Genomic DNA, 143104 nt, shown 5'->3' with positions numbered 1-143104 from the left:
TGATACAGTTATCAGATATGGCAATGTCATATCTTTCTAAAACAAAAGTGCTGTTGGGATGTATGCATCGGTGATGATAAAGATAATTAGGTGTGGTTCCTAAAATCAGGGCCAGAGCAGTAGTACAGCAGGTGCGGCATTTGCCTTGCATGCATCAGACCAGGGTATTGTTCCTGACAACCCATATGATCCCTGAGCATCATCAGGAGTGATCCCTGAGCACAGAGCCAAGAGTAAACCCTGAACACCACTAAGTATGGTGAAAACCCAACACGCACCCCCCTCCACCAGACACACACAGATGAAATAAATGCTTATCCTAGTATCTACCATTTTAATTTTTTGTTTTGATTTTATTGATTTCCTATAGTTTCAGTAACATTAACAACAGTACTAATGCTTGTTACTGCACCCCACTACCCAAAAGTGCCCAAATTTCTCCACCACTGGATTTCTGTCACCTCTAGTCCATCTCTTCACTCCCCTATTTATTTTTGGAAGATCCACTCCTAGGAATTCTCAGCCTGGTAATGTGGGGTATGAAAGTGAGAGCCCAGTAATTTTGGGGCCTCCAGATAGTGTTGGAAAGCAAAGTCAGGGCCTTCCATGTGCAAAATATGGTCTGCATTCTATTTTTGTTATATAGATTATCTTAAATATTCTGTTTTTAAACATCTGCACATGTATGTTCATCGCAGCACTGTTTACAATAGCCAGAATCTGGAAAAAACCCGAATGCCCCAGAACGGATGACTGGTTGAGGAAACTTTGGTACATCTATACAATGGAATACTATGCAGCTGTTAGAAAAAAGGAGGTCAAGAATTTTGTAGTTAAGTGGATGGGCATGAAAAGTTTCATGCTGAGTGAAATGAGTCAGGAAGAGAGAGACAGACATAGAAAGATTGCACTCATCTATGGTATATAGAATAACAGAGTGGGAGACTATCACCCAAGAACTGTAGAAATAAGTACCAGGAGGTTGACTCCATGGCTTCGAGGCTGGCCTCACGTTCCGGGGAAAGGTCAACTCAGAGAAGCGATCACCAACTACATTGTAGTCGAAGGCCATATGGGGGAAGGGAGTTGCGGGCTGAATGAGGGCTAGAGACTGAGCACAGCGGCCACTCAACACGTTTATTGCAAACCACAACAGCTAATTAGAGAGAGAGAACAGAAGGGAATGCCTTGCCACAGTGGCAGGGTGGGGTGGGGGGGAGATGGGATTGGGGAGGGTGGGAGGGACGCTGGGTTTACGGGTGGTGGAGAATGGGCACTGGTGAAGGGATGGGTTCCCGAACTTTGTATGAGGGAAGTATAAGCACAAAAGTGTATAAATCTGTAACTGTACCCTCACAGTGATTCTCTAATTAAAAATAAATAAAATTAAAAAAAAAAAAAACAAAATACCCTAAAAAAAAAAATATTCTGTTTTTAGAAGTAAATTTTATCCAAAGTCATACATTATTATTTTTAGAACTTAAATAAATAATCAATCATTTATATGTTCATGTCACATCACACAACTATTTGTAATTTAAAGAAATTATAAGCTTGGTGCTGGAGCAATAGCACAGCGGTTAGGGCGGGCGTTTGCCTTGCATGAGGCCAACCCGGGTTCGATTCCCAGAATTCCAGCTGGTCCCCTAAGCACTGCCAGGAGTAATTCCTGAGTGCAGAGCCAGGAGTAACCCCTGTGCACTTCCGGGTGTGACCCAAAAAGAAAAATATATATATAAGCTTATTTATTTCTTTTGTAAAAATAAAAGTAGTCCTGTAAATTATGTAAAAACTAAAATCATATAATTTAATCAGAACAGATCAGGGAAAAATTTCTTCTTGTAGTCCTGCTTGGTCACCAAAATGCCCAAGACTCTCCACTCATGCTCCTGTGTCACTTCCAGTCCACCCGTACTTCCCCAATCTGATATTCTCAGTTTATGCCTCAATACCTAGGATTTGTTATCAATAGACATTATTTATAATGTTGTTTTATTTCCCTACATACCACACATGAGTGAGGTTATCTCGTGCTTATCCTCCTATTCACTACATTAAAAACGAACAAAAAAAATCCTGATCTTTTATTTCTAAACTTAAAATCTTAAACTTAATTCTAACTTAGGGCTGGAGCGATAGCACAGCTGGTAGGGTGTCTACCTTGTACAAGGCCGACCAGGGTTCGATTCCTCTGTCCCTCTTTGAGAGCCTGGCAAGCTACCGAGAGTATCTCTCTCCCACAGCAGAGCCTAGCAAGCTACCCGTGGCATATTCGGTATGCCAAAAACAGTAACAATGAGTCTCACAATGGAGATGTTACTGGTGCCCGCTTGAGCAAATTGATGAGCAACAGGATGACAATGACAGTGTGATACAGTGAGTTCTAACTTAAATCAGGTAATATTTTTCTGCTATGTAACTATCCATTATATATATATAAACATAGTGTCTAATCATGCAAAAGGAATGTGAATGTATAACTTCCTTTGGAATAAGTTTACATATGTGTACTTTATATATCCCTATCCATAGTATTTAGTATTTTACTAATATTTTTATCTTCTCGCTTAACTCAATTTTATATCAAGGCATTGTTTCTAGAAACAAAAAAGGAAGGTAATAGAAAAATTCTTACTATTGCTATTTCAGAAATAAAAAGAAGTCTGCAATAATCTATTTAAGGAGTTATTCGGAATTTAAACATAAATGAATATTTGGTGTTACACATTTTTCCTTGAAAAATTATCTGTTCTACAATACTAGGGGAAAGATTAAGATTATAGTATTAAAAGAGATGTGTTCATAAATTTGAGTTTAATGTTCATTTTTGCAAAAGAGCTTTACAGTGTACCAGGTAAAGCATGAGGGACTTTGCAAGAGTTTTTTTTCTTAGAATTCATGAAGAAAATGGCTGGAAACAGGAAAAGCCCACAAAATTTGAGTTGGGAAGGATTATTTTACTGGAAGAAATTATTTGACAGTTCATAGAAGTCTAATGCACCAAGAACCTTAGAGGTCATAGTGCCCTTGACAGAGATCCAGGAATTGGCAAATATAGGCAGCTGAGTAGAGAGGCTGATTCAGGAAGGATTACATTGATAGCAATTGAAAGAGAATCAGAACTACAAGATTTCAGAGAAAGAAATGTGGAAGAAATTAAATTTCCTCTGACAGATATAGCAACGGAGAAGATATTTTGTTTACACAGCTTTTGTAGAACACTAGGAATCTTTCAGTACTAAGTCTGCACCAACTTCTCTCTGATAAGGTAGAGCTCAAAAACAATTAACTCCATCACTAACTTTCCTATCACATCTGTCTGTGCTATTGTCCTCTGTTCTTATCTACATAAAAAAATAATGCTTCTGCCTAATATCTTTTCACTTACGTTTTTTACTTTCTTCCTATCTTTGAAAAAAAAATTAGGAGTCCGCCTTTTCTGCCTTTTCTCTTTTATGTTTTGGTCCACTTTTCAGCATACTAACTGACCATATTCCCTAGTTATTCAAACTAGGACCATTCAGACCAAGCTCATTGCTTACAATCTTAAACTAATTTTTTCACTAGACTTTTCACTTTCTTAGAACAGCATTACCAGAACAGCTATTTTCAAAAGATTAATGTACTGAATATTGCATTATAGCTTTTGTTGTTTCATGATCACGATTAAATAAAACGAGAGCTGGAACAAATGCTCAAATTAAATGCCTATATAAGATAATTTAAACACATTTTTCTTATGGCAATAGTTAAGGTTTATCAAATGATATTGCTATTTTGGTTAATTTATCTAAACTAAATTAGATTAACAATTATGCTACATGTACCACACACAGGAGCAGTTTTTACATTTTATTTTAATAAAAGAACAGATAAAGTAGACTCAAAGAAATATGCTATTAGAAATAAGACTCTAAGCTACTCCATCAATCTTAGAATGTTAACTCTTATTTTTTCCAGAAGCAAAGCAAGTAAAGCAATTTCAATCCTTCAATTTGCAATCCTTCATTCTATAGTTTAGTGATTTAATTTGCAATATTGCAGTTTAACTTTGAATTAACTTTTGATTATAGAAATTCTTTATTGATGGATATCTTTTTAAAGATCTCCTTTTTTCTCTTTTATGAAAATGATATTGTTATAAAATTCATCTCAGATGGAAAAATGCACAAGTGCATTGTTAAGAAATTGACTAAAGTTCATGAGATAAATTATTGTCAAATATCCTTGAAGCACTTCTAAGTATGCTGTTCCATAACTAATTCAACATTCTTTCAATAATTAGCTATTATCATTTTAACCACAATCTTTTCTTGTTTTCAAGAAATTACACAGTGTGAACTCCTAGAAAATATAGCTGAACTTTGTACATTCTAAAACTTGGAATCTTAATATCTTATTCAATTTATGCCTTGCCAATTTCTTTCTTTGGTTTGCAGTTTGTTTTTAAAAAGCTCAGTATTTGACTATTCCATGCTCTGGGTTGTAGCAGCTGCACACTCAGTGTATTTCAACATGATTAGAGATGGCCTTTATATTTTCTGAAAATCAACAGTTAGATTCAGAGTCAGATTCCAGTTTTATCTTTCTGTCATACCTAAAAATTTTGTTGGGGAATAGAAAACAAAACATAGTCTTTTTTCCATTAGTAAGGTTTTTAAATAATGCCCAGATTTTTTTTAGTGCATGGTGGGAGATGTCTCTTGCCCGCATGCCTGGCTGTCTTTCCCTGGGCCCCTCAGAGGGGATGGGCTCCAGCTTCCCTCCCCACCCGGAGCAGAGCTCCCGGCGGCCGAAGACCACCAGAACCTAGCTACAGCCATGCTCGAGGCCCCTTTCCATACATTCAGATGGGCCTCACACATGAAGGTACCAGCAGAGGAACCCAGGTGAGTGTAATCCCATCAACGGCCAACATCCAGAGACTTAAAAGCGAGCTCCCAGAAGAGATGCAGAGTCTCTTGCCCGCATACCTGGCTGTCTTCCCTGGAGTCCCTCAGAGGGGATGGGCTCCAGCTTCCCTCCCCACCCCAAGCAGAGCTCCCGGTGGCCGAAGACCACCAGAACCTAGCTACAGCCATGCTCAAGGCCCCTCTCCACACGTTCGGACGGGCCTCACACATGAAAGTACCGGCAGAGGAACCCAGGTGTGTGTAATACCATCAACGGCCAACATCCAGAGACTTAAAAGTGAGCTCCCAGAAGCTATCTTGTAGCCTACTTCTCCCTCTGGGAGAAACTGGCAAGCTTCTGAGAGTTTCCTGCCCACATGGGACAGCCTTGCAAGCTTCCCATGGTGTATTCATATGCTAAATCCAGTAACAAGCTGGATCCCATTCCCCTGACCCTGAAAGAGCCACCAGTGCGACATCATTGGGAGGGCCGAGTCGAGAGAGACTTCTAAAATCTCAGGGAAAGGATGAATGGAGAGGTTACTGAGCCCGCTGGAGAAATTGATGATTAATGGGATTTCGTGATCGTGATTGTGGGAGATGTAAAATGGTGATGTTTGGGGAGAGATGGGTCAAATAGAAGATGGCAGACCTAACATGTTCCAAGTCTTGAATTCGATCCCCACATTTCATGACAGTCCCTTTCTCAGAGATGACAGGTACAGCACTGGTGGCCCGCAGTATTCTTGGTGACTGCTAAAAAGAATATTCAGTCACCAGAATATTCTTGGTGACAGCTAAAAACCACTGGGCCTCACAATACTAATGTTATATTGCCCAGGGGTAGACATATATCACAGGGCCAGAGCTATTGTGCAGCAGGTAGGGCACTTGCCTTGGTGGCAGCTAACCCAGATTTAATCCTCAGCATCCCATATGGTCTTCCAAGCCTGCCAGAGTGATCCCTGAGCATACTGAGCACCACTGGGTGTAGGCCAAAAAAACAGAGGGGGGAAAGTAGGCCACCATCACAAAGAGTTGTCCTATTAGAGAGTAAATCAGAGCTGAGGGATAGTCAAAGAATCACAGTCTTTGCATGCAGGAGGCCTAGTCTGGATCCTCGGCACCACATGACCCCTGAAGCACCATTGTGAAAGATCTTCAAGCAGAAAGTCCGGAGTAGGCCCTCAAAATTGCCAGTTATGTCCTCCAAAAATAAATAAATAAATAAATAAATAAAATGGTGATATTCTAATTCTGTGATTTCTTTCCCAAGCATTCTAATTTGTATTAAAAATACCTCTAGGGCTGGAGCGATAGCACAGCAGGTAGGGCATCTGCCTTGCACGGGGCCGACCCGGGTTCGATCCCCGGCATCCCATATGGTCCCCCAAGCACTGCCAGGAGCAATTCCTGAGTGCAGAGCCAGGAGTAACCCCTGAGCATAGCTGGGTGTGACCCAAAAAATAAAAAATAAGCAAAAAATAATAATAATAGTAAATAAAAATAAAAATACCTCTAATTCAGCTCCCTATTAATACAGGTAAGTGAAGAAAGTAAGGTCAAATAATACCCTTTATTTCTATTTTATAAGTGATTAATTTTATTACCTACTAAAGTTTATCATTTTTTCCATTGAGATACATGGACTTTTTAAAACTTTTATTTTATGTTTATAAAGTTGTTCACAATAGTTCTTTACAGATAACATCCAAACGCCAATCCCACCACCATGTACCTTCCTACCACCATAAGAGGCAAGTTATATTTCATCCTGGAGCATTTCAGCCCTTGTATAATAGATTCCAAACATATGTGTTAAACCCAAACAAATGTGTGCTACTTTTGGTACATCAGGGGCTTAGAGGGTATACATGTATTTAAACATACTTGAAGTGTGACTATTTTTTGCATTGTTATTGTTGAACCACACAGTATCCCATTTTTAATAGTGAGACCCTCTTTTGTTTTAGAAGTATTTTTTTTTGAGAGAAAGAGGGGTTTGCAGTGTTGAGGATTGAGTCCAGTACTTCATTGCTGAGCTGAAAACCAAGCTGAAACTACTTAAATTTACCTCTTGGTATTATTTTAAATTAAACTACTATATTTTGCTTGTTTGCTTGTTTTAGAGCCACTCCCTGTTTTACTCTGGCTTACTCCAGGCTCTGTTCTAAGGTATAATTCCTGTCTGTGCTCAGGGAACTGTATATAGGATCAAACCTAAGTCAGCTGTGTGCAAGACGAGTGCCTGAATCTCTGTACTATTTCTCCAGCCAAAGGCTACTAATCATTTATGACCACTGACTTCCTAATGATCTATATTAGAAGAGATTTTAGAATATCTTTTCATCTTTTCCCTAGAGTTTTACAGCCTGTAGATACTACACTTCATTAACATCTAATCACTCTAATTAAAGCTTTCAAGAGGACCAAGATTTTTTTAAGTTTATCTATCAAGTTTAATTAATCTATATTGCTAATTTTGTTTAATTTTTCTTTATGGATTTATGCAGTATTTTCACTTTTAGGTAAACTTATTTCACTCAGAATACCAGCTCTAATATTTTTATAAATTTTTATTTCCAGCATCATTAATTTATTCCTATTTATTGAGGGTTAGGGTTTAACTTTATAAGTCATACTACAGTCTATGGTTTACCTTATCACTTAATCAACGTCATTTGAATTCATTTGAACCATTGCAAACAAAGTTGATCTAAATACACATGCATGCATCTTTATAGATATATGTTTCAATTTCTCTAGAAGTGGCAGGACTGTTACAGTGTAAAGGTATGCTTACCTTTTTAAGAAACTGCCAAAATGCATTCTTAAATGGTTGTAAAATTTTATAAGGCAGCAGGATATGAGGATCCTGAATTGTTACATGTCCTCAGCAATACTCAGCTTTTGTCAGTCCTTTAAAGATTCCTTGTTTTTATTGAATGCTTTTAGGACTGGAGCATTATCACAGCTGGTAAGGTGTTTGCCTTGCACACGGCCAACCTGGGTTCAATTCCTCCATCCCTCTTGGAGAGCCCGGCAAGCTACCAAGAGTATTCCGTCCGCATGGCAGAGCCTGGCAAGCTACCCATGGCATATTCAATATGTTAAAACAGTCACAACAAATCTCACAATGGAGACATTACTGGTGCCCGCTCAAACAAATCAATGAACAATGTGACAACAGTGCGACAGTGTTACAGTGCTACTTTAGAGCAATGTCTTTTTTTTTTCTGGGCTGGAGTGATAGCACAGTGAGTAGGGTGTTTTCCTTGCACTCGGCCAACCCGGGTTCCATTCCTCCACCCTTCACGGATAGCCCGGCAAACTACCAACAGTATCCCGCCTGCACGGCAGAGCCTGGCAAGTTACCTGTGGCATATTTGATATGTGTCTCACAATGGAGACGTTACTGGTGCCCAATCGAGCAAATCGAGGAATGGGACAAAAGTGCTACAAGTGCAAAAGTGCTGTTGAATGCTTTTAAATAATGTCTCAGCAGTTATACATGATAATTTAAGTCATTGAAATTCAGGACAGAGAGATAATATAATGAGTAGGATACTTGGTTGTTTATGACCAACCCAGCTTCCATCCTGGCCGAGCACATGGTTCCCAAAACATTCCAGGAATGATTCCCGAGTGGAGAGCCAAGAGTAACCCCTGAGTACCGATAGTGGATGGTGTGACCCAAAACCATAAATAAATAAATAAATAAATAAATAAATAAATAAATAAATAAATAAATAAATAAATAAGTCTTGGGGCTGGAGCAATAGCACAGTAGTAAGGCATTTGCTTTGCACGGAGTCGAGCGGGTTGGATTCCTCCACCCCTCTCGGAGAGCCGGGCAAGCTACCAAGAGTATCTCACCTGCACAGCAGAGCCTGGAAAGCTACCAGTGTCGTATTCAATATGCCAAAAACAGTAACAAGTATCACAATCGAGACATTACTGGTGCCTGCTAGAGCAAATCAGTAAGCAAAGGGATGACAGTGATACAGTGAAATAAGTCTTTGAAATCCTAACTACTACTCTGTAAAGCCCCAGGCACTTTTCTTTCACAATGTATTCTTGTTGTTTTCCTTTTCTTTCTTTTTTTTTGGGGGGGGGGGAGTGTATCATGAAGCTTTCTGGCTACTATAATATAATTTTGGGGTTTTTTTTTTTTTATTGAATCACGTGAGATGGAGCATTACGAAGCTGTTCATGATTGGATTTCAGCCATACAGTATTCCAACACCCATCCCTCCACCAGTGTACATTTCCCAGCACCAATATCTCCAGTGTCCCTCTCCCCAACTCTCCCCATCCAACCCACCTCTATGGCAGGCATCTCTCTTCTCTGTCTCTGTCTGTCTCTCTCTCTTTCTCTTTCTCTCTCTCTCTCTCTCTCTCTCTCTCTCTCTCTCTCTCTCTCTCTCTCATTTTTGGCATTAAGATTTGCATTACAGATAGTGAAAGGTTATCATGTATACCCCTTTACCACTTTCAACACTCAGTTCTTGTTCAGAGAGAGCATTTCCAACTATTGCTGTCATACTGGACACTCCTCTCTCTTAACTACCCTCCGCCTCTCCCCACATTTGTGATAATTTCCAACCATTGACCAGTCCTCCTGGTCACTGTTTTCCCTGGCCTTGGATGCTTTATCTATTCAAGTAATTTACATGGGATAGTTTGTTGCTTCATTAGAATATTACCAGAAACCACACACTATTATCACTTTACCACCAAACGTGGTCACAATACTTAATTCAGTATGTGAATAGTCATAATTCTGGGCTTTTGGATTAAAAATAGTTATGTCCTTATTTGGAGGACATACCCAGATGTTCCAGGCTTATTCCTGACTCATACTCAGATATCATTCCTGAAGATGCTCTATGCTCAGAGATCTACATGAAGTGCAAAGGATCCAACCCAGGTCCTGCCCACTGTACTATCTCTCCTGCCTCAGTTACGTCCTTATTTTTTGTGATTTCATTTTTTTGTGACTCTCATCCTTAGATGTGCTGTATATTATTGTTAATTTCAGTAGAAATGAGTCTTTTTAAATAAAATGAATATTTTTAAGTTGTGCTTAAGCAGTGTTCATGGCCTGCTCTTGGGTCTGTGCTCAGAGATCATTGTGGTGGGCTCAGTAGACCATAAGGGGTCCCAGGAACCTAACCTGAGTTGGCCTACCTGCCCAAATGCTCTACCTGCTGTGCTATTGCTCTAGCCTCCCAAAAGAGTTTCTTTTAAGTTTGTCTCATCGTATATAATTTTGGTTTAAACATAAATTATAGAAATGCTACTTTCCTAATTTAAATAGAAAATATTAACGTATAAAGTTTTAAATAATCTTTAATTAAAATTACTGTAGAAATAACAAGACATTTGGCTTGGTGGTAAAGTACATTTCTCACATGTATGAGACTCTGGGTTAAATCCCTTACACCACCAAAAAAAGTTACAAAATAAATAACTGCTTCCTGCTTTTAGATTGTTTCCTTTTTTTAACTTGGTTTACAGTTGATAAATGCTTTTTATTTTTCTTCCTTTTTTTTTTTTTTTTGAGGATAACACCACACTAGTAGTGCTCAGGGCTTACTCTTGGCTGTAAGCTCAGTGATCACTCCTGATTGGGCCTAGGAGAACTCATGATGTGCCAATGTGCCAGGGATCAAACCCAGATCAACTGCATGCAAGGCAGGCCTTCTACCTGCCATACTAATGCTCCAACCCCAAACAGTTGATAAACTTTAAAATATAAGTCGCAATACTGTCACATTATGCATCATTGGGACAAGTCATCAAACAAGTTTTATAAACACTTAAATTGGTCAAAATTTTGTTCAAACAAACAATTCTACTTATAAATGTTCTTGGATATCTCAGAGAAGACAAATTGTTATAGAAGCTTTAGACTACTAGATTCATGGTCTGTACTATTAGATTCATGGTCCAAGAATAACTCTCCTCACATCAATATCATCTTACATAGCATGTTGTGAGTAACTCCTATAGAACTACAAGGATTTCCCTGGTTTTAAGACTGGAGTGATAGCACAGCAGGTAGGGCGTTTGCTTTGCACGAGGCTGACCCGGGTTCGATTCCTCCATCCTTCTCAGAGAGCCTGGCAAGCTACCGAGAGTATCTCGCCTGCACAGCAGAGCCTGGCAAGCTACCGATGGCATATTTGATATGCCAAAAACAGTCACAACAAGTCTCACAATGGAGACGTTACTGGTGCCCACCTGAGCAAATCGGTGAACAACAGGACAACAGTGCTACAGTGCATAGCACTGCACATATACAATGAATGACAACACAAGACACGATTTAAACTTCAAAGAAAGTAATATATCCAGTTTACTGGGGCACTTGAGAGTGTTTGTGACAGTTAATCTGAGGCTATAAGATGCATGAGCTTTCTCTGTGAAGAGAGAAAGGAATTTTCTTCAACACTGGAAGCGTTTATCCAATGCCCAGAAATGTCATAGTGAAAACACTGTTTTCTTAGGTTTTTCACAAAGGACTAACTAAATTTGCCAAAATGATTACATTAGTAGTTTTGTACATTAAAATATACTCAAATATATTTTTATTTGAGTAGATTGAGATGATAGAACAAAATAGAAAATGTGGAAATAATTTAATAGTATTCCCTTTTATTATCTTCATTTCCCTTTTTGGTTCTGTTTAGTACTAAAAGTTATATGAAGGTTAAGAATGATCCAATACTATCCCAGCCCTGCCATGTATTCACAGAAGTAATTAGAATATCAAAGAGATTAGCACTAGTGTGGAGAGAAATATGCTATCGTAGTCAAGTAGCCCTCAATATGGAAATGAAAAAAAAAATGAATGATTTTAACAGGAGAGATTTTGTCAGGCAAAGAAAAAGAAGCCTCAAACATTGTGGGATGACATTGGAAAAATTGATCTTCTCATGTCAAGAATAGGGCTCAACTAGGTAAAGTACACATCTGGCTCTGACTTTAATCCCTGGCAAAGCCTGACTACACACACACATACACACATAGACACACCCACAAACATACACACCCCAACACCAACACCAAGCTCTAGTGAATATAGCCCCTATTTGTTTCACCTTACAGAATCTTCTATTGTCACATGCCCTTGTGACTGCTCAAAAATTTGGAAGCTAACTTCCTCTTAAGCAAGTGTAATAAGAGAGGGTAGAGAAAAAGAAAGAGGGGAGAAATGAGGAAAGGGAAAGGGTGGAGAGGAGGAAGGAGTGGGGACCAAGAAGAAAATCAGTGTTTTTTTTTTTTGCTTGTTGTTCTGAGACACACCCATCAGTGCTTGGGTTTATGCCCTTATGGGGTGCCAAGGATCAAACCCAAGTGTCATGTGTAAGGCAAGTGCACAACTCACTGTACTATTCCTTTGGTCCTAATCACAGTAGCGCTGTAGCACTGTCATCCCCTTGTTCATAGATTTGCTCAAGTGGGCGCCAGTAATGTCTCCATTATGAGACTTGTTACTGGTTTTGGCATATGGAATATGCCATGGGTAGCTTGCCAGGCTCTGACGTGTGGGCGGGATACTCTCGGTAGCTTGCTGGGCTTTCACAGTGATTTTTTGTAATCTAATCTCTGATGCAGCACAGATCACTTTGGCATGTTCCATTGGCAAAGCGGACTAGTTCTGCTCTAATGTACTCAGTTGTAGAAATCCAGAAGGTGGACAACATGGAAACAGCTTGGAAGCTGGCAGTCACACTGTGAAAGCTGTGCACCATATTCATCGTGGCCAGAAAAACAGGACAATGTCTTCCTCTGAGACCCTAAAACATATCAAGACTCTGGGTGTTTAATCAATACCTAAAAGGGGAGAACTTCTCATCGGAAGAAGCAAAGTACAGGGTGAAACCATTCTCACTGAAGTCCTCCTGCCTGCCTCTCACCCCTCTGTAGGATAACATAGCCTCAGTAGTTTAGGTTTATTGGGTTACTCCCGTTACAGTGCTCCTATTCCTCTTTGTTTATTTGTAGCTTCTTTCTTAGTGTTCTGTTGACTTGTAAATAATGTTTTTCTCTTCTCCTTGAGGCCTTTGCATAGTTTATTCAGAGTAATGTCCTTTTTGTATGGACACAGGAAGACTTAACAAATGTTATGCTTTTGTAACCTGGGAGTCATTTGACTCTACATGATATTTTCCTCCAGGGCATCTGTTCTCTTGACCTAAGCCTCAGCTGCCCTTACTTCCTAGCACCCCCAAAGCACGGTCCCGACGTGGGACAAGAAGGACCCAGGGCAAGCGGTGAGTTGTGTGCTACCCTGGCATCTAGATGGGCCTGGCCAAAGTGCCTAATGCTTAACTCTAAGTTAAGAGCTTGATCATGGACAAATGCTGTCATGATCCAAACAGTGATACTAGATTTGGACCCTGCTAGGGTGAGGAATGATTAATCTGGCCTGAGTGCTGTGGTCTGAGCCTGTGGCAAGATGTTGCCAGGAGAGCTGCCTTGCAAGCCTCAATGTATCCCTTGCTATGTCCATACAAAAATAACTAGTATTAAGATGTTAATAAGTCCTGGACTAAGGAAAAGAAAAAAAACCTTAAGAGTGAGGAAGGAAGGGCTTTGGAGTGCCCTGCCCTCAGGAAGGCCTTTCTTATGTTGATTTGGCTACCTGGCTGGTTGTAGCCTAGAGGGCAAGGTGGGAGAGACAAGTAGGAGGAGAGAGGGAAGCCAGGGAGAGGCAGAAAAAGCAGCAGTAGATCCAGAGAGAGGCCGGAGCTGGGAGTGCGGGAGATGAGAAAGATTGAAGATTGAATAAACGGTAACTAATCAGCAACCAGCTTTGTCCTCGTTCTTCCTTCGCCTGTCCTTGACCACCGGCCGTCCCGATCCAGTCCACACACTGCGGTTCCAGGGCACCGAACGCGGGTGGTGAGACAGAGCCGCCCGGAGAGCCCACGAGTGCACGCGCCCCTCGGCGTTCTTTAGTTTTTTACACCCCTCTCCATACATAAACTCAGTGTCTAATAAATTGTGAATTATATTTGCTTTGTCTTTTTTCTTAGCTAATTTCCAACATCATAATACATGATATATCACAGTTTTTAATTTAAACACTTTCTGATTTCTACAACTGAGTACATTAAAGCAGAACTTATTTTCTGTCAATCACTGAAGACCAGACAAATATGATGCTGTTTTCTGTGCTTCTTTTTTTTTTTTTTTTTTTTTTTTTTGCTTTTTGGGTCACACCGGCGATGCACAGGGATTACTCCTGGCTCTGCACTCAGGAATTACTCCTGGTGGTGCTCAGGAGACCATATGGGATGCTGGGAATTGAACCTGGGTCGTCCACATGCAAGGCAAATGCCCTACCCGCTGTGCTATTGCTCCAGCCGCATCTGTGCTTCTTTTAACAGTAGTACTTATACCTACACTAAACACTAGACATATTTAAAGTTTGTGTTTTACTTAAAGGAAGTTTAATAATAGTATATTGTTACACATGCATTGTTAAATATGCTCTTTTAAAGCCAGCTAGCTTTCAAAACCAGTTAGTTCATATAATATTCCAGCTACTAAGCTGCACTGTAGCACTGTCGTCCCGTTGTGCATCAATTTGCTCGAGCGGGCACCAGTAATGTCTCCATTGTGACACTTGTTGTTACTGTTTTTGGCATATTGAGTATGCCACGAGTAGCTTGCCAGGATCTGACATGCGGGCAAGATATTCTCGGTAGCTTGCCAGGCTCTCCAAGAGGGACAGAGGAATCGAATCCGGGTCGGCCACATGCAAGGCAAATGTCCTACCTGCTGTGCTATCACTCCAGTCCAGCTACTAAGCTAAAGTGGTCATTTTTATTGGAAAGACAAGGCATCACCCTCCTGGTTTAGTTTATGCCATACACCATAGTGTATGTTTCCAAAAGTATGTCCATCCAGAATTCTCTCCTCTAAAATCTTAAGTATAAGTGATGTTTATAATAATAAACAAAGATATTATAAGAACCCAAATATTAAATGAGGATCAGTGTATTTTTAGAGTTAAACACCTATATTTCTTCTCCCATTTTATCCTGTAAACTTACTATTTACTTTTACTTTTTTCACCTTTTCATCTATTTTCTGTTTCACTATCCTGATTCAAAAACCTGCTGACTCAAACATAGAACTATAGATTCTGTAGTTCTATACCAATATCTTTCCATATATTCTATTAATATTATAATCTTGTGTGTTTCAATGAGTATCCCTAAGAAATTTAGTGTCATAAATTACTTAAGAGAAAATAAACATGCATTTTTTATTAGTTATGCTTTTATTTCAGTCCTCTCAAAAAAATGTATTTTCTCTGAAAAACATAAGTAATACATATAATAACGTATGACTACTTTTTTCCCTTATGTTTAATAGTCCAACTAGTTTCTTACCATAAACCTACATTTAAACAATAAAAAGCTTTCAAGTCTCAAATGCGAAAAGAGTGGTCATGAGTGGTCAATTGAAAGAACCTATGCTCTTGATGCTATTCTGAGTAGTTAAGTTTTACCATTTTTAGATAAGCGAGAGAAACACAATTACTTATAGCTGAGATCTTTTTCCTGCTTTACCTGCAGAGTGGAATGGAATGAGGAGCAAAAATTTAGGGGAAAAACTTGTATGTATTTAGGGGGGAAATCTAAACATACACAAAACGCATGTGAAATTCTAAGTAAAACCACTGAGTGGAGCTCTAACCAAGATGATACAGTTTATGGTTCTAATTCACATCCTTTCAGTTTGGTGAAGTTACTAAGAATTTATTTTAAAACTTTGAGTCTCACAACTTGAGGAGCTGAGAAATGTAATCTGCCTTAAGTTTTGTAATAATTCCTTTCCTGACTCCCAGTTTTGATTGAGGTTATCATGGTTTAGAGAGATATTAATATTCATGATTTACGCTTCCAATGCCCTCCACTGATTTTGCCAGTACCCCTCCATCACTCTAGACCCCTCTCTAGCCAACCCTCCATTGCCCTTCTGCTATCCCCACCCCCTGCCCATTTACTTCCTCTGCCCCTGGGCTTCCTCACCTCTGCTGACATTAACTCAGACTCTATTTATTTGATATTCTTGATTTTGCTGCTACGTGTTTAAAAAAATCATTATAGTGTAGTTTATGTGTTTACAATAATGTGGCATCCATGGTCTTGGTGAACAAAGTTACTTCAACTCACTACTACCAACGTGTTCATGAGCCCACACTCATGTTCCAGTGTCACCTTCAGTCCACCTACTTCTCTCTAATCTGGTGCTCTGTTTGCACTCCAGTAACTAGGATTTTCTGTTAATTGATATTGTCTATAACTCTGTTCTGCTCCCCACCCCTCACCCCTGCACATAAACCAGATAATCAGTGCTTGTCCCCCCTCTCTGGCTTATTTCACTGAGAATGATACCCTCCAGTTTCTTCTAAATTGCACTTTTTTTCCTTCTGGCTCTGTAGTATTGCACTGCATACCACAACTGCGTTTTAATAGGTTTTTCATTTTCAAAACCATCCATTTTCTTTTTTTTTTCTTTTTGGGTCACACCCGGCAATGCACAGGAGTTGCTCCTGGCTCTGCACTCAGGAATTACTCCTGGCGGTGCTCAGGGGACCATATGGGATGCTGGGAATTGAACTCGGGTCGGCTGCGTGCAAGGCAAACGCCCTACCCGCTGTGCTATTGCTCCAGCCCCCATTCATTTTCATTTGCTTGGTTTATCTGAATCTCTGAGCATTCTAAAGTGGAAATGAATACATGTTTACTAACCAGGAATATATAAGGATTTCAAGACTTTGTCCTTGAGGAAAATATTTAAGAAATTCCTATTAATAAAATTATATGAATAACATCTTCTACTAGACCATATTATTTCTTTGCTGGAACTAAGATTTAAGAAGCTTCATAGCGGAAAGGATTTTCACACTAACAGACACAGGCAGGTGTTGGTGACTGCCAAAATACATACAGGAATAATGACTAACTGCTATGACATGTTTAATTAAGTGACAATTTGTCTTCTGTAGGTTCAGGCGTTATATAGAATATTTCAATGTTCATTAACTGTGATCTACAGTTGTGATTCATTCTGGGAAAAAAATTAAGATATATTTTAGTGGCTTTAAAATGTAAAATATAAAATTGAGTGATTTATTGGCATTGGTACTTTTGCTTGAAATGCAAATAGGTGAAATGGGAAAGACTGAATGATAGAAACCTAAAATGCTTTTGTTTCAATCTGATCCTAAGAAGCACAAAGAGATAGTACAGCAAGAAGTAACTTATCTTGTACATGCTAGACCTAGATCCGAACCCCAGCACCTCATATGATTCCCCCAATCCCTTCCAGGAGTGATCCCTGAGTGCAGAGCCAGGAGTTATCCCTGAGCACTGCTAGGGGTGGCCCCAAAACCAAAAAATAAATAAATAAAATTGTGTATATTATATCAAATATGTATCTAAATAATAATAACATTAATATGACTTACTATAATAGATTCTTTTGATATTCCATAAGCAACTAAAACTAACCTCTTGCTACCCTTCCCTAGAACCAAACAAGAAACCCTATGTTTGGTTGGTTTATTTGGATTCTGGAGAACAAGAACAACTGCCTTGGATCAGTCAGATGGCAGTAGAAAGCTAGACAATTAAAGGTATATATAAATAAATATATATGTGTGTATGTATATGTACACATATGCACATATATGTGTATATATGTGTATACACAAAAATATGTGTGTATATATGTGTGTATATATACACACACATATGCACAGGCCTGTGAAAGTCCCTGTGGGAATTTAAAGGTAAATTAAGACACGCTCTGGGTCCACAATGTGGCTTAGTGACAGGACACATGCTTCACCTGTATGAGATGAGATCTTGGTTCCATCCATGGCACAGCAGAGAAGATCAATCAGGCATTTACATGCATATTTTAAAACTCTCCTTCCCAGTTTGGAAGATGACTAGATCTGCCAGGTAAAACTTTTAGTACATTCCCTCAAGATGGCCACCTGGGTCGATAAAAAGACTCTCATTGGAATGCCATGGAAATGCAGAGATGGCATCACCAACAAAAACTGTTCTGTCAACAAGAGAAAAAGAAACTGCAGGTGGTTGTAGAGAAAATTCCCAGGGGTGGGGGGAGGCTCTACACATAGTTGCAAGTGGATTACATTGGATTGATGCCAGTATCCCTGGCATGAATGGCACTATAGAAACAAACACTCTGGTTTGGGTTTCACATACCGAGTTGTAGATGCAGTTGCTCAAAGTACTATTAAATAATTGGAACAGTACATACTGTATCAATTTGGACTGTTTTGTTTCATTTCTTGAAATCAAAGGATATGTTTTACAGTGTACAAAACAGGTAGTACATCCAATGGACATACCATACTGTTTATAATCCTCATGGCAATAGTTTAATAAAGAATTGAAATGAGAAGTTGACACATTTGCTGTTTAAAATGAGAATGGGAGATAGTACAGTGGGTAGGGAGCTTGCCTTGCAGGTGACTGGTTCAGGTTCAATCCCCAGCATTTCATAGGTCCCCTGTGCACCTGAGCACAGTGATGAATGCAGAGCTAGGGAGTCCCTTGGTCTGACAAGCCTTCTCACAGCCCTTCCCAGCCTCTGAGCATTGTCAGGTGGCTCAAAACCAAAAATAATAATAGCACTGCACTATAGCACTGTCATTCCATTATCCATCTGTTTGCTTGCCAGGACACCAGTAACGTCTCCATTGTGAGACTTGTTGTTACTGTTTTTGGCATATCAAATATGCCATGGGTAGCTTGCCAAACTCTGCCGCTGCGCGGGCGGGATATTCTCGGTAGCTTGTCGCACTCTCTGAGAGGGACAGAGGAATCAAAACCTATCGGCCACGTGCAGGGCAAACGCCCTACGCACTGCGCTATCGCTCCAGTCCATAATATAATAAAATGAAGAGAAAAATTTAGAGGAAAAGCCAAGGTGGTAGGAAAAGGAAAATCTCTCTACGTTCTTCTGTGATTACAGCAAATCTACACCAAAACTTGGATCAATCTCTACAGAGAATGAATCAAAGCCAAGCAAACAAGGTCACTGCAACAGAGAAATAGGGGAAAGCACTGCACTTGGGGGAGGTTTTCTCACCAAAAAAAAAGATATCCCACATTTGGACATAAAACTGTAATCAAGATGAAATTTCTAAGGGACAGAATCTTACCCTGGGAAAAATGGAGTGTGCAAGTCCCATGATATTGTTCATTCAATGCTGGATCTGGGGACTAAAAGCTACAGAGAATAAACAGGGGTCAGAGTCCTCAGCAGGCACCATTCTGGTTACCTCTCACAATCCAGCAATAGCAGCTCTCATTGATGTCATTTTAGTCCCTAGTCACCATAGCAACATAACCAGAGGGCAAATTCCCAGGGAAGCTCCACCCACCCCTACCAAATACCTGAGCTAGCTTGGGCAGGAGAGACAATTACCAAGCTTGTTTGCCTCTGACAGGATATCAGACCCATCATTGCCAGTCCACATCTGAAAAGCAAACAAATCACTTATACAGACAGAAAGTGCCCTAGAGATCTCAAAACACACAGAATTAATAAAAGGGTCCCTTGGTCTCACAGCCCATCTCACAGCCCTTCCCAGTCTCTGCACTGTCACCCCAGGAGTGCTCTCTATCACCAGGTGGGCTGCCCTATTAACTTATCCCAGAAAGAGAAGAGATCAAGGGGTAGAATTTCTACTGGAGGAATTTTTATTTAGTAGAATTTTTTTTTCTTATAGCAAAGAACTTCTACAGGCTGTTAACAGATACATTCAGATCTTGGACCCAAAAATTTCCAAATAAAACCACAAAACATACACACCAAGATACTATCATTAAAATGTTAAAGATCAAAGAAAAATAGAGTCCTAAAAATGACAGAACAGCATGGAGTCACCAATAAGGAAATCCCCATAGCAGTAGATTTCTCAATAGAAACTCTATAAATCAGAAGTAAGAGTGTTGGTATATCCAAAGGGCTCATTGGAAAAGACCTCCAACTAAGAATATTTTACAGCTAGGTTATGGCTCATGTTACATGGTTTGAGAAAGGCCTTAAGATTTAAAAGAGAAATATAGAATTTTTCAGAAAAACTATCACTAAGGAACTACATCCCACTACTAAAACTGATGATAATCTTCAAACAAATGGACTTAGAAGAAATTAATAGGAGGCAAATAAAAGTAGATTGCTACAAAGAAGATAGATATTAAAGGATAAGGGAAGAAAATAAAAGAAGTGCAAAATAAGCAGTAATTTACACCAATAATATACAGAGCCCACATAGAAAACAATAGTTCTTTCCTATGAGTAATTTCACCAAATGTCAACAGCCTGAACTCACCAATCAAAAGATGCTGAGTGACAGGATAAATTAGATAATAATCCAACCTCTGCTGCCTACAAAATACATACCTGAGCTAAAAAAAAAAAAACAATTATAAAGTCAAGGTAAAGGGCTTGAATATAATCATACAAGAAAAAAGTGGCCTAAGGAGAAAGGATGCATTTATGCTAGATACCATCTACTTTGGGCCGGAGCGATAACACTGTGGGTAGGGCATTTGCCTTGCACAACACAGTGGGTAGGGCATTTGCCTTGCACAACACAGTGGGTAGGGCATTTGCCTTGCACACAGCCGACCCAGATTCGATTCCACCGCCCTCTCGTAGAGCCCAGCAAGCTGCTTCGAGCTACATGGCAGAGCCTGGCAAACTAACCGTGGTGTTTACGATATGCCAAAAACAGTAACAAGTCTCACAATGGAGACATTACTGGTGCCCGCTCAAGCAAATCAATGAGCAACGGGATGACAAATATATATATATATATATATATATATATATATATATATATATATATATACATACATACCTTAGTACCAAAGAAAAAACAGAAAATCTTAGTACCGAAGAAAAAGAGAAACTCTTAAGAGCAGCAAAAGAGATACAATTCAACATGTGTAATTGATGTAGTAAAGGGAATGTGGAAAACTTTTTTTGCTTATTATTATGGATAATAAGCAAAAACTAGTAATTTATCTAAAGAAAAATGAAAGGTCTTGAGACACACAGGGCAGCCCTGAAGTTACCAACTTTTCAATAAGAGAAGACTTTGGAAAACCAATTTTTCCAAATTTTAGAAATTTCCAAATTTCCAAATTTTAGTTACTAGAGCGTGCTCAAAGAATAGAACCTTGACATAATTTCACTTCTCTCCTAATTAAGTCAAAAAATACATACTAGCTAACATGTCACCTACTTTCATAATTAAATGTTAATGAGCTATCTGACATAAAGAAATAATGTAGCCCTTATATGAATGTTGTAATTTTAACATTCCCAAAACATGCTATTCTTAAACAACACTTTATACATAACATTGTTCTTAATTAACTCATTCCTTAAAAGCCCTTTCCCAAAAACCCTGTGTACAACTCTCCTTTGAAAGCACTTGCACTCTTATCTTAAGTACACAAACATTTCTTAATTTTTTATGCTATTATTATCATGGAACACTTCACGAATTTGCATGTCATCCTTGAACAGGGGCCATGGAGTCTCTTGCCCCCATGCCTGGCTCTCTTCACCACCAGGGTCCCTAGAGGGGGTGGGCTGAATTTCCCTCCCCGCCCCAAGCAGAGCCCCAGCAGCTGAAGACCTCCAGAACCCAGCCACAGCCATGCTCGAGGCCCCTCTCCACACATTCGGATGAGCTTGAAAAGAAACCAGAAGAGGAACCAGGTGTGCGGGACTCGGGGCTGAGATCTCCAAGCCTGCTCAGATCAGGGCTGGGCCTCCTCCACCCAGATCCCCCATTTTCCAGTAGCTAGATGGTCACACCCAGAAACTGGCCCCAGCACCGAGTAATCCCATCAAAGGCCAACATCCAGAAACTATAAACCCAAGTTTCCGGAAAGGACATCTTATAGCCTAGTTCTTCCTCTCAGAGAACCTGACAAGCTACAGAGAGTTTCCTGCCCGCATGGGAGAGCCTGGCAAGCTCCCCATTGCGTATTCATATGCTAAAGTCAGTAACAATGCTGGGTCTCATTCCCCTGACCCTGAAAGAGCCTCCAGTGTGGCACCATTGGGAAGGACAAGTAAAGAGAGGCTTCTAAAATCTCAGGGCTAGGACAAATGGAGACATTACTGAAACTGATCAAGAAAATCAATGATCAACAGGATGATGATGATGATGATAATGATGATTATCATATGTAGGTTTCATATTTATAATAGTGTTAAAGTTTATGCCTTTGATGCACACATCACCATACCTCACCCTACCAAAGTGCTTCAGATCTTCCACCACTATCCACATGCTACTTCTACTCCACTTGCCCATTTGGTTTTTTTTTTCTGAAAAAAATAAACAAATGAAACAACCTAAAATCTATATTCCTAGCTTATCCCAGCTCATGAGATTAAATACTCTTCAGTAATATTATCTAAGTTCAATAGAAAGTTACTAATAAGCTATTACATCCAATTATTCTGTCAATATCACTTATCGCCTTGGCTTTTGATCTCAAAAAAAGTAATTTATATCTTAAACCTTAAAAAAAAAATTCTAGACTATAATGAATATAGATGTAATGTCATTCCATTACATAAAAACTAAAATACTAGATGCAAAGTACAAATTTAATGGAAAAGATCGATATAATCAATATTTGATTCACATGGGTGGTTCATTTTGTTATGGATTAAGTGCTATTCAGAAGTATTTTTATCCATAAATGGCTATATTGGATTGATTTTCAAAGCGTTCCATTAAAACAGTAATTCAACAGTAGCACGTACTTCCATATCAAGTATCATTAAAAAATAATCAATGTTTTATCTTTGGAGAGGATGCAGGGTTCTGAATTTCTTCAGTGATACACAATTCTCCTCCCATGAAAAACTACAGATTGAACCAATTTAGTGACTTGGTACATTTGTTTCCATCACATCCCCGTTGTCTAATGGTCTCAGTTTTGCAATCCAAGGCCCAGGGTCCATCCTCAATGATCCTGCCCATTTCTTGTTTTGTCTCTCTATATCCTATTGACAGGTAAGATCATCAACATTTTTCCTTCTTCTCCTGAATTATTTCACAGAATTACCAGAATCCGAATGAAGAATGGCACAAGGGGGCTGGAAAGACAACTCAACAGGTTAAGCGCACACATTGCGTGCATGGAGCCAGGGTGTGATCCCCTGGATCATTTCTGGATGTGACCCCAAAAACAAATTTAAAAATGTGTAAGGCAATTAGTGTGAAGATTCATAAATCTTAGCACCAGAGATTCTTGTTTCAATTTCAAGAAATGTTTGAGTTCCATCAGAAAGTACCAGCAGTTTAGATTAGTCATGTAGCTCTCCTATGTTGTCTCCCAGTTTTATTTTCCCTTTTCATTGAATTTTCAGTGAAACTGCTGAAGCCTTTGTTGGCACAGAGCCTCTGGTTCAAGCTCTTCAGAACAGAAAAGGAACCCCAATGTTGCACTAAAACACTATTGAATGTGCAGCATGCTGCCGAAACGCCCTTTCTATTTCATCTATCAGTAAATCAGGCCACAGAAAAAAAGAACAGGGTTCAAGTTTTCAGTTCCCATTCCTGATCAGTACACTCATATTGCCACTAGGGAATGAGACAGGAAAGTTCTCAAACAATCAGCTTCTGTTGATGAGAAATAATAGCAGGGCCAAATTGAATGTCCAGTGGATCCAATTATAGAAAAGTACCTTTAGGGGAGGGAGGATAATGTCATAATGTCGTAGCTTCCTAGAAAAAGAACAAAGAGGACAAATGCCAGATGGGAGGGATATCAGAAAACTCACAGTCACTCAAGCCTCTTCCCCTCAACCCACCCACCCCCTGGAAACCTCTAATCCATGTTTTTAAATCTCTATAGTTTTGTTGTTTCAAGAATATTTTGCAAATAAGACCAGGTAGAATGCAACCTTTCAAGATTCAAGATTGACTTCTATTTTATTCAGTATAATGCCATTGAGTTGTTTTGTATATCAATAGCTTACTCCATTTTATCCTGCCCCCCCCGCCGTGTAATTCTTGAACACCTTTTAGAACTGTTTTTATTGTTTATAATGTTTTTTGTACCTCTTTATATTGATTTTTCAGTCGTTTCTTGATAAAATTATGCACACATCTTTTTTTTTTTAGCTTTTTGGGTCACACCCAGCGATGCACAGGGGTTACTCCTAGCTTTGCACTCAGGAATTACTCCTGGCGGTGCCCATGGGACCATATGGGATGCTGAGAATAAACCTGGGTCGACCTCGTGCAAGGTAAATGCCCTACCCACTGTGCTATCGCTCCAGCCCCACACACATCATTTATAGTCTACAATGTTATAGGTCCCTGGGTGTTTTTGTTGTTGTTGTTGTTGTTGCTGTTGTTTTCCCTGTGACTCCTCTGTGCTTCTTTAAGGGAATGTCTATTTCTCTTTTTGCACTTTCCCATTCTAGCTGGTAAAACTGTGCTATTGAAGTGCTAGATATGATATGATATGATATGATATGATATATGATGTGATGTGATATGATATGATATGATATGATATGATATGATATGATATGATATGATTCCCTCTTTATTATAGGTGGGTTCTTCATGGCCAAAAGCAGTTTTCTGCCCTGCATGGTTCTTGGTTTATTGTTTGAAAACTCAAAGGAATTACCTGGTAGAGATCTTCAAGACTCTATGTATGTGTATCTGTGTGTGTGTGTGTATTTCTATCTCTGTCTCTGTCTCTGTCCCTCTCTCTATCTATCTATCTATCTCTCTTCCTCTGTCTCTCTCTCTTTCTCTCTGCCATTTCCAATACTAAGTCCTGCCAGGACTAATTAATTAAGTTGGTCTCCTGGAATTAGTTCCATCTCTTATCTCAAGATCTGTCGTCTTACCTGGATTCATCTTCCCTAAGCAAGGGCTTAGGAACAATCTGAAAGAAATAGGATGGGGTGACTGTGGCATTATTTATTCATTGCTTTCCCTTTGTTGTCTTAATGTTCAGTGTCTTAAAACTAATCATTGCACATGTTTTGTCTGTCATTTCATTTATTTTACCTGGCTCATGCTGCTTTATCTTGACTAGGTACAGAAGTTTCAGTAATTACTTTTTTGTTTTGTAGAGAGAGTTTTTTTTTAAAAAATTTATCATTGTACTATTATGTAATAATTCTTAAACTGATTTTAAGTAAATTAATAACTACATTAAAATGTTTCATCATAACTGCCAACATGGTAAATATTGATACATATAGCCTACATAAATAAAAACTTTTTAGTAACCACAATACTTTTTTAAGCATTTAAAACAAAAACACTTGAAAACCATTTATATAGATGAGTTTATTTAATCCTTACAACATCCTTCTGAGGTAGGTACTATTTTCATTAGCCCTGAATCACAGATGGACCAGAGAATTACAGCAGTTGTCTAAGATCATACAAATAGAGAGTGCAAGATAGTATTTGAACCCAAATAGGCTGACTCCGTGGTTGGCTTTCTTCAAGTTGCCTCAGCATTCTTCTGTCAACAGCGTGGGTTTTTGACTTGTTATTGCAATGCTAAGCTTCACAGTGTAACCACTGGATGCAGCCCAACTCCTGTTCCTCTCATTCTTCTCCCCCTATCACATCCTTAGACTCTGTCATCAACTTTGAAGTGGTACCAGGGAAAAGGTATCTGGTCAGTCTCTGTTTACCCCTTACCGAGCAACCTACCCTGCTAGACTTGTTCCCACCTAATAGATAAGCATGTGATTTATAGCTTGTCTGGATGGTGCCACCTACTGGGGCCCTGGAACCCCTCCCTGTAGCTGTACAGCCCTTTCACACATACATTTAATTTAGTAATTTTGCTGTACTGGGGCAGGCATGGCAGATAACTGTTACTGTCCCGACCTGCATATCCCAGATGAAATCTCAGATGAGTATTCAACTGGTATATGGAGTTTGAGCACCACTAGCTTTCCAAACAGAACCTGTTTTTTTGAACTAATTTTCTTAAAATTAACTATAAAATTTTTAGGCATAGAGCTTTTTTATTTATACAAATTTAGTTCAGGAGTAAATGTGTGGGATCAAATGATATTTGAAGGTTTGTTTTGAGTAGCAGAAGAGTGGCAGACACATCTACAGTTTGTCATGTGAGAAGAAAACTTACTAAGAATATTGAAAACGGTATTCGTGTAACAAATATTTATTAAGCAACTTCTCTGAGTAGAACTCTGTGCTTCTTCCAGAGGGAGAGTAGTGAACAAGGCAAGACTCTGTTCTTGGGCAGTTTACATTCTCATGGTATATTTATAACATGGAGGCAGATTATTTTAAACACCACAGCAATGCAATTTAACATCAGTCGTTCCAACAAGTGTCAGATGTCTGCTTTATTTCTAGCCAATCCTCCAGTCCACAGCTATGGTTGCGTTGCATAAAAGTTCCAACCTCGCAGAGGGTACAAATAAACAAAGCCAGTTCTTCTTAGAGTTGTTTAAGACATAAAACACGCACGTACTGCTCACAAAGGCTGGGTCCCTGCCCACAAGTACACCACTCCAGAGAGTTCCTGGGCTATATTCAGGGCCACTGGGAGGAATGAGACCTCAAAGTACACAACAGGGCAGCCCTAATTTCTGCAAGGAAGAACAGGGCATGAAACTGCCAACAAAATGATCATGCAGAGGAGCAAACTCACTCTGTTCAGGCATGACCTGAACCCACGTGATGCCTACACACACCTTGAGTGGTGAACACAGGGCAGTTTTTCTTTCTGCTCTCTGGCTTCTGGCTGTCTCTTGGTGTAACAAGATGCGTAGAGCTGAAGATCATAAAGTCACTGGTCTAAAATGATATAAATTCTCCTGAGTGGTTCCTCCCCTCAGAGAAAACAGTACCTGGCAAGAAGCTGTTCTCCATAACTGTTCTTGGACTGTTCAAAGTAACTGTCGCGGGTTTTTTTTTTCCCTATGGCCCTATAATCTGAATTTTCATATATGTATAAAATGCTGTTTTAAATCTCTCAATGAGAGACGTTACTAGTGCCCGCTCAAACAAATCGATGAGATGACAGTGACAGTGACAGTGACAGTATAAACTGCATCAGGCTGGGAGAATGCCCAAGAACTGTGGAGTTTAGTAAAGGCTTATTTTAGTAGCTGTCCTTCTGCTGGCTCCGCTGAACCCAGAGAGCAGCTGTTCCTTCTTCAGCTCTCAGTCCTGGCTCCAAGACCTACAGGGGGACTAGACTTTTCATTGCTGGCTCTGACCACTCCGCAGGCACCTCCCCAGAGACACCAGCCTTTCCTTCCTCAGCTTTCTCCACCTCCTCCGACCTGAAGGTGCCTCTGGATAAAGGTGCGTCCTTTATCAACCCTAACCCCTGCCTTCTGACCAAGCAGAGGTGAGTCTGGACTGCCTGGGTACCTCGTGACTGCTGGACACTCCTTCCCAGTCCTTCAAGCAGACTGCTGCTATTTCCCTTGGAGACATTGCTGGCGGTGTTCAAGAAAGGAAATGGCAGAAAGAGGCATGTGGCCAGTCAGCCACCAAGATAAAGAGACACTGAGAGGCTCCCTGAGGTCCTCTTGCTGTCAAGATGTGCATTGCACAGGGGCCAGTGTCTGCTTCTCACTGCCTGGCACGCTCTGTGCCTTCTCTGTGATCATGTTCACTTGCTTAGATTTGGGTGAGGGCACATGGGGTTAGGGTACTGCCCTCCTGGCTTAGTTTCACAGACCTTAATCAAATTACTTGAAGGACACAGAAGCCCAGCTCACCTGGGTCATGTGCCGGGTGTCCTGGCCGTGGGGCCAAGCCTGGACAGGATGGGGTGGGGCAGGGTGGCTGCAGGAGGAGGAGGGAAGGCAGGCTGATCTTTATTCTGGAAAAAAACTGAGATACTCCCGTGGGACTGTGCTTGTATGGGCTGTCCTATAGGGAAAGAGGCAGGAGATGAATCCCAGCACGCAGAAGAAAGGTGTATTTCGAAGCAGGGAGAGGCAAGGGACAAGCAGCAGAAGTCTGTGGTTACTGTCTACGAATGGTTTCTTGTTGGATGATGAAGACTTGATGCTTTGAGGTGCAATCTGTGGCATTCCTGAACTCGGACTTGGGGCTATTTTTGGCAACTCGTGTTTCAAACCCAATCGAGTCTTTCCCGGAGCAAAGGTAAGACTGAAAAGCATTTTTTTTTCTTCCAAGGCTGGGGCAGACAATCTTTAGAAAAGAAGAACTCTAGCACCCAGGAATGCTCCTGGGAAAGGGTCTGTGTCCTCCTGGACTGAGTAAGCTCGGATCCTGAGCTATTGGCTGGACAAGCACTAATAGACTTCACGAGTGATGATTCTGCCAACTTCCTTCACAAGTTCTGAGGTTCAGAAAAATAAAGAGTTACTTTGTCCTCTTCAAAGGATGTGTGTGACACCAACAGATCGATGTTCTGAGGACTGGCTCAGGACACAGACAATTTATTTTGAGGTCTGATGATGCTTGTTGTGGGGGTTTGGAAGCAGGGGCCTTGGGATAACAGTGGTGGAATTCTAGCATTCTGGTGGTGGGTGGCAGCAAAACAAGTATAAAGCAATAATGTTCGTACTGTTGTAATTATACATCTATAGATCATATTAAAAGCCAAATAAATTAAATGACAAAGTAACTTAAAAACATTATCCAGTGAAATCAGCAAATATTCTGATGTCTGTGGATATGCTGCCCAGTTTTCTTCTCACGGCCTTAGAGTCCAGAGCAGAAGGGTCCAGATTCCCCACCAAGGATCCTCACAGGCCACATCTGGAATCAACTGGAAGGAGTGGGTCAGTTTGAGTTCACTGTTACCCCTGACACCTCAGGGTTGGACTATCCCAAACCCCCAAATGGGAAATAACCTGAACTAGATGTGAGAAAAAAGGTCCTGTACATGGGACAGTCCTTGGGTACCCTCACAACCCAGGCCATTGTTCAATGAGCATGGCAGTGGCCTGCTGGCTGGGAAAGTTCCCCTTTTCCTGTCAGGGTACAGGCCACGCCATGGCCAGAGGCCCCAGAAACCACGTTAGGATGCAGTCAGATGAAGTGGAGGATGAGAAGAGAATGTAGAGCAACTAGAGAAGTCCTCTATAAGGGGGCTCCTCAGAGATGTTTCCCTGAGCTCCTGAGGGGAGCAGAGCCTGTGTTGGGGCACCCCAAATCTCAAATCTCCCATTCTCTTTAAGGACAGCTCCCATGGCTGGGAACCAGAGATTGTCTTATCTTTTGGGAACAATCTTGCTCTGAGGTAGGTGGAGAAGTGGATGGTGGTTCAGGGAGGGAGCAAACCTGGTTCACAACCCACTTCAAGATCCATCTTTTTTTCCCCCTTTCTTGAGATTTGTTTATGAGTCTCTGGAACAAGCTCGGTAGATGAGTTTACATGGTGGCTGTGGTGGGACATGGGGATGGTTGCAGGGTCTTATGGAAGTAGGAAGGTGGCGGGGGATGTGGGGGAGAGGTCACCCATCCCAACTCAGAAAAGGCCTAGAATTTTCAGCCAAGAATACCATGTACCTGAAGTTTTTGGCAGATTCTGAGATCCATCTTTGATTTCTGACATTTCAGAGACCTTTCTGTCCCATTCTGAGTCACTATAAGCATAATTCAGTCTTTGAAGGTCAATAACACTCTCTCCCTGTCAGACCTCACCCAAGGCACTTTCCTAGGCCTCTCTCTCTGAGCCATTTCCCACTTCTCTGCTATGTCAGAGCAAGATTATTCCAAGCAGATAAGGCAGTCTCTGCTTCCTTTCTCTGTCACCTCCATTATTCCCTCTGCAGGGAGCTATGTCTGCAGGACCTCTGAGAAGGGCTGCTTCTGACAGTATTCCAGGCCTCCTCTCATCCTCTCCCACTAGACCAAAGTCCCCTCATTCCCACAGACGTGCTCCCTTCCTTTCCTTCTGCACCCAGCAGCTTGTCAGGGAAGCAGTTGTGCCCTCTCACTTCTCTGACACTCCATCTCTCTCTTCCATGCTCCCTTGCATCCTGCTTCTCCCAACCTTCCTTTGGAGGTTCCCACACTGTGCACAGCCCTACTGACATCCTGAGCTGCAGGGTTGGAATTCGATCTGCAGCAAACCTTCCAGTTCTGAGATCAAAATTCCCTTTTGAACTTTAAGTTCACAATGTAGGCATAGCTTCTGAAAAGAAAGATAATCTATAGTCAGCAAGATTCTCATTACCATCACACTGTACCCACCAATGACTCACCAGTCAAGACTTCAGCAAAGTTGAGTGAATTTCACCCAGACTGCTCAGATACTCACCACCCATATCCCCCCACAAATGTTACATTATGTTCACTTTACCAACTAATTTTTCACATTTCCATCGCTTTACCATAAATCCATCTTGATATTGTTTCTGGAGTCAGTCTGGTGATCTCAGGATCTACTTCTGGTATGGTTCTTGAGTTAGTCCTAGAGATGCTGTGGAGTCCTTCTCCGTATTCACAGCATGTGTTCCAGTCCTTGGCACTACCTCTCAACCCAATCCAACTAGAATCTTTTGGTTTGCTTTTTCCCAAATTTTCTTTTATGAAAGCACCATGATTTACAAAGTTATTCATAGTTGGGTTTTAGACATATAATTTTTCCCTCCACCAATATTTGGAGGATCCCTCTCCTACACTCACACCCCCATTCCAGCCTCCCATAATGACAAGCGCCTCTTTAAGTTTATTAAGTTTGGGTCTCATGATTTCAGTGTTGTTGACTCTGCTTTGGACATTTAGGTCTATCATTTCCTAAACACCACCAATACCTTGTCCCTTGTCTCTGTGTGTATGTGTGTTGTTGCTTCTCGTCTGTCTCTTCTACCCTTACCTTCCATCCATTGTTTGTCCTTATCCTCCCTATACCTTGGGACTAAAGGTAATCTAACCATCTCTTCTTTAAACCATTGCATTTCCTCATCCAGTTACTCTAAACACCACATATAAGTGATATCATTCTGTGTTTATCTGTGTTTATCCTTCTTCTGGCTTACTTTATTTAACATGGTATTTTCTAGTTCCAGTCACGTTGCAGCAAATTGCATAATGTCATATTCCTTACTGTTACATAGTATTCCATTGTCTGTGTGTGTGTGTGTGTGTGTGTGTGTGTATCACATCTTCATGACCCATTGGTCTATTGTTGGACATCTAGACTGGTTCCAAATTTTAGCTATTGTACTAGTGCTTCAAAGAAAATGGTGTGCATACATTCTTTTGCATTAATATTTTTCTGTCCTAGAAGTAAATGCCCCAAAGTGGAAAGCTGGTCTGATGGCAGCTCAAGTTTAAATTTACTGAGAACCCTCCAAACTCTTTTCCATAGGCGTTGAACCATAAAACATTCCCCAGCAGTGAATGAGAGTTTCTTTTTTACCACATCCCTGCCAACATAGATTGTTCTCAGTAGTTTTGATATGTGTCACTCTTACTGTGATAACAGTATCTTGTTGTTGTCTTGATTTGCATTTCCCTGAAAAAGTGATGAACGTTTTTTCATGCACCTGTTGGGTATCCATTGATCTTCCTTAAAGAAGTCTCCATTTGTTCCCCTTTCCCTTTTTTATGGGGTTTTTGAGTTGTTTTTTGTTAATCATTGTGAGTACTTTATATATCTTGGATAACAATCCATTTATCTGGTGTTTTGACAACTAATATTTTCTCCCATTCAGTGATCTGTCTTTTAGTTTTAGCCTGTGTTTCTTTTGCCATACAGAAACTCTTTATTTTGCTGTAGCCCCATTCGTTTATTTTTGATTCTGTTGTCTTTGCTGGTGACATTGTTTCTTTGAAGACATCTTTGAGGTCAGATCTTAGAGCACTCTGCCTTTATTTTCTTCAATGTATTTTACAAATTCTTGTCTGATCTCAAGGCCTTTGGTGCACAATGAACTAACTTTTGTATAAGGCGTGAGATACAAATCCAGTTTTAAATTTTGCATGTGCTTGCCAGCACCATTTGTTGAAGAGGCTCTGTTTACTCCATTTCATATTCTCAGCTCCTTTGTCAAATATTAGTGACCATACATGTAGGGGGTTGTCCTTGGATATTCTATTCTGGTTCATTGGTCATAGTCTCTCCTTATTCCAATACCATACTGTTTGGGTCATAATGGCTTTCCAACATTTTAAAATACAGTTTAAAGCTACAGTTATCTACCTTTCTACTTAGAAGTTTCAATGTATATATCATTTGCTAGGGGTTTTTTTATAGTCTTCCTTTACAAGTAAAATTTATATATGATGAAAAGCATAAATCTTATGAAAAGATTATAACAAATGTATGTACTAGTGTGACCCAAATTTCATCCTCTTATTTAGATATGGAACATTACTATTACCAAAAAAAAAATTTCCTATTGCCCTTTCCCAGACAATCTTTTTTCTACTTCTCCTCCCCAAAGCAACCTACAGGTTGTTTTACTCTTCTACATTTGGATATAAATGGAGCAGGTCTCTTAAAATTTTCATTCAGAATAATGTTCTGAGATCCATGCAGGTATCAGTGTTGTGTTTGTCCTTGCTGAGTCTCTCCTTGTTCCATAAATACTCATGAATAAATGGCTAATCTTAGAGTAAATGTATGCATGACCCATTGTAAGGAAACTGTCTGGTCTTTCTTTCCATGCTGACTTGGTTTTGCCCTAGGAGACTGACTGGCCCAAGGCAACATGTTTCCAGCTGGGCTGAGCTGAGCTCACAGTAACCTTCCAGTTCTTGCTGAATTCCCCTTCCTTCCCCAACTCCCCAGGGATAAGGCATGCGAGGTGATTGCAATCCTCCAGGGGAAATATTTGCTATAAAATTAAAAGCTTGGGATCTCCTGGAGGGAAAGAACAATTGTTGCTTTGAGTTTCTGCTTTCTACTTTTCATCCTCGTTGATTCCCTTAGAGCTCCAATATTCAATTAACCATAGGATCAATTATGTTTGATAAAAAAACATTGAATTATCTGCACCATAATGTCATTTCCAGTGACTGGCCCATAACCTGCCTGCGCCTCCATGTAGACAATTGTGGAAAATATTTCTCCATAAACAGACAAATCAGTGAAGAAACCATAATCAACCATCAATTATAATGAAAAAGAATCAGTTAAGATGCAGTTGGAAGAACTAACATCTGCAAGATCAACTATTTCAAAATAGCTGCCTCTCCCTCAGCTTATTTCTGCAGCTTTAACTAGGGAAGCACTGGATTGGCATGTTACTATCAGCTCATCCTTTTGAATTCCAATTATTTTGTAGGTTTATTTGTGGGTTGCTACTTCGCTGGGCCATTTCTAGATAGCCTTTATCTGTTGCCAAGACTAGAAGTAGCAGAATGTTGAGTCGGGTTATCTACCAGGCTGCTTGGTGCTGGCGGTACAGTGTGTGATATTTGGGCAGCTTCCAATTAGGATCCACACTCCACCGCCCAACTCATACTAACTGCCTTTAAGTAGAGTGAGGCTATTTGTTTTGCTTCATTTGTTTGCTTGATAATTTTCTCTGGATGGGTTCCCTAAATGGTTTCATATCACTAGGTCCTTAAGGGCTCTTGTCTAGATTGGCAGTAGTGTTCCATCGTGAAAGAAAAAACCAAGTACATTCTCTCCTCTCCAAACACAGCAGTTTGGATTATGTGATTATAAAGTAACTTTGGTTAGACTTCTGTTTTGTTTTTGTTTGGTTCTGGGTCACACCCATTGTTGATCGTATTGTTGATATAACTTACTTCTGACTCTGCTCAGAGGTCATTTCCCTGGGTGCTTTGAGGGGACCACACTGGGTGCCCAGATGGCCTTATGCAAGATAAATGCCAGGCCGTCTGGTTTCCGTCTCCATCCTCTCTTGTTAAATTTTAGAAGATATATCACCTACTTGGCTGAAAAGTTTAATTTCTGGAAAAGGCACTGGCCTGGCCTCTAAGTATTCAATCAGGTTCAAGACCCAAGGGAATCCCCTTGACCTTGGTCCCGCTGGGGACAGGACTAGGAGTCCCCAGTGCCCTGGGAGACAGTCCTAAGACAGTACGTCTCAGGAATTAAAGAACTGCAGTGCCCACCCCGCCAACCCCCACCCAGTACCGCTAGCCCACGCCCACCGTGAACTCAAGGTTTGAAGGTCGTGGGGAGGCGGTGGTCTCAGTAACAGCCCCTCTCCATCCCCCACCGTTGCCCGTGAGCGTCCCTACTGCGGTGCAGCCGGGGACGATGAAGCGACAGCACCGGGCGGAGCGTCCCGGCTGGGCTAGGGGGGCGCCTTAGTTAGCGTTTATTATAACTTCACTCCCTTTAAAAGGAAAACTATGCCCGGAATCCAGGGAGGTGGCGAGGAAGCCCGGGCGGGGAGGACGTGACCCGCGCCCGGCTCAGGCCGCACTCAGCTAGTGTCCCGGGAGCCGGGCGGCGCGGTCCGCGGGGCGCATCCCGGAGTACCCCCGCGGCGCTCCTCCTCACTCCAGGGCCCTACTTCGTGGGTCCCCGCCCCCTGTTCCCGACCTTAGCACCTCCCGATCGGGGCGACCCCCGTCCCACCTCCCGGTGTCCCCACCCCTCTCGGAGCGGCGGCTGGGCTGGGCGCCCGGGCGGAGCCGCTCTTGGCCTTTTTTGGGCGTTTCCCCCGCTGGGCGCCCCGGACCTGCTGAAGGGCGCCGGGCCGGCGGCGGCGAGCGAGTCCGGAGGCCACCGGGGTCCTGCGAGCGCAGTCACCATGACGGGAAGGTAACACGGCCCCTTACCCACCCCGGGGGAGGGGGTCGGGGGTGCAGTCGCCAAGGGGCAAGGGGCACTTTGGAGCGGGTCGCAGACGGGTCCTGCCGCCAGACCCCACCCTCTCCGGAAAGGCAGCAGTTCTGGGGCACCCTAGCGGGGGTGGCCAAGGCTTGGGCTGGCTCTGGGCTGGCGGCACCTGTCACGACCAGGCTGCCAACCGGGGGGAGTGCATAATAGGCGCCGCCCAGAGGGTCGGAAAGCACCGAGTTCCCAGCTCTAAAACACATCTGGCACGGGCATGGGCTGTGAGCAGAGGCGCTGGAGTTGGAGAATTGTAGTGCGTCAGTGAAGAGAGAACAGGTTTCTATATAAGGTGTGTGTGTGTGTGTGTGTTTGTGTGTGTGTGTGTGTGTGTGTGTAATGGTGACAAACAGATGTTAATTAGACTTACGGTGGGCAGTCATTTCCCCAAACAGACAAGTGTTACATTATTCTGTTGACACCAAAAATTAATATAATGCTGTATGTCAGGCATGCTTCAAAAAAAGTAGACTGAGGGGTAGTTCCCTCCAATTTGTCCCTTCAGATGACTTTGGGCAACAACAGGTGAAGTCTCTGGCCTGCCCCACTGCCCACCGGGGAGAATATGGGGACCTGCTTCTTGTCCCTCACCTCACCTCCCTGCAGGGCTAGGCCAGAGGGATCAGAAGTTGCCCAAAGTCACACATGAGCAAAGCTGCAAAGCCTTCAACCCAGAGGGAGAGCCTGTGCCCCTTGTCCGACCCCCAGTTGCTTGGTGCCTGGCAAATCTCCCCTGGGGAAGCTTCTGTCCCCACCTCTGCCCCCAGCAATGGTGTTCCTGAGAGTGGAGGTGAAGGACCCGTGTGGGTGCCAGAAACCGTGCCCAAACCAAGTGTTGGGGGGTGGGGGCAGCTTCCTCAGCATGCCCCAGCCTCCGTTCCCAGGCCCCTTGTTGCCATTCCGTAGATGAGGTAAGAGAGGCCCCCAGAGACTGAGTGACTCATGAGGCCAGTCACATGTCCACCAGGGTCCGGCCAGGGTGGCCTCGGAGTCCGTTTTTGGAACCTGGCAGGGTTCAAGTGTCTGACTCAGCAGCACTGGATGGGAGGGGCTGGTCTCTGGGGCCCAGCTAAGCCCTGGCAGGAGAATGATCGATCATCTCCATGACCCCTTGCTCGGTGTTTGTAGGCTAAGAAACTTTGCTGGAGAAAAGGGGTTTGGAGAATGGTAGGCAGCACTCAGTAGTGGAAGCAGCTGGGAAGGACAGGGTGGTGACCCAGACCCAGGAGGTAAACACCGTGGTAATCCATTCCCAGGGCTCACTGTGACTACTGTTAGGTCTTAAGACAGCCCTGGGAGCCCCAAAACAGCAAAGTCCTACCACAATCCTGGTGCATTTTGTTCCCTTCTATCCCTGTCCTCCTATACCCCCTCCCCTTTTCTTCTGCCTTGTATGCGCCTGCTAAAAGACAGGCTGACATCAAGACACCAGGAGACCTCAGGCAGGACCCTGTGCCCAGTAAGATGGAGGAACAAGCTCCTGGGAAACTGTCACCCCAAGGGGGCTCAGCCCTAACTCCCCACGGAAGTAAAGCTATCGAAGCCCCAGAGGCAGGTCTGACTCCTGGGCCACTTCACCTTGGGTGTTCTCCAGACTCAGGGCCCATTAGTTCAGCCAGCCCCACAGCGCAGCCAGAGATGCTGGGGAGCAGGCAAGTGGATGCAAGGGCTGGTTGTTACAGGGGATTCAGTGGACACCCATGTCTGAGAAAGGCTGGTCACTAAATTGCACAAGAACAGAGGAAGACAAGGGAACAAGAAACTCTGTTAGGATTTAAAATGATGCAGTTCCTCCTTGAATTAGGAAAAAATCCAGAATTGAAAAACAAGACAACCAGGCCCCGCCCTTCAGAGATTCCCTCTGGCACTCTTGGGTGACTTTCTTTCATGCTTTGCTCATGGCTGGTTTTCATGCTCAGAGTCAATGGTGGGCAGAGGTTTATGCCCTCTTTGGAGTTTCCCAGCCTCCACAGTGTCAGTGCCAGGCTCGCTACCTCTCCACAGCCCAGGATGGGGTCAGGTAGCCAAGGGATGGGTAATCTAAGCCAAGCTGGGAATGAGTGATATTTTTCCTATCCCAGAATCAAGGGTGTTTTCATATCACTCTGCTGCACACCAGGCCCTCTTCTTGTCCACTGCTCCCTGTCAAGATGACAAGGCAGCTCTCCAGGATCTCTGGATCCTGGTTCACCCCCACATCACTCCAGTCAGCCTGCACTAGGATGATCCTTGCAAGATCCACCCTCAGGGGGCCTCCCTGCCAACGGCCTCACTTTCCAGCACTCCACAGAACCGGAGAAGCAGGACCAGGAAGAAGTCAGTGAAACGCCACAAGTGACTTGAGAGCACTTGGGACTTGAACAGGCAGGTGCTGTGCAGAGAACAGGCTGTCAAGACAGAAATGGTGAGGAGGACTGGTCAGGAGACAAGCGACAGAAGAGAGAAGTTGAACTTCAGGGATTTGGGGGGCTGAAATGACAGGATTCTGGTGTAAGAGGATGCCAAGATTATAGATGCAGACTAGTTTGGGCCAGGAAGTGTTTGAGATGCTATGACAAGTCTAAGAGGAAACACTGGCACGTAGTTGCCTCTGAAGGTCTGAAGCCTGGGAAAGACCTAAACATGGGTGTGGAGCATAGTGAGAGGTCATGCATGGGGAGAATGCTGGGTGCCAGCTTACCACCTTCAAATCATCCACATCTCTCTCACAGTCAAAGAGCATGACCATGGTTCTATAGGGAGAATATTAAGACCCCGGGAATTTATACCCCTTGGCCAGAGGTCCAGCTTGTGAGGGGCAGATCCTCTAAATTGAACCTGGGACTCAGCAAGGTGAGCTCAGGGGGTTAGCCTGCCAACACAGAACTGTGATTCAGTGAAATGGATCACATGCGCCACAGGCTTGGTCCCATGCTTGGTGAGTATAGAATGGGGTAATTAGACTCCTGTCCACACAACCTCCATCTTCCTTTACCTCACAGAGGCTTTCAGCAATTTCTGTCACTTTTGAAAAGGGTGATCAGGGGCCATCTCTACGGAGGAGTCCACTGAGATATAGTACGGGTGATCACCAGAGTCTATGATGGAGTTAGGACATTAAGTTTAGAACGTTAAACTTGGGGTCTTATCCTCACAAGGTATAAGTCACATGCTCCTGTTCCTCAAACTTCTCCCCTCTCCCAAAATTCACCAAAGTATGCCTTTAGTTGGCTTTTAGTACTGTCAACCGACTGTAAAATCACTAATTCAGAATATTGTCATCACCCCCCAAAGAAACCTCACACCGAGTTGTAGTCAATTTCAAGGCCATGACAACCTATGAATTTACCTGATTTATGAGACACTCTATCATATGGCATTTTCCCTGGCTTATTTCATTTAGAATAATGTTTTTAAGATTCATTCATGATGTAGCAGGAATTGGCATTTTATTCTCTTTTCTGTCCAAATAACATTCCACTGCTTATACAGATAAACCACATTTAGTTTGTGTGGTGATTTAAATTATTTCTAATTTCTAACATTTACAGAAGATAAATGCTTCTGTGAACACTCCTAAATGTATCTCTCTTGAGCGTATATATCTAGGAGTGAGATTGTTGGGTCATATGCTAACTTTGTTAAATTTTTTGGAGGAATTGTCATGGTGATTTTCAAAGTGTGTTTCTGCTTTTCTAAAATATCCATCAGGAAATGCATGAAGAATCCAATCCTCAGCATCTGCACTAACACTCACTAAAACTCTTTTAGCGAGTGTGAAGTGGTATCAGTGCAGTTTTAATATTTATTTCTCTAGCGACTTGTGATATTTTGCATAGGACTATACAGTGTTTATAGCACCATATGTTGACAAAATTGTCTTGGCAGCCTTGTTGAAAATTAATTTGTGTTGGATTGAAATTGATTTTCAATAAAAATGAATGTGCTGGATTAATTATAAAAATTATTCTATTCTATTGATATGCATGTCAACATTTTTGCCAATATCACAATGTTTTAATTATTGCAATTTGGCAAAGTTGGTGTATGTGAGCATGTGTGAAGAGCAGGGGTTCAGGGGATTGTTGAGCCACACCAGATGATACTTAGGGTACTTAGGTACTCCCTGCTCAATACTCTAGATGTCTTACTGTGCTCAGGTCCAAAGCATTTCCAAAGATTGAACTGGGTCAGCCCTATCAAGGCTAATGCTTCAACCCCTGAAGCATCTTTTCTCGTCCTATAGTGAGATATTTAATATTAGGAAACGTGAGTACTATGATTTTGTTCTTTTTCAAGTTGTTTTGATTATTGTGGGTCCCTTGCATTTCCATACATATTTTAGGATTATTTCTGTAACAAAAAAGAAAAAAATAGAATTTTGGAAAGGTTTGTGATGAAATCATGTCAATGTGATGGTAGGGTGGTCTTTTTTTTTTCTCACTGGATGGTGCTCAGTAGCTATTTATGGCTATACTCTGGGGGTCATACATTATGCCTGGAATCAAATTAGGGTTGGTTGCATGACAAGGTATGCACCTTAACCCCCTGTACTTTCTGGTACAGGGAGATAATAATTGTAATCTCAACAATACTATCTTTTCCAATTCATGAACATCATTTATTTAGATCGTTAATATTCTCAACCATGTTTTGTAGTTTTCAGTATGTAACTCTTATACTTCTTCTTTTTTTTTTTTTTTTTCGCTTTTTGGGTCACACCCAGCGATGCTCAGGGGTCACTCCTGGCTCTGCACTCAGGAATTACCCCTGGCCGTGCTCAGGGGACCATATGGGATGCTGGGATCAAACCCAGGTCGGCCGAGTGCAAGGCAAACGCCCTACCCTCTGTGCTATCACTTGAGCCCCTCCTATACTTCTTTGGTTGAATTTATTCCTAAAGGCTTTATTCTTTTTGATGTTGTAAATGGGATAGTTTCTATTAATTTTGTTTTCAGGTGTCTCATTACTAATAATTTTATATATTGATTTTATATTGTGTAACCTTGGTAAATTATTTATTATATTGCAATAGATATTTATATTTGGGGTTGCTTTTTGTTTTGATTTTTGTTGTGGTGTGTGGGTTGGAGTATTGCTCTAGGATTTTCTATATATGAGTTTGCAATATGCAAACAAAAGTAGTTTTGCATCTTTCTTTCCAATTTGAATGTCTTTTGTTTCTGTCTCTTGATTGACTGTCCTCATTAAAACAAGAAAAATGTTAAAAAGAAATAGCAAGATAAAATATTGTATTTTTATTTGTTTGTTTGTTTGCTTTTGGTGGGGGGAGAGGCACACCTAGCGGTGCTCAAGGCTTATTCCTGATTCTTCACTCAGGAATTAATTACTCCTGGCATTATCGGGGGACTATGTGGAATGCTGGAAATTGAACACAGGTCAGCCACAGTGCCCTATCTGCTGCGTTATCCAACCCAAATCTTTTGCTCTTGTTCCAATACTTAGAGGAAAATTTTTCAGTTTCTTGTCATTAAGTGTGATATTAGCTCTAATATTTATCAGATTGAAAAAACTTCTTTTTATTATTATTTTGGCAATGTGTTTTTTATTTCCTGGGGGGGTTTTTTGTCATTATGAAAGTATTGAATTTTGTTAAATGCATTTTCTGCATTTATTGAGATATTTATCCGGTACTTTCCCTTTATTCTATTAACAATGCATATTACATTGATTTTGGATGTGAAAACAAGCAAGCAATATTCCTGACACAATTTATTTAGTGATGGTATAGCATATCTTATTTTATTGAGGACATTTGTGCCTATGTCTATACGGCATATTGGTCTATAGCTTCTTTTGATTTATTTTTTAAAGAATTATAGTGTATAATACTACTGAAGTCATTGTTTTATAATTACAGAACTCCTACACCAATCCTATAGTTGTTTTTGTCATTTGTTTTTGCAATGAATAGATTTGATATCAGAGAAATTCTGGTCCCACAGAATGAAGTGAGAATTATTCTGTCCTGAATGAATGTTGAGAAGGTTTTGTGAAAACTGGATTTACTTCTGCTTAAATGCTTAGCAGAATTTAATAATAAAATTATCTACGGACTAGAACAATAGTATAGTGGATAGTGAATTTTTTGCTTTGCTCATGGCAGATCCTGGTTCCATCCCCAGCACCCCAAATAGTCCCTGGAGCTTCCCAAGAATTATTTCTGAGCACAGAACCAGAAGTAAGCACTGTCGATTGTGACTGCCCCCAAACAAACAAAAAAAACTGGGTCCTTGTGGAAATTTCTTTTATTATTAAACCAATATCTCACATCTCCTGGACTATTTGTATTTTCAATTTCTTCTTGAGTCACTTTTTTATAACTTGTGGTATTCTTAAGAATTTGTTGATTTTAGCTAGATTTGTTTAATTTGTTAGTGTTCAGAGTTTCCAGAACTAATTCCAAAGTGTGGTGTAGTGTGTGTGTGTGTGTGTGTATGCATGTGTAGACTTCCCTAAACCAACAAGCAATTCATAGATACCAGCAGGATATCTGAGAAATTTATTCAACTCTGGTACTATTTACCTGGATATCATCTCATATTTTATAGACTTACTAATTAAAATAAAATATCAAAGAGCTTTTCCCAGAGTTTAAAGCTTAGGTCTGCCTGGAGGAAGACATTAACAGGGCTCTGCGTAGCAGTTTCCTCACTTCTGCTCCTGGAGCAGCCTTTTGTTTATATCATTTTGACAAGTGGAATATTTTCAGCAGAGGTAAAAGGAGACAAGGCATTTGTCTTTTGATAGACTCGTTGCAATTTCCAGAATCTTTCTTGCAAAACAAGAGAAGAATGCACTTAAACTTACAGATTAGGTACCTGAGTGAGGGAGCATTCTAGGTGTGAAGAAATGCAAATTAGGAAATAACACTTCATCATTCGTAAGATATGTGGTTAAGAAGATGCCTGGCCCAGTATCTCAACTGTTAATAATTGGAATGTCTTACTAAGATGATCTCAGTAAAAAGTTGGAATGTAAATGGGTGGGGGCCATTGCAGGGATTTTGTTGTAACAAAAAGAAAAATAAGTGTTTTGCCCCCTTCTTACTGGTGACTAAAAAAGACTTCTTTGAAAATTCATACCTGTCCCAACTTTTATCTGGAAGTTACAGACTCAGTATCCCCAAATCGACCCCCACTTTAGATGTCAGCCTCATTTTGTTACTTATTCATGACTAATCTGTCACCAGTTCAAGATTTCCATGACTGTCTTAGACTTCAGATGCTATTCTTAAGCCCAGGTGCCCCTGACTGTTGACTATAAGTAAAAAGTTCCCACAATCCCCTTCTTTCAGTTTCTTCCATTTGCTATAACAACTTATAAAACTCAGGAAACCCATTTTTCTCACTAGATCCTCATTTTTGCGAAGATATTGCTCAGGGTTAAATAGATTGAACAAATGCAAATGTCAAGGTCTGGGGAAAGAACATTGAGTTTCCAAGCCCTCACCACAAATGCCACTCTCTTCAAACCTGAACACTTTTTGAGTTTTTAGTGGAGTCATCATTGCATAGGTTCAGTTGATTAAGTCATTGGTTACTGACAACTGAAGACAATCTGCAGTATCCTTCCCTAGAAGCCCGGGAATAGAACGGGAAGTTCTAATCATCTGTCATATGGTTGGCTTCTCTACAATTAGGTCCCATATCGAGTGCTTCCCCCAAAGTTATCCCATTTACATAAAAAGAGCACATTTTTCATATTAATATATAGGAAATTTCAAGATTTGGGGGAACTGTGGATGGAGGCTAAATATAAATAAGAAATATTTATTTAGTCCTCTAAATATATATTTCTTATAAAATGCTATTGTAATTGACACAATTCAGAGTATTTCATTGAAATCTTTTCAATTTCACTAAATATAGTGGCTTCTTTTATTTCAAATTTTGAGCATCTGAGTAGTCTTTTTATGTCCTTGACCAATCCAGCTAAAGGTTTGTTGACATTGTTGACCTCATCAGAAAATTAACTTTTGGACTATTGATTTTCTGTTTTTTTCTCTAATTTCTATTTATTGCTGCTCTTTCCAACCTTATCTTACTTTGGGTTAGTTTCCTCATCTCTTTCTAGTTTATTAAGGCAGAGGTTATATTTTTTATTTCAGATTTTTTTCTCCGTTAATGCAAACGATAGCTTCAGTATCTTTTTTCAACTCCAGAAATTTTTCAACTCCAGAATAACATAATGTGCTTCTGTCATTTGCCACCGAAGTCTCTGCTTGGTTAGTTTAGTAACCAGCTAATGGCTGAACAATATTTTCTTGAATGCCTAAAACTAAGAAATTTCCCAACATTTGCTGAGGACTATGGGCACACTTTGAACATTCAACTACGAAATTTGCACTAACTCTTCCTTAGCATTCATTTCCTCTTTGCACAGCCCTAAAGGTCCACCAAAAGCTTAGACCTTCTCAGGCATGCACACAGCCAGTTTTTGGCTTTTTTATAGCACTGTAGCACTGTCGTCCTATTGTCCATTAATTTGCTCGAGCGGGAACCAGTAACATCTCCATTGTGAGACTTGTTACTCTTTTGGCATATCAGAAACATGACAGGTAGCTTGCCATGCTCTGCTGTGCAAGCAAGATACTCTCGGTAGCTTGCTGGGCTCTCCGAGAGTGGCGGAGGAATTGAACCCGGGTTGGCTGCATGTAAGACAAACGCCGTACCTGCTCTGCTATTGCTCTAGTCCAGGCTTTCTTATAGATTCCCAGTATTATGTCAGTTTTTAATCCAAATGCCCTAAAAGGCATCTTATTTCTCAGCCTTCCTTTCTTTCTTCCTTCCTTCCTTCCCTCCCTCCATCCCTCCCTCTGTCCCTCCATCCCTCTCACCTTTCCTTCCTTCCTTCCTTCCTTCCTTCCTTCCTTCCTTCCTTCCTTCCTTCCTTCCTTCCTTCCTTCCTTCCTTCCTTTTTTTCTTCCTTCCTTCTTTCTTTCCTTCCTTCTGAGGCAACCACATCAGTAGTGTTTAGACTTTTGTGTTCAGTGATCACTTCTGGTGAGGCTCAGAGTACCATATAGGGTTCCAGGGACCAAACTGAAAGGCACCTTACCCCCTGTACTATCACTCTGGCCCCCTCTCAGTTTTTCCTCGTAAGGTTTTTGATTAACAGATTGTTTGCCCCAACTTTATTCTATTGCCTATGTTAGTGGCAGCTATAGTATCATAGAAAGCAGTGATGGAGATACATTTAAGAAACACTCTCAATGGCCACTCAATACCTTTATTGCAAACCACAACACCTAATCAGAGAGAGAGAACAAAAGGGAATTCCCTGCCATAGTGGCAGGGTGGGGTGGGGGGAGACAAGACTGGGGAAGGGGGGAGGGATGTTGGGTTTACGGGTGGTGGAGAATGGGCACTGGTGAAGGGATGGGTTATTGAACTTTGTATGGGGGAAGCATGAGCACAAAGATGTATGGATCTGTAACTGTACCCTCACGATGACTCTCTAATTAAAAATAAACTAATAAAAAAAAAAAGAAACACTCTCCAGGAAGAGATTTTTCACAACTTTTAGACTGAGGCCACATAAAGACAAATTTACCAAATCAGGTCTTTCAGGGAAGAATAGATCAACTAATAAGATTTGATTGAATGAAGACTTGAAAGAGCTACAACACTGCCTGTTCCCCCATTATTGGAACTATGGACTATCATTTTTCATGGCAGCCACAGAATTAGAGAGTAGGAATTAAGGACTAAGAAAGTTAAAATACCATAAAATTCACTACACTTACAAGATTCATCTGTTTCTCTAGATCAAATGCTTCTTGGCTTTCTGTTAGCCTTACTTTTCATGGCTCTGAAAAAAGCATATTAGGACAATTATGTTAGTGTTTTCATTGCTTTTAAGGAAGGATGGGCTTTCAGAGGTTCTTGCTCTGCCATTGTTGCTGACAGACATCATTCTTACTGTGGTTTTATAACTGTGTCCTCTTGACTGGGGAGCTGATGTGCCACACCCGCCACACACACACATATCCTTGCAAGGCAGACTTCAAAACAAAGGAGCAAGCTTGTGCCAGGATTTGGGCTGAATCAAACTCTCAACCTCTCAATTTCTCAAATAGGGTCTCTCGGATTCCCTTTTACAGTGACCAATTTTTTGATTGATGAATGTTTCATAATTTTGAACTTCATTTATTAATAAGGATTGTGAGGGGCCAGAAAGTACAGTGGCCAGAAAGCACGAGCCTTGCCCATATCCCATTTGAGTTCAATCCCTGGAACTGCTTATGGTCTTTCAGGCACTGCCAACAGTGATCCCTGAACATAGGACCATAGTAATCCCTGGTTTTAGGATGTGGTGCAAAGGCCAAAATACCATGATGATGATGATGATGGTGATGATGATGATGATGGTGGTGATGGTGATTTGTGACACTGTGTCTCTGGGGAAAAATCGCTGTGTCCTAGTGTCCAGGCTTTCCCCATGGGAAGCAGAGTTTGGGATGATGAAATAGAGTAAGGTGAGGCCTGAGGACATTGACTTAGAAGTTGCTATAAGGTCTTTTCTGGGGTTGGTGAGATAGTGAGCAGGGAATTTGCCTTACACTCAGTCAGCCATAGTTCAATCCCTAGCTCCTCATATGGTCCTCCACAGGCTGCCAGGATTAAGGCTTGAGTACAGCCATGTATGACCTCCCCCTTAAAAAATGAAAAAGGAAGTCTTTTCTACATCAACTTTTTCAAACATTCCAGTATCTGTGTCTGAAGCAAGGAATGGTACCTTTACTGTGAGCTCCTCCAGACTTGGCCTTTCTATGCCCTTTAGTCCTTGGAACCAGCTTCGAAAAACATATTTACAGAATTAATCAGTGTTTGGTATCTTGGAATAGCATCGCATTTATAAATTATACCGCATGCAATGCAACTAACTACTTTTGGGGTCTGCCCCCCAGGATGGCTAAATGAGTGCTTCTTCATGTTCGGTTTTGCGGGCCAAGGATGTGTAGGGTCCTGGTATCTGTGTGCAGACCAGTCGCTCCACGCCACCAGAGTAGGAGGGCCAGCATCCTGCTCAAGGGAATGGCTCCCATCTTTTTCTCTTGGGAAACACAGGAAGATACTGCTCATCTTCAATCAGGGATTGAAGCTTTGTCAGGAAAATGGATCAATGTTAAAGATTTTGTGCATTCTCTGGATCTTCATTTTATTGCTGACAGTGATGCCTGCTTAGCCAGCAGAAGTCACTGTTCAGATGCCGACCTTGCTGGACCCCAGCAACTCGGGCCATCTCTTTCGGGTCAAACACATGTAAAGTGGGAGCGGCTGCGGCTCTCCTACTGACAAACCGGGGGAACATCAGTGCTCTCCTTTTTGACGGCAAGGATTTCTTTTGGGTGCTCTTTGTTGGTCAGGTGCAGGGCATTAAAACTACCCATTCTGGATCTTCTGAAGTGCTCTGGGGAGCTCCAGGCTCTGAAGAAAGGAGTCAAGACAGAATGTGGCATGGGTGGCGCTCGCTCCCCAGCTTCTTGACAGGTTCCTAGATCCTGCAGCACTCCTAGCATGCCCAGGGTGCTTGCGGCTTCCTCCCAAGCTCCTGTCCACCCGGAGGTGGGGGGCGGTGGGGGGGGCGCCGGGGTTGGGGGTGGACCTGGCAAGCATCCTGTCCTGTCATCACCATGGTCCTCGCCTCTGCCATTTGGGACCTTCCCCGTGAGTCCCCTTCCCAGGCTCGACCCACTCCTGGCCCGCTTCGGCTTTCACTGCCCCCGCGGGCGAACAATATCCTTCTCTATTCGGCGCTGACTCGGCTGCCCTTGGCAGATCGCAGTGTGTAACGTGAGCTCCCGTCCCGCGGGGTGCGCCCCGCGCCCCCGCCGCTGCAGCTCCCCAAGCCCGGGACGTAGGGGACGGGCGAGGGGGCTCCGACGACGGACCCCCGCGCGGCGCGACCACCCCGACGAGGCCCTGGCCATGACGGCCCGGCTGGGCGCGCTGGCCGCGTCTGGGCTGTACAGGCGGCGCCAGCACCGGCAGAGCCCTCCTCCCTCCGCGCCCGGGTAGGTGGCCGGGGCCGGGCGGGGTCGGCGCCGGACAATGGCCGGAAAGCTGCAGCGCTGGGCCTTTCCTCGGACACCCGGCCTGGCCCTTCCGACGACGGCGAGGGGTGTGGGGACAGCGCGTGGGTGGGCGGCGAGGGGGAAGGAGTTTGACGGCTCCTGGGAGGCGTGTTCCTGGGGAGGGGGCTGAGAGGGGGCGGCAGCTGGACAGGGCTCTCCCCGGAGCCCCCCCCCCTCCCGTCCCTGCTTGCAGATGGGCCATCTTTTATTGCTTTTGGAGGAGCATCTCTTATTGCTCTATGGAGGAGCCAGTTGGGGCATCCAAGAGCATGGCCTTAAACATTCCTCACCCCGGGTGCTGAAAGGAGATAAAGGACCAAACGCGATGGCCTCGCAGTGTCTGTGTTGCAAACCGTAATGCCCCAAAATGAAGAGAGAGTATAGGGGAGATTGTCTGCCATGGAGGCAGGGGGAGGGTTGGAAAGGGGATGAGGGGATAATCTTGGGGACATTGGAGTTGGAGAATGTGTACTGGTGGAGGGATGGGTGTTCGATCCTTGTAGGACTGAAACTCAAACATGAAAGTTTTGTAACTGTATCTCACAGTGATCCAAAAAAAAAAAAATCCTGGTTAAATTCTTTTAGACACAGCTAAGTGAGATTGGTGGGATTCAGGACAGGCCTCAAGGCATCTCTGAAAGTGAATAAAAATGAGGTGGAGGAGGTGTAAGGGGAGGACTTGGATGATGGGTATCCCCATCAAGCCTCGGGGATAGGGGAAAGGCCTCCAAGACCAGAGAGTTTGAGGCTCCCCGGGGCCTCTCTGGAGGAAATAGTTAATAGATGTTGGGGAGAAAACAAGCTTGGAGTTCTGGGGCATCATCGTGACAAGTGGGGGTCTTGGAGAAGGAGGTTGGGGATAAATCAGGGGAGAGAATACTGAGCTTAGAGAAGGGGATGGGCACCCTAGAGTAAAGGAAGCAGAGAGCTGGTTACTGCACCACCAGTGAGGTCTCTAGTACTGTGTGGTCAGGCAGGCCTCCAGGGACAGCAGGTTCAAGCCGAAAGCCTTCTGAGAGGTCAGGGGGAAGGGACAGAGCCAGGTGGGGAGTGGGGAGCTGGGACAATGGAGCTGTGCCCAGGAGGTAGCAGACTCCCCTCAGGGACATGCATGATGCTATGGGTCTGACAAGCCCATTGCTGGGGTGGGGACCCTGAGGCTTTGCAGGCCAAGTAACTCCCCTGATTGTGGCCGGACTAGAATGGAAACCCCCCCCCCCTTTTTTTAGCACCCAGAGGATTCAGAATCCCATGCAGTGAGCCACAGTTGAGGAAAGTGGGTAATCCAGGACTGATGGGCCCTGCTGGGGAGGGAATCCACGGAAGGAGGCAACTCTAGACCGCAGCCAAGGAGCAAGAAGGACACAGGGGCTTGCTAATGACAGTCAGCGCCGAGGGCCGTCTCCCACAGAGTACCTGGGCTGCTGGACTCCACTTTCTTGCCACATTCTTAGATCTGGAAACAAGCTGTGTTAACTGTCGTGACTGAGAATGATCGATAGAGGACGGGGGGCATTGGGGGGGAGAAGTTAGGGAAGGGGAACTGGTCTCTAGATGGCTGTGTTCTCCCCCAGTTCTGCGATTTGACTTCCAGGAGGCCGGGCATATTCTTGGAAGTGTGTGTGTGTGTGTGTGTGTGTGTGTGTGTGTGTGTGTGTGGTGTATGTGTAAGAGAGAGAGTATGTGTGTGTATGTATGTCAAGTATGTGTAAGAGAGAGAGAGAGAAATAAAGGAGAGAGTGTGTGTGTGTGTGTGGGTGGTGTATGTGTAAGAAAGAGAGTATGCGTGTGTATGTATGTCAAGTATGTGTAAGAGAGAGAGAGAGAAAGAAAGGAGAGAGAGAGTGTGTGTGTGTGTGGTGTATGTGTAAGAGAGAGAGTATGTGTGTGTATGTCAAGTATGTGTAATAGAGAGAGAGAGAGAAAGAAAGGAGAGAGAGAGAGAGAGAGAGAGAGAGAGAGAGAGAGAGAGAGAGAGAGAGAGTGTGTGTGTGTATGTGTGCGCATGCACGCGCGAGCGTGCTCACACAAGTGCTCTGTCCAGCTGGGGTGAGGCAGGATTAACTCCTTGGGGAATTACTGGGAAGACTTTGTGCTCCCTGTGCTCAGCCGGAATGTGCGATGCAGAATGTGGAATGTTTGTGGCTCCCGCCCTTTGCCCTCTTGCAGTTCTGAGCCTTTCCTTGGACTGGGCTTGAGTGAAGGGACTCTGAAAGGCTCAGAACGGCAAGAAACAACAACTCCTTTATCCCACACTTAGCTGCTTGTGCAACATGTTGTGAGCCAAGTTCTTCAGTTCAGCTTTGCCAGGTGGCTTCCATTCCTCTGGCACACCTCTGTAGAGATGAGGACTGAACATCTAGAGAAGCTGGCGCTCTTTCTGGGGTCCCCCAGCTGCTGTCTGTGGGTTGTGTGAGCTGGAATGTGTGGAAGGGACCTATTGGACTCTGCTCTCTCACTGCCTCTTTTACAGGACACATTGTCTCCACGATGGATCTAGTTGTTGGGCACAGTTATTTGCCTGTCTGTCTGTCTATGCTTCTGTCTTTCTCCAGAGAGAAGATCTAGGTGGGAGTGCTTTTGGTATTTCCAAGCAGGGTGGCATGGACCACCAGCCATAGGAAACTGGAGAGTTTCCTGCCCTAAGCTAGGATAGACAGGCAGTACTGGAGGATGGTGATACCCCAAACTCTGCCCACTTGTGGCCAGGACTCAGGTGAAGTATGGAGATAGATGCTAAAATCTTGACCTGAGAGGACTAAGAACCTGGCAGGGAACTCTTCATAAACCCAAAAATAAAAGGAGAGGAGAGAAGAGGTGGGGAGGGGAAGGAAGGGGAGAGAAGGGGAGGAGAGGAGACGAGGACTCCTTTCCTTCTCCAGAAAAACAGAGGGGGAGAAGGGAGGGACTCATAGGGTTCCAGCAGGAAACAGGTCCCAGCCCACTGGGGTGATGGAGCAGAGCTGATTGGAGGAGGGCGGGAGCTGATGGAGATTGCGGAATGACAGCAGAGTGGCAGGTGCCGCAGGGAGGCCACCCAAGAGCTGGGCTTTGGCAGAAGGTGCTACTGTCCAGACACAGCTGGCCTGTGAGTTCCTGAGGGGCCCAGACCTGCGAGGACAAAGGGAAGACGGGCTTGCTTTGTGCTCAGTTGGCTGCGTGCGCAAGATGAGGCCAGGGAGCTGGATTCGAATCCTCACTTCGGCTTCATTTTCTGGTCCTCTGGACCTCCAGTCACAGGACTTGACTTCCTCTTGACTGCTGGCTGTACCAAGACCCAGAAGGTGCTGTTCTCCTTCAAGTGTGGAGCCGCCCTCCCCCAGGGGCGTGTGCCCTGGAGGAAAAGGCCTCCAGGTTCACAGTGTTCTTAGGCAGGAAACCCTGGCCACGCTGACGACGTCCCAGCCAGTTCCCTGGGGCCGCCCTGCCCAGTCCACCTCCTGGAGACCAGCCACCGGGTCTCAGGAAACTGTGGCGCTGGACACAGCTTCCCTTTCATCCTGGCCTTTGCCCCGCTCCCTCTTCCTGGGCCCTGCAGCCTGAGACACAGAGGACTGGGCTTTGGTCCCACCACAAGGCCAAAGCAGAAAGAATCCTGCCTGCCTGGCGTGACTTCGTGTGTGTGTGTGTGTGTGTGTGTGTGTGTGTGTGTGTGTGTGTGTGTGTGGCAGGTGTTTGGGGGTTGCCTGCCTCTTCCCAGCTCCCAGCCCATGTCCACATGGCAGCAGCTGTCCCAATATAGACCCAGTGCCCGCAGGCCTGAGGAGGCAGCACCTCCTCCCAGCTCTGCAACCACACCCAGCTCTCCTCCAAGTGTCACATGCTCAGAACTTCCCGTGGTGCTATGACAGAGAGGGAGGGATGGAACTCAGTTCCCCAGAGCCTGCAGCTGAGACATCTCCAAGTGGTCAGCAGAGCCATGCCCCTCTGCCAGCAAACGTTGCCAACCGATGTGTCTCGCCACCTTGAACCTGACCAGCCTTCTCATCCAGTCATCCTAAGGCCACCACCAGTTCACTGTAGTTGACACCTGGGATTAAAAGCCTGTTTGGCTCTCCTTGTGGTGGCAAAGGCCCTGGGCACCAGGCACATGGCACAGCCCACTGAACCCCACAAGCGGTCTCTAGGCTTTGCCACAGGTACCCTGGGCGGACGCAGTATAGACATTGTGCCGGATAGTTCCGGGTCACAACAGTTGCTCCTCAGGGTTGAGGAGATGAAGCGATTTTCTGCCCACCATGTTCCCATCCCAAAGCTCAGACTCACACCTGATGTGTTGGCTGGGGAGGGGCAGAGGATTTGAAATAATTTATGGTCCCGAGGAAAGAACCATTACAGTCTGGCCAAATTGGGCTCCAACCTTGACTCCTTTATGGGCCCTATGAACTTGGACCAGGGAGTGAGTGGTGGGAGGGCGCTGATTTCTAATCTCAGCTTTGCCTGTGTCTACTGCAGTTTTCCAGCAGTTCGTGCATGCTCGCCAAGCTGTGACAGGTCATCTGTGCCATGGAGACTGTTTTGGTCCTGTAGGATTGTCACCTGGGAAGGCATTCAGCAACCTCTGGCAGGCACTAGCACTTAGCACATTCACACCATGGGGGGGAAAGTGGGGGGAGCGGTGGCAGACAGGCAGTGGCAGACAGCTTGGCCTGAGTGATTACAGTGTGGACATAGTCACCAGGAAGAAGATAGCAGGTTTTCTTAAAAAGGCATTTGAGGAGCCGGAGCTATAATACAGCAGGTAGGACATTTGCCTTGCACGTGGCTGACCCGGGTTCGATTCCCCAGCATCTTATATGTTCCCGTGAGCACCGCCAGGAGTGATTCCTGAGTTCAGAGCCAGGAGTAACCCCAAGCATTGCTGGGTGTGACCCGAAATTTAAAAATTTAAAAAAAAAAAACAGAAAGAAAAGCATTTGAATGCATAGGGAGGCAGCCCCGTCTACCCCTCCCCCGTTGCCCTTTCCAGTGCTAACCTTCCTGTTGCTTTTCCCTCCCAGCAACATGTCCAATGCCTTGGCCAATGCCGAGTGCCAGCGCTGCCAGGCCCACTTCACCCCTGCTGAGCGCATCGTCAACAGCAATGGAGAACTTTACCACGAGCACTGCTTCGTGTGTGCCCAGTGCTTCCGGCCATTCCCTGAGGGTCTCTTCTATGAGGTAAGCTGTTCCCAGGACCCTTCACAGCTGCCTTCTGGACCAGGGAGGCTCATAAGCGGCCTTCTCAGGGCCAGTGCCCTATGGGACAGTCAGGCCAGACCTTGAGCTGAGCCGCTCTCTTGCTCACACAGAACCTTGCTAGCTACGTGTTGATCCCTCCCTCACCTCCGAGAACAGACTAAGGCTCTCCTGTGGCCATGGGGGCTGAGGAAAGTCCTGTTTATGCAACTTCCACTAGTCAGACTCTGGGAGGCTTTTGGTGCAAAACCCCTAAGCCATGCTACTCACCTTCTCAGGGCATCAGATAGTAACAGAATGAAAACACGTTGTATTCTCTGGTCTAAGCAGACTCGAGGAGCCTGGAGATGCGTAATGTCTCAACAGATCTGAAGTTGATGAGGAAGCCTTGCATGTGCAGAGAGGGCACCCAGCAAAGGACACAGCCAATGCAAAGGGCACAGTCAATGCAAAGGCCCTGTGGTGGGAGCATGCAGGGTATATGAGAAGCCTTGGGAAGCAGTTGTGCTAGAAGGAGAAAAGGAGAGGCAGTAGCAGGAAACGGGATTTTGTTTGGGCCTTAATATTTCACTCCAGAAAATTCACAGCAGGGTGTACAACAGTCACAATCTCTTTCCAAAATTTGGATAGAACAGTCCTGTTACTGTGCTCAGAAGTGAGCGGACCCAGGGCCAGAGCTAGAAAACCAGGAGGAATCGGAAGCGGATTGTTGCAACAATCCTGAAGAAAGTCAAGGGACTTAGACTGCCCCCTGTGACTCGTAAGAGCAATTTGTTAAATTTTCCATAGTCTCATCAACTATCTGTTAACCAGGGTCGTTATTCAAAGCTAAGTGAAGGGGTGCAGCATTAGTACACTGGACAGAGCATTTACCTTGTATGCAGCCGACCAACCTTCAGGTCCCTGGACTCCAGATAGTATCCAAGTCTTGCCTAGAGTGACCCCCTAGGCACAGAGCCACATAGCAAGCTGGGTGTGGCCCAAAGAACTAAATAACAACCAGGGGTTTGGTTCAGTGGTAGAACACATAACACACATGTGTGAGGCCTTGGGTTCTGTCCCAAATACCACACAGAAAATTGTTTGTAATGATATAAACTTGGAATAGATACAACTTTATTTAAAACCAAGGTAATAGATACTCAAAACTTACCACCCCCCCTAATTATTTTATTGCATTTTACTATATCTATGCTTCTGACATCTGCTGCTACTTGTCACTATTGTACCTTAGTGGTGGGAATATTATACATGAGTATTATATTATATTATACAGAAATATCATACGGGCCCTTCTCTTCTCAACCCACACTGACCCGTGGGCCACAGTATCATTTACACCATAGTAACTGTCCCGCAGTACAGACCAGCCCACCCAGAGTCCGTTGTTCAGTTCTGTCACACACCCCTGGTGTCTGTCGTGGCCAGTGTCCAGAGGCTGGATTTCAAGGACAGAGACGTTTGGATTGGCTGATGGGGGGCTGTGGGATGTCATCTACCGAGTCAGAGTGAAGCAGGTGTCCGTCTGATGGTGCCTCCTGGAAATGCTGGCCATCTATGAGGGCGGTGGGTCAGGGAAGAGATGCATGATTGGAGCTCAGGCACCCCAAGGCTGCATGCAGGAGGTGCTCAGGAAATCCCCATTGCTGAATGGGATCTAAACTCCTGCTACCTCAATCAGCTACTGGGTAGGACACTTACCAGTTGCAAACTCATAAGACTGGACAGTCAAGAAGAGGGAGCCAAGTTTGTTTGGGGGACACACCTAGAGATGCTCAGTGGTTCCACCTGACTGTGCTCAGAGATCAGTCCTGGTAAATCAGAGGCACCTATGTGCTGTTGTTGGCATCAAACCAACCAGAGTCAACCTTATGCAAGGCAAGTGAGTTAACCCCAGTATATTTCTCCATCCCTAAAAGTCACATTTCTTGCAAAGAAAATAAACGTGTTAGAAACAGAGCGATAATACAGCAGGGAGTGCATTTGCCTTGCATGCAGCCGACCCGGGTTCAATTCCTGGCATCCCATAGGGTCCCCCAAGCGCTGCCAGGAGTAATTCCTGAGTGCAGAGCCAGAAGGAACCCCTGAGCATTGCTGGGTGTGACCCAAAAAGAAAATTTTAAAAAGGGGAAAAAATTATGTTAAAGAAAAGTGCAGAGGTCCCACGGTCCAGCTGGCTCCGAGTTCGGTTACCCGCTGGTGTCCACACTGGCTCCCCTGGCGGGAGGAATCAGAATTCCCTCTCAGGGTCACCCCAAACTCTTCCTCTGTGCCCCCCTTCTCTTTCCTCTCCCTGCGTCTTGTATGGCCTCTGGGGGAAACGGCTTTCTCACACGTGGCAAACACAGGAAATTGAGCAGAAGGACACAAACATTCCAAACTTCATCCCGCCCTCCCGGCCCATGCGCCCCTCACCCCACTTCCCAGCCCTCCCCTTGCTCCCAGGACCAGCCAGGCCCATGATCCTTGGCAGCATCTGTGAGAAGTGGCCTTCCAAGTGAGTGCCCAGTTTCCACGAGACCCTCGCCCTTTATGCCTTCCAGCTTCCTCCCGTCCTCGAACCCAGGGCTTGACACTCTCTCCATCTGAATACCCTCTGTCTCAGTTCTGTCCCTCTTACCCTGCAGCTCCTCGAGCCTCCTGCCCCAGGAAATCCTCTCTGGAGGAGGGGTGGGTGCCCCTCCCCCTGCAGCCTTAGCCCTTATACAAAGAGGCGCTATGTCCAGCCTGACCCAGGGCAGGGCCTGATGGGCCCAAGCCCAGCGAGCAGCTCTGTGCAATGACGCTGGTGGGTCACCTTTTCTCTGCTGGTCCTGTTTGCAGTTCGAAGGCCGAAAGTACTGTGAACACGATTTCCAGATGCTGTTTGCTCCATGTTGTGGATCCTGCGGTAAGAGCTGGCGCAGCACAGTCCTCGGGCCTGGGGAGTCGGGGGCAGGGGGCTCCTCCCTCACCCCCACTCTCTGAGCACCAGCTCCAAACCCCTGCAAACATGGCCTGCCCAGCTCTCAGAGGGCTCCTGGGACCTGGCTCAGGAAAGTCCTTCAGAGAGAGGCAGGGCGGCTGGTGCCCCACCCAGGTGAGCAGAGACCTCTCTCTTCCAGGTGAGTTCATCATCGGCCGAGTCATCAAGGCCATGAACAACAACTGGCACCCGGGCTGCTTCCGCTGTGAGCTGTGTGATGCGGAGCTGGCTGACCTGGGCTTCGTGAAGAATGCGGGCAGGTGAGAGGTCGGTCCAGGATAGGAGAACTCAACCCTGTCCCCATCAGCTGGGCTTAGGAGCCTGTGTCTTGTCCATGGCCTTTTGTCTTACCAAAACCTGCTGGTAAGAAATGAAGCTGACAGTGGGTAGGGTGTTTGCCTTGCACACGGCTGACCTGGGTTCAATTCCCAGCATCCCATATGGTCCCCCGAGCACCACCAGGAGTAATTCCTGAGCACATGAACCAGGAGTAACCCCTGAGCATCATCAGGTGTGACCCAAAAACAAAAAAAAAGAAATGAAACTGAATGGGGCCTGAGAGACAGCTAAGGGGTCAGGGATGATGCTCAAGGACCTGAGTTTGATTCCCCAACATAGTATTGGACAGCCAAGCACCACCAGATATGGTCCACCATTGAAGGGTCCAGCCCTGTTGGCCAAATATCACCAGGAATGTTTCAGGCCCCTGAGCACTACTTGGGAGCACCCCTCCTTCCACACAGACACTTGATAAGAATTCACAAGGCTGGAGAGAGAGCATGCAGGCTGATGGCCAGGACTGGAGTTGACAGAAGGCAACCTCGAGGAAGGCAGAGCAGTCTTAGGAGGAGCTTGGAGCCGCATGTGGGGTCGCACAGCAAGCTGGCCATGCCTTGCTGCTGACCCCAGACTTCCACCTCCCTCCTTGTAGTTTGGCTGAAGGGGGCCCCAGTGCATTTGTGAATTCACTGGTCACTTTTCCCCCAGCAGTTCCTTTGCTCTCCGTCTCATTTCCCACATCTGTCCTACACCCATGGTACCTCTTACTGCCTCAGGAGTAGATTCTAGAGGCAGTCCTGTTGCACACCCCTCTTCTTTCTTAGGGAAGGCACCTGGCCACCCACTGGAGCAAGAGCCTGCTGCTTTAGCCACCCCCTTCTCCTTTTCTACACGTCCGACTCAGTCATCCCCAAGGTTCAAAATGCCACTGAGCTCCCTCCCAATGCAGTTCTCTGCAGCGCCAACAGCAGGCACAACTGCCACCTTCTCCCCTGTTCCCCACTCCACAGAGCAGTAGGGATCCCTGCCACCTCCTCCCGGCCAGGCCCAGGGCTCCCTGTGTCTCCCCTCTGGCTTCTCAGCACCTCTCAATTCCATGCCTCTCTTTCTTGCCGCAGTGCCTGATCTCCAGCCACCCAAGATCGTTAGTGTCTTCCATACCACCCAGTAAAGTGAGAGAGCTTCCAGCTTGGTCGACGCCAAGGCTGGTGGTGGTTACTGAGGAGGTACTGAGGTCAGGACACCCGCTGTTGGGACGGAGTTAGCGGGAGACAGGCTCACACACCAGGCCCTTCTCCCTACTCTGTGTCCTTGGATGGTAACAAAACTCCAGTTTTGTGACCATGACCTCTGCAGGGTGCCCGAGCTAGACTCCAGAGGAAGCAGGTCTGCATGGAATCACCTGGAAGAAGCTCCCGGGATTGTCAGGCCAGATCTGCTTGTGGGTTTCCAGCGGGAGGGTGGAGAACCCCACACGGAGCTCATGGGCCACATTCCCTGGAGGTCACCTGCTGACCTGCATGGAATGTACTTGGAGCGCTCAGCAATCAAATGTAGGTTTTGTACCCCTTTAATACACAAGTCTCCTGGCCCAGTCACCGGCAAACGGGACCTCAAAGCCCTTTCTTGCACTTCCTAGGAAATATCCAGCTCTCCCCCTCACCCCCTCTCTTTTTCTGGGGGTTATTTGCCACTGCCTGCCAGGGGAATCTTTCTGTCAAGCCTCACCCCCATGCCTCTCTCCAGTGGGAAAGAGGCTGAGAGCCTAGCAGGAGGCACTTGGGGAAGAAAGACACTCATTGTTGGGGAGGGATCCTTGGACCTCCTCCCCACCCCCATCGCCTTGCTGCAGATGAAGTCACCGAGTATCTGGTTGCTGTAGTGGGGGCGGGGGACAGTGCAGTCTGCAGAGGGGCAGCAGCTAAGCACCAGCTCTCCCTCTGAGGGGTCTGTGCCTCCATGGCCTTCAGCCTTTCACACATGGCCGGTGGTACACAGAAAGCTGCCACGGTGGTAAAACTGCCACGGCTGGAGCTGGATGTGGGAGATGGGTCTCACCCGGGGAGGTGGGGGGACAAGACAGTGACGCCCCGAGCTTCCAGTTTCTTTTCTCATGGTTGGAGGGAAAAGGTCAGGGGATGAGCTGGAGAAGAGGTGGATTTCTCCTTCGTGGGTCTGGGTGGCACCACATCCTGGCGCGGGTGCCCCTCCCTGGTCTCACAGCTCCGACCTGGCGCTCAGCGAGCTCTCGTTGGTTTTGCCTTCAAAGCTGGGGGGCGGGCCTGAGAGCCGTTTCCCGCAGACCAGTTTGCACAGGGCATCTCTGAACTTCTCGGCCACAAAGAAGTACATGACCGGGTCGAGCGCCCCGTTGAGGCTGGTGAGGCAGGAGGTGATGCGATTGCCCAGGGCCAGCACGCGCTGGGCGGCGCACGAGGTGCCGCGGCCGCGGTAGTGCAGCACGTAGACCGAGCGGTTGACATGGTAGGGCACGAAGCACACCAGGAATATGGCCAGCACCATGGCGATCATGCGCACAGCCTTGTTCTTCAGGCGCTTTTCCACCCTCGGGCCCTGCCGCAGGCTTCGGATGATCAGCAGGTAGCAGGTGACCGTGGTGACAAACGGGAAGGTGAAGGCCACGGCCAGGGACACCAGGGCGTGGTGGGAGGCCTTCTCCCGGTACAGCTGCAGGCAGACCACCGTGTGGTTGGTCTGTACGGTCTGTGGGCTCACGAGCAGTGGGGCCATGGCCACGGCCACCACCACCCAGAGGAAGGCACAGGCCAGGTGGGCGTAGAGGGGCCTGCGGAGCTTGAGAGACTTGACGGGGTGCACGATGGCCAGGAAGCGGTCAGCGCTGATGCAGGTGAGAAAGTAGATGCTGGCGTACATGTTGAGGTAGAAGAGGAAGCCGGTGAGCCGGCAGGGGATCTCCCCGAACGGCCAGTGGTTCCCAGAGAAGTGGTAGACGAGGCGCGTGGGCAGGACGAGCACACAGGATAAGTCGGCCACGGCCAGGTGCATCAGGAACACGTTGGCTGGTGTGCCCGACTTGTGGTCGCGGATGAAAAGCCACAAGGCCAGGGCATTGCCAACGAAAGCCAAGATGAAATCCAGGAGGTAGAAGGAGGCAAAGAGGACGTTCTCCAGCGGCGTCTCCTGGCCGCATTGCTCAGCTGTGGCCAGGGAAGTGTTGGCGGTCAGACCTGGGGAGGCCACCTCGAGGCCATTCATGCTTCGGCCGGAGACAGAGCTCGATTGAGGATGCACCTGAAGGGAGTAAGCAGATGGGCCCCAGGGAGCCTGGACCCCATGAGGCGTCACCCTCTGTGGAGCTCCAGAAGCCGCCCTCTGTGGCCTTCTGTGCCAGCCAGCCCCACCCCAGGACACTTTCTTTCCACACTGACACTGCCTTAGAATCACTGAAGGCACCTCCAATATCTATCTTGGGATGGGCTTGTGTCAGAGACTTTCTGGATTTGGGCAAGAAGTGAAAAGCAAACCAGGGCATGGAGCTTGGCGGGGCTGCTTTATCCCTCACGCACACGAGGGCTGGGCTTCAGGCTGGGATCTTGGAAGCCCTCCATCAAACTTAGTGGGGACAGAGTCACAATGGGGAGCAGGGTGCACCCCCTTCTGAGGGTCAGGAGAGATGGGAGGGCATCTCAGTTCCCCCCTTAGGAATTTGCACATATGATAAGTCAGTGGTTTTCAATCTCCTTACAGAGCTTGCAGGGAGTAGGGCTCGGATGTGTGTAATCAAAAGCTACCAAGATAAAAGGTGGGAGATGTTTTTCACTTTGCAGGATGTCGTCCTGAGATTTCCCTCTCTTTAGTCATGGTTGGGGGATGGGAACGGGGGTGGGGGGTTCCTCTTTTTTTCTGTCCTGCTCCCCAAGTACATTAGCTGAATGGGTCTGGGTGGGTTACCTGTTCCCTAGCCTGCAACTCTTCAGCCTCCTTGCTCCCTCAACCATGCAACCCTGAGCCTGCACCTGCCTGCCATAAAGATGTTTCCCAGACTGCAGCACGCCTCCCCACTCTGAGGAACCTTCTTTGCCATCTCTCTTGCTGCCCCCAAAGGTGGGAGTGTGGACAGGAGAGGGTGGGACTGTGACACTAGAGCAGCCTCCATTCTGCCACCCTCTGGGGGACCCTCACCTGCAGCAAAACTTGGGGGGCTTCCCTGGAAGACCCACCTCCCAGCAGTCACACTCTCTGCCAGGGAGGCTGGGCCACAGAAGCACTAGAGGGAGGGAAGCCAGCCCTGAGTATTGGGGGCGGGGGGAGTGAGGCCTGTGTCCTCAGCAACTTCGCCGCATCCTTCTCCTGCTCCACCCTGAGTGCTGGGGTGCAGCCCAGAGCAGACGCCCTGCAGACCTCTCGCAGCTGGTCGGTCCTGACCTCTCATCTCACCTCTAGCCGGCTGGCAGGAAGACTGGCTTAGTTCAGGGGTGCAGTGACAGGCCAGTTAGCACAGCAGCTGCTCGAGAGGAGGAGGATGGAAGGATGGAGGAATAGACCGGTGCGTAGACTGGGCCGTCCACCTTTAGCCCAGGAAGTGGGGCCAGAAGCCCAGCATGCGGGTATGCTGGACTGTCAGGCTGACCAGCCGCCCGGCCTCCGCACCCTGTGTGTGCCTGGGGAAGGCCCAAAGGAGGGCTGGGGACAAGTGACTGAGGTGTTTGTGTGTGTAGAATGACTGAGAAGGGCACCCGCCACTCCAAGCTGCCCCTCCTGACTGCCAGGAGGCAGCGCACGGCTATCCCTCCTCCCAGGGTGGGAAGCCAAGGCCCAGAACCCTCTGACCTACCACAGTCAGTCAGTTAAGTAGGGACATGGCCCTGGCCTCAGAAGGCACATCAGGGCCTTACATCTGTGACTGGGTCTCCAAGCTCCTATGTGACCCGCCAGTCCAAGGGCCACCTCCTCAAGCCATTGGCATCCCTCCGGACCCAGTGCAGAATGAAAAGACAAGGTCCTCGGTGACCAGGCAGGCTCTCCCTCCACGAGGGTGAGCAGGGCCTTCACGGAGACCACCATGCAGGGAGATTCACCCCCTGTGTGTAATTCACCCCCTGCCCTGTGACCCAGATGGGGGCAGCCAACCAGGCACCAGTCACGGGGACACTCCCACCAGGCCTCCTCCCTGAGCCGCTCCTGAGCTGGCCCTTGAGTTCCCCTCCTGGCCACCCAGCCCAGCCCTTACCTCTCCGGGGTCCTGTGGCAGGGGTCGGTGGGTGCTGCGGGCTTCGTGGGGAGGCTGGTGGGAGGCAGCTATTTAAGGCGGGGAGGAAAGACTCCGGCCTCTACAGCCCTGAAAGGCGGCTTCATTCCCAAGGGGTCTTTTTTTTTTTTTTGTGGTGGGCCACTCCTCCTGGGCTGCCTCTGCTGCCACCAGCCTGTGAATATTCCAGTGTCCCCACTCCCGGGGCCCTACCCCCACCACAGCTTGGCCCCCGAGTGTCACAGAGGCCGAGTGTGCGGCTGTCCTCGAAGCTGCGGAGTGGGCGCGAGCTGGGTGGGGGAACTGGCTGGGACTGACACAAGAGGATGTTTCAGGCCCCCCCCCATCGCTTCCTACCAATGGGGGGCCCAGGGAGGGGCCTGCTGCCAGGGCAACCAGCCCAGGCTCCCAAGCCCGCACGCCACCCCAGGAGAGGAGGGTCTTGTGAATGGGATGGAGGGCAGGCTGAGGAGTCTTGGGGGGGAATGAGAGGGGAGTCTTTCAGGACACTCGCTGTAGGGTTCTTGTGTCCTGCCCCGTATAATTAGGCTCCGTTCAGACGTGCGGAATAAATCACGGCCTTTATCTCCCGCGGGACACAGCTGCAAACCGCCTCATAATGGGGCGCTGTCTGGGTCTCTGGGTAAGCAGTTCAGCTCTGGAGACCCGCAGGAGACCCAGCCCCTCGCCTCTGAGGGCTTCTCCTGTGGTCCAGAGACCCGTGCGGAGTTCTGCAACCCCCGGGTCTCTGGCCCCCGAGGCGTCTCCTGAGGTTGGCTTCAGGCTCCGAGGGGGCTGCACCTGAGACTGTGTGCACAAAGCCAGCTTCCCCTGCCTTCCAGAGGGGCATCTCGGGGGCAGGAGACCAAATTCCAGTTCCTGCTTTCCAGAGACTTTTCCTTCCCTTAAGAAGAATGTTGGAGGAAAGTGCACATCGCTGTCTTGAAAAGGACTTAACACCTATGCTATGTAAAATTTTATTTTATTTTCCACAAAATCCTGTGCTGTTGAGATAGTTGTCTATTTTACAGATAAGGAAACTGAGACTCGGTGAGATAACAATCACTCGCCCAAGACAAATCACTAAAATGTGGCAGAGGCACATACCATTCTGTCTGCCTGTGTCTCTAAGCCTTAAGTGTGTGTGTGTGTGTGTGTGTGTGTGTGTGTGTGTGTGTGTGTGTGTGTGTCTGTCTGTCTGTCTGTCTGACTGTCTGTCTGTCTGTCTGCAGTGGGAGGAGCGAGACAGAGGACAGAGGAGCCCATTATTTCTGTGGCCCCTTGAAGCTAGAATTCTTAGTTTTCATGTCCATTCTCTCTGGGGAGAAATCTGCAGGCTATCTTTGCATTGGTGCAAGGGCACATCTATCATTCCCACTGGAATTCCTTCCCAGAAGTCTCCTTAGTTCCATCTCACTTGGGAGCACACGGGGTGGGTGTCTGTGCGGAGCAGGACATAGTCCCTTCCCACCTTCACATGAATGATGGGAAGAACTAGTTCAAGCTGGTTTAAAATCACCTCTGGAGTGATAGCACAGCGGGTAGGGTGTTTGCCTTGCACACGGCCTACCCGGGCTCAATTCCCAGCATCCCATATGGTCCCCTGAGCACTGCCAAGAGTAATTCCTGAGTGCATGAGCCAGGAGTAACCCCTGTGCATCACCTGGTGTGATCTAAAAAGAAAAAGAAAAATCACCCCTGGCTGCTGCCCTGCCCTTGTCATTTATTGGTTGTAAAAGCATTGGCTATTGTGAATTTCTCTAACTTTGAATCAAGTTATTCTGCTTGAATTGAATGTCGTCCTAATGCCAAGGAGGAGTCACCAGAACTGGGGGTGAAGTGCTGTGCCCAAGACAGAGACTCAAGTTGGTAGGGAGGTGTCATGGCCAGGGCTGGCTCTGGGGTGCTGCTAGGAGGATGGCTCTGCCTCAGACCTCATGTGGAAACTGGCACCCCACCCCGCCCCCATGGAGCTGGGACACAGGTGTTCTAGGTGAGGTGGGCTGGACGAAGCTCATGGGGCATCAGTCAGGGATCTGGAATCTGAAAGGGATCACATATTCATCACACATGAAACCCTCGACCAAAGGTCTCACCCGCAGACCACATCAGGCTGAGAAGCAGGAGGCGATGCCCACAGTGCCCCCCCTTTCCCTCTTTCACCATTATTCATTCCTTCAAGTTTCAACACATTCACCCTGGGCTCCTGCTCTGACAGGCACCAGGGATCTAGCAAAATACGGGTGAGAGCCAGCGACACAGCGAGTGGTTCCTGGGCACACACTGGGCACACACCATCACACCTGCTGCCAGAGATAAGAGGCCACAGCCCAAGCCGAGGGCAGAGTGATGCTTGTGGCAGCATTGTGGCCACAGGCATGGGCCCAGAGTCGGCCGCCTAGTATCTAAAATCTGCCCACCCCACACACCTGGTTGGGCAACCCTGATCTGCTTGTGATGGGGCCAGCACTGACTGTCTTTGTACATCTTTGCCTAGAGACCTTGAATCCTAATTCCGTCACCTTGGAGGCTCCAGGAAACAGAAACCGTTTTGATTTCCCTGAGCAGAGACCACAGCTGTTGCCCAAGGCCGCGAGCGGCATCAGAAATCACTTGCGTCTTCACAAAAAGGACTCTGTGGGGACAGTTCCCAGTTCGGGGCCTCTGTCTTACACAGCCCTGCTTGTTCCAGGGGACAGAAAGAGCCTGTGGATGTTCGGGTCCCTCTTTGTCTGGCACACCCCAAAGGAAGGGCTGAGTGGGCCCCTAGGACCTGGTGTCTCTTGGCATCTCTGCTAAGCAAAGCGAAGGCTTTGGGTCACTGTTATTACACGTTTTTATAAAGACTTGTAGACTAAAACTAATTTTGAACAATGCCGTTAAGTATCCATTCCAGCAGAAAGCAGAAAAGGGAAACTTGCTCCTAGCCTTGGCCCTGGGGACAAAGCTGGCCCCCGTCCACATTCTGGTGTGGTCAGTTCTCCTGTGCAGAGAGCCCTCATGACTGTGGCCCGCCTGCCATGGCACTGCTGAGCCGGGCTCACTGCTCTGCCACCTGGGGCCGCAGGAAGGGGTTCAGGGCGCCCCTGCCAAGTGGCTGCCTGCCCCTCACACCTCACCTCGCCTCCCGCAGGCACCTGTGCCGGCCGTGCCACAACCGTGAGAAAGCCAAGGGCCTGGGCAAGTACATCTGCCAGCGCTGCCACCAGGTCATGGACGAGCAGCCCCTCATGTACAAGAGCGACGCCTACCACCCCGACCACTTCAACTGCACCAACTGCGGGTACTCTGGCGGGGTGGGGGGGAGGAGAGGGTCATGTGGAGGTACAGCCCCCAGCCTGGGCTGCACTGCGGCAGGAGAGGATGAGCCAGCAGGCTAGCAGGCAGAGGGGCTGTCTGGAAAGCGGGGGTGCAGGATAGGAAACCAGGGCCAGGAGGCACCTGCACAGGAAACTCCTCTCCCTCCGTGAGGATTTGCATGAGGCCTGGCTGGCCCTGGATGAGGCTGAGGGGGAGGAATGGAAGGTGTGGACCTTCAAAGGGGAGGGAGGAGGGAGGTGAGGGGCTGTGGGACGACCCCTCTGCGCCTGGCTGGGCGCCGGAGCCTGGAGAACAGACCTGCCTCTCAGAGGGCCCCACAGCGCAGCACACAGGCGCCTTCTGCCAGGGCTGTGCGTGCAGGAATCCTGTGCCCGGGGCCTGTCTGGGACACAGGAAGTCCCCCCAGAGAGCTGAGAGATCAAAGGGCCACTGCCCTGGGTGCTGTGTTAGGACACAGCAGGCCTCTCAGCATGGGGCTGCAGGGGCTCAGCTGGGCCCTGCTGCCTGGCCACCCGGGGCTCCTTGATGTCTTCCAGGAAGGAGCTGACCGCCGAGGCCCGGGAGCTGAAGGGCGAGCTCTACTGTCTGCCCTGCCACGACAAGATGGGCGTCCCCATCTGCGGGGCCTGCCGCCGGCCCATTGAGGGCCGTGTGGTCAATGCACTGGGCAAGCAGTGGCACGTGGAGGTGAGCGAGGCCAACCCACACTCTCCCCCCCCCCCCACGACCCCGTGGGTAGGCTCCGCCCCAGAGCGACGCCCCCCCCCCCCCACTCTCACCTACACACAGCCTAGCGGGAACTTTCCTTCTTCCTGGGGGCCACCCCCCCTACTCTGGGGAGCCTGGAGACTGGGCACAGACCCCTGCCCTGCCTTTGGCTGCAGGCCTTCCATGCCCAAAGCATCAGGAAACCTGCGGGGTTGATGGGTCTTGGGTGCCTGGTGGGGCTGGTGGACAGAACTGGCTGCATAACCCCAGATCAGCTGTCTGGACCCTCAGCCCTGCACTGTGGTCCCTGCACACCCACCACAGACCTCAATCTGGAAGGGGGCTCCGCTGCCCTGGGGCCCTGCCTCCGCTGGCCTCTGAGAGATGGCCGTGCAGGCCCTCAACTCCCTCACATGTGAAATCTTCACAAAGTGGGAAGATGCACCAGATCACCTGCACGCGGGGCTCCCCAAACATGAGTCCCGGGGCGCCCACCTCAGCAAACACTCAGCAGAGGGCGAGTCGGAGAGGGTGGGGACATCCGTGACGCCCTGTGTTAGGGGAGGAGCTGGGTCTGTCAATCCCATGGTCCATGGAGGTGTCAGTTCCACCACCCGCCATGAGCCCAGGGACGCCCCCCCCCCCCCACCCCCTTCCTGCCTGTCCCCTGGGTCACTGTTCAAACCTGACACACATTCCTCTCAGCACTTCGTCTGTGCCAAGTGTGAGAAGCCCTTCCTGGGCCACCGGCACTATGAGAAGAAGGGCCTGGCGTACTGCGAGACCCACTACAACCAGGTGAGTGCAGGGCCCGTGGGACGGACTGACAGAGGAGGCTGCGGGTCTGAGGGGTGGTGGGTGCCCACAGCAGGGAGGGCTGCAGGAGGAGGTGAGCCACGGGAGCAGAGGGTGTGGGATCGGCTCCTCTGGCAGATGCACCTGTTCATCACACCTGGCTTCCAGCTCGGGGCCTTCGGACCTGGGTAGGCCTCACCTGACGTGAGTGCCCCATGGCCCAGGTCCTTTGTGGGGCTTGAGAGATAGAGCATGAGACCCGGCTCTAGGACAGGTGCCACCCTTTACCCCTCCCATCTGTCACAGCTCCCCATCTTCGAGAAGCCGGGGACTCCGCCACCCCCTCTCAGTCTTTGAACTGGGAGCCAAGGGCCCTTTCCTCAGCCCCCACCCCAAGGGGCTTCCCAAGGAGGGTTCTGATGCTCATGTGCCTCCCTCAGGCCCGAGGCTGTGTCCTGACAGGCAGGTGTCTAAGGGCGTCCGGCCAGCAGGGAGGGGCTGGGCTGGTGGTGCTGGCCCCTGCTCGGGCGCCCCGTGGACATTTCTTGTCTGTGTACAGCTCTTCGGGGACGTCTGCTACAACTGCAGCCACGTGATCGAGGGGGACGGTAAGGCCCCTCTGTCCCTGTGCCCACCCCCGCCCCCGCTCCAGCTGCAGGCCCAGCTGGCCCGGGGGAGGCCCACTGAGCGCGTCCGCATCTGCTCCTCACAGTGGTGTCGGCCCTCAACAAGGCCTGGTGTGTGAACTGCTTCTCCTGCTCCACCTGCAACAGCAAGCTCACCCTGAAGTGAGTGGGCGCCGGCCCCGCGGGCAGAGCGGGCGGTCCCGGGACCTCCCTCCTCCTGTCCCAGCTGGGCCGGGGAGGGAGGGGAGCTCAGATTTGAGTGGGTTTTTCAGCAGCTTCTCCTCGCATCCTTCCTGGAAGTCCCCCAAGGCCAGGCCTGGGGATACAGAGGGAACAGGGGGTGGCCCCCTTGAAAGCAGGTGGAGGGGTCCCCCAGGCTCAGTTAGAAGAATGACAGGAACCCCTCACACACCCACCACCACGCTGGGCCCCACCAAGGCAAGAGCAGACTCCCGGGCCCAGGGGTCAACCAAGGTCAGCCAGCTGAGCCAGGCAGGAGGCCGAGAGGGGTGCGGGCTCACCGGGCGGGGCGCTGACCGAGTCTGGCTTGCTGAGGACAGTGGGGCGCTGTGGAGGCTTCTGCAGTGTCAGACTCTGGAAGCCTCTGGGAGAGAAGGGCGGCCTAGAGGCCTGGCTCCTGTCCACACGCCCTGGGGCCGGGCCAGAACAGGTCTTCTGCGGGCGGGGGAAGACCTGGCTCAGAGGCAGGGAGCACGGGGCTCTCCTGAAGGCATCCGTGCTCCCCAGGAACAAGTTTGTGGAGTTTGACATGAAGCCCGTCTGTAAGAAGTGTTACGAGAAGTTTCCCCTGGAGCTGAAGAAGCGGCTGAAGAAGCTGTCGGAACTGACCTCCCGCAAGACGCACCCCAAGTCTGTGGGCCTCAACTCGGCCTGAGAGGCCCCCTGCCGCCCGCCTCTCTCTTCCCGCTGCCTGTCTCTGCCTCTGCTGTCTCCGGGGTGCCGACTCCACTCCAGCCCCTGCTCCCAGGACCCCTGCATCTGTCCCCTCTCCCACCTCCACTCCCCTCCCTCCCCTCCTCTTCCCCTTCTCCCCTCCCTGCTGCCCCTCACAGTGCTCCTCCCCTACTTTCCCCAAGGGGCACTGGGCAGAAAGAGAGAGCTGGGACCAGCCCGTGACAGCCTGGACAGGAGCACAGCAGGACCCCCAGTCACTTGGCCCTGGACATGGGCCCCAGCTCCCAGCCCTGCCTCTCCTGACCAGAACCGTCCCTGCAGGGGACCTGGAGGCTCCCGTTTCCCTGAAGGAGCTTGGCCAGCCTCTCCCCAGCACACAGAGCACACGGCTTGTAGGGCAGCCCGGTCGTACGGAGGGAGACCTGGAGGAACGCCCTTGGCACTCTTGGCTACACACGCACTCAAACACAGAGTCCCTGCGCCCAAGCCAGCCACTGCAGCCCACGCGTCAGCAGGAGGAACGAGGGCCCTGAGGATGAAAACTGCCTGGACCTTCCACCCCGTACCTGGGGCCTCTTTCGGCCTCCAGTGCACACCCTGTGGGTGAGGTTGGGGACTAGGTCAGAGCAGGTGGGATGGGGTTGGGGAGGGGTGGCGCCTTGCTCCCCTCCAGACAACACAGGGCCTGGTGTTGGGAGTCGCTCTTGCACAGTGAATGAAGCCTTCCTGATACAAGCACACGGCCTGCCTGGTTTGTGACAGACAGGTGAGGAGCTGGGCCTGGGCCCCAAGCGACGCACTGCCGAGAGGGCACTGAACACAAAGCATGAGAGTGAGAGTGGCCGTTCTGGGGAGGGCCGTTCTGCGAACGGCCATGCTGGGGAGTTCAATGACAAGTTCCGACCCAAACGCTTGGTTTACTGAGGCTGGTCTGGTGGGCCCAGGGCAGGGGCAAGGCCCTTGCAGGGCTGTGTGGCCCCCGACTCCAGCGCTGCTCTCTGTGTGGGTAGAGGCTAGCCTGCAACACGCAGTGGCCCAAACCCACAGCCCGGCCTGTGCCCCCGCTGGCCTCCCATCCTGAGTGACCCAAGTCACGGAGAACTTCTAGACTTATCTTCCTGAGTCCTCGCCTGGTCTCCATCCACGCCTCTGCTGCCCACCCCCCAAACAGGACATGTCCCTCCCTCAGCAGGGGCTCGGGAGCAGGGCTGGGGCAGGAAACCCAGTCCATGTGCTCATGGTGCTCTAGATCTGGGCTGTGGGTCTTAATGCTTCATAGGAAAAAAGAATGTTCGCACAGGGAACTTCCAGGAAAAATCTGGAGTCTGACAAATGGCGGGGGGCGGAAGAGTGGGGTGGGGAAACCGAGTCATTCCCTGAGGATGGAACTGTCCTCCCTTCGGCTGTCCCTGGAGAAGAGCTGATTTCTGCCCTCTTCGGGGCCCCGAGGTCCCACCTGCTCCTCTCATGGACATGCAAGCCTGGAACTCGCCTGGGTATTTATTGAACGTTTCTGAAGGGGGTCCTCTCGGCATCCCCCATGCCCTGGAACCCCTCTCTGGCCTCTGTGGCTGGCAGCAGTGGGGAGGGGTGTCCTAGGATTCCAGGAGATGGGGTGAGGGCCTTCAGGAGAGAGGGGCACAGCAAGCTCCCTGCAGAGGGACGGCCCTGGCTCTCCTTGGGGAGTCTGCGGGGCCCCAGATTGGGAGGGCTGACAGCAAGCAAGGGGGTCCCCGCGCTAGGAACTGGCCAGGGCTGGTGCACGGGATCCTCGCTGCTTGTTCATGGTACTCAGGATCTGCTGCACGTAGGAGGTCAGTAGGTCGTCCATCTTGTAGCCCTGGACAGTAGAAGGGGGGTCAGGCTGTGAGGTGGCGGGGAGGGGGGTGTGGGCTCTGGGCCGGGTGGTACCCAGAGCTCTGAGTCAGAGCCAGTGGGCGATGCAGGAGGAAGGTTCCCGCTGCTGGGCCCCCTTCAGTCACGGGCTACCAGCCTGGCCCAGCCTGGCTCTCAGACTGAACACCTGGCTGGGCCCCTGATGGGGGAAGCCCAGCCCCCTGCCTCTGCCTGGAAGCGCTGCAGATCTGGGCCGGGCAAGGGTCTGGGTGCTCACCAGGGAGGTCTCGCACAGCAGGCGGCTGCTGCGGCCCAGACCGCCCAGCGACATGTGGAAGTAGGTGCTGCCGCTGCTCCAGTTGGCGATCTTAGTGAAGGGGTAGGTGGTGAGCAGGTCCTGCGGGCAGAGGAGAGGGCATGGGGCTCCTGCATATGAGCTGCTGCCCCGGTCCCCAGGAGCCCGGGGCTGTGGGTGTTCAAGGCAGGCCGGACCCCTGCTGCTACCTTGGTCTTCGGGTGGATCAGCAGCACTCCGTGCCGGTTGATGGCGATGAGGATGATGTCCGGGTAGGAGGGCTCGGAGGTTTGCTTGGGAGGGGACAGGGCGGTCACAGGCCAGGCCAGAGGCCAAGTCCCACCTCCCTGAGGTGCACCACACACGGGTACTGGCATGTGTGCATGAATGCATGCATACACACATACACACATGCATTCACGCGGACACTCAGGCACGCATGCTCCTCCTCCCAGACGGTCTGCTCTGTCCTGAACGGTCACTTGAGGGAGAAGCTTGCGCTGTGGGGCCCAAGCGAGGTGGCGGCTGATTGGGAAAGCCTACCTTCACCTCGAAGAAGGCTGACCCGAAGGTGTGCCAACGGCTGATCAGCTTCAGGAAGGCCACTTTGGCCTCTTCTACCGTTTTGTCCTTGTGCTTGTCACAGGCCAGCAGGATGTTCTGAGGGTTGGGGGGAGGACCAGTAAGGGTCTGGGGATGCCAGTCTGCCCAACCAGGTGTCCCCTACAGTGTCTTGGGGGCAACCTGGTGGAGCACAGAGAACTGAGCATGTCCTCTGGCCCTGGGGAGGAGGTGCAGTGGACAGTGGGGAGGGCAGGGTGGTGGGCCCCACCCAGGGCATCAGCCAGCACACAGGCAGGTGGCCGAAGCAGCCATCCAAGGGTCCCTCTCCCGCCCCAGCCCCCAGCCAAGAACCTTCTTCCATTCTTCTGTGGACATGAGGCGGGTGAGGTTTTCCGGCACGAGCTCTCTCAGGATCTTGGGGATACTAGCTAAGTGGGAACGGTCCTTGCCAAATTGGGCCTGGTAGATGAGGCCTGCCAGTTGCAGCACGTCCTCTCGGGAGCACTTGTGAAAGCCGCGCAGGTACTTGGGCAGCTCCTGAGGGGCAGACACACAGGCGCTGGGCTCACCCCCACCGTGAGCTCAAGGGAGCAAGGGCCTGAGCCATCACTTGCCCAGGCTCAAGCAGGAGGTTGGGCCGGCAAAGAGCCATGGCCCTTGGAGGAGGGTTTATAGCAGAAAGGGTGACAATCCCCTCCCCCTATACACCCCAGCAGTGGGGGTTACCAGTGCTCAGCAATACTCTGGGGCTACCACCCTCCCTGCCCTCCCCCCTCCAGCACACAGTAGGTACAGGCACACCCTCTGTCTCTCGGTCTCCAGTCCTCCCTCTGCTCCAGCTCCAACACTGTCGGAGCTGGGCTTGGGTCCTGAAAAAAGGAGCACAGGCCCTAAGGAAGGCCGCTGAGCTGGCTGAGCCCAGCCTCCACTTCCCAGGGCTGTTGTGGGGTGGGTGAGATCAGACCAGACGCTTCCCCCGAGGACACCCGCCAGGGTACCTGGTGGTAATGGAGTATGGTGTCTGCATTCACGTCTTTCCCTGGGGTCACGTTGAGCCACAATTTCCTCATGAAGAACACCTGGTAGGGCAGTGCCACGGAGGCCCCTGGCAGGGGCAGAGGGTGAGCACCCAGGCAGCCTGGATTCCTGCACGCCCCCCCAGCTCAATGACACCACGCAGCCTGACCCCCTCAACTCCTCCTCTGCAATCCTGAGTTGTGTCACATGCACCATCTCCAGGACTGGACCCTGACCTCCCTCTGGGCATCAGGTCTCCTGTAGTCCCACACTTTGTCCACATGCCCTGCCCTGTCCAAGCCAGGACTGCGCCCTCATCACCTGGCTCCAGGCCTCGCTGTGCCCGTGAGCAGGGAACACAAAGGTCAATGAACGAATGAATCAAACAATCAATGGATGAGTGAATAAATGAGTGAGTGAATGGATGAATGAATGAGCTGTGCTGAAGGTTCCAGAAGACCCTTCTGACTGGTCCAGGAGGCAGCCAGTCCCTGCCCAGCCACATCCTCCTTCCTTATCATCCCCACCCCACACCCCTGCTCTATGAAGACGAAGTTACCTTCTTTCTGGGGTTTGTTCTTCTTCACCCAGTCTGAAATATTCCGCAAGGCGTCGAAGAAGAACTCTCCCTCATTCACGCTGATGACCTGGGATGGGTGGGGAGGGAGGCTCAGGTGGATGGGCAGGTGGAGGAGCTTCTGGGGAGTGTCCTCAGAGGTTCAGACTGTGGCCAGGGAGTGTGCTTCATGGTCCCTGGGGACACCACCCTCACCTACACTGCTGCCCATTCACACACATCCCACTCCCACAACTCATGCCCACCTTGTCGGCGATCTTGATGAAGAGGCTGCAGCCTTCCCAGGAGCTCAGCTTCAGCCGTTTGGCAATGTTCTCACACACTTCCCGGACCCGCGTGCCACTGTTCACCTCCGGCATCTGAGCACAAAGGCAGCCAGGCAATGTCTCAGGAGGGGGGGCTGCTTGTCACTACCCCCTCAATTCACCCTCTCTCGACATAGGGGTGCCTCCAATCAATAGAGGTTGGCTGCCTGGGCCCTGTTCGAAGAAGGACTGTCTTTCACTTCTCAAAAGTGGGACAGACATTCCCATGTTTTAGAGTCACTGTCTCAAAAGGCCACAGGACTTTTGAACTTACTCAGAGTCAGGCACGGCCCAACTGTGGGAACTTCCTGTTATGGGACTCTGAGGCTAAAGAGCCCCAGTATCTCCGGGTGGCGGGGGCAAGGCTGAGAGGCGGCGTCATTCACCCTAGCCCTGCCTCCTGGCTCTGGGATCCACTGCAGTCACAAGGCCAGAGCAGGTCGTGACAGTGTCCTGTGTCCACCTGTCCCTTCCACCATCCTGGCAAACAGCGCACCCCTGGGACTCAGCCTTACATTCCACACTTCCAGCAGGGCCTCAGCCTAGAAAGCTGAGGTCGGCTGCCTCCCTTCAGATGGCCTTCCCCAGCTGCAGCCTGTAGCACCCGAAGGCTTTCAGGCCAGGTGTGCAGGGCATCAAGGAGAGATCAGCAGTTGCTCGGAGGAGAAGGGGTGGGGGCTGCAGGAGCAGGTCCAGCCGAGAAGCCTGCTCTATCTGCCAATGGCCCTGTCCATCTCCTGGGGGGCGGTCCAGCGGGGAGGAGGCCTGCTCTGAGCCACAGGCTGAGGACTCACCTCACTGGTGTCATTGGGGAAGAAAACCTTGTGGCAGATGCGGGTGATGTTCTTCTCCACGGCCTCCACCTCCACCTGGTGTGGGGGCTGCTTCCGCGGCCCTAACCTAGAGCGGGACAGAGCACGTAGGGCCTTCCCACCCTGCCACCCCTCACCCAGCCCGCCACCAGCCTCAAGCAGGTCCCAAATCCCACATAGGCACATAAGAAGCAGAGAACGCCTTTTTTTCCCCCATTTTTTATTCTTTTTTGTCACACGTGGCGATGCTCAGGGGTTACTCCTGGCTCTGCACTCAGGAATTACTCCTGGCAGTGCTCAGGGGTGGGGGGACCATATGGGATGCTGGGAATCGAACCCAGGTCAGCCGCGTACAAGGCAAATGCCCTACCCGATGTGCTATTGCTTCAGCCCCGAGAACACCCTCTTAAAAAGAGGAAATTTCCAAAATCATCTCGATTCACCTCCCAGGTGACCCAAGATTTTCTAAAGAGAGGCCAGGAAAGCCTGGGAGGGCATCGTCCTCCCCCCTCACCAGACCCCTACTCCCTACATCCCCACCCTCTCACCAGCACTGCTCAGGACCCCCTGTGTGGGAGGGTGGGGCCTGTCCCTGCTCTCACAGAACAGGGGCCTGGAGTCAGGGTTTCTGTCGGGGCCACTCTGGAGACACCAGGTTGCTATTCGCTGCCTCAGCCACTCTCAGTGCCCATCGCCATCTCCCACAGCCATAGCCGGCCCCACTGTGGGCAGGCGGGCAGCACAGGGGCCATAGACAGAGCAAGGGAAGAGGCCAGCAGTGGGGAGTTGGGCAGGAAGATGGGACGTGGCCTAGCAGGGCTATGTCTCTGACGAGGCCTCTAGAGATGGTGGCCGAGAGAGCTGGAGGTCACCCTCTGAGGCAACCAGGCCCTAAACACGCAGCCATGGGGTTGTTGCAGCGTCAGAGCTAGCCAGAAGCCTCCAATGATCGGTCACCGACCACCTCTTCCTGCCATCCCAGGTCCCTTCTCAGGGCTAGAAGGCCTGGCCCTGTGTCTCCAAAGCAGAAGTGGCTTTTGGAGAGGCCACTGCTCAGGCCCGCTGGTGGAGGTTCCTGAGGGACACGAGCTCCTGGATCCCCAAGCTGCTCCCCTCCACACCCCCAACACTGCCCCTGGGGAGTAGGGGCTGGCAGACTCACCTCAAGACCCTCTGGATCCGGCGACTGGTGTCAGGAGCCAGCGGCTTCCTCCTCCTTGTGTCTATGAACTTCTGGACATGGGGCAGCAGCGCCTTGCCAGGCGGAAAGAGGCCCGTGCAGAGCCACAGCAGCTGCCAGCCCCGCTCCTCACTGTACCTGTGGGCCCGGGGTGGGGGGTTGGGGGGGTCAGTGCTTGTCAGCCCAGTAAGGGACCCTCAGCCCAGCCCTGCACCCTGGGAAGAGAGGGCAAAAGGCCTGTCTGCACGGTGAGCCAGGAAGCCCACCATGCCTCTGAGGATGTCACAGCCAAGCCCGGGATGGGTGGCGCCATCATGCCCATCTCGTGCATGGAACTTAGAGATGCCAGGAGGTCCTGCCCGGATCCCCAAGGAGAAAGTGGAGCCAGTGGGGCCCTGTGCAGCTCTGAGCACCTGCTGGAGTCAGAAGTCTAGCTCTTCCCACAGCTGCCATGGGAACTAGGGTAGCTACCTTCCCGTGGCAGGGGGCCCACTGCCTACTCTAGGGGCTGGGCACAGAGCTGGGATCCTCCCCCACCTCCCCGACCCTGTCAGTCCCTACTCAGGTCCCCAGCAGACCCTGAGGTGTTGTTCGTCAGCTGCTTCAGGATCTGGCAGTAGACCTCGTCCTGCAGGACCACATTCTGGAGGGCTGAGGAGAAGATCTGGTCCGTGAGGTACAGGGAGGTCCAGTTCTGCCGAGTGGGGTAGTCACCCATATATCTGAGGATCGGTGCCGCCGTTAAGGAGAAAGTGCCCACTCAGTACTAATGATGGTTAGAGGGCTCGCTCGGGATGGGAGATGTGTGCTGAAAGTAGACTATGGACCAAACATGATGGCCGCTTAGTACCTGTATTGCAAACCATAACACCCAAAAGGAGAAAGAGGGAGTGTGCCTGCTACAGAGGCGGGGGGAGGTATGGAGGGGGGTGGCGGGAGGGATACTGGAAACATTGGTGGTAGAGAATGGGTACGGATGGAGGAATGGGTACTCAAACATTATATGACTGTAACATAATCATGCAAGTTTGGAAGTCTGTAACTGTATCTCATGGTGATTCATTAAAATTTAAGGAGAGGGGCTGGAGCGATAGCACAGCGGGTAGGGCGTTTCCCTTGCACGCAGCCGACCCGGGTTCGATTCCCAGCATCCCATATGGTCCCGTGAGCACCGCCAGGAGTAATTCCCGAGTGCAGAAACAGGAGTAACCCCTGTGCATCGCCAGGTGTGACCCAAAAAGCAAACAAAAAGACAAAAACAAAACAAACAAAACAAAATTTAAGGAGAAAGTGCCCTGCCCCTGGCTCCTAGCCCAATCCTGGAATCAGTCCCCACACTGACCCCTTCCAGCCCCAGTACCATCACCAACACGAAGGGAAGGGAACGTTGACCCTGCTCTGGGCATCTACACCCTTTCTCGGAAGGAGCTGTGCAGTCCCAGGGCCTCGGGGACAGCGTGTGGGGAAGGATATCGTTGAAGATCTGACAGGCCATGTCCCGCAGCTCAGGGTTGGCGTGCACACGCTTGAGCAGAGGCTGCCGCAGCGGCTCAGAAGAGTGAGCCCACAGGTGGCCCCGGGCACGGGCCGTGGGGAGCACGGCTCTGCTGACCGACTCCTTCTCCGGGGTCCTGTCGGGAGCACATGCTGCTGGAGGGCCTGCCTCACGCCATCCCCATGCCTGCCGCCCCTCTGCCCCTTCACCATCTGACCACGGGGTAGGTGAGGGCAGAGACAAGCTGACGTCCCTCCTTGGAACCCTCCGAGTTGCACAAGAGGCCAGAGGGCTGGGACTTGACCACAGGGCAGATGGGTGACCGCTGTGGCCTCCCCAGCCAGCAGGGAGTGCAGAGGGGGCCTCGGGGGACTGGGCCCGGAGAGGGGTCACAGGTGGGGCACCTGAAATATTCGTAAGAAAATTCCTCCAGGGTGTGTGCTTTCTCCTCAGACAGCGTTGCTCTGGTCGGGACCTCCTGGGCGGCCAGCTTCCTCTTCTCAGGGGACATGGCCAGCAAACTCTGCAGCAGGGACAGAGGCGTGTGAGGGCCTGAAGACACTTCCCAGAAGGTCTTTGTCCTTGGCTCCTTCTGGCCTCGGGCCTGAGTTCACCCACAAGCACTGCACAGTCCCAGACCTGCCTTTCACACCTGCTCTGTGTCCCAGGGCTCATGACTCGGCTTCTCTCAGCCACTTCCGTTCCCTTCCGAGTGTCTCACCCTTACCAGAGCATCCTGCCCCAGACATATTCCCCCAGGGCCATCTCTTCCCCTGGCCCTGCCTACCTTACTCCCCCCTCCTCCTAGCCCTCAAATGTCACACCCTCGGGGACACCTTCCCAGACAAGGAAAGCACCAACTCAGTGATGTTCCCTAGCAACCTGCATTTCCTCTGTGTGGTAGTTGGTACACATGGCATCACGCCAGCAGATACCTGGGGATCTGCACGTCCCCTGAAGGAGAACCACTGCGTGCTCCATCCTATACCATAGGTACCACGCACACTGCTGAGACTCCCTAGGTCATGTCAACGACTGTCGCCCCTGCCCTCTTGTGTGACTGGTATTGGGAGCTGGGCTAGGACAGTTCCTGGGGGTAGGAAGACTCGAGACCCCATAAGTCAGGGTTAAAATGAGGCTGTGGCTAGGGAAAGAAAGTATTTGTTCCCAAAACACAGCTGATGGAAGGAATGTCCGTTTACTGAGCACCTAGTAAGTGCTAAGCTCTGTGCCAGTCCTTGCAGAGCATCGCAATATGGCCAGAGGGTCCAACTATGAGACAAAGCTGGCTGGCAGAACTGACTGGATGTCCCGGTGGCCCTCACAGCCCTCCTGGGAGGGAGGATGCGGGTCCCTGCACTCAGGCTGGGCGTCCCGGGCCACTTCCCCCATGTGCCTGTAAGTGCCCGGGCTAAGGACAGGTGAGTGCGAGTTACCAGCTGCTGTGTCGGGGGCTTGGTGATGGTGGGGATGACGTAGAGGCAGGCCAAGGGCACCAGCCCGCTCTTGCCCGTCCTGTCATTCTGGCCTTGGGTCCACTTCTCAGAGGCCAGGAGCCCCTGCCTCTTGTTCAGGATCAGCAAGTCCCCCTTCTTGAACGGCAGGAGGGTGGGATCATCTGCAAAAATTCCAATTGATGGAGGGCTCTGCCGAGGCCAGAGGCTAGGCCAAAACCATGGGGGCGGGCTTCATTGACAGATGGGGAAACAGGAGCCCAGATCAGTGGGCCCCAGGCCACCTGGAGAGTGAATGCTGGTGAGATTCCCAGAGGCTCGGGAGAGACAGAATCTGGGTGGATAGGCCCCTACCTCTGCCCAGGATGTCCCCGTGGCACGGGACAAGCTGGCAGCGGGTAGGCCAGCAGGGGGAAGGCACGGGCCGGTGCCGGCTGCTCTGTGTTCCAACTCCTTTCCTCACCTGGAAACGGTGTGCAGCACCCTCCCTCCCAGCACAGCTGGAGCTCAGAATGAGCCCCAGGATTCAGAGTCAGGGCGGACTGCTCCCCCTCACCCGCACCCCCACCCACCCCAGGGGCTCCTCCGCCCACTCCGTCCCCAACCCGCTGGGCACCTGCGTTACTCCTGTCCTGCAGAGCCATGGTGAACACGGACCTCTCCTTCAGGCCCTCTAGGAACAAGGCCACCAACTCTGCAATGGCCACACAGGCAGGGGCCAAGAACTCATACTCCTCCTCGTGCAGCGTGGACATCAGCAGTCTCTGCCCACCCCGGGCCTCCCTGTGGGGACAAAGGGCAAAGATGACCACGGAGCTCTTCAGCCCTCCGGCCTTCTCCAGGGGCATGGCGCTCAGGGTGAGACAGGAGACACCTTGGTGTCCAGGACCACCAGTTGGGAGGGTTCTGACGTTAGGTTTGTCCAATCCCGGGTACCCCTGTGCCTGGTGGCAAGTGACAGGACCTCGGGGTGATGAATGCCAAGCCTAGCTGGAGGCCAGCTCTGGGTAGCAACCTGGGAGGGCTGCAGGGCCATGATGGGAAGAGGCACCTGCCTAGGCTACGTCAAGGGAGCTGCCCAGCCCCTGTCTCCTCTGCTTCCTCCTCTGAGGACTCGGAGAATGCTGGAAGGGAGGCCTGATATGAGTGTCTCTCACAGTCAGCCTCTAGAGCACACGCATTGTGGGTGCTTTCACTCACTGGGGACTCTTCGGAACACTGGAGGCCTTCTCACATGCCCCCGGACTCTGCTCCTCACTCCCTTTTGCAGATGATCAGTACCTGCCTTGTGGCCCATTCTGGTCCATGAGGAGAAAAGAACTTAGGCTTTCATATGCACACCCAAAGCTGCAGACTTTCACGCCTTCTTTCTTTCCAGGTTTTATTTATTTGGCGGCAGTGTGGATGTCGAGGCCACCCCAAGTGATGCTCAGGGTTTACTCCTGGCTCTGTGTTCAGGGGTCACCTCTAGCAATGCTTTGGGGAGGGTCAAGAGGAGGATGGGGGGGTGGAGGCACAAGTCCTGCCAGGGGTTGAACTAAGATAAGCTACATGCAAGTAAGCACCTTAACCCCTGTATTATCTCTCCAGCCTTCGTACAGAGGAGCCTAGAGGGCACTGCCAGATGCACAGACCCAGCACTGTCCTGACAGTGCACCCCTGGGCAGAGGAAGGGAACAGCTAGTGAGCAACCATCGCACTCTACATGCAGATCCTTATCCCTGCACCTAGACTAGCGCCCAGAGATCATATGCCTCTCTCTGTCCCAGTCTCTCCCAGAACCCCCAAAGAAGAGAGAAAAAAAATTGGCACTTACTTATTGGCGATCATACTCATGACCTCTATGAAAGAGAGTTCTAGAAGCAACTTCTCCTTCTGATCCAAGAAATGCAACCCCTTCCAGTTAATAGCCAAGATCAACTGAGTCTTGGGCAGCCGGGGGCCTGGTGCAAGGAGGCAGACAAGAAGGGAGAGTCAGCCTCCAGGTAGGAGGGGGGTGTGCCCAGCCCGCATCCCTGCCCCCTCATCACACCCCACTACCGGAAAGTGGGGTGACTTCAAAGAGCTTGGAGAAGAGCATCGGCCAGTGCAGGCGCGCAGCATCCACCACCTGCTCCTGCACAATCTGCTTCTGGGTGTATGAAGCCTGTGGGGGCACCGGGTTAGCTCTGACGGTCAAGCTCATGCAGCTGCAGCCTCCCTCTAGCTAACCGCATGTGTGGGATGTGCATTTGCTGGATCGTTCCTGGCTGCCTCGGCCTAACTGGACCAGTGCTGGGCACAGGTGCGGGCACGCAGCTTGGGGAAAGGTTCTGCACTGGGTGGTTTTCGGAGGTACGGAACCTCCTTTTTTGAACATGAGGGCTACGGAGCCAGATGTCTGTGTGCACACACCACAGCTCTGCGTGTCTGTGTCTACACAGAGAACTAACTGCACTTGCTCTGCTCTCACACTCCACCAATGCTTTATGGATCTGCAACTTGCTCAGGCCCAACTCAGTGTGTATTTGTGTCCTGGGTTCTCCTGTCTTTCTCATCTGAAGCTCTGGGGGGTGGGAGGAAGCTCTCAGCAGCTCATCTCCACCTCCCCTCTAGCTCAGCCTTCGACTTTTCTTCCCTTTCCAAATGCCACTCTATCTCATCCTTTCTGCTCCCCAAAACCGCTGCCCTGTGCCCACATCTGCCTAATTCCCAAATGAACACCACTGCCCTCGATATACAACTGAACCTGATTGCTTTGGTTTCTTGATTAGTCCTCTTTCTCTTGTTTCTATGTTAAAAGTGGTTGTGTAGGGGGCCAGGAAGAGAGTGCAGGTTTAGAGTGTAGCCAGACCTGGAGTTAATCCCTGACACCACAGGGACTAAACCACTCAGAGTTTAGCCCTGAGTACCAGTGTGGCAGCGCAGGGCCCTGGCAGCACTGTGTCCTTAGCCCCTAGATCTGAACTGCTGGCCCAGCTGACCTAGTATCTCCAGGAATAGCTCCTAGCCCCCTGGTCATACTTGGGAAGCTCCCCCCACTCCAAAATATGGTTGGGTAACATTCTGGATTTGGGCCCATATTTTGCATCAAAGCGCAAGGTTGATTTGCTATCTGTGAGACTATCAAATATTTTAGAACATACATGCCCTCAGAAATCCTGGTGCTAGGGATTTATTCTGATGAGATAACTACCAAGTATATGAAACCACATAATCTCTGTTTTAGTAGTAAAAAAATCGGGGAATGGTTCCCAAGTGGGAACATTAACATTCATTGATTAGAGTTAGTACTACTCATATGTACAGTAGCTTGTATAGACCTAGAGAGGCAGAACTGTGCCTATGGGAATGTAAGTCTCCATCCCCTAGGTCTGGGGGCGGGGCTGGAGAGGGGCTCCCTTAGACATACCACCCCAGAGCCAAGTTGTGAGGCCAAGAGCCAAGTCTCCATAGAAACTGACCTTGGCGAGGGCGGCAGTGATGAGGCTGACCCACTTCTCCAGGGGCTTGGTCCGGTAGAGTTTGGAGGGGATGCAGCTGGGCAGCAGCTCCTGCACGGCCTCCTTCCTCGGCGAGGCACCGAGCTGCACATAGCAGTGCTGGGCCAGCAGCTGGACCAGCTCTTCCTCCTGCAAGGTCAGGCACACACCATAGGGGTGATGTGGGGCTGGGAAATCATCACACACATACACACACACACACACACACACGCACCCTAGTCCCAGCTTTGTACCCCCTCAATAGAGATGACCAATGACACAGAGAAGAACACTGGGTGTGCATGGGGACAGGGAAATGCTCCATTGGCTGGAGCAATTGTTTCGCATGCAGGAACCCTGGGTCTGATCCCTGGCACCAGCGGGTCCCAAGCACTTCTGGCAGTAAATTCCAGCCCAGAGCCAGGAGTAGCCTATGGGCTCTCAGAGCACTTTGATGTGACCAAAACCCAATCAAAGGAGGACTGGGAATCTGAGCAGTCACCATATCAGCCACAAGACAGGACCTGTGGACCAACCCCTCCCCACTCAGTGGAACCACATTGGGGTCCCAGCCTAGGGGAAGCCAGCGAGGGTGGGAGGAGCACTTGAGAGCAGGGTGGAGCACACAGAGTAAACGGCTTCACCTCAGCCAGTCCCTGCTTGCTAAGATGAACCGGCCACCCCACTTCCTTGGAAACACAGCAGAGCCCCGCCCAAGGCCAGGCCAGCCATCACGCAGCCCTGCTCTCTCTGACAGTTCACAGCCTGGCAGCCTGACCTCATTCCCCTGCCCTTGTCCCCTCCTCTCCCCATTCACTGCCCCTGTCCAGGAGGCCTCTGGGATGTGGGTGGTCGATAACTCCACAGTGCATCATTTTCAGGCCTCGTGACTGTGCTCCAAGACTTGCAGTGCCTGGTCTCTCCCCACCCCTGGATTCTCTCAACCTAACTGAGAGCTCCGGCTACTGTCTGCACTTTACAGATGATGCACCCAAGGTTTAGAGTAACAGTCCATTCCCAGGTTGGACCAGGAGGAGCAGCAGCTGGCCTTTAAACTTCAACCTTGAGTGCTACATGTCCCTGGTTCTAGGAAGACCAGGCAGCCCTGGCACAAAGGAGCGTCTGCATAAGAGCACCCAAGAAAGTGAAGTAAATTCAGGGTTCCCAGCATTGGAGACTAGGCCAGGAGGGATCAGCCGCATGAATGGCAGAGGGGGTTGGGGACTGGCTCTTGACCATCTCCCAGTGCCCCAACCCCGTGGTCTTGGCATGCAGAGTATGGAGTACTCTCCATGCAGCACTCACTGATGCCCAAAGCCGGGCTCTCTAACATGCCACAGAGCATGGCAGTGGGCAGGTCCCGTTTCTAGGGCCCTGATGGCATACCCCCTCACCTTCTCGAAGCTGTACTCGCCCAACCGCACTCCATGGAGGACTTGGCAATATATGAGCTTCGTGCTGATGGGGTCATCCCGGGAATTGTGCCAGGGGGTGAAGAACTCCTTCCGGTAGTAGATGCGCCAGGGCGACTGACGCTCACTCTCACCCTTAGCCCGGGTCAGCTGCTCACACTGGGCAATGGCATCCAAAATATGGTCACTCCCGCTGCTCAGGAACCAGAACTGAGGGTAGGGCCAGAGAGAAGGAACAGTGGGTAAGACACTCACCTTGCATGTGTCAGAACCAGGTTCAAATCCCTGGCACCTTTTATGGTCTCCTGTACCCCTTCAGTGGTGATCCCTGGGCATAGAGCCAGGAATAAGCCCCAGGCACCACCAGGGATAGCCCAAACAAAGAGCAGAAGTGAGGGGAAAACCAGAGACCACACGTGTGAGCAGTGGGCATATGTCAGGGCCTACAAGGCCATCCAGCCTTGAACACACAATGGTGGAGTGCTCTGTATGGCAACCAGGATCTGGGCCCTCTGAAGATAGCATCCCATGCAGGGAGACACCCCTTGCCCTTTAACCCTAAGAAATGTTCTTCCCTGCCAGCCCTCCCTAGGAGTCACATTGGTATCCACAGCCCAGGAGGCTGTGGTCATAAATCCCTGCTGGCCAGTGGTATGAGTAAGCCTGCATGTCGGCGGAGATGGCAGGTGGTAGCTGGTGCTTCTAGGGGCACTGAGGCCACAGCTCCAGCCTGGGAAGGGGCTTGGGGCAGGATGAGTGTCAGTGAAATGTTGGAGCTGCGACTGCTCAGGAAAGAAAGAGGCCAGATACGGTACGTGGGACAAGCTAGAGCCAGGGACGGTATCAGGGAACGTGCGTGACGGGCAGGAGGCCAGATTCAAAGGGCTTGAGATGGTCTGGCTGTGTGAGAAAGGTGGCACCAGAGGACCAGCCGGCCAGTACCTTGTCATACACGGACACCTGGAGGGAGAAGCCCAGGTGGTCAGTGAGACCCTGCTTGCGAGCAATGTGCTGGCAGACTTCCCGCGACGTGGAGGCCGAGTCCACGGTGACCGTCAGGTTCTCTCCAGTCAGCAAGGCCACATGGATCTGGATGTGCTTCTTGGTCTTGACAGCCTAAGAAGAGACAAAGACTCGGTCCTGTGCCCTGCAGGTCCCCGGGCTCAGCTGTCTGCCCAGGGAGCTTCCAAAAGGCTGGGAAGGATGCTGGCCCACTCTCCTCACTCCCTCCACCAACTACCTGCCCCTCCTGAATACCACGTAGGGCCCATGGATCTTCTGAGTCCTGCTGGGGCTTAGCGTGGACTAAAGTTCTAGCCCAAAGATATCTAGATATCTGCTACGAAGTGACACAATGGTCCGGGGTAAGGGGGTGAGGGCAACATGCCCGCAGCTATAGCCCGGAAGTCTGTGCTTCTGCAAGTCAGCCAAAGAAGTGGCTGTAGGCATTTGTAGGCATACCCTACAATTCAACCCTAGGGGGTTGAATTGGTGTGGGGGAGTTTCCATTTGTACACCCTGAGATCCCTGAGCTCTGGCAAGGTTGAGGGTCTCAGACAGAGGTAGGAAGGGCTCTTGGAAATCTTGAGTCTGCCGTGGGATGTTTATGTTCACAGGAGCTGCTGCCATTCCCTGAGCACATGGCTGCAAGGTCACCTGCAATGCCAGGCCCATTGAAGGGCAGGGTGTGAGGAGGAACAGGGGGCTGCCTTATAGACAAGGAGGTAAGAACGGGCATGGGTGTGACAGAAGTGACCCTAGTGTAGGCCACCATCATGTACAGAAGTAAGGTAAGCATTATAGGAGTCACGGATGCTGTAGGGGGTTAAAGGTGAGCCCTCGACTCTAAATCAGTTTCAAATCTGGGTTTAAGTCAGTGTCTAAATCAGCATTTCTCAGTGAAGCCATGTGGCCCCCATGAGGTATCAGAGTATTCCAAAGAGGTCTCAAATGAAAAAAACATGAGACTAAGGGGTCAGCCAATAGGACAGGGGTGTCACAGGGAGCAAACAAAGGTAGAGTAGGTTCTAGTGGGGAGAAAATTGAGAATCACTGAGCTAAATGACCCTTGCTGAAGGCTGTCTGATACCTCACAGGAGCACAAACAGCCCTGCTACCAAGAATGACAACTTTGGGTGGCCAAATCTTTCTTTTATTTTTTTTTTTGTAATTGAATTACCGTGTGGAAAGTTACAACGCTTTCAGGCTTAAATCTCAGTTACACAATGCTCAATCACCCATCCCTTCACCAGTGCACATATTCCACCACCAATAACCACAGTAAACCTCCCCCACTCCCACCTCCCCAGTCCCCCCCCCCGCCTGTGTAGCTGATAAATTTCACTTTACTTTCTCTTTACTTTTATTACATTCAATAAAGCACAAATGGGGCAGGAATTCCTCCCGCTAGGAGACAGCCCTGAGGGAATGTGGAGTTGAGGTGAGAAAGGTATGTTGGGAGTCTGTGCCCCAGAGAGGCTGAGGCCATGGTGAGGGAGCAGGACAGGGGCACAGACGCCCCCAAATAGGGGGACAGGCCCCACACACAGGAGAAGGTGGCTCACTGACTGTGCCAGAGAAGCTCTGAGGGCTGACACCCCACACGGCCCGCCTCTTACCCCTGCAGTCTCCTACCTGCAGCTCCTGCCAGGTGGGGGGCTCCATGCGCGTACCATTAGCAACTGTGCGTCTCAGGCGCTCAGCACAGAAGGGCCCATAGGTGGGGGGCCCATTACTGATGAAGTTCTGCAAATACTGGTGGAGAAAGAAGGGAGGGGAGGAAGACACTTTAGTGGAACAACTTTTTATTTAGGTCACACAAGCTGACGGTAACCAGGGGAGGTAAGGGGTGTGGAAGCTAGCCTGATTATTATTTGTGGTCTTTATTTGACAATAGATACCTATATAAAAGGACTCTCTGCATGACTTAATGCTAAATCAATAAAACTTGGGGATTTATATGGATTGGAGCAATAGCGCAGGAACTGGAGTGATAGCACAGCGGGTAGGGCATTTGTCTTGTACACCACCAACCTGGGTTCAATTCCTCCATCCTTCTCGGAAAGCCTGGCAAGCTATCGAGAGTATCTCGCCTGCATGGCAGAGCCTGGCAAGCAACCCATGGCATGTTCGATATGCCAAAAACAGTAACAATAAGTCTCACAATGGGGACATTACTGATACCCGCTTGAGCAAATCTATGAGCAATGGGATGACAGTGATACAATAATACGGACTGGAGTGATAGCACAGGAACTGGAGCAATAACAGTGGGTAGGGCATTTGCCTTGCACGCCACCGACCGAGGTTCAAGTCCTTGTCCCTCTCAGAGAGCCTGGCAAGCTACCTAGAGTACCCCACCCGCAAGGCAGAGCATGGCAAGCTACCAGTGACATATTTGATATGCCAAAAACAGTAACAAGTCCCACAACGAAGACTTTACTGGTGCCCACTCGAGCAAATGGATGAACAATGGGAGGATAGTGCTACAGTGCATAGATAGATAGATAGATAGATAGATAGATAGATAGATAGATAGATAGACAGATAGATAGAGATATTGCATATATATATATATATGAATTTACAGAAGGGTTGCCTGGTATCAGGAATGACCCTCATTTCCATACAGGTGATGGTGACCCTGCTTCCTGCTGCCCTTAGAAAGGACACCAAAGCACTCAAGACTGTTTTCTCTGTGACTACAAAGAAAACCCTGCACGCCACAAAGGTCAGACATATTAAGAGACTGTATCTTGGATGGGAGTGGAGGCTAACTTTCATTTTCTTTATCTTATTGGGGTTTTTTGAGTCACAGCCAGTGGTACCCAGGGGTTGCTTCCTGGCTCTCTGGTGCCAGGGATCAAACCATGGTCACTGTTTGTGCTTTCTCTCTGGCCCTTCACCTTCCTTTTAGACTTTCTGCATTGCCAACAAGCTTCTATTATAACCAGAACCAGAGAGTACATTAAAGCAGTGAAGGTGGGGCTTGCAACACTGGGCAGCTCTTGGCAACACTTCATCTCCACTGTCGATGTAAAGGGCTGGAGACAGATGCTATAGTCCATTTCAAGCTGGTCCCACTCCTGAGTCATCTTTGTCTTCTCAAAGCACATCTTAGCCACTATTTCTCAGTCTACTCAGAATTGCTGTCTTGGTGCCTGAGCACATGAGAAATGACCCTGCCCACCCTGAATAATTATGGAAGAAGCCAGGTCTAATGTTTCCTTTAGCAGACAGGGAAACTGAAGATCAAGATTACATGTGCCCGTGCAAGATTACATGCACCGGCGCATGTAAACTCATTAACCAGTCATGATCTAGAGATTCATAAATAAATCTCGGAAGAGATCAACAAGCTGCAGAGATGCTTCTGGACCTCAAAATTACCAGCCAGTTAAAAATTTAATTCCAGCTGCATCACCCCATTCAAAGTTTTTGAATTCCTGAAGTGATATCTCAAATTCTACACCACTGATATACCAGGAAGCAGCACACCACGTTGGATGGGACGTAAAGTAGAAGGCAACCGATCTCAATTAAGAAAATATTAACACACAAAGCTTAACCTGTAACAACATGTCAGTAATCTCTTATACAAGAGATTAATGGCTCCAGGGTGAGACACAACAATCTTCACACACTTTCTTCTAAGGAAAACCTTTTGTATCATTTTTAGTGAATATTTCATAACAAGCAATACACAATAAATTATTTATGGCCTGCTATTGGGGCAGGCTTGGGTGGTGGTTGGGAACATTGGAAATAATGGTTGTGGGAAGGTGTAATAGTGGTGAGGTTGGTATTGGAACACTGAATGTAATAAATTCTTGTGAACAACTTTATTAAAATAAAATTTTAAGGGGCTAGAGCAATAGCACAGCAGGTAGAGCGTTTGCCTTGCACACGGCCGACCCAGGCTCGATTCCCAGCATCCCATATTGTCCCCTGAGCACCACCAAGGGTGATTCCTGAGTTCAGAGCTAGGAGTAACCCCTGTGCATTGCCAGGTGTGACCAAAAAAAGCAAAAATGAATAAATAAATAAATTTTTTTAAAAAAGAAGAAAAAGAAGCACAGGTGCTGTTGTTCATGCAGCCTGCAGGAGCACTGGGCCATCACTGGGATTTCCAGGTCCAGGCCACACACATGCTTCAATGCTTCAGCACCAACCTTCCCCCTAGCCCCCAGTCCAGGTCTTCTCACCTTCATGAACCGCTGAGAGGGCTGGAAGCAGCCCAGGCAGAGGCTGAGCAGGATCCAGCCACGGGCCAAGCTGCTAGTTTTGCTATTCTGTGTAAGTTGCTTGCAGATCTGGCAGTAAATCTCATCTCTGAAAGACACAACGCTCTGGGAAGCAGGCTGCATCCCCTCTGCAAAGGGAGAGGAGATGGAGGCACTTGGGCACACAGCTCCTTCTGCCTCCACTTGTTCATATAGTGTTCTCCAGCACTTGGGTCTTTCCCGCCTCCTTACCTGTCATTGCCTTTGTTGGCCTCTGCTCCCACAATTGAGGTATATCCCAGACCCTGACACTTCCCAGAATGGGGCCACCTCCAATGTCTCTGGGAGCTCTGTACCCCCATACCCAGAAGAGATGACAATAGAAATGGAGGCATCTATCTGAGGTGAAACTCATTCAACTCCATTCCCTTCAGTTCTGCTGAGCCCCAGAAGTCCGTGGCTCACATAGGATAACAGAACAGAGCACAGTGACATCTCTCTTGAGGGTGAGTTGTATCCCCCAAAACTGGGAACCTCCGTGAGCCAAGAGACGAGTGTCTGCTTACTCATAAAGAATTCTCAGCTGTCCTTGATGTGCAAGATGGAGAAAGAGTCAAACTTAGGAATTGCCCTGCTGGATGGGGCCAGTAGTGATGAGTATCTTCTTGGTTTCAAGAAAAAAAAAAAAACAGAAGGAGGTGAGCTTTGGTCATCTTGATGGGATTCTACTCAAGCAGGAAGTCCAACATTCCAGAAAATTATAGCTGTAAGAGGTCGTAATGTCTCCCACAAGAAACTAGAGTTAGCAGGGACTCAAGGAATCAGTGAGAGTGGCGGTCTGGCCCCGTGAGGACCAGATGTGTGCAAGTTCCGACAAGAGACTGTGAGGAAGTCAGAGTGAATCTCACTTGGACTCAGTTTTCACACATATGTTGTACTGGAGGGTGTGATGGTCAGGAGATTATTGGGGAGAGAATGACCAATAAAAACAATTAGTTAAAGAGCTGTCATACTGGTGTTACACACAGTCAAAGCTTAGAGAGAAACCCTGTGATTTTACTGGGCTGAAGAATTAGAACACAGTCTAGCATACCAGCAGCAAATTAAAGTGAGAAGGAAAAGCTCTGGAATGGAAACAGAGACAAGAGTCAAATTTTTGCTTATAAAATAGTCATAAATCAGGAGACAAAGTGACAGTTCAGGGTTTAAGACACTTGTCTTACATGCATCCAATCTTCCTTTTGATCTACAGCACCACAGAATTCCCAGACTATGGAGCACTTGCTGGGAGTGGTCCATATGGCCCTTAAATCCTCAGAATGGCAGGGCTAAGGCACCACATCCTCAGGTCCTTGAACTGTGAGCCTACTCAGCTGAGAATTGCTGGCAGGGCCGCCTGGGATCCCTGGATACTGCTTAATATTCCCCCCCCAAAAAAAAAATTATTCCTAAATCTTTGTCCAATCCCTGGCCTACATATGGAGCAGATTTCAGGGAGACATCAAAGACCAAACTAATGAAACAGAGATTCCAACTGCTGCATGCCCCAGAGAAAGCTTAAAGTTAACCAAATGAGTCATCTGATTGTATATATGTATATCTGTATGTATATAAATTTTAAAATACTTTTTAAAAAATAAAAAAAATTAAAAAATACTTTTTCAAACAGTATGTAGATATATTATTTCAAATAATATGGAGATATACACATATTGAAATAATATAATATAAAAGAATTCTAAGTCTCTCAGGGCTGGAAAGACAGTACAGTGGGTAGGGCACTTGTCTTGCATGCGAGGTTGACCCAGGTTCTGTCCCTGATATCCTATATAGTCCTTCAAGCTTTACATGAATTATCCCTGAGTGCAAAATTAGGAGTAAGCCCTAAGAACACCGAGGTACATGCCCTTCCCCCCTCAAAAAATAATTTCAACTACCTAAGCATGTCATACTCGGTGTCTAGGATATGACCTCAGAGTCCTAGGCTCAAGAGAAAATAATAGCCAACCACAGACATGTGAGGAAACAGAATACAAGGCCATTCTCAATAGAAAAGACAAGCAATGAGCCCCAAGATAACCCATATTTAGTAAAAGAGCATTTTCAATTACCACAAGTAGACTCAAGGATATCTATCAAGGAAACTATCATCATAGTGAGTGAAAAAACAGGAGGTCCTGACAGAGAAAGATAAAGCCCTTGAATTGAAAAATACATTTGAAATACAAAATTATCAGAAGAATATGCCACAGATTAGTGAAAAGAAACATCAGTAAATTTGAAGAGTGCTCAACACAAATTCTAATCTAAAGAACAGAGAGAGAAAAATTAAAACATTAAGTATATGATAAATAAGAAATATTCTTACTTAGGCATTAATACCTCTTCAGGCACCTAAAGGACAATAACAAAAAGTTACATAGTTTTGTGGGTGTGGCTGCCAAGCTAATGGAAAATGGGGGATCTGCGTGGAGGAGGCCCAGTCCCTATCTGAGCAGGCTTGGAGATCTCAGCCCCGGTCCCTCATACATGGGTTCCTCTGCCGGTTCCTTCACTGCCCCGGGCGCTGTGTAATACTATCAACGGACAAGATCCAGAGACTATAAAACAATGTTCCCGGAAACTTTGACATCTTAAAGCCTACTTCTCCCTCTCAGAGAACCTGGCAAGGTACTGAGAGTATCCTGCCCGCACAGCAGAGCCTGGCAAGCTCTTCATGGCATATTCAATATGCCAAATACAGTAACAATGATGGGTCTCATTCCCCTTACCCTGAAAGAGCCTCCAATGCGACATCGCTGGGAAAAATGAATAAAGAGAGGCTGCCAAAATCTCAGGGCTAGGATGAATGAAGACGTTACTGGTGCCCGCTCGAGCAAACTGATGATCAACGGGAAAACAGTGATACAGTAATACGTAGTTTTAATTAGAATTCAAAGTGGAGAAAATAAAGGAGACAGAAAAAGAGTGAAGTAAAGGATACATTGAAGAAATAATGCCCAGCAAGTTCACCCAGTGGTTAGAAATAATAGCTTAAGGCCTGCAATGTGACTCTGGGGAAGTATTTGCCTTTGTGTAAAGGAGCCTGGGTTTGATCACTTGCACTAGAAAACAACATCAAAACTATGTTTTTTAAAAAGAGCAATTTAAAATTCATAGATTCTTCAACTAGTTTTTCCTGAAAGTAGAATGCACATTTTTAAAAATTTAATGAAAACCCAGTTTCTTTGAAGAAAGACATATGTATAAGTGAGGAATATTCTTAGTTATAAAGATTTGCATAAAAGCCTATTATAAAAATCAATCATCTGTCATTGTTGAAGCTGGCTTCCTATACTATGTTTTACCCACCAGGTTTGAATAGGGAAAGCAGAGAACCCTCAATGGTTTTAAGATCTATGTACATCACCCCATCTACAGACACCAAGACAGGACCAGAGGGAGGAGGCATCACATGGAGGGCAGAGGAGGAAGCTACAGGACCAGGAGGGAGAAGGCATCTCATGAAGGCTGAGGAAGAAGCTATATACCCTGAGGTGAGGTGAGGTGAAAATAAGACTGACCTGAGGTTGGGCCGCAGGATGGCAAAACTCACGATGAACTGCACCTTCTCCAGGTTAGACATGGGTCGTTCTGAGATAGGTCTATCTGGGTCAAAGGCCTCCTCTCCGACCGACAGCTGACTGGTCACCTGATACACAAAGGCAGCATTGGGACATTGGCAAAGGGAGAAACTGGGGCACCAAAAGGAAGGAACAAAGACCTAGGACCTCCCAGCAGATGGGCTTACCTGGCCTGTGATCCGGGAGGACCGCTTCAGTTTCATGGAGGAGATGCCCTTGGTCCCTTTGTCCCAGCGGCTAGCCTTCTGTGGACAAAGACAGTTCAGAAGTAATGTGAGCCAATAGCATGGTTCTGACCTGACAGCTACCTAGGGGTGAGCAAATTCCATCTCACCAGCCATGCCCTTGTGCCTGCCTGTATTAGCAAACCAGACCACAGTCCCCCATCTCTGCTGAGCACTTTCAGGTGCTTGTCACTATTCCCAGTGCCAACTGGGAAATAGAGGCAAGGGAAGGAGATCAGACCTAAGCTTGTTGATCTCTAGGAAGAGTCCTCCACCATTCAGATTCCAAAATTTAGTATCTCACCAGTAAATCCCACTGAGAAAGGACTGGGCCTGAGCCCAGCTACTGAGGACAGCAGAAAAACAGTAAATGGATTAGACAGCAAGGAGGGAGTCTAGAAGAATCTAAGCTGTGAGGCCAAGGTTGGGCATGACAGATCTCGACCTTTCAAGATGACCTGCTGGTCTCCTTGACAAATGGCATCCTGAGAGGTCCCTGCCAAAACAAGAGTTTGAATGGGACTGAGCTTGGTTTGGGATCGGTCCTTGTTCTGGCTGGAGCATGATTAGTTTGCACACAGGGAATTAAACATGAAATGCACTGAATGTGGGTAGGGATGGCTCAACTCACTGCTTCTTGAAATGCCCGTGAAGGGTGTTTGATGAACCTGTGCAAGTGGACAAATTTAGCCCTGATGTCTGGGAAGCCAGTGTTCGGCCTCCAGAAAAACAAAACCTCCCTACATATTTTCCCTGATTAGAAGTTGCATTTAAGATAGCCCCCACCCCCATCTCTTGAAATTCCTGCCCACTAGTGTATGTAATCAGGCCTCACAGCTTCCTTCTTGCTTTCTGTCTTGGATCACTCATTTGCGGAAAGTATGGAGGGCATATTGTAAGGATATTCAAGCAGTCCTGTGGAGTGGCTAAAGGGACATCACACTGAGCCTCCTTCCAACAGTCATGTGAAGGGCTCCTAGGAGCACATTCCCCAGCCCCAGTCTAATCTTGAGATGATGGCAGCTGTCAGCTACTTGGCCAACACTCAAGGAAGACCTAGAGCTACAACTAATAAGCTCAGGAACCCCAGGAGATTATGAGCAAATATTGTTCCAAGAAACTAAACGTCGGGGCTGGAGCGATAGCACAGCAGGTAGGGCATTTGCCTTGCACGCGGCCGACCCGGGTTCTAATCCCAGCATCCCATATGGTCCCCTGAGCACTGCCAGGGGTAATTCCTGAGTGAAGAGCCAGGAGTAACCCCTGTGCATCACCAGGTGTGACCCAAAAAACAAACAAAAAAAAAGAAACTAAACGTCGGATGTAATGTGTTATACACAAGAGAGAACTAATATACTTAAGAGGTGATGGCTCTAGGGAGCAGAATATCAGGACTTTAGCCTGGGAATCTTCTGTGGAATACTTGAGCCAGGTCTGGCCACGAGACCACAGTCTGCAGATTCCCAGAGACCTTAACATAGTGGATCTATGTGCAGGACCCTACAGGCAGGATCTGAGCTGATTCCAGGGTCCTACTGGGGCTCCTATTGCTGGTGGCTGAATAATGTCACTGCAGTGTCTGAGCTGAGCTGGGCAGTTCCACTGAGATGACATCATGAAACTGAGTCGTAAGGAAGGACTTCCAACTCTAAGAGAGATGTGATCAGCCTTCTATCAGAGGGAAGGGAAGGAAAAGACTAACACATAGTCTTTGAATGCTGCAGGATAAATGAAAGAGCCACCTCTGCTATGTATGTCACAGAGCAAATCACTTCACTTTTCATTATTTTTTTTGCTAAAATAATCATTAAAATCCTACCTAGAAGCATTGGCTCAGCTGAGAATTAACCAAAGAGAAACCACTGGCCTGTTGGGCAGGCAGTAATATCTGCTGTTACTGCTGTTATCATTGACTTACGTGAATTCTGTTCAAATCAAACCTAGTGTTCAGAGCCCAGGGGACACTGTCCATTAATAATCAATCACTGACAGATCTAGTGCCTGCTTCCTGAGTATCCCAGTGTGGTTCAAGACTAAAGCACCCATGGTTCCTGGTGTCAGTTTCGATGGATCATGATGCTCCACTGTCTTCCCTCCCCTTCTAGCCAGCCTCCCTAGGAGCTTGGGCTTGGGATAACCTGCAGTATCTGCCCTAATCTACTACTCTCGCTTTCCCACCTGGGCAAGAGCATCATGCTGTTCGGGCCGGGTACTGCTCCCCTTGCTCAGGGTATCGTGGATCTGCCGCATCACAGAGCTGCCACGCATGGTGTTCCTGGCAAAGAGCATTGGCTCCGGAAGGTCGCCCATGAACCTCAGGATGATGCTCCACACAGCCAAGGCAGCCTGGAGAAGAAGAGACAGAGGCAGAGGGTATAGCTGGTATTCAGCTCCTGGCACGCGGCCCCCAACCCCACCCTGTCCCTTCCTTTTTCCCTCTGAATCAATATGCAGATCCCAGACTGAGTGGGATCCTGAACCACTAGGAACCGGAGGACCACTGGGTACCGAGCAGTCAGCATCATCCTCATGGTAGAGCAGAGGGGAGCGGAGAGCCTTCCGAATGTGTGTGTGGGTGGCTGATTTCTGGAAGTAGGTCGCTGCAAACTTGGAGAAAGAGTACTGGGACAGGCTGTCTGCCTCATCATCAGGTTCCTCCGTCTCCTCGACCATGGGAACGGTGTCCAGGTCAATCTCAGGCAATTTATGGCTCTTTGCTTCCAAATCCTGGGTCCCAGTGAGAAGGAGAGACAAGGGTAAGCTGTATGTTCAGATGTGATCTCGTGGGCCACACACCTCTGGGTCATAAATTCCCAAGAAGGATCTGTCTGGTTATCTACAAGGAACAGAATTTCCCATCCATTCCCCCGATTCTGCACCTTCACTGTGTCCCTGGTCTTCTCCATGTGCCGGAAAGTGCTCCAGTGTGAATGGCCCAGCCACTTGGCACGGTGCCCCAGAGCCCTTGCCAATACATACAGGTTGTCTTGACCACCTTATTCCCTGCCCCCTGAGCCCTACCCCCGCCTGGCATTTTGTGTGTGTGTGTGTGTGTGTTGGGGGGGGGAGATGAGTGGGGGTGAGAAAGATCACGTGTGTATGGGTATGAGTAAGAGGCAAAAGGCATGAATACTTTTTGGGGTGGGGGGGTCAATGAGTAGTAAATAGCCCTAAGGAACTATTTCCCTCTTGCCTCTTTGCTACCCCTCTGCTTTCCCTCTATTCCCTTCTTTCCTCTTCCCCCACTGCTCTGCCTCCCCTCAGACACCCCTTTCTCCCTTCAGTTCTTGAGTTCTATACATCAGGTCTCCACAGAGTCAGAGAGGGACAGAAACACATGGAGAATGCTACAAGACTGAAAGCCCAATACTGTTTCTAAAAGTTCAAGTAGATATTTATTTGCGTTAGGGCCATACCTAGCAGTGTTCAGGGGTTACTCCTGACTATGCACTCAAGAATCACTTGTTATGGGCTTGGGGACCATTAGGGATGCCAGAGATCAAGCTCAGGGTTGGTCATGTGCAAGGCAAGCACATGTACCAAACACTGTACTATCACTGTAGCCTCAAAGCTCTAGGTAGTCATACAGGTAGGAAACCTGCTTAATCTGAAAAGGTTTGACCACACAAACTCTGCTCCCATCTTCTTAGCCTGTTCCTGTGGGACACCAGCTATGCTTCCTACAAACTCTGAGCCTCAGCTTCCAAGGGCACCTAAAAGCTGAATGGCTTCAGAGACTGGGTGGGGTCCTCCCATTAACACCCAGGCCAAAGCTTGAAGGACAGACCCCCATCTTACCTCCAAGACTGGTGAGATCTGGCCATTCTGCCCCATCATAGAAGGGAGGAAGCCAAATACTCTCTCCACCATTTCTGTGTCATTGATGGTGTCGTAGATTGATGCTCGCTTTTTGGAAGGGGGATCAGTTTTCTTCTTCGGTGCTTTAGCGGGAATACCCAATGGTCCCTGAACACACACCCCAAGAGGCAAAGGTTACTCACAGAAGCAACCCCTCACAGAAACCAAATATACCTCCTCCTGCCATTGTTGCCCAAATTAACAAATCTTCCTCCAAAATCCTAGATTTTAATAACCAATTATCAGATATGAAATAGTCAGGACTTATTTCCCAGTGGAGAATCAGAAGCCCATAGAGGGGGACCACATGGTCACTGAGGCATCGCTACCAATCCCAAATGTCCTCAGGACCTACCTTCAAAGCTATCTCTCTTACCCACAACCCTGTTCCTCACTCAGAGCACCAAAGTTCCACCAGGAAAGGTCTCTGGATCTATCTGGAGCTAGGGAGGTACCGAATCATATTCTTCAATCTGTCTGGATTTCTGTCCTCTTATATTCCCTCAACACAGTTATGCTAATTGGCTCAGTAGATCTGATTTTCATCTAGAGAGCTGATTTTCATCAGATCTAGATCTGATTTTCATCCAGATTTTCATCTAGAGGAAAAGTTTATCTCAGCCCCTTTTCCTTATCACAGTTTCCAAAGGAGCCAGTTCTGAGGAATGAGGTGATCTTGAGAGGAAATGGAATCCCAGTGTGGTGAAATTTCCCATTATAGAAGCGTCTGTGTTAGTGCAGGTCACTGTCCTTCTGCCTCTCTGTCCCAGACACTAGCTATGCTCCTTTCTTGGCCCTGGAACTGTCATGCCACAACCAGGACCAGGGTCCTTTTCTCTCCCTCACAGACTTTCATGACCTATCTGGCCCTGATTGACTATGTTTTCCAGGGGACCCAGAAGCCCCACTGATAAATCACCCCAAATTTAAAGGAAAGTGACTGAGGTGCTCTAGATCTAGGTCCCAGAGATTAGATTCTCCTGCGGATGTGGCACTTCTTCAAGCTACATCTTTCAATCTCCTCACTGTTCTAGATGGCATGAGGACTTGTTGCAACAGTGACTTCGGACCGGAAGGGAGAGAGTGTTTTATGAGAGCTCTGATTGATGCCCCTGCCTACTGCCTCCTGTCCCCCATCTGGGTCCCAGCCAATCCCCAGAAACCACGTACATTGGTTCTCTGCTGCTGGAACTTCCGCCGGGCAGCCATGCCCCTGGTGTGTGCCTGGATGACCACCACTGCCCTCTTCTTGGCCTCGACTTGCTGGCGTACCAAGTAGCCCCTGCAGCGGGCCTGCAGCTGAATTATCCTCTTCCGTGTGTCCAGGTACTGCTTTCTGAGCAAGTGACTCCGGGCAATGGCCTGGAGGCGCTCAAACCCCAGAAAGATCTGTGAGGCAAGAGGAAAGTGCACTTAAAGGGAGGCTGGGCCCAGCCAGGCACAGAGCACAGAGGCCTTCAGAGGGGCCCAAGAGCCAAAGGTAAGACATACACCCAGAAACCCCTATATCTCTTCCTACTTAGCAAAAGGCTTGGTGTGAAGTGTTCTTCACACCTATAAACACAAGCAGATTAAGACAGTTATTACCTGTAAAGCACTTGGGCCAGAGCCTGGCATGCAAGTCAGTGACATGCAATGCCATATATTTTTTAAATAGTCTTCTGGTGGCCAGTGATCAAAAATTGTATTGAATACCATCAATTTAATATTGGATGGGGCTCCTAAGGCCTTCAGCCCTCACTTTTCCCAACCATTAACCATATTCAGCTTTCAGGAGCTAGAGTAGTGTGTATATCTGGAGACCTATGACATGTGGTGATCAAACTAATCTCTCAAGGATTAGTAAATTTAGAGGAAATGATAACTTGACGAATGCCCATTTCTGTGCTGTAAATGCGCCCTTGTTCCCAGCAGTCGCTGAGACCACCAGTTGATTCTTGGTGGATTCTCAAAGAAAACCCAAGGGTGCTAAGTAGCATCTCATATATGGGCACTGAATTTATACAGACCTGCGTCCAAACTCCAGCTATACTAACTGTGTGTTCTTGGGAAAATTACTTAACCCCTATATGCTCCAGTTCCTTTGACTTAGAGAGTTTTTTAATAAGAAAAATCATGATACAATGCAGTACAATGGGCTCTTTTCCATCCATATTGACCACCTTATGCCTGTGAGAACACAAAACATGAACAAGCTTGAGATGAGCTTTACTGACAATACCTCCACCTCTCTCAGTTATAGTCAGATCCATAACAAAACCCACCCAGCAGTCAACTGGGTTGTACAATGTATGGTTAAAGCTACACTACTTCATTTGTGAAGACACTATTAACAGTGTCTATTTAAAAAAAAAAAGGAAGACATACTCAAACAGAGAACACTCTATTCATTCATTTATTTTGTTGCCTACAAAAGATGAGATACATTATCTTACTTCACAGCAAGATAACTCATTCAGCATCTGGAGACACTCAAAATACTCTGGGAACAATTAGAGGCCAACAAACTGAGACTGATGGGGGGAAAAAACAGTATAAGGGATGCTGTGGTCTGGTTCTTGAGTTCTACCATCTCATCTGTTAGTTCCTAAGCCTTCCTGCCTACACACTTCAATTAGAGCAGCAAATCCTTCAGGCTTGCTTTATATTGGACAGTTTACCGCTACTTCTACAGGCATAACCTCCCGGACAAACTCTCTCTCTCTCTCTCTCTCCTCTCTCTCTCTCTCACTCTCACCCTTCTCTCTCTCTTCTCTCTCTCTCTTTCTCTCTCTCTCTCTTACCATCTGAAAGTTTTTCCTAGAAATGTGGCCTCTCCACATGGCCTGGATGGTCCTGGCCGCCTGCCTCTGCTTCAGAAATTGTTGCCTAAAAGAGAGACACATACCATAAGTGTCACAACTTCACACTGAAAAACCTTTAAAGATGGCAGTAGGGAGGGGAAGGTGATGAGGAGAAAGTGGATAATGAAATTTGGAGAAAATTAATACATACTTCTTTTCTTGAATACTTCATAAGTCTAAGACATATGTTAGGAAAATAAAATCTCTTGCCAGTACAGTAGATGAGTAAATAAGGAAATTGTGCTGTATATACACACAATATAAAACTATTCAGCTATGAGAAGAGATGAAATCTGGTAGTTTTCTGCAACTTAGATAGAATTGAAGAGTGTCATATCAAGTGAAATAAGTCAGAAAGTTAAAGATAAATACCAGATTTTCTCACTGATATGCAGACTATAAAGAAACAAAGAAAGGGATTAAGCCATATCTAATTCAAGCAAGCAGTAAGACATGATCAATAAAACTGGGAACTGAGGGAGTATGAGACAGAGGGAAGGGACTACAGGATAAGGCAGAGGGAAGGGACTATAGGTGAAGGGATCTTGAGAGAGAAGAGGAGGAATCAACGTAGTAGCCCTGATACTATAAAAGCATGACTTTCAACAATACTGTAAACTATGATCAATCAATCTTTTCAAAAATCCACTGGGAGCAAGAGAGATAAGGTTCTTGCCTTGCATGTGGTCAACCTGGGTTCAATCGCCAGCACCCCAGATGGCTCCCTGAGCCCTTCTGGAGTGATCCCTGAGCACAGAGCCAGGATTAAGCCTTGAGCACAGCTGAGTGTGGCCCAAACAAAAACAAACAAAAACTCTATTGCCAATATTCAAATTTGTGAATGACAGTACAGCTTTTAGAGTAATCAAGAATTTTTTTCTTCATTTCTCCAAAGGATTTATGAAAGATGAATTTTTTTCTCCAGTATTTTCAACATTTTTCTCCATCATCCACTCCTCTAGGCATATGCCAAAAACTAGGTTAGAAATTCCAGGACCAGGGTCTCTTTCTGAGGCAGATAAAACATGAAGGCAGCTCCAGGCCCTGAGAGGCTGGCAATTCCATCATTAACAGGGAGAAGAGTGGGTGAAAAATGAAGACAGAAACCTGAAATTACATCTCTGGGAAGGCAGGGACATGCCCCCACATGAGTTTGGTGCACAGAAATTTATCTTTTACCTCACATTTAACTGTGAGGTAAAATTTTTCTTGTCATTTCAATTATTTTTTTCTGGAAATTTTCTTAGGTTTCTGATAGATCTAGCCATTTTTAAAAATCATCTAAGAATTTTAATATTTATTTATTGCTCAATCATAGACAGTCCAATTATGTCAGAACCAGTGCTGATAATATGGATAATAGATGTTCTATATTTATTTATTATATCTCATACATGTAAATTTAGTGACACATAGTTCGATATCTCCCAGCTGATTCTAGCATGAGGCAAAAAAATGAACATCTAAATTATATATAAAATGAAGACACTGTTTTCTTTCAAATATTCAAGTCAGCAGATCTCAACAGGAAGTTATTCTGCTACCTAGGAACATGAGACAATATCTAGAGATAATGGCAGCAATGAATAGAGAGGTTAATGACATAGCCAAACATCCTACAATGCTCAGAATTGCATCTCACGATTACAAAAAAAAAAAAATCTTCAATCAAAAAAGAAATACTGCTTAGGTTGAGAAATCCTGATTCCAGTCTTTACTTTAATTTTCTTGTCTAGTTGCACTGGGCAGAGCAACAATACCAGTAAATGTTAATGATGATAACTTCTGGAATGGATACATTTTTCACTATCATTCTTTCTAACTACAACCAAAATCCTACTAATATATAAAAGCAAATAAGACTCTGAAAGGTGGCAAGAAGATGGACGGCACGTGTGTGTGAGAGTGCTTGGGCCCGTGTGGTACCTGTATTTGTAGCCTCGCAGGACTCGCTGGATGCTGATTGCTGCCCGGTCCAGGGCCTGGGTCCTATGAATCTCCAGCAGAGTGTCCTGGTTATCCTGGGAGAGAGATGTCTTGCTATGTAGTTGTCCCCCCCTGCCCCCAAATCCCCGGGACCCAGACACTGTCTCCAGGAGTCAGGGGTGCTCAGACTTTTCTTGCCTGAACTCTGGGAGGGCAAACAGGGGAAGGGACCTTGAAGGGACTCTGACTGTCTGATGTGGCTCAAAAATAGAAGCGGCAGCTATCCTCCCTTCCCACCCATGAACGTTCCATTTTAGCTGCATCTGTTAATTCAATCTAGCAAAATTTTTTTTCTAGGAACTCAATTGTTGGAGGAAGGGGGAGGGAAGGGGGGAGGCAGGAAAGTGGAAAAAAATTCTTTAGAGTTGTGCTTTATTTCCAAGAGTGCCTGTGAAATGTACATTCTACTGTGTTGCAGACTAATGCTTGTTTCAATAACAAAATGTTTCTGGACCTTGGGGTGGGATTCACTGTGAGAGGATCAAGTGTGTGTCCTGAACTATGGCTCTCCCTAGGTCACTTAGCAATCTGTCACCCAGGAACTTGAAAGGTGAAGACTGTCCATGTAGAACAAAGAGCTGCACTACCCACATAGCCATGTTGATTCACTCTTCCTGAACCAGCCCCATTTAGGGCACATTTTCAATCAGTCTTGCATCAAGCAAAAATTGAATCTCTTTGCGTTCCTGGGAGTTACAAGGCACCAGAGACACAGATGAGCCAGACCCTCAACTGTTGACTCAAGGACACGTCAGGGATAGGGGAAGAATGAAGAGGTGGGCATTCTACCCACCCACACTGAACTTACCCTGTCTAGGTCAGGTTACCAAGCAACACCAGGGCCACCTAGATATGCTCCCTCTGCTAGCCACACCTCCAGTGGAATCTGAAGCCCTTTTGCTTCTTGCTTGTCTGCACCCAGTCCCAGTGCACGCTTAATGCAAGGATGATCAGACAAACCAATGGAAGGACTGGGGTTGATGGGGCTCTGAGGCCAGACGAGGGTGAGTGAACAAGCCCTCTGGGGACTGAAGAGGATGGAGGATCTCGGAGGGGGCCTAAGGGATGAAACAGGGTCCTCTATTGATCTGACCCCTATTGTCCCGTCTTCCTCCTTCTAGGTTTGCTCCCCTTCGCCATGCATCAATATATTATGAGCCTAGACGATAAGGATCCTTGATCAAACCCGCAATCCTGGAGGATAAAAAGGCAGTCTCAAGATCTAGGAACTGTTAGCCAGAAGAGTGGCTCTGTGGCATAGTGGGGTTCCCTGAAAGTGGGGATCATGGATGCTGTTTGCACATACCTTTCAGCCTAAGGTAAGTGGCTGTCCCTCGGTGAGGGGACATCAGCAGTGTGCTCCTACTGCTAAAGCACTAGCTCCCAGGGGTGCTGAAGAGAAGAGCTTCTGGGTCAAAAGAAGCTCCTGCCAGGGACAGTGACCCCTGGAGACCCAATGACAGGGACCGTGGGAACCTGCCCTGAGCTCCTTCCCTCTGATGCTGGGTGACTTGGAGGTGCTCTGCCCTTCTCCTCTGAGAAGCTCCTGGGCTCCCACAGGCTGAACAGTGCTCTCCCAGGCTCCCCCTGTCCTTGCCACTGGAACTTTCTACATAGGGTGGCCTCACACAGGGGCAAGCCCAGATAGCTCATGGTGTCCTCTGGTGGTTCATGAACCACAGACTCAGGACCCGATGTTTCTCTGGACCTCACCTTCAGGAAAATTTTGGTCTTTCCCATTTTCCAGTCCTTGTCGGTCCCCAACCACATCTCTGCAATGCGCTGGGCCATCTGGCGATGCCTGTCCCGTAGCTGCCAAAGGGAAGCAGAAGAGAGAATCTTGGTGGAGGTGGAATAGGAACCCCAGGGTGAGAGGTAAGGCCCCTCCTCACTAGCTTCCTGGGAAACCCAGTCTTCCCCCGCCCACAGGGCTTCAATCATGCCCAGACACAGGTGCAAGACACAGGTTTAGGGCAAAAGTTCAGGGAGCAGGTACAGGGCACAGGTGCAGGGAACAGATTCAGGACACAGGTTCAAGGTGGGGTCTAGGGTCCAGGCCAAAAGGTCACTACACTTTTCAGAGCTTGGAGCTTGGAGATACTATTGTAACTGTCAGACATTCAGGAGCCCAAATCAGAAAGGACTTCCTTCCTGGATTGGTTCTCTGCCACCCTCATTTCACTGGCATTCTTCAAACTGCTGAACTTTCTGGCTAGAGATTGAATAGCAGGTAGGGTGCTTGCCTTGCACACAGCCAACCTGGGTTCAATCACTGGCACTACATATGGTCCCCAAGCCCACCAGGAGTGATCCCTAAATGCAGAGGCAGGAATAAGCCTTGAGTACAGCCTGGTGTAGCCCCCCTCCCGCACCAAAAAAAAAAAAACTATAGAATCTTCTGGAATAAGCACAATCAGTCCCATCCACAGCAGATCTAGGATACAGAGGGAGTAAGAGGAGATGGGGAGAAGATACGGGAAAGGAAGGTGGAACTCAGGTGATTTCAAAGTTTGGACTTCAGGAACGGTCTGAGGATAAACTAGAATAACCCCTTTCTGATCCAGCACAGTCCAGTTAGCAGGTACACGCACCTGCCTGCTCAGAGGAGTGGGTAGCAGAACGCGGAACCGGTTTGAGAACTCCTCGAACGTGTAGCGGATGGGGAAGCCGGACCTGCGAATATGCACCGTCTCCATCATGCCCGAGTACCGCAGCTGTTGGAGGCACAGCTCCCGGTCGAAGAGCTGCAGAGAGAAGCGGAGAGAGGCCGGGGTGCTGACCGCTGGGAAGCCTGAAACCAAACTGCCTGCAAGTGGACACCATCTGTGACAGCAGGTCGCCCAGCAGTCCATGGGGTGTCCCCAAATGCGACAGCACCACACAAATACATGGTTTAATTAAAGTTCTACTTCAAAGCGAATCATTCAGTCAAAGTTGCTGGAAAATGCTTAAAATGTTTCCAAGATGAGGCGCTGGAGCAATAGTGCTGCAGGTATGGTACAGGCCTTACATCCTGGGCATCCCATTGGGCCCTAGAGCCCTGCCAAGAATGATCCCTGAGGGCAGAACAAAGCTGGGTGTGGACAAAAAAACAAAAACAGAAAAAAGGTTTCCAAGGAGATAAAGGTGTGTAATAGACACTGACATCTACAAGGACAGATATGCAGGAACTTAAGCGTTGTTTGAATAAGTACTACTCAAAATGGTTTTTTAGTGCTGCTAGGTAAGGATCCCAAAGAACATTTCTTTCTTCAGGCAGTGATTCTGTTGGGTTGCCTCTCCTGCAGTCTAGTGGAGTGGAAGAATACTTCTCTCTACTCAAGAGAGAGACACTCTCTTCCACCCCTAGGAATAGGCATGGCCAGCAGTGGAGGATGCTCCAGTTCCCATGATGCTTTGCACGGGAGCATGGGAGTCAGAGCTACGGACCCTAGAATCTGAACATCTTGGCTTTTAAAGAGCCTTCCTCCCAACGCCTTCTACTTGGTGTTCCCTTCTCTATCTGAGCTGCCTTTCCCCACAGCATGTGAGGCCAGTTTCCAAGCTGTGGGGCAGACCTCCTGGTCCTTACCTCTACTACTCTTGGGTGTTAGTCTCCCACTCTGTTATTTTCTATTCCATAGATGAGTGTGATCTTTCTCTGTCTGTCTCTCTCTTTCTGACTCATTTCACTTGACCCATTCAGGTTGGAAGATACAAACTAAGGCCAGTCAATACCTCTATTGCAAACTACAACACCCAAAAGGAGAAAGAACAAAATGGAATGCTCTGCCGCAGAGGTAGGGTGGGGTGCTGGGGAGTGAGGTGGGGGTGGTGAGAGGGATATTGGGATCATTGGTGGAGGTGAATGGGCACTGGTGGAAGGATGGGTAAACAATGACGGTATGAGTGAAATGCAGACACAAAAGTTCATAAGTTTGTAACGGTACATCACAGTGATTCTCTAATAAAAATTTAAAAAATAAAAATGAAAATAAAAATAATAAAAATAAAGAGCCTTCCTATACCCTGATTGTCCAGGCTCTATTCTCTGAAAACCCAGAACACCCCTAGTCTGGGAAATCCACCAACATCCTGGAAACATGGGGCCATGGAGCTCAAAGCAGCAGGGAAACACAAAGCAGTCAGTCCTGGAGAACTAGTATGTTTTTACTCAGTGTTTCTTACAAGCTGGCATTTCTCTTTTATTCTTTACAACTGCCCTGTGTGACAGGGAACTTAGTGCTGTTGTAAAGATAAAGTGCCTGAGGAGGAAGTGGAGGGCCAGACTCCTAAGTGGCTGCACAGGGATTTGAACCAGGAACCTCCTGGCCCCTCTGTCAGAGTTTGCCCTCTGCGCACAAAGCAGTCACTGTCTCAGAGATGTTTCCAACAGAGGCAAGCACAAAACCGGAGCATCAGTTGTCCACACCTGTCCTGAGACTTCTGAAGTGAAGAGCAAGAGCATGAGGGCCAGCAATTACCAGAATCCCTGCCTAGCTCCTATAAGCGTTCTCTCTTGGCCGAGTGTAATATTTTTCCCTTTATGAGGATTTTTTTTTTCCGGAGAACCCAACAAGCTACCGAGAGTATCTCTCCCGCACGGGAGAGCCTGGCAAGCTACCCTTGCCATATCTGATATGCCAAAAACAGTAACAAGTCTCATGATGGAGATGTTACTGGTGCCCACTCGGGCAAATCGATGTGCAATGGGATGACAGTGACAGTGACAGGTTTTTTTTGGTCATTTTATCTCCTTTCAGGCAGCATCTTCAGGAGGCACTGGCAGCCTCCAGCTGGCATCTCCAAACCCTCAGGTCAGCTTTGGTGCAGCCGGCCGGCAGGCTTCCACCCCACCACACATTCAGGTTAAACTGTTCTCCAAAGGCTGCTTGACCTCAGGTCAGGGTTTGGAGTCAGTCTCTCCCATCCTCTTACTGATTGTTGTCCCTTGTTTACACATGCACACGTGCAGTAGCTGTGAGGCCAGTTCCTTGCTGCCCCCTGCAGGCAGGCAGGTGCAGTGCTAACTTTACAGAGGAGAAAATGGTACGCAAATGGCAAGGCTGAGATCTGCATGATTTAGAGTCATCCAGGTCAGGGTCGGGTGCATTAGGATAGCAGGTAGGGCACTTGTCTTGTACATAGTCGACCCAGATTTGATCCCCAATACCACATGAGTTCCCCCGCGCCCACCAGGAGTGATCCCTGAGTGCAGAGCCAGGAGTAAGCCTGGAATACTGAATGTACTCCCCACACACAAGATAAAGAGTCCTCCAAGGTCACTGAAGGTCAAGTGACCTTGGAGGACTCTTTATCTTTATCACTTGACCTTCAGTGACCTAGCCTGGCAGGCTTACTGCAGTACCCCTGTCTGCAAAATGTGGAACAGAGTCCTAATGCTGGCCAGAACCCCACTTCCCCATAGCACAGGGTGTACCCTAGAAACATTACCAGAGGCTTCTTGTACTCATTGGGCTTGATGCAGCGGATAAAATAAGGCTGGCAATTGTTGAGAATTTTCATCAGCTGGTCCAGGGACTGCTTGAACTGGCCGGCCAAGGTGGACCTCTGCTTACTGCTATCTGGAGACTAAAGACAGCAACAGAAGGAAAAGTGAGGGTCTGGGAGCATAGCCGGGGTACTGTTGACAAGTACCAATGGGAGGGTTTCTGCCAACATCCCACAGGCAAAGAAGGCTTCGTTCACTCAGTTACACATTCATTCATGTGTGTGTGTGTATGTGTGTGTGTGTGTGTGTGTGTATGTGTATACCTGACCACTGGTGATCCAGAGGTGAATTGGGCCAAAGCATCTGTTTAGATGTACCCACGTGAGGTGCACAAAATTACACCCCCACATAAGAGATTTAGAAGAAAAGATCAGAACAGCCAACATTTACTTTTTGCCTCACTCATACATTTCTAGTTTTTATATGGCTTTTATTAATCCTTCATTTTTATATGGCATTTATTGTAACAAATGTGCATAGATTTTAAGTAGATATATCAGAATTGTTTGGAGGTTCTAGCAGGGGAGTTCAGCTACTCATATACCCTCTAACGAAGACCGGTCTATTCGGGGAAGACCAAACACGCAGCTTTGGGAGGGACGCACATGGCAATAACACAGTGGGTAGGGCGTTTGCGCAGCCGACCAGGGTTTGAATCCTCCATCCCTCCATCCCTCTCCGAGAGCCTGGCAAGCTACTGAGAGTATCCCGCCCACACAGCAGAGCCTGGCAAGCTCTCCGTGGCATATTTGATATGCCAAAAACAGTAACAACAAGTCTCACAATGGAGACATTACTGGTGCCTGATTGAGCAAATCGATGAACAATGGGATGACAGTGCTACAGTGCTATAGTGTAGTATCAGAATTACAGGTGCACAGAGAGGAAAAAACTGTCCCACCCTCAGTCATGAGACACGTGTTTCAGGCAATGTTGCTGCTGCTCCTCGACCTAACCTTTGTGTACCTGAGTCAAGGTATCAGCCGAGTCACACCAATCCAGACTCAGGCTCATTTGTTTCGAGAGGAGGGTGAAATCACTGACATGAACAATGACAGCATATTCTTATCCTCCTGGCTTGTAAAATAATGTTCATTCTCCACCCACCACTGTCATTCTGTTCCAAGGGGAGTCATTCAGGCCCCCCTTGAAGCTTTGAAATATTCTCTGAAGATTCACATGGCCCAAATAATGCATGCATTAGCCTCAGCTGTGGAGACCCTAGTCTGGCTCCACACAGGGACCATTTCTGCTTGGTCCATGGAGCCTCAAGGTCTCCCGGCACTCTGTTATGGACCCTGGCACAGAGACCTCAGAAGTTCCCACAGAGATGGGAAATGAGGAGGTCAAGGGCACCTCAGTGTGGCCAAGGAAAAGAAGGACTTTTCTAGAAGCATCACTGTGAAGGGTTAAGACAGAGTGCACAGGGAGAACTGCCCCCCTTCTTGTTCATGGTAACTCTGGGTTGTCCTGAGGAAGGAGCACCAGGGACACTTGGCTGCCCACATCCCCAGCCAACAGTCGTTAGTGCCACCACACCACAGCACACACACCTCACATGCCACAAAACACACATAATAATACACACACGTCCATCTCACACACTATATACCACATAAAAACTACAGCACTCATGCATAATTACACATATAGGGCAGAAAAACATATACCTCACATGCAGAGACACAGTATACAGAGTAAGCAAACATACACACACAGAGAAAGAGAAACAGAGACAGAGACAAAGAGGAGCTATGTATATATATATATATATGCATATATATACACACACATATATGTATATATACATATATAAAACTAATGCCGTTAACAAAAACAGTTGTGACCCTGAAAATTCATCATTCATGCATAAATCAGACACAATCATTTGCTCCATGTTCCACCCAAATGGAAACAGCCGCACCTCAGCTGTACTTTCACTCAGATCTTCACGCTGTGAGACCCAGACCCCGAGCATGGCGTCTCCCCATCTCAGATCTATTTAGCAGCCAGGCCCTGAGGTGTCATAAGGTGACACAGGAGGTGCCTGCAGGAGCCCACCTTGAAAATCTGAGATCCACTGTTAGCCTTGAAGATGGTCGTGTTGCCCAGCTTGGTCTCCGCTGACTCCAGATTAAATATTTCCTTCAGGAATTTGTTCTTGGAGGAGTAAACCAAAGTGAGGATATCTTTACTCAGCACATCTCGGTTCTTCTCCAGGAAGCCTGTGGGGAAAATAGAGCTTGGAGTCTGCCATGCCACGTCAGTCTTTGTCGCTAACCCAGAGGGCAAGAGAAGGTGGTAGACTGGGGGACAGAGGTCATCCAGGGGCCCCAAAGAGCCCCCTTGAAGCTTTTCTCATCTCGTCTCCCTCAGACTCACATTCCTGCCAGTAGAGTCATGTACACTCACCCTCACCCCCAGGACCAAGTCATACACAGCCATCTGTCACCTCTCCACCCCTTCTCACCATCCTCACCACACCTTCAGCCAAGACACCTCCTTCCCTTCCACCTTATGTCACATGCTTCCTGTCTCCTTCAAACGCATTTCTTGATTCATAACTGAGAGACCTTTCTGAAATCCAGGTCATTTCATTCTGTGTGAACACTTTCTCTCTCCCTGCCACTAGTGTGCAGCTTCTTTGTCCCTCTCCCCCACCCCCACGCCATGCTCATCTCTTGCACTAAAGTACTCTTGACAGGGAGAGAGGTGGGGTCTCTGCTTTATTTTGGGGGAGAGGGGTCTTTTTCAATTTTTTGTTTTTGTTTTATTTTGTCATACTTGGCAATGGTCATGGCTAACTCCTGGCTCTGTGCTCAGAGATCACTATGGGGTGCCACAGATCAAACCCAGCAGACTGTGTGCAAGCAGGTTGATTCCTGTACTATCTCTGCTCTTTCTTACTAATCCCCCAGGTCAACCCTGCCAATCCTTTAATATCGGATCCTTTAATATCCACTTAAGTCACCTATTCCAGGATGCTCTCCTGGCTCATAGTGCAGTAAGGGAACTTCTCAGTGTCCCTGATGCCTCCAGGTGGTCATTTATGAGCCCCAGGGCGAATTATGCATCTCCTTCCCCAGTCTCAAGCACTCTGGGTACATATCTGGGCAGACCTCTGATCCGAGCCAGTCCTTCCTCCCAACATCTCTGCAGTCTCAGCCATCATTGTAACTGAGATCTGCTTGGATAATGACTATTAGCAACACCGGAACAGGTGTATATTCAGTACATCTTGACCTAAGACTTCCTGTCTCCAGAATTGTGAGAATATCAACTTTGAGCCTCGCTGTGGAGCTCTGCTCGAGCGGTCCTAGCCAACAGACCTAGTTTCCCACAGTGAGACAGACACCTATGGACTCTCATCAGACTTTGCCCATTAAATTTCTGGGTGCCTGTAGAAATGTTGTATTTGGGTACATAAAGGAGCTTTTAAAAGGGAATGGATGAAAAGGAGAAACCAAGTTCAGGCCTGATCCCAGGCCCTGTCACATTTCTCTATAAGATGACCTGCTCACCAGCCACCCACCCATCTCCACCCTTTCCCTGTCTCCCAGGAATCTGAGCCAGATTCGGAAAAAGGAAAGTATAGAGGAGAGGCATCCCTTACCTTCTGTCTCGTAGTACACGTTGCCAGCAAAGTGAGCAATGCCAAAACGGGTATCATGGATGTTCTTGGGCTTTAGGAATGCCTTATGGTTGGCGTGGACATTGTTCAGTTTTTGCAGCATGGTGATATCTGTTCCCTGAAAGAATGCAGAGGTCGTATGGGCTGAGGTGCGAGAGTCCATGCACCAGGCTCACAGGGTCTCTGATAGGGACAACCCTACTGTGCTCAGAATGTTTAGTCTTTCTACAGAGAGGAAGCTGATGCCTAGTGGCCGGTGACTTGGTCACAGTGAATTTGAGCAAAGTGCAAAGCAGAGACCTGGTTTTCCTTTCTCCACCACCGGCTCCTCCATCTCTCCTGCCCAAACAGTTATCAAGGTACCCTAGCCCTGGCTTCTTTCTTTCCTTCTCTGGGCTCCGTCCTCACTGGTATACCCCACACAGGGTAGGTAGCTCCTAAAATGTAGAAAACCTAAATTTCCTTCTCTTCCATCTTGATCCATGGGCACTTAACAAGCCTCCTGTTGGTTTGTGTTTTTCCTAGGTAACAAATGATTGAAACATTGTTTGCTGAAACCAGACAAAGCAAAGACAAGGAAAGCAGCTTTCTTGAAGGAAGTGAGCCCAATGCAAACCAGATCTGAAAGGCTGGAAGGCTGGGGCTTGTCTACCAACACTTACCACACAAGGTTGCCAGTTTTTCCCCCCTAGGAAAAATTCCCAAGTTGCATCCCTGGAAAATATTTTTGTGACCCTGGGAACAAATGCACCACCCCATGGCGCTCTCTACCTCCGGGATGAGGTCCAGGAGCCAAAGCCTCCATCTGAGGGAAGCAGGCCCAGGGACACACCTGCGGGAAGCGGCTCTCCTCGTCCATGAGGGAAATGATGCTCATGGGCTTGAGCGCGAGCAGTTCCAGGGTGGGCCGATTGTCAATGTACTCGATGTAGTTCCACTTGATGTTCTCTGAGCGGTACTCCTCCTGCTCCATGGTAAACACGTGATGCACAAAGAACTGCTGCAGGTGCTCGTTGGCAAAGTTGATGCAGAGCTGCTCAAAGCTGTGGAGGCAACACCCCCGCCGCGGGGTGGGGCAGCGTGAGCTCTATCCCTGCAGCTGTGGCCCAAGCCCCAGGGCCACTGGGCATTTGCATACAGCCACAGAGGTGTTTGCCCACCGATGCACAAGCCCATCCCCAGGGAACTTAGGGTATAAGCTAACACACCTACCCTCTTCTCTCCTCCTCTGCCACCATCCCATCCTCCACCCACCGTGAAATAAATGAAAGATCCAACATGTCTTGAGGTTCCTGCCTTTGGCTCCCAAAGGGTTCTGCAGAGTCCTTTGCTAGGACTGCCATCCTGACCCAGAGACAGGCCTTGGGGGACAAGTGTGCAGGAGTAGCCCCAGCTCCATAGGTATTGAAAGGAGCTTCTGAAAATCTGGAATTGTCTGCTGGTCCCTTCTCATTCACGGAGATGCTCTTTCCGACTGCCTGGTGACAGCACGTCAGTCTCTAGTCTGGGGTACTTAGACAATCTCAGGGGTGTTCTGCTTCATCTTACTTCTGCCAAACTCAAAAGTCAGAGACGACCCACGAATCTCCCATCTTCTGCCTATTACCCAGTACGACATCCCACCTACAGAGTTGGCTGAATTAATGCTACACTATTATCCCTAACCGCATATGATTTTAGAGCTAGCTCATGAGAATCACAGAGTTCAAGAAAGGTAACATGCCTGGGTGTCGACCTGGGTCTTTGGATAAGTCCGGCTCTTTCCAGATCTGTGAATGGGAGGGGGCACTGCACCGACCTTCTAACTCAGAAACCCTTGAATCAGCCAAGAATCAATGTCAGACTCAGCCTGACAATTAGGTGGAAGTGAGACTCCTGGTTCCAGCCCAATGGTAAGACTACTCTCCTTCAGCTTGACCCTCTGTTTATTTTTCATTTTCTTTGTTGACTCACTCTTGGTGGACTTGAGGGACTATATATGGTACCAGGGATCAAATCTGGGTCGGCACGTGCAAAGCAAGCACCCTAGCCACTGTGCTATCTCTCCAGCCCACTCTCTTTCATTCCCTAAGAGCCAGTGCACTGAAATCTTCATACCTATTTTTCTGGAAATTTTCAAAGCCAAATATGTCCAGGAGGCCAATGGCCCTGCGTACATTTTTGGGGTCCTTGTCAGGTGGCTTGAAAATTGCAGAATTGATCTTCTTGACAATCCACAGGAAGAGGTGCCCATAGATGCCCTGAGGAGATATGGAAAATAGCCTCTGGACTTGACGTACAGTGGGGAGATTGACCCTCCCCCCAAGTTTACCTAGTAAGGCTGCACTGGAGCTCACCAACTGACGCTAGGGACCCAGAGAAAATGGGAAGCATGAAGCCACCAGCTAGGAGACTGGCTGCGTGGAGACTTGCCCAGCTAGCTCTGCTCTTTCCTGCTGACCACCTGCAGGCCACGCATGCCCGGCAGACATGCACTGCACCTTCCCCGACAACCCCGCACCTTGACAAAGGCATCCCTCCGGTCAGCCGCCTGGGTGATGTTGAGAGGCTTGACAACAAACTCCCCGCGGACGATCATAGAGTGCTTGACCAGACAGTCCCGCAGATCCTGGTGCTGTACCTGGGGAGTGGAGGGACATGGGTGTCATGACTGCTAGAGCAGAGCCTGGCTCCAGGGTTCTGAGCTTCCTGGGTCATGTCTCATCCTCTCTCACTCTCACATACTCTGCACACAAGGCCTGGGAATGGGAGCTGGACCAGGCACAACACGGTAAGAGTCAGGGCAAGCTGAGCACTGGAGAGTCAGGACATTCAGGAAGGAGGCTCGAGCAGAGTGGGCCTGGAGCTCTGTGCTCAGGGATCACTCCTAGAAGACTTGGGGAACCATCTGAGGTGGTGCCAGGGATTAACGCCAGGTCAGCTGTATGCAAGGCAAGTGCCTTACCTGCTATATTGCCTCCCTGGCCTTACACAGATATCTTGCTGTTTGTTTTTGGTTTGGGGTCACACCTGGCATGCTCAGGGCTTACTCCTGACTCTATGTGCAGGGATCATTCCTAACAGTTCTAGGGAGACCACATATGTTGCCAGGAACTGAAGCTGGTCACCAAGTGCAAGGCAAGTGCCCTATCCATTGTAATATGGTTCTGGTCCCAAACACATCTTCCTGGGCCCCAGGTTTCTCCTACTCTACCTTGATCAGCACTCAGCACCCTCACTTTTGCCCTATGCAGTCCCCAAACTGCCCCCACTCAAATGCCTGGCCCAATGATGCTATTATATTGGACTTTTCCTCTAATTAAACATGCCTATCTGTGTTTTTGTTCCCTACGAATGTTCCATGAGTTGTATTGTTCTGGGGAAGCAGTGTCTGTCACACTACAAGTCCTCCACACAGTTATAGGCGTTTCATGGAACCTGGTTCTGGAGACAGAGTGGCAGGCATAGGGTGGGGAAGGCTCTTTACACTGGGGTCATTGCACTGTCCACCACATCACACTTATAGGTGATTCTGGTTTGGAGTTCACGGAATGAGAATGAAAAATCCAACCTCACTGATCACAGTCAGGTGTGACCCCCAAACAAACAAAAATTCTGTGTAGTCCCTGTTCATTTCTGCTACTTCGTTAATGATCAGCTCACACTGTCCTCCCAGGATTCCTACTCCTAGGGCCTGCAGCATGCACAGGAACTGAGCTGAGAGCCAGAAGAAGGGGGTAGGAGACAGAATCAGGAGGCTGGAAGGATTGTGAGAATCAGGGCTCAAGACTCTGTCAACCCAGGCCTCTGGTCAAGGTGGCAGACACAAGGGCCAGCTACCTCCAGTAACTTCATCGCAATGGTAAAGGCGGGCATGTCCATCACATCTGAGGAGTCCAGATTTTCAAAGACAGCAGCTGCAGGAAAAATTAGGAACAGTGAACACCAGTGTGGCCAGGAGTGATATGAAGAGGGGCTCGGTCAGAGACTGGATGGACACGGCCCGAAGCCGTACTAGAGAGACTGGATGCCCTATGTGAGAGGAGGTGCTTCCCCTCTCAGGAGCCTCTTTCAAGGAGCCAGCATCCCTGGGGTTTCTCAGCACCTTAGTTGAGATCAAACAAGCCAATCAGCAAAGGCAACGTTTGATCAGTAAAGCGAGGCTTTCTTTAGAGAGAAATCTGGTGCGCATGGGGAGAAGTAGGGACTTTAAGCCAGAAAACGAGTCATCTGCCCCAATTAGGCCACTGTTATGGCCACTGTTCCCAGAAACCTGGGCATTCACTTCCTCATTAGTAGCATAAAACAAAGGTCGACGGAGCAACCGTTCTGACGGGCACAGCCCCATTTCCAGTGTTTCCTAATTGGTTTAACCTAATCCAAGCTCCTCCTGTTTGAGTCACGGTAGACCTTTGGACTGCCAGACAATTGTCGGGAAGAAGAGGTCACATGTTTTGCTTGCGTGGTGTTTTTTTTTACTTTAATAATATGTAAAAATAAGGACTGGAGTGATTGAACAGCAGGTTGGGCATTTGCCTTATATGCAGCTAACCTGGGTTCTATCCCCAGCATCCCAACTGGTACCCCAAGCACCAAGAAGAGTGATTCCCAAGTGCAGAGCCAGGAATAAGCCCTGAGCATTGCTGGGTGTGACCCAAAAACAAACAAAATATTCATTAAAAAAAAAATAAAAATATGCAAAATTAAAGCACACATATTTTAAATGCATAAAATACAAGGTGTGTTATAAAAATAATTACATCACACTGTATAAGCACTGCTAAAGCTGAAATAGAGGACCTTGACTACTCCCAAAGTCCTTCAATGTCCCATCTTACCAAGGCCCTGTTCTTCTCCAGCAAAGGTGACCACACTCCCAATTGCCATCAAAATCACTTTCTTGCTTTTTTTCTATTTGTTACCTACCTAGCAATCCCTAATATGTACTTAATTTCAGCTATGTGTGTGAAATTTTGTTTGAAGCATCTAATTTTTGTTGTATTTAGATTGTGTGTGTAGTCAAACTATGTGTGTTCTTTGCTGTGCCTTGCTGCATTTTCTTGGGCTTTCATAATTTTTTCACATTCTTACATAGTATGCAGTGGTGATCCAAGTTCATGTTTTCCATATGGAAAATACACAATTGTTTTTGAGATGGTTCCTGAGAAGTCTGCCCTTTTCCTACTGCCTGTGAATTAATGTCTAGAATCAGTTATAATCTCTTCAAATATCACCTCTCTCCTATCATTTTCCTCTTTTTTCTTTAGAATCCAATTACATGACTGCTACATCTTCTCACTATAATCACTCCATCACCTACACTCTCCTTTGCTTTTCATCTTTTTGTTTATCCATGCTGTGTTCAGGATTTCTTCTGACTTTTCTTCCAGTTCATTGCACCCCTCCTAACATCTATAAAATTGGCTGTCAAATCCATTTTCTGAGTTCTTCATTTTGTCTAAATTTTTCATTTTTAGACTTTCTATCCAAGAATACTCTATATTTAACTATGTTAAAGGCTCTGCACTCAGGAATTACTCCTGGCGGTGCTCAGGTGACCATATGGGATGCCGGGAATCGAACTCGGGTCAGCCGCATGCAAGGCAAATGCCCTACCCGTTGTGCTATTGCTCCAGTCCATAGGGCTGTGGGTAGGGTGTTTGCCTTACTAGTGGCCGACCAGGGTTCCATTCCTCCGCCCCTCTCAGAGAGTCTGCCAAGCTACTGAGAATATCCCGCCCGCATGGCAGAGCCTGGCAAGCTACCCGTGGCATATTTGATATGCCAAAAACAGTAACAACAAGTCTCACAATGGAGACCTTACTGGTGCCCGCTCGAGCAAATCGATGAACAATGGGACAACAGTGCTACAGTGACAGACTTTCTATGCTGTTCCTTGCAAAATCTGTACTGTCACTTTATGTTTTCTAGTCCCTGTCTAAATTTTCAGGGTTGGCCTTTTCTTAAACATGGCAACCATGCATTGTTGTCGTATAGTTTATTTCTGCTAATCCCAATGTCTGAAGTCCTAGTGATACCATTTCCAGTGTGTATTTTTCTGACAGCTCTTTTTCATGGTATCTAATTTCCTTTTTCATTTTTATTTATGGTATCTAATTTCCTTTTCCATTTTTTTTGGCCCCATGTTGGATGTTGTATCTGAAAACCCACTGCAAGGAATAATTTACAACCTAGGTAAATGCTATTTTTTTGCAGAGATGATTGTCAGGTGCATGGGGTCTACAACAAACCAGGGTATCTTAAACCCCAAACCACCTCATTGCTTAAAAACTGATTTACAAATTTACAAATTCACACATGATTTCATTTACTCTGGTTTATCCTTACTCTAACGGGATCTAGATCAAAGTAGAGTTGATTAATCAGGTCTTTTCCTTTGGAAAGACCTAAGCTTTCACATTATCCCTTTCACATTTTCCCATACATTTTTGAAAAAAAAAATCTTAACTAAAATTTCTGATGTAAATTCCCAGTATAGAGTTAGACCACAGGACCAGGGTGAACTCTTAGGTGAAGAACACTAAAGATTTCTTGCTCCTCTTTTCCCAGTGCCCCCCAAAGAATATAGTTTGGGTGAAAATAGGATTACCCATAAATTTCACATTTCCCAGGTGGAGAATGGCTGCCAGCAACTTGCTGAGGTCCCAGTTCTCAGAATCAGAGAACATGAGGATCTTCATGGCCGAGCGGACGTGAGCGTAATCCTTGGCATCATTGAGTCCCTCACAGGAGGTACAATTCCCCTGCAGGAGAACACATCTCAGCTTTCCAGACATTACTCCAGGAGCCCTCCCTCAGAGAGCCAGTAAGATAGAGATGCCTCAGGTGTTCAGTCAAAGCCTTGATAAACACTTCACAGGTTCTGTGTAGACCATGCTCAGAGAATACCAAGCAGCATCATGATGCCATAGATGTGGCCTGCCTGAGCTCTGCAACAAGCAATGACAGTTGGAAGTTTTGTGACCAAAGATTCAGTTCCTGAGTACCTGCTTGTTATCTACCTATAAATAAGACCAAATTTACCCTCCCCAGGGAACATTCTTCTAAGAAACACTTTCCAAAGCCTACCTTGTACCAAGCCCAGTGCTACCTGCCAGAAAGTCCAACAGAAAGATCTGGCCCCGCCCAAAAGGTTATATATTCATAAGGGAAGGCAGGAGGCAAATGACATATCAGTGGTTGTTGCAGATGCAGAGACAAAGGCCAGCAGATTAGCCCTACTGAGTAGTGGGAAAAGGCTGCTTGGAGGGATACTCGTGTTTTCCCATAGACTGAGTTTCAAAACGATGCCAATAAATAGAGAGAAGTTGGGAGATCTAGGGAATAGCAAGGTAAAGTGGTGGGAGGTAGGCCTATGGTTTTCAAGAAGGCTGAGTGAAGGGGGCAAATCAACAATGGAACAATAGAATGTGGAGGGACTCAGAATCCATGCTTCAGAGCCATGGGGAGTCTCTGGAGTGTCATTGGAGATGTGCTCCATCAGCAAGGTTGATAATAGAGCAGGGGATCCAGCCTGCAGGACAGATGAAAGACTGGGCAACAGGGAGAATAACAGAGGAAACTGACTCTGGTGTTCAAGCAAGAGAAGATGAAGCCTTGAGGACTGAACATTGGACAGAAGGTTATGCCGGACAGACACTCAAGTAGATCTTCTCACTCCCTTGTCACTTAGACAGAAGAGTGATAACTGCTGGGACCCATTGTTACAGGCTGCAGGGACATGGCTGAGAACAATAGCAAGGATCTGCTTCTCCTGAATTCCGGTTTAAGGACCACCTACAGAGACCGATGTCTAGAACGACATTCAGAAGGGAGAGCTATCATAAATAGTTTCCACAATCCACTGGGTAATTGTGACATTTTTCTCCTCAGAAACAAAAAACAAATGCAGGTCCATGGGGTAGAACTGGGTTCACGAGTTGTAAAGCTGTGCAGGACAAGAGTACATCTCCATCCCAGCAGAAGCATGCACAAAGGGACAGTGAAGTAGAACACAGAAGAGGGGAGCTTCTGTGCCCATCTCAGAGCGAACCTCTGGCAGTGCCAAGCAAGCACCAAGTAGGTCTTCTTCACTGAGCTTGCTATTGAGAGGAAGAGTGCAGTGATGTGCACAGAAGCAGGGGGAGTGGAGGGCAGGAGGGGAGAGGTGGGGGAGGCTGTGGCAAGCCTGGAGCTGCAATCACGGGAGAGTTACAGAGAGGCCTGTGAGGGAGGAGCAGAGAGATAAGGAGGAGCACGGGGATCCTCACCATGGTCAGGTAGTGGTACTCGGAAGGTGTTCCAAGGGACAGTAGCTTTTTCTCCTCCGGACTCATGCCATTGAGCATGCTGTAGAAGATGTGGTAGTTGCGCTCATCAGGGGCCTGAATAAAGGAAATCCAGAGAGCTTGTGAGCATCTACCAGAGGCTTAAGGGAGCGGTGGGCAAGGCTGTCTCTATGTCTCTGGCCCCCAGCCCTATCCTGGCTCCCATCCAGGATTCTTAGCCAGTGACTGCTCTGACGTTGACCCAACAGGTGGCCTGTCCTGGCTGCTGCTCTCACCCTGGGTCTCCAAGATGATCCACAGCCACCAGGACCAGCGAACGCCCCACACCAGGGTCTTTCCAGCATCCACACTGCGCCTGAAGCTCTGAACACATCTGCCTCAGTCACAAGCCAGGGAGTCACATCAGGGTTCAGGTCAGAGTCAACTCGGCCCTCCATGCTTTTTAAAATGACCACAAAGCCTCCCTGACTTACTTAGCCAAGCCTACTGTATTTCAAACACTATTTATGTTTAAACTATTCCTGTTGCAAATATTCAAACAATCTGAGAACACTACATTAAAACGTGAGCTTTCGTCCTCTTCAAATTCCTCCTGTGTCTACCCAGAACAATGGAAGGTCTATGTTCCTATGTAGACATGCATCACTGTCACTGCCACTATCATCCTGTTGCTCATCAATTTGCTCGGGCGAGCACCAGTAATGTCTCCATTGTGAGACTTGTTTGTTACTGTTTTTGGCATATCAAATACACCACGGGTAGCTTGCCAGGCTCTGCCGTGTGGGTGGGATACTCTCAGTAGCTTGACGGGCTCTCCAAGAGGGGCGGAGGAATCGAACCCAGGTCAGCTGCATGCAAGGCAAACACTCTACCCGCTGTGCTATCGCTCCAGCCTGGATATTATGAATATACTTACTGATAGTCTCTTTTTAATATAGGAATATATCCACTGCTCTGCAACTACCTTCCATTTTTCATCTAAATGTCTCTTGGTAGTCCACATTAACAGACAAAACTCACCCTCTTAAGCTTTGTCTGGCCTTTCGCAGTCCTACATTTCTAGTGTGTTCCTTAGCGTGGATAGAATGGGTTTCTTACCTGCAGTTAAGCGGCCTGCCCGTTCACAAGTTCTGTGAATGTACCAATGAGATCCCACCTCAGTCAGGCTCTGTGACCCCCTACAAACTAACTGAATTTCTCTGGATTGTTTCTTCATTCGTACAGTGGGGGAAAATAAACCTACCTCTCATGGAGATGCCTGGCTCAGAAAGTGAGCTTCCTCACCAGGCTTCCCAAGACAACACAGTGTCAATCCTGCCTCACACACAGCCTCAATCCTACAGACCTTCCTCTGTGTGTGTGTGTGTGTGTGTGTGTGTGTGTGTGTGTGTGTGCATGCCTGCATGTGTGTTTATGTACACACATGTTAAGCACTATGTTATCCTATGTGATATCCAACTTCTGTTGGAGTGCCCCTTGGAACTTGCTTTCATTATTTAGGGGACCCCTGTGAAAAAGAAAAACATAAAGCATCTTGCTTAAAAGGCATTGAGAATTTCAAGATCATAGACTAGGGAGATAACGCAAAGGGCTAAAGCACATGCCTTGCATACACTAGATCCTGAGTTTGATCCCCAGCCCTGCACGGCCCCTAAACAGAGCTCTGGGGGGCCACCATGGGCTGGAGAAACACTACACAGTCAAGCCTGAAAACCCAACTGTTAATCCTGCATTGCAGAACACAGCATCCTCACAGTGACCTTAGGCCCTCCCAGCACTTCTTAGGAGACCAGAAGGGTTTCAGAACCTTGACAATGGAATAGGGAACCACATCTAAAGACTTTCTGAACACTGGACTCTGTGACAGCACAGGCCACTGACCTCTTCATTCCTATCTGGGTGGTCTTTTGGACACTGTAACCCAGGTTCCTCTGCTACAGCACCCCCCAGGCTCCCACCCCACCCACTCCACCTGAATATACACTCCACCAGTTAGGGACTCGTCTGGATGCAGGGTTAATTCTAGCAGAGATAAGAAGCAGAAGGCCCCAAAGGGTGGAGGAAATCATATGGATGAAAATTCTATGATTTCCTCCACTCTATTCTTATCTGATAGTGGCTGCAAACTAAGGCTTAAGAAGGAAGAGTGGAGGAGTGAAAGTAGAAAATGGGGACTAGTCTTAAGTCCCTCCCAGGCCCCTGGTTCCCCATCCTGAAGTGGGTGAAAGTAGCCCCAAGGACCAGAGTTGTCAGAGGAGCTCTCACCTGCCGGCAGACCCGGGACTTCTCCAGAAGAAATTGCTCTATCCGTGCACCCTCAATCACCCCACTGGCATTGAAGTAGATGTCGATGTACTTCCCAAAGCGGCTCGAGTTGTCATTTCGAACGGTCTTGGCATTTCCAAAGGCTGCAGACCAGAAAATGAGGTCCATGATGAATGGGGGTAAAGAAGAGAAAATGTATTCTAGCAAATCATCTGGGAAATCTTCTCAGAGGACATGAAACCCAGAATAAAAGGATGGATGGGACTGCACCAGACAGTGGCATTAACCAAGGAGAGGCTCAAAGGAAGGCACGAGCACTGTGTCGTAAAAGCTCCATTGTCAGAAAGCAGGGAGGAGGGGAGGGGGGCCTGCAAGGGGGAAACTTGGCTACTGCATGGGACAGGAAGAAAGCTGTGGGACGGGTAGAACTTTTTAGGGGCCAGGTAGTATAGCCTTGAATGCAAAGCTAAAAAGATTGAAACTAGTTTTATGGGTGATGAGAAAGGCAGCATAGCTCCTAAGAAAGTGTTAGAACACATTTTAATTTAGGTTGCACTGGGAGGCTGCTTCTGAGAAGGTGCATCTGCAGGGAGCCGGACAAGCATTGGTGCAGGCCTCAGGCATAGAGAGAAAGGTCATAACGGGAGGTATTTGTATGGGTTGAAGTTTGATAGGAAATACTTTTTATGAAGCTCTTTCTGCAGGCTTTTCTGGGTGAGTATGGCAAGAAAGACTTTGTGCTATGTCCTGGGACACGCAGGCTGCACATGCACACATGATTAAAAGAAAATATTCTCTTCTGCTTCTTACCAAAAGTCATATGCTGAGGGTTTTTTTAAATTATGCTGTTTAATTTATTCTAAAACACTGACTCAATTACCCACTTATGGGTTGTTGTGCAGTTTGAAAATATCATACAGTCTCCTGAAAGGAACGATGAGAATCACTCGGGTATAGGAAATCCTGCACTGTGTCTCCCCCTTGAAGAATCCCAATTGAAGAATCTAGTTTAATGTTGTTGGGCCCAAAGGCAGAACCTTATCAGAAAGGAACCTGAGATAGGTTTGCTTTTCTTTCAATAGGCAGATTCTAACATGCAGATGGAAAAATAAAAACACAGAAATTGAGAATGTCATACAGAGGGAATGATAGACATCAAGAATAATGCAACAGACACACCAGGTAAGAACCATTGAGTGCAAACAATGGACAAAGGCAACACAGTGGAGTAAGAACTGTGCATTGGACAGCATTGGGATGATCTGGTCTCTATCTAGAAAGCAGGAAAGAGAGGCCGAGAAGGAGGGAGGAAGAGACATTCTAAGTCATGATCATCATGGAAAACTCACATGACTACATGATCTCAAAAAGCATAAAACTGAATTGTCATGATATGTCAATCGTGCCTCCATTATAAAGGAATGAGACAGCTACTAACCAGTGATGGACAGTCCTAGATTTGAAGACGCTTGCCTCTGGACACCTTCACCAAACCCTGAGCAGCAGGTGAGGTGCTGGGCCTGACTCGCCCTATTTCAGGACTCTTTTCTGGGGAATTTCACCCCCCAGCTCCCCTTGGGGTTGACCAAGACATATCAGCTCTGTATCCCCACTTGAATCTCTTCCTGTCCAGTGCTGCTCCTCCCTTAGCATCCTGTCAGCAACCCAGTGTGAAAGTTTCTCCTGTCATTCATGCCTCCACTCTACTTGTGTGCTGAGAATTTGCCTGTTATTAAACCTCTTATAGCCCAACCTGGAGCTCAGCTTCTTCCCAGGGCACTGAAAGCTACTAGCTCTGCATAAAACTCTGTCTAGATTTTTCCCCAGTTGGTTTCATCCTGAGCCCTCTTTTCAGAGGAAAACTTCATAAGGTCCTGTGAAGCACACACCTCGTAAAGGTTTATAAAGTCGTCCACCTTTCCCTCGATGCTTCCTGCAAACCTCTGCACAGACATCACCCCTTCTAGTCCTAAAGAATCCCGGGAAGTCTCAGAAAGTTTAGTGCCTATCCCATCTTTTCCCACGAGGCCCTCCTTGCAGGAAGGGTTCAGCTGTAGGCTCAGGGGAGGAACATGGGTCCTACAGGTGACCACTTACCTTCCAGGATGGGGTTGGCCTCCAGGACTTGCTGTTCAATCCAGGAATGCTGGCCACTGACAGTTGCCAGGAACTGGAGGATGAGCTTGGTGGTCTCTGTCTTCCCCGCTCCAGACTCACCACTGCAGAAGGGGTTCAGGGTTGTCAGTCAGAATAACAATTATATCAGCCTCTCTCAGCTTTCCCAAAAACCCACTATAAGTCTACTTCCGGGACCAGAACTGGTCTTAACATTGATGCCTTCTGCTCATGCAGAAGTTCCCATGCATGCAAACTGTCCCTTGGGGACCCCAGACCATCTATGTGGAGTCAGTTAATTTGTATGTTTGTCTTTTTTTCCTACTCCACTATGAGTCCCATGCAAGCCGGGTCCTGTCTGGCTCGCTCCAGGGTCCCTGGCACCATGCTCTGTGGACCAGAGCCAATGGCGCAGTGCCCAGAAGCAGCCATTACTCTGTGCACAGTGGCTGTATGTTGGCCAGAGGGGAAGCTGCAGCTGTCCTTTGGGAAGTAATTCTGTGGTAGTTAGAAAGAACTTTCAGCACTTTCCTGCTTTTAACCAAAGGAAGTCACCCTAAAATTAGAAAAAAATTAATTTCTTTACAAAACTTTATGCTCATTACTAATTTTAATGTTACTAATTCTGGGGCTAGAGTGATAGTACAGCAGGTGGGGCATTTGCCTTGCATGTGCCCAACCCGAGTTTAATCCCCGCCATCCCATATGGTCCCCCAAGCACTGCCAGGAGTAATTTCTGAATACAGAGCCAGGAGTAACCCCTGAGAATTGCTGGGTGGGACCCAAAAAGCAAAAAAAAAAAAAAAAAAAAAAGTTACTAATTCATTGCCACAATTGGAAGCAACATAATAGGGGTGATTAGTTATGGTACAACCAGCCAGAACATCAAACTACATCAAAAACTAAATCTACGCAGGACTACTGCAATGACACAGATGTTTACCAGGTGGCAGACAAGTGCTGGGCCTAGTGTTCATTTTAAACAAGTGAAGAGAAAAAGCCCTTTTCTTCCTGAGGAATATTTCCTGAAGTTTTCTAAAATTTTCAAGCAAAGACGTCTTTATTTTGTTTCGGGGGGCCACACCCAGTGGTGCTAAGACTTACTCCTGGTACTGTGCTCAAGAATCAAAACTAGAGGCTGGAGTGATAGCACAGCGGGTAGGGCATTTGCCTTGCACGTGGCCGACCCGGGTTCAATTCCCAGCATCCCATATGGTCCCCCGAGCACCGCTAGGAGTAATTCTTGAGTGTATGAGCCAGGAGTAACCCTGTGCATCGCCGGGTGTGATGCACAATGAAAATAAAATAAAAATAAATAAAAATAAAAAATAAAATAAAATAAAAAGAATCAAAACTAGCTAGGTTCAAGGGTGTCAAAATTGAATCCACATTGACTACATGCAAAGCAAATAAGTGCCTTATATGCTGAACTATCTCTCTAGTCCACAGGAAAATACATATTAATGTCACAACAATAGATATAAAAACCAATTTTTTAAAATTGCTTAAAACCAAGGGGCTGGGGAATGGAGCAATAGCACAGCAGGTAGGGTGTTTGCCTTGCACTCGGTCGACCCGGGTTCAATTCCCAGCATCCCACATGGTCCCCTGAGCACCTCCAGGGGTAATTCCTGAGTTCAGAGCCAGGAGTGACCCCTGTGCATCATCAGGTGTGACCCAAAAAGGAAAAAAAGAACCTAAGGGGCTGGAGTGATAGTACAATGGGTAGGTTATTTGTCTTGCACATGGCTAACCCAGGTTCAATTCTCAACATCCCATATAGTTCCCTGAACATCACCAGGAGTATTTCCTAAGTGCAAAGTCAAAAGCAAGCCCTGAGCACCCCTGGGTGTGGCCCCCAAACAAAACAAAATTGCTTAGGTCATTTAACTCGAATTAAAGAATGTAGTTATGAGGGCCAGGAATATGACTAAGTGGTAAAGCAAATTCCTCTCCTCTGTGAAGCCTGGGTTCAGTCCCAGCACCATATGCACTCGGGAAAATCTAGGGATTTCCAAAAATATACCGTGTTTCATCTATGGAACACATTCAGATTTGCAGTGGTTAAAATGTCTGTAGCACTGTAGCACTGCTGTCCCATTGTTCATTGATTTGCTCGAGCAGGCACCAGTAACGTCTCCATTGTGAGACTTGTTGTTACTGTTTTTGGCATATCGAATATGCCACAGGGAGCTTGCCAGGCTCTGCCATGTGGGTGAGATACTCTCGGTAGCTTGCCGGGGGTTACAATGTCTAGCATCATTAATTCTTGAATGTTACTATTATATAAGTTCATTTATTATGAAAATACAGAACACTACAATGGAGGGCCAGAACTATAGTACAACCAATAGTGTGCTTGCCTCACACAAAGATTACCTAGGTTCAATCCCTGGCATCCTATATGGATTCACCAGGAGTGATTCCTGAGTGCAGAGCCAGGAGTAACCCTGAGCTTTGCTGGCTGTGGCCCAAAAACAAATAAACAAACAAACAAAACAACAACAAAAAGAGTGCTACAAATAGAGGCAGAACAATGCAGTGTTGCTACTAAAAGCGCAGATCAGCAGTGCCTGTCATGTGGTCCTAAACATTGATTCGCAAGCCCCACCCTGCTCTGCCCAATTAGAATCTCCGTTTTCACAAAATCCTGACCTTCAGAGAACTTCTGCTTTCATAATTTTCATAATAAACCCCGACCATCTCATTCCCAGTTTCTTTTCCTGGCCAATTTATTTCCATCCTATGCTATCTTGAAGCAAGTCCTAAACAAATATTGTTCTCTCTGAAAATAATTTTAATGTTTTGACCCATGACTGCCCGCTCAAGCAAGTCGGTGAACAACGGGACGACAATGTTACAGTGCTACAGACCCACGATTATACGATCTGAAGAGAAACCAGAATGAAACGATAGCACAGCGGGTAGGGTGTTTGCCTTGCACACAGCCAATCCGAGTTCAATTCCTCCATCCCTCTCAGAGAGCCCAGCAAGCTACCGAGAGTATCCCGCCCACATGGCAGAACCTAGCAAGCTACCCATGGCGTATTCAATATGCCAAAAACAGTAACAAGTCTCACAATGGAGATGTTACTGGTGCCCGCTCAGGCAAATCTGTAGGATGACAGTGCTACAGTGCGACACATGATTAGGACAATGAAGATCAACAAACATCCAACAAACATCCATGACCCTCCCTGAGTGCCTAGGGCAAACAGAGGTTCACCCAACAGGCTTGATATGAGGAGAGGCCTGATGAGGCCAGAGAGCAGAAAATGTCTAGTATATGGTCTTAGGAAAGAACGGGGGTTTGACTCAGAAGATGCTCCGAGATTTCTGCCCTCTCCTCCAGGCCCTGCTCTCCTGGAGGGGAAAGTCAACCCTGTGAGCTCCAGCCACAGCACAAGGCCAGCTCCAACATGATCCCCCCAAACTGTTGAAGAGTGGGGGGAGGTGAGAGAGGCAGCAAGAGGGTGACAGATCAGCTTGGGAGCTCATCACTCTGTCCTCTTTCCCTGCAAAGCCCTTCTCTTCAAAGCCCTGCTGAAACAGTGGCCCATTTAATGCTTGCTTGTTCACCTGGTCTTCCAGAGCTTGGCTGGGAGGAATCCAAGAGCACAGAGCTAGGAGTAGCCCCAAGTATTTCTAGTTGTGGCCCCCAAACAAAATAAAATAAAACAAAACAGAAAAGCAGCTTTGGACCGAAGAAATAATACAGTGGTGGAGAATAGTACACTTCCTTGCACGCGGCAAGTCTCAGTTGATGATTCAGGGACACCACATATTGTACCTCCACCAGGGGTCATTCCTGAGCAGAAAGCAAGGAATTACCCCTGACACCACCCAGGGTGTCCCGGAAAGAACAGCAGCAACAACAGCCAACATTGGCCTATTTATTGTCTGCATATATATGTAAAATCTCTAAAACATCAGTTATGCAAGACTTTTCATGAATTTATCCTTTGCATGTATTGTTGTCTTCTCATGTTGGAACTATGCAAGTTTCACTATAGGGCACAATTAGACCTAGAGTGAGTGTGCGAATCAAAACAGTAAGATCCCTGGAATTAAATTCCCAGTCTCCTGCCTGTCCCTCTCACACAAAAACAGCTCCTTAGAACCACTTCCAACCTCCCTGTGTGCATCATCTTTTGTAGGCTTTTTGGTAGTTTGGCAAGGGGGGGAGGGTTGTTTGGCTTTGCTTTCGTTTTTGCTTTTGCTTTTGGAAGTGAGACCTCCTCTGTTTGAGTCCTGCATCCCTGTACCTCTAGGTACCAGCCTGGATTCATTTCTAAGTTAGCCCATCCTGCCCTGCACAGGAAACAGTCACTGAAGATTGGGATGGTCCAGGCCCTGCTGATCTTAGCACACACGAGCAGATTCTGGAGAAAACCCTTGGAGAGGCTTCTTAAACAGGCAATTCAAGTCAGGTACCTGTGAGCTAGTAAGGGTTGGAGGTCGGGGTTTGTAATCAAGCCAGGGCCCTGCAGCACAGCAGCCTGGGAGGCACCCTGGTGGAGAAAGGGCTAAGGGAAGGAGGGCTCTCTTTTACAAGCTGCTCGGGGGCTACGCCTGGCCCTTCAGCCCTCACACATCCCCAGCAGGGCTGAGAGCCTGAGCCCCACCTGATAACACAGCACTGGTCCTTCTTGTTCCTCTTCATGTTGAAATAGCAGTTGTCAGCGATGGCAAAGACGTGTGGCGGCAGCTCACCTATGTGGCGGTTGTAGTAGAGCTGTACCTGCTCCAGGGTGTAGAGGGGCAAAGACTGGAACGGGTTCACAGCCATCAGGATGGAGCCTGTGTATGTCTGGGGAAGGGAAGAGATAGTTAGTGCTTTCGAGGTGACTCCTGGGCGCCACCTGGACAGGCCATCTCTGGTGTGGGAGGACAGTCTGATTCGAGGCCAGAGAGACAAAACATTCAGGTCCTTCCTTAGATAGAAGGGATTGTTCCTCATGAACTGGGCTGGTGGTGCATTCACAAAACAATAAACCAAGCAGTCATTGGTGAATGTCTAGTGCCCTGGGAAACAAACAGGCAGGATGATTGAAATGAGTCATTGACTGCCGCCTGTGGCAGCATCTGTGGGGCTGCACAATTATCTGCCCTCACCAATCCCTGCTGGTACCCCAGGTCAAGACCACCGGAAATTCTGGAGCCCGTGGGGTGGGGCTCAATTTCCTTGTTCTTTAGTTCCTTATAACTGGGAGCAGAGGAAAGTTAAGTGCTTTGTCCTCTCACACAGGGAAGGTGTAAGGACTAGGAACTGGTTATGGTTGCCTGAAGGCTCCTCCCTCCTCCCCCGCAAACCAATGCCCCACCCATGGTTTTCCTTCCAGACCAGGCAGTTAGCACGCCATAGAGTCGCCCTCTGTTAGTCCAGGATCCCCTGGACCCTGGGACTCACATAGATCTTGTGCTCCTTATAGCGGATGAGGAGGTTGTGCACCAGGCCTGCCTCATGCAGGTCCCCCAGGCGGATCATGTCATCCACACCCTTGGCAGAGTTGGGGTGCATAGGGCTGAGGGTGCCAAGATCCTCCGATTGGATCCAGTGTTCCTGGAACAAACAACACAGAGAGGTGTGAGGGATGACTTCTTGAGGGACCAAGCCCTGGACCTTTCCTCCAAATTCTCAGCATATCCATTGACCTGAGGGCCAGTCTGGCCAGGGTCTGTGGTTAAGACCAAGGGAATGATGGCAAGAAATGGGCAATGTGGCTAGTATACGGGGCCATGTGTGAGTATGCAGTAGCGATAAATTTCAGACCAGGTGAGAGAGGCTTGTGGCTAAAAGTCAGAGCTGGCAGTCATTGTGATCGGTTTATAGCTGGGAGGATCTCCCTGATTGTGAGCCATTAAAATGTGCAAATAAAAGTAATTTTTCAAACTGCTTAAAATCAGTTGTGAATGTGAGATAGTTCTGTTAATATGTTACTGGTTGGTGTAATATGAATCTCATAAATCAGTCTTCCTTGGCAATCCAGCCTCTGCCTACAGCACCTAGGCCAGTGATGAGAGCACTTGATGAGGCGTTAAGTAGACTGCTGGTCCCCTCTGTCTGCAGGGCTTTCCCCTGCACATCCTTGGCCAGCTTGACCATTCTATGGCTGAGTTGCCCTCCAGGGGAACACCTCAGATTCCCACCTTTCTCTTACCTGTGCCACGTAGCTCAGCATGATATGAGCCATATCCCTTCCTCCTCAGAGTCTGGTGCTTCCCCCATGTGCAACTTCCTCGTGCACTTTTACCTCTGCTTCGCTGTTCCTCTAGCTCCACCCCACCTTACTACAAAGGCCAGTTTCCTGCCCTCCCCTCTTTATCCCATCCCTTTACCCCTCAACTCTTCTCCTTTCCTCATTAGCCAGCCACAGTCTTTTACCAGCTAACTGGCTCCTTTTCACTATGGAAACATTCCCAGACAGGCCCATAACTCTCTCAATGACAGGACCTAACCCTGGTATGTCCTTTAATATAGATGCCATACCCAGGGCTCTAAAAGCCCTGGTGTTGGGGAGAAGTTGTGAAAAAGGGATGGTGTCAGGGCTCTAGAGGAGTAGGGTAGGACTCTGTTTCCTGGAACAGCCAGTCACACTGACCTTGCCCTCATCATCTTCAATCAATATCTTGCCAGGCTTCGTTTCTTTGATGATGCCTCCAATGGCCACCCTGCTAGAGGACAGATTGAGCCACACGTGGTCACCCTAGGTTGCAGAGAAAAAACAGTGCTTAGAGCCCGGCACCAGCTTCCCCTTCTTGCTCAAAGCTTCTCATTTCTTCATCTTTCTATTGAAATTCCCAAAGCAGAATTCAGATGAAAAAATAATAAATATGAAAAATGGGGAAAAATACTAATAGAATATTCAAATTTTTTAAAAAACTAGTTGAAAAGGGGATAGAAAGAGTGTTTTTAAATAGAATTTATGGTACAATCTCTACAGAAAACAGTATGGATATTCCTTTTAAAAAAATAACATGACTCAAAGTTTCTACTCATTAGGCATTTATCTAAAGGAAGTGAAAACACTAATTCTAAACCATATTTGTACCCCTATGTTCATATCACCATTATTCACAATAACCAAAATATGTCATCAACCTAGATGTCCAACCACAAATGAGTAAACAAAAATGCTTCAGAGTAAATACTCAATGAAGCTCTAGTCTGCAGGTAAAAAGAAAGACAAATTGTGTCTTCCTAAACAGAGTAGATGGAACTTGAGGTGATTAAGCTATGTGAAATAAATAAGGAAGTGAAGACAATTTCTAGAGAGCTTCACTCAATGTGTGGAATATACATAACAAGTGCAAATGAGCTGGCAAAACAACAAAACTAATCACTTAACTCAGTGAAAACCATGGCAATTAATGGAAGAAAAGAGAGATTGGCTAGAGGAATAGGTAGAAGGATCTTTTTTTAAGGTGAGACAATACTGAAACTTTGATGATAGGGTGACTCCTATATATATTTAGAGCTATAACCCCTAAAAGTATATAATGGTAATAGTTAATAAAATCAATAAAAATAAAATATTTATTTTTTTATAAAATGTAGCTACAGACAACTGATGAGAAACTTAAAAAACCTCAAATCTACAAATTAAAAAATTCCAGGTGCTAGAAAATAATGAAAAATAAAAATCAGTGTCAGTATATGCTAGTAAAGTTATTGAACTTACTTATTTCAAGAGGTAGTAACTGAGGGGAGGTATCAGATAAAAGAGTCAATTTGTCTATTAGGAGAAAATTCGGGACAAATTCAAATATTATATGAGGACCAAACAAGTGTTACAAAGATCTCAAAGAAAGAATAATATGCCATTTAATAGAAAGAACATAAAGAAAGGGCTTGTGAGGAGGCAGTAAAATTGAACTGTGAACTCTTTGGTGAGAACTGTATCACCATACGAAACTGTTTTTGTTTCTGAAAACGAAAATAAAATAGAACTACTATGTGATATAGCAAGTCCACTTGTAAACATGTAGCCAAAGGCATTCAAAAAAGGATCTTGAAAATATTTTTAAACACCCATATTCATTGTAGTATTATTCACAATAGCCAGAGAAAGTTGACAGCAATCCAAAACTCATCCACAGATGAATGCAGATAAACAAATTTTAGTACAGTCATACAATGGAATATTATGCAGCCTTATAAATAAGGGAATATTGTCATGTGCTACAAGGAAATTCAACTATTAAACTAAGCAAAGTGTATCAGTCACAGAAGGACAAATTCAAATGGTTCTGGGGAGGAGGAGGGGGAAAAAGGAGGATGAGGGAGAGGAGAAAGGGGCGGGGGAGGAAGAGGGGAAAGAAGGAGAGGAGAAGGGGGAGGAGGAGGGGGACGGGAAGAAGAGGAAAGCAAAGAATAGAAAGGGCTAAAGGATAAGAGAATATTAATGGGTATTAATTTTGCTTTGATGATGAAAAGTTCTCAGAACTTGGGACTGGAGAGAAAGTACAGCAAGTAGAGCACTTGCCTTGCATGTGGCCAAACCAAGTTTGATCCCTGGCAAGCCCTATTTGGTCTCCCAAGCACCACTGGGATTGGTCCCTGAGCATAGAAACAGTAGTATTCTCTGAGTACCACTGGGCATGACCCAGAAACAAAAAAGATGGAGCTGAACAGATAGTACAGCAGGTAGGGCACTTGCCTTGCATGTAGTCAACCCAGTTTTAATCCCCAGCATCCAATACAGTCCCCTGAGCACTGCCAGGAGTAGTTCTTTTACCATTTCATTATAAAAGTAACAAACATTTTTGAAGCTACAATATTGTTTATTTAACTGTTCTATGAATCAGGTAGGATAAGCTGTAGAAAGGATGCAAATAGCTTTTCTGCCGCTGCACGAGCTCGACCACAGAAGCAACTGAACTCCTTTGGACACGAGCAGTGCCCCAAAAATGCCTCCAAACTGTGTGATCGGAGCTACTGGCCCATGGGCCTCCAGCGGGGCATGGTTCTTCTCTTCAGGCTTCTCCCTCATATGAGCACCACAAAAGGAAAGTAAAAGATTGCAGTGATGCAATTACCAAAAGAATTTTCCCTGGACTTCATATAGAAATCCCAAACCTAATATCTCCTAATATCTCCTGATTGTCAGCAACATGAAAAGGTTCCTTTTTAGCAGGTCTTACTGTGGGGGGGAACTCCAAATAATAGTACCGAGTTTTTTGTTGAAATATTGAAGGTAATCAAAGTAGCAGCTATTTCTTTAGACTGTGAAGTAAGCCAAAGCCCCACACTGGCCGAGGTGAGGAAATATCCTTCTTTATCGGTTCTTTTCCCTTTTCTGGGAGAAACACGGTGTGGTGTCCACCATGTTATGAAGTCTATTAAGCAGGCACGAATTTAGAGGCCCGGGAATGGCAGGGGGAAAAAAAAAACTATATACTTGGAACAGCGGGACGCTTGGGAAGTCTCGGGCCCATACCAGCGCATGCTCCGCCAAGACTCGACCCAGGTGGCCACACTTTTCAGTGGCCTCGATGTTGCTGATCAACCAGAATTCAGAGCCTAACTAGACTACTTCTGGTTCTAGAAACTACTTGCAACCATGTCTTTAGACTGAACTAAGCCATAGCCCCATGCCAGCCAAGGACTGGAAATATCCTTTTTTCTCGTAGGGCAGCGTGGTGTCAGCCATAATATGAGGACTATTCATTAAGCAGGCACGAACTTGGTGGCTCGGGAAGAAGGGGGGAAAAAAACTCTATGTACTTGAAACAACGGGACTTCATATCTCTCCAGTTTCAGCAATGGAAAACTAATTATCAAATGCTGCATTGGCAGTAGGGCTGTCTTTCTTGGGGGAAAACTCCAACAATAGTGAATGTTGTGTTGAAATATGGAATGTAATCAAGGTAAAGTGAAAATGAAGTGAAATTTATCAACTAAGCAGGCAGGGATGGGGGTGGGGGGTGGGGGGTGGGAGCTATACTGGGGTCTTTGGTGGTGGAATATGGGCACAGGTGAAGGGATGGGTGTTTGAGCATTGTATAACTGAGACATAAACCTGAGAACTTTGTAACTTTCCACATGGTGATTCAATAAAAAATAAATTAAATTTAAAAAAAAAGAAAGGATGCAAATAGATACACACAACATACACGAGTATGAACTTACATAATACTAGAGAACCAGAATTCAGAGAAAAAAATACCTAAGTTTGCACAAAGGCCTAAAAGTAATATTTGTATCAAATTTCTCAGGGGCATTGAAGAAAAGCAAGAAAAACAAAAGTCAATGGAATAAAATAAATATCTTCATGATTCTGGAAAAGTTATATCCGTCAAGGAATCCTATGTCTAACTGACCTTGGAAGAGAATAAGTACATTTTTTGGCATGCAAGTCACTTAAACCATTTACCTGGTATGTACCCTTTCTTGGGAAACTCTTACAGGATGAACTAGATCAAAACAAGAGAAATAAACCAAAAGAAATAAAGATCTGGAGACTAGAAAATGGTGCAAAGAAGAAACAAAAGAACAGCTGTGAATGAGAGCCAAGATGACAGATGTGCCTCAGAACCAGGAGACACCAGTGTAGAAAGCATAAGCCATCAACTCTGGGAGATAATGTTTTCCTGGGGATAAAACTGCTTAAATTCTCAGTGCTTCAGAACATTTTGAGAAGAGATTGACACATCTGGGAGAAACGGGAGCTTTAAGTTGTCAGTGAACACTGAGTAGACAAGGGAAAGACAGTTATAAAGTTTAGCAAAAGAAACCAAAATTTAGAACATGCAGCATGGCTCAACTGAGAGTAGCACTTACTTAAAGTTTTGAGATCTTGTGTATATGGATCTTACCAAAACCAGGATTTAGCAATAGCAAGAGGACAGAGCAACAAACAAAACGTGTGTCTGTGCCAGTGATGGGAGTCAAGGACAAAGTGCTAAGGCCTTTCTCACTTAAAGAAAAATTAATCAATAGTTGATGCTTAAAACAAGAAAACTCAATTAGCCCTATAAGGTCCTCCTTAGAAACGTAGAGGGAAATAGAGAAAAATCAACTAGAAGGGCTGACAGGGGTCACATATGAGGGAGTGAAAATAGGGAATAATTCTTAGACTGTATTCCTATTACAACTTCATAAAAATAAAAGCTGAAGGGTTGGAGAGATAGTAGATCGGAGAGATAGTAGGGGGGAAGGAGCTTGCCTTGCACACAGACTATCCTTTCTCAATCTCCAGTACCACCGATGTCCCCTGAACCACACCAGGAGCGATCCCTGAGCACAGACCCAAGCTCAATCTGGCCCAACCCTATACACCCCAAATGATAATCACTGTATCACTGTCATCCCGTTGCTCATCAATTTGTTCGCGCGGGCACCAGTAACATCTCTCATTGTGAGACTTACTGTTTTTGGCATATCCAATACGCCACGGGTAGCTTGCCAGGCTCTGCCGTGCGGGCGAGATACTCTCGGTAGCTTGCCAGGCTCTCCGAGAGGGGTGGAGGAATCTAACACGGGTCGGCCACGTGAAAGGAGAACGCCCTTCCGATGTGCTATTGCTCCACCGCAAATGATAAAATAAAATAAAAGCCGAGCTAGAAATAACAGCAATGAGCAATTGTTACAATATGCAGAAAACCTGCATCAGCAACACAGTGCATTCAGTGAGCAAACTAACTTATCAGAAATGTCAGAGACCCAGGAGAAACTTTCTTACAAGAGTGAAATTCCAGTGCAAATAATTTGCAGCATTCAGGGAAACAGCTGGCAGGTCATCAAAAAGAGATTAAAAGTCAAAGATAGATGATGGGCATCTCACAGCAAAAGTGATATCAGCCAGAAATGACAGAGAAAGATGTCATTTCCTATCCAGACCAACTGATGAGGTGGTATTAGCTCAACATGAGCTAGAAGAAGAAATAAAAATCATAAAATGACTTTATCCACTCTATTTGGCTAAAGTTCAACTAGGAAATAATGAGAGGACATGCAGCAGGAAATGAAACTTTTTATTAACTCTTTAGAGAGCTGGTCATGTAGATACAGCCGAATCAGGACAAGAGAGAATGAGAAGCAAAAGTAGAAGTTATCCACTGCAAAGAAAGTAAAGGTCTAATGAGACTCTGGAAGTAGAGGCAGTTTCAGAAGCAGAGAGATCTAAGCAGAGATATCTAACTTTTCATGCTCTTCAAAAGAAACACTGGACAACAGAGTTCCTTTATTCATCTTTTCTTTTAAAAATATTGTTATAGTTTAACATTGTTACAAATCATATTAATGTATCACTGTATCACTGTCATCCTGTTGCTCATCGATTTGCTCGAGCGGGCACCAGTAACATCTCCATTATGAGACTTGTTACTGTTTTTGGCATATTGAATACACCATGGGTAGTTTGCCAGGCTCTGCCATGTGGATGAGATGCTCTCGGTAGCTTGCCAGGCTCTCCGAGAGGGGCAGAGGAATCGAACCTAGGTCGGCCGCGTGCAAGGCAAACGCCCTACCCACTGTGCTATCGCTCCAGCCCCATATTAATGTAATGATAAATAATGACCTTATGTTACTTCTACTGTATCTCTTTCTTTCCCTTACCCACCACCAGCGTTCCCCCACCCCTGCTCCCATCTAGGTAATCTCAGTTGTAATCCAAAACCAAGGGTTTGGCATCAGAAAGAGTTCTTTCTGGAAAGAAGGTGGAAGTGCTCCAACCCGCAGAAACAATACAATAAAACCCAGCAGAAGATGGACAGACTCATCCCATCCATCTATAGGGAGAGATGGCCTGGATAACATTTTCCCAAAACAATAACCCAACGGTGGACCCAACCCCCTATTTAATAAAGCATGGGTGTATTAAGGATTTGGAATGATTGGTTTACTAGCAAGATAAACAATGTTTAAAGCTTCGTGAATGAGAGACTATGCCAGTCTGACAGAGATATGTTCAAAATATGCTCAACCAATCTTGCCCATTGAAGGACCCCCAAAAACCCATTTTCAAACATTCAGAAGGAAACTGGGTTTTGCTAGAATGACTGTAAACTGCTTTACCCCAGGGTATTGAGATGCTCAGAGTGTGTGACAGTGTCAGGCTCTGAGCTTTTTCTCGACCCCATCTTAAGGTGGGGAGTGAGAGGGCTGGTGGTAACCCCAACAAGAAAATGTTTTGTTTGTATCATTACATTACATTAATCATTATCATTGCATTATCATTACAGTAGTCCTTGAGTCACTGGCTTGGTTAAATCCCCAAAAGGCTGTTACATCACGGGAAATCTAATGGTTGATACAAAGTACTTGCAATGCAGGATCTATTCACCTTCTTTAAAAGTCTTCAACTTTTGTTGGATCACTTACTCCTCCCCGATTCTTTGCTCATGTGATTCTTTGGAAATGTTGAGAGGCAGGGCAAGTGGTAGTATCCAAAAGATGTGTAATGCTCTATTTGTAAATCTTTTGTGTGTTCTAGGTTGGTGTCTTCCAGTAGAAACATAATGCAAACCATACCAGTGATTTAAAACGTTCTATGAGCAAGGGAAGAGCATGGGATGAGGAGCGATAAAACAGACTATAAATGACATAGGGACAATGGTTGGGGTCTATAGCACTTTAGTAGTGGTGATGGTTCAGTAACTTTGTAAGCCAAAAACATAAGCAGTAACACTATTGTAAACTATTTTACCTCAATAATAATAGTAGGGTAAAGCTAATAAAGAAAATATTCTACTGGGCACATGTAAGAAGCAAAGAAAAATGAGTGATTTTAGTTTTATAAATGCTGTACTTGAGTACAATATACTTAAAGTATTGCTATTTTAGGTAATCATTATAAAATTATTGGCATATCTTACATTCCTTCTTGGTACCAAGTCCTTGGATCCTGTGTGCGCTTTAAACTTATAGCAAATCTCTGCACAGAGCAGACACAGTTCCCTTCTTCGTACCTAAGGTTCATCACCACCACTACCAGCAGCAGCAACAGTAATGTGGACAGAACAAATTTCGCACTCTATACCTTAAACGCATGGTGTTCTGGCCATTGCGTGCTTTTCCTTTGAAACAAACTCTCCCTGCCACCAGAACATCCAGTTGCCCAATGCTTTGATCAAACTTTGAGCTTCTATGCAGCCACCAGTGACCCAGTGTAACCTGTGCAACAATAGTACCAGTATTCCTGTTATATCACAAGAATTCAAGTGGCAGTTTTGGGGGTTTGTATCAAGGAGAGTCTGTTTCCAAGAGGTGGTCATAGAGGGTAGGTGTTTCAGAGGAGGTTGGAGAAGTTGCTTTCAGCTGACCCGGGCATCAAATGACTGGTTCCTCTGTGACCTTTGCACTTCAGAATTTATAGTTGTTTCTCCCCACCACGTGGCCAAAAAGGGCAGTGCCTCTGATATCCCACAGTTATATGACAGATGGCAGAAAGGCAGTCTGAAGATTGGAGATCCTGGCCAAGGTGGCACTGCCAGCAAGCGGCAAAGTTTCCCTGGGCAGAGAGCCAATCTCTGAGAAAGAAGTGCTCTGCTGCTGCTGGAGAAATGCCCATCTCACGCCTAGCCTGGCACCAAACCCTGAAGTGTGAAAATCAAACTTCTCCAACTCAATTCCTGTTTTAATTATACGAGAAAAGTTCTGTAGCTGGAAAGTGGTGTCCAGCACCCATTGTTTTTCTAAAAATACATAATGTAGACATTCCATGTATTTAGATTTTCTTATAATAGATATTGAATAAAATTAAAACCTATTAGAAACTAAATTGTGTTCCCCCAAATTAGATGTTGAAACCCTAACCCCAACCAAAGATATCTGGGGACTGGGATTTTAAGATGCTAAAGATGGTTAAAATACGCTTACAATAAGAAAAGCATATTAGGACACAGCGAGTAAGTGGCTGCAAACCAGGAAGAAAGGACTCTATTGGCACCTGGGCCTCCAGACAGTGAAGAAATAAATTTTTATTGAACTAAGGACACCATTCATGTCGCATGCTATGGAAGTCTGAGCAGACTCATAGAAAAACCCCTCTGAAGTCACACAGAACTGACTTCTGATTTCTTCTTTGTATTCCATGAGCTTTATGCTTTCAGGCAAGTCCATTTCCTGTCTGTTAAAGGTCCAACTTCCAGGGCCAGAGTGATAGTAGAATGGGTAGGGCATTTGCCTTGCACACAGCTAACCCATGTTCTATCCCTTGCATCCCATATGGTCCCTCCAGCACTGCCAGGAGTAATTCTTAAATGCAGAGCTAGGAATAATTCCTGAGCATTGCCAGGTGTCACCCCAAACAAGCACAAACAAACAAAAAGAGAGGGAGAATGATCCAACTTTCCCAGAGCAGTAGAGGGTGGACAAAGGTTATTTGTCAATAATGACCTCAGCATAGTTCTGTCATTTATTCAGCAGGTCCTCTTAAGGATTCAGTGATGAATAAGACATCACCCTCCTGTCACGAAACATGTAATCTCAGCTCAACTCTGCTTGAAGTTAATGGTCAACTTGAAGTTAATGGTTTTCTCTCTCTCTCTCTTCTCTCTTCTCTCTTCTCTCTCTCTCTCTCTCTCTCTCTCTCTCTCTCTCTCTCTCTCTCTCTCTCTCTCTCTCTCTCTCTCTCTCTCTCTCTCTCTCTCTCTCTCTCTCTCTCTCTCTCTCTCTCTCTCTCTCTCTCTCTCTCTCTCTCTCTCTCTCTCTCTCTCTCTCTCCCCACCCCCAATTTGAGGCTTTGCGGTCACCACAAGGAAAGTGATAGAATTTTTTTTTTTATCAAAACAAGCACTGGCTTTTCTGAGTTTGGGTTTCAAATCTAAAGAACAGGGGAGCACACACACAGTTTAAGGGCTCTCCTCAGGGCTTCTCCAACCCCTGAGTTTCTCCTGTTTTGCAAGCACCATTAAGCATGCCTGGAGGCTGTTTCCTACTGCCTCAGCTAGGGCAGCAGCTTCCCAGGGTTTGTTGACAGTAAATGCAAAAATCTTCTGCTCTTTTCCCAGGTGGCACCATCTCTTAGCCACAGGGACACAACAAATCCTAAATAGATATTTTGGGGGCTGAGGAAAGCTAGGTAGTTCGGAACCAAGAATGATTTGGGGGTTCATGTTTGAATCTTTGCAACAGCTGTGGTTAGTGGATGGATGAGAAGACAACTCTTTGCTAAGACATTTAAATAACAAATTATCTGTCCATGTAGACATCCTGCCAAGACCCCAAGACCCAGGGGTGGCCAGCTCATTCTCTTTAGATCATCTGTCTTGTTCCTCAAACTCTATCATTGCTGACATTTTCCTAATATTGTAGTGTAGTCTGTCTCTTCTTTCCTTGGGAGCAATTTGATTCAGCCTTTGGTAATTCCCACGAACAATCCTGAGATGGAACCAAGTGTTTCTTACCAGCCTCAAGGCCGACATCCTGAGCCAGCAGCTGCTCCCAGCCTGCATATAAAGAGAAGGAAGAATTTTAGTTTCTCAGGATCCTGACTTGGAGTCCTGGGCAAAGGGCTCATCAGTAAGTCCAGAGTGCTTGGTCTGGGCCTACCTCAAGATAAGACTTTTTTTTAAAAATCAAGTTAAGACTATTGGATAAATGGACAAATGAGTCTCAGTCTCAACTCAAGTGTAAGAAGATGCTTTCTGTTTCTTTCATCCTGCTCGTTTTCATTGAACCTTTAGTTTGCACTCAGCCTGTGCTCCATGTAGGGAACAGAGGTAGTTCTGACCTCACTTAAAACACAATCCAAGTGATCTAGAAGCGCAAAATTAATGTGTTGACCTCAGTATAAAGGAATCACCACCATGCAATTTTGGGAGTTAGGCAAGCGGCCAGCATCACTCAGATGTCTGATCCCAATCTCATAGCACCGCAAACTCACCTGTGTGTTTCCATTCCGTACATGAAACACAAAGAAAGGTCCCAAGTTCAATAGTCGCATAGCTGGCAACCCATCCCAGATCTATCTCCTTACAAGTCTATCTCCAGTACCTCGCAGCCTCCCAAGTACTTTGGGAGCAAACAGGAAGCCTGATTAGGTCAGCAGGAGGAGGGGGCTTGGGGGAGATAAAGCAGGAACTGCTATGATTCAACTAAAGGCATTGGCACTTTGCCCTGCACTGTACTGAGCAGTATGAAGTGATACAGGCTGTGTTGTCCACCGCCATGTCCTTCCATCTGATGCAGGGGGTGAGAGTCATACACATTTGTTCAATAAACAGAGAATAAAGCCGCCCTTAAAGGTGAAGTGGTTTGATGATGGCTTTGACGGATGAATAAGAATTCAGAGGAGGGGCTGGAGCAATAGCACAGCGGGTAGGGCGTTTGCCTTGCACGAGGCCGACCCAGGATCGATTCCCAGCATCACATATCGTCCCCTGAGCACTGCCAGGGGCAATTCCTGAGTACAGAGTCAGGAGTAACCCCTGTGCATCGCCAGGTGTGACCCAAAAAGAAAAAAAAAAAGAATTCACAGAGGAAGGAGAGAAGGTCCTTCTCCAAGGACGCTGTAAGTTTAGCAAAAGCAGAGGGAAAAAGCTCCAGTGCTGCCAGAGATCAGTTCGGGGGGTTGTTTGGGCTGAGCAAAGGGAGTTTAGAGTGAAGCAGGGCACAGGTACAAATGAATGTGATAGTTCTTTAGCTGTCCTGTTTTGAAGAAAGAATCTTATTTTCCCTAGTTTTATTTAGTGCATGGGTGACTATAAGCTTAATGACCATCTAAGCCTCCCAGATACTGCTGAGTACCTATCATGCACGTGGTAATAATCAGCGTAGGTACCTTTTCAACATCTGAGGTGACATTTTTCTCCCTGACCCCAGAGGTGAATAAGACCACCTCTCCTGATCTTGTCCCCACCCTTTAGGGACAGACAGGAAGAAGGGAGTCTTTCTCTTTCATTGTTGGTGAGAACACCGACTGGTCCAGCCTTTTTGGAAAACAATATTGGCATTCCTTCAAAAATTAGACATTGAGTTTCTATATGACCCCTCAATACCACTTTTGGGAATATATCCCGAGGATGCAAAAAAGCACAGTAGAAATTACATCTACACCTGTATGTTCACTGCAGCACTGTTCATAATAGCCAGAATTTGCAAAAACCCAAGTGCCCGAGAACAGAAAACTGGTTAAAGAAACTTTGGTGCATCTACACAATGTAATACTATGCAGCTGTTAGGAAAGATGAAGTCATGAAATTTGCTTATAAGTGGATATTCATGGAGAGTATCATGCTAAGTAAAATGAGTCAGAAAGAGAGGGACAGACAGAATGACTGCACTCATTTGTGGAATATAAAATAACCTAACATGGGACCGACAGTCAAGGACAGTAGACACAAAGGCCAGGAATATTTCTCCATAGTTGGAAGCCTGTCTCATGAGCTGGGGGAAAAGGCAGCTGGAATAGAGAAGGGATCACTAAATCAATGATGGTTGGAGGGATCGTTCTGGATGGAAGATGTGTGCTGAAAGTAGATAAAGGACCAAAAGTGATAGCCTCTCAGTATCTATATTGCAAACCATAATACCCAAAAGCAGAGAGAGAGTATGGGGAAAATTGTCTGCTATAGAGTCAGGAGAAGAATTGGGATGGGGGGAATATTGAGGACATTGGTGGTGGAAAATGTGCACTGGTGGAGGAATGGGTGTTGGATCATTGTATGACTGAAACTCAAGCATGAAAGCTTTGTAACTGTATCTCACGGTGATTCAAAAAAAATCAAATAAAATTGAAATAAAACTGAAAAAAAAGTAAAAAGAAAATGGGCAGCCCTATGCTGAGACCTATTGAGAAGAATAGAGTACCTGGGAAAGGTCACTCCTCACTGGCCCTCAGGACTCTGGGCTTTCCTGTCCTGAACTGACCCCCACTAGGGGACCCTGGGGAAGTAGTGATCAAGGCTGAACTGGGAACAGCTCCTCTTTTACAGGACTATTCTAGGGCCTGTGAAGTCAAGAACACACAGGGAGCCTCGTGAAATGTTTGTGCCCAGGCACTGAGATCACACAATCCACCAGATCTCTGCCCCTGTCCCAGATGACCACTTGGTTCCACAGGGTTACCAACCAACATGAAGTCAGTAAGGCAAGTTTGGGAACCAGGCAGCTCTCACTCCTCTGCTGGGCCTCATTCTCTTATCTTCCAGCTTGCACCTAAGCTTGCACATTCCCATCCTCTCCCAGGGCTACGACCAGGATCAGAGCACTGCTGAATCTCAGATCAGTGCCTCTAGCCCTCATCACTTCCCTAAGCTCTAGAGGCATTAAGGGTCTCTTTTTCATGTTATCTCCAGAAGTTTTGTCTTGGAAACAACAAACTCAATATGACCGTAGTAATCTACCTTTCCCCTCACAAAGCTGCTCATTACCTGCATTCATTGCCTTAATGAATGAAACTTACAGTTGTCAAATCATCCTATTATCCTCAAATCCAAAAGACCTGAAGATTTGATGTCTCGAATGTTAAAGGGTCCAATTATATGCTGTCTAAAAGGATCCATGTAAGAACAGAAAAAGGGAGAAATAGGAAAAATATGTCATAAAAACATAATCACAAGAAAATGGAATAATTATACTAGTTTCAAACAAAGGAACCTTCAGGGTAAGGAAGTGAATGAGGAATAAAAAGGGAGTATTATAGAGCAACAGAGAGAGCTCAATGGGCTGGACCATGTTTGTATGTGGGAGACCATGGTTCAATCGCCAGCATCATATGGTTCCCAAACACCTCCAGAAGAAACCGCTAAGTACCAAGCTGGGAGTAGCTCAAAACATCACAGAATGTTGTCCAAAAGAAAAAAAGAGGACATTACATACCAGTAAAAGGATCCCAACACATGTGCCTAGCAACAAAGTATCAAAATACATGATCAAAAAACTAGTAGAATCACAAGTGATTAGATTGGTTCACTATTGATTTAAAATTTTTAATACCCCTTTGTCAGTAATTAACAGATCCAGAAGGCAGAAAATCAGTAAGGACCTCATTAAACTTAACTGACCAAATGTCAATTAACTGACATTTATAGAACGCTTCATCCAAATAAGCAGATATACATTCTTCTCACGTTCATGAAGGATGTTCAGAAAATAGAATACAAACAGGACAGGCCCATAAATACATCTAAATTTTTTCAAAGAGTAATCTTTTTTTTTCTTTAAAACATAATGGAATAAAACTAGACAACAAAGTAACCAAAAATTTTCATAACATATGGAGATTTAAAAAACACAGAAATAATAGATGAGGAGCCAGAGAAATAGTACAGGGAGCAAGGCACTTGCCTTATATATGGCCAACCCATGAAGATCCCTGCATGTGACCCTCCAACCACCACCAGGAGGGACCCCTCAGCAGAGTCAGGAGTAAACACAGGCACAGTTAGGTGTGGCTCAAAAGCAAAAATAATAATAATAATAAATTTAAAATTAAACTAAATGAATAATGAATCAAAAAACTACCAGAAAAAAATTAAATGTTTTCAAGCAAATGAAAATGAAAAAACAAAATTTCCAATGCTATGAAAAACAGGGCTTATAGAAAAATTTATAGTGTTTGATATATTATTAAGAAAAAATTCCTGAGGGCTGGAGCAATAGCACAGCGGGTAGGGCATTTGCCTTGCATGCGGCCGACCGGGGTTTGATTCCCAGCATCCCATATGGTCCCCTGAGCACCGCCAGGGGTGATTTCTGAGTGCAGAGCCAGGAGTAACCCCTGTCCATCGCTAAGTGTGACCCAAAAAGAAAAAAAGAAAAAAGAAAAATACCTAAAATCAGTAAACTAAACCTTTATCTTTAAAAAAGAGAAAGAAGAGCAATATAATTCTAAAAGTAATATAAAACTGAAATTAGAATGTAAAACTACTTGAATTAAAATCAGAAAATCAAGAAAAAATAAACAAAAATCTAGTTATTTTAAAACATTGATAAAACTAATGAATCCCAAGGCAGCTTCATCAAGATAAAAAGAAAAAAGACATAAATTTCTAATTATCAGAAATAAAACAGCAGTATCACATGTGCTAAAATTATAGTAAGCAAATATTATGCTGATTCTATGGCTAGTAACTTAGAAACAAACAAAATAGATCAATTACCTTAACGACAACTACTGAAATTCACACAAAAAGAAATAAATATGTTTAACTTGTCTTTATCAGAGAAATTAAATCAGTAAAAACTTTTCTTCTTTTTGTTCATGATAATTTATTACATTCAATATTTCAACACCAATCCCACCACCATTACACTTTCTCTCCACCATTACTAATAACTTTTCAAGAAAGAAAGTACTAAACCCAGATTATTTGTAGATGTATTTCACCGAACATTTAAGAATTATAAGATACTACTTTTCCTTACATCTTCCAGGAAACAGAAACAGAGAGAATAATTCCTACTCATTTTATGGTACCAGTATTGCCCTACTACCTAAATCAGATAAAGTTATTAATTAAAATACTGATTCTCCTAACCTTTAACCCCCATCATCCTTCACTTAGGAGAGGAAAGCCTCTCAGACTTGCTTCTTCGGGACTTAAAAAAAAATCATCAGACAACCCACCAAATGACACTTTAAAACTGAAAAATAATAATTTTTTAAGCCACCTCATGCTTTCCATAGCTAAGAATATGACATATTTTTGAACACTTCAGGTCCTCTGGATTCATCTTCTTCCTCCTATCTTTTAACGTTACCTTGTATTGCACTTCTTCCCTGGAAGGTATATTGAATCTCAAACTCTTCCTAAATATTCCATATTCTCTCACTGCAATCATTATACATGAATATGTATATATGTGCACACACATGCGCATGAGTGCACGCACACACACAGACACACACATATACACACACACTCACACAAAGACATGGACATTGTTGCATGCAGTAGCTGCAGTTTTACACCTTGGTACTCACTTTTTCTTATGTATTATTGCTTTTGTCACCCCACACTTCTGAGAAATTTCAAAGCTAGACTATGCCTTAGGGTTCTCAGGACATGATTGCTGAATTAATGGACAGATGGATGGACTGATGGATGGACCCTCGTCCATGGTATTGCCCCTCGTCCCAGGAAGGTAGGTAAGGCATTGTCCCTGAGATAATGCTTAAGACACTTGCCAGTTCTTGCCCCTAGGAAGCAAAATACTTTCTTAGCTTAGGACCTCTTGTTAAACCCTATGGTAGGTCAGCGTGGTTGAGGCCCTGGAGATCAGCTTACTTTTACTGATTGCCAAAAACCTCCTCTGAGTTGCAGTGTTCAAAATCACACTTCTAACATGTTTCTGCAGAATCCTTGAATTGGACTATGGGGGAGTGACAAAGAAAATTCTGAAAAGTAAACTAAGCAGAAAA

At 47.3% G+C, this 143104-nt stretch overlaps 3 protein-coding genes across 6 annotated transcripts; 1 reads left to right on the top strand and 2 right to left on the bottom strand.

The window, feature by feature from the left end:
• Positions 1 to 34304: 34304 nt before the first annotated feature.
• Positions 34305 to 67601, top strand: LIMS2 (LIM zinc finger domain containing 2). Of its 3 annotated transcripts, none has more exons than XM_055120910.1 (10): positions 34305 to 34693; positions 51845 to 52004; positions 54846 to 54912; positions 55127 to 55247; positions 63630 to 63779; positions 64354 to 64504; positions 65231 to 65323; positions 65880 to 65928; positions 66033 to 66108; positions 66694 to 67600. In XM_055120910.1, the coding sequence occupies exons 1-10, from the start codon at positions 34683 to 34685 to the stop codon at positions 66839 to 66841; spliced, it is 1026 nt and encodes a 341-aa protein (XP_054976885.1). In that variant the 5' UTR covers positions 34305 to 34682; the 3' UTR covers positions 66842 to 67600. The 3 variants fall into 3 exon arrangements, with proteins under 3 accessions (XP_054976885.1, XP_004608180.2, XP_054976884.1); XM_004608123.2 differs by lacking the exon at positions 34305 to 34693 and adding an exon at positions 46527 to 46784 and having other exon boundaries at positions 66694 to 67601; XM_055120909.1 differs by lacking the exons at positions 34305 to 34693; positions 51845 to 52004 and having other exon boundaries at positions 54442 to 55247.
• GPR17 (G protein-coupled receptor 17) lies at positions 55105 to 60950 on the bottom strand. 2 transcript variants are annotated; one of them, XM_055120912.1, is made up of 2 exons: positions 60479 to 60950; positions 55105 to 58539 (listed from the first exon to the last, which is right to left on the bottom strand). In XM_055120912.1, exon 2 carries the CDS (start codon positions 58501 to 58503, stop codon positions 57484 to 57486), a length of 1020 nt encoding a protein of 339 aa, XP_054976887.1. In that variant the 5' UTR covers positions 58504 to 58539; positions 60479 to 60950; the 3' UTR covers positions 55105 to 57483. The 2 variants fall into 2 exon arrangements, with proteins under 2 accessions (XP_054976887.1, XP_054976886.1); XM_055120911.1 differs by having other exon boundaries at positions 55105 to 58572; positions 60479 to 60943.
• Positions 67602 to 68455: 854 nt separating the features above from the next.
• On the bottom strand, positions 68456 to 137683 carry MYO7B (myosin VIIB). Its single transcript, XM_055121242.1, has 47 exons — positions 137624 to 137683; positions 127397 to 127501; positions 126205 to 126357; positions 125420 to 125604; positions 120777 to 120898; positions 118680 to 118822; positions 116397 to 116510; positions 114737 to 114890; positions 111967 to 112043; positions 110648 to 110767; positions 110245 to 110387; positions 108980 to 109190; positions 108130 to 108265; positions 106578 to 106741; positions 104459 to 104596; positions 101617 to 101769; positions 100739 to 100837; positions 98966 to 99060; positions 96980 to 97064; positions 95367 to 95585; positions 94137 to 94304; positions 92847 to 93065; positions 92517 to 92684; positions 90282 to 90359; positions 90055 to 90182; positions 86474 to 86600; positions 83904 to 84023; positions 82212 to 82385; positions 81252 to 81479; positions 79840 to 80007; positions 78437 to 78542; positions 78213 to 78339; positions 77013 to 77179; positions 76379 to 76560; positions 75347 to 75465; positions 74921 to 75078; positions 74026 to 74179; positions 73430 to 73585; positions 72250 to 72355; positions 71396 to 71509; positions 71133 to 71220; positions 70555 to 70661; positions 69908 to 70093; positions 69536 to 69652; positions 69202 to 69285; positions 68975 to 69094; positions 68456 to 68701 (listed from the first exon to the last, which is right to left on the bottom strand). Exons 1-47 carry the CDS (start codon positions 137681 to 137683, stop codon positions 68600 to 68602), a joined length of 6447 nt encoding a protein of 2148 aa, XP_054977217.1. The 3' UTR covers positions 68456 to 68599.
• Between the last annotated feature and the right edge of the window lie 5421 nt (positions 137684 to 143104).

This window comes from Sorex araneus, chromosome X, assembly GCF_027595985.1.
Source record: "Sorex araneus isolate mSorAra2 chromosome X, mSorAra2.pri, whole genome shotgun sequence".
NCBI classification, from domain to species: Eukaryota; Metazoa; Chordata; class Mammalia; order Eulipotyphla; family Soricidae; genus Sorex; species Sorex araneus.
Note: the sequence above shows the minus strand (reverse complement) of the source record. Positions and strands in the feature narration are given on the sequence as shown.

Bases quoted from the DNA above. Each gene is read 5' to 3' on its own strand.
- LIMS2 (XM_055120909.1), top strand. From the start codon at position 54,802: ATGACGCTGGTGGGTCACCTTTTCTCTGCTGGTCCTGTTTGCAGTTCG. The intron at 65,324-65,879 runs GTGAGTGCAGGG...GTCTGTGTACAG, and splicing joins GCGAGACCCACTACAACCAG to CTCTTCGGGGACGTCTGCTA. The intron at 66,109-66,693 runs GTGAGTGGGCGC...CGTGCTCCCCAG, and splicing joins AACAGCAAGCTCACCCTGAA to GAACAAGTTTGTGGAGTTTG.
- GPR17 (XM_055120912.1), bottom strand. From the start codon at position 58,503: ATGAATGGCCTCGAGGTGGCCTCCCCAGGTCTGACCGCCAACACTTCC.
- MYO7B (XM_055121242.1), bottom strand. From the start codon at position 137,683: ATGCGACTATTGAACTTGGGACCTTTCTTTGTGTTTCATGTACGGAAT. The intron at 127,502-137,623 runs GTGAGTTTGCGG...TCTGCAACCTAG, and splicing joins TACGGAATGGAAACACACAG to GGTGACCACGTGTGGCTCAA. The intron at 75,466-76,378 runs GTAACTCGCACT...TCCCTGCTGCAG, and splicing joins AGCCCCCGACACAGCAGCTG to AGTTTGCTGGCCATGTCCCC.